The following is a 113948-nucleotide window of genomic DNA, read 5'->3' as shown; positions in this document are numbered from 1 at the left end:
AGGTTTACGTGCTTAATACAGGGACCTCCAGAGCCTTTTCAACAGCGCTGCGGACCTCGGGAGGGGGGGGCAGTGTTGTGGAAATGACACAGTCTTCACTAGTGGGGATAGTTACAAAGCTTTCTTCGTTATGAATTAGCGATACATGTTTTTATTGAACATTTAAAGAACTAGCAACAAAAACAGAAATTCTTGTAGAGGACATAAAGTCAGGGATAGAAACGGCAAGAAGCAGGTGCATCTAGTACAGGTAGAGCTACTGCAAAAACCCACAGAGCTCAGCTGCCAGCGCGACAAATTCTGGATCTTTGGCTTTTAGTTAGCAGTTAGCATTAGCAGCACATCCTGCGTCCGATGTGAAAGGACCTTTATGCTGCGTACTGGGACTCACAGCCATGGTCCTGGGTCAGCCCTGACTTTGTGTTAAACTAATCCTAAAGTAATAATGGTATTTCTAACCACTGATATACCACAACTTTATCCTTTCAACAACTGTACTGTAAGTTAGGTGACCTAGCTTCTATCGGATAGTTATATAGAGATCCTCCAGCTTCAAACTGTATTACCCTTCAAGGACCTGCAGTTCAAAAAAGCCCCCTCCGACAGCCAAACCCATCTGTTCTCTGATTGGATAGTTAAATTTGTGATTTACATGACATTGACCAATCACATGAAAGGAAGAAAAATGGGGTCAAAATTCGTACTTGAGTGCAGAGTTTCACACTTATTTTTTGGCTAAGTCCACACACAAATCTTTTTTACGCACACACAAATTCTTTTTACACATACAAATCCTGATTTACAAGTACAAAATATTTATGACCACAATTTGAGCCCATACCATACCCATACCCATACCTGCCTGTGGTCCCTGAAAATAGTAATGATGCAAATTTTAAGTGTTAATAAAAGTTGCTAGCAGAGTGGAGTGGAGTATAAAGTCTTACAAAGGGATGAAGTAGCTACAAAGACAGAAACCAAAACTAAGGAATTAGCTTACCTTATTAGCGTAACAAGCTTTAGCTTAATAAATATACTAATTTGTTGTTTTACAGGCGTTTCTTGTCTTCTCTACTTCTCAGTGGCCAGATGTAGCCTGTTAATTATCCAATTGAGCCAAGCCAAATGCTCTGAGATATTCATAGTGTTAAACTGTAAACAGAGCTAGATGCTGTCTTTATGCTAAGCTAACCTAAACTCCAGTTTACCAGCTGTCATAGTGAGAAAGGCAGGGTATATCATGGACGCAGTTTCCACAGTCATTAATAAAAATGTAGTTACAGGCACAGTAATAGACAGTATCCAAGTCTTTTCTCAACTGTAGAGGGGAAAAAAGTTTTATTTCTAAAAAAGAAATTTAAATGTCAATACTTTTAATGTCAGTTTTAAATGAGAAATTCTGATCTACGATCCCTAAATACTTAACTATTTCAGTTTTAAACCCTTAAACGATTTTAATCTTAGGAACTTTTTGACAACAACTTTTTGTTATTTAAGAAAATCATTAACTTGGATTTGCCTGTATTTAATATCAACTCAAGTCATGTTAAATAGAACTCTACTACATCAAAAGCAGACTGCAGAAATTTGAGGGTTTGTACTCTGGTGTAAAACTCTGCAGAATCAAATATGTGACAAAGGAGCAGCTGAAAGTCCTTTCTATTACAAAGATTATTTGGAGTGGGGGAAATAGTTATTTGATACCCTGTTGAATTTTTATGTTTGCTCGCATCGAAAGAAATAAGCAATGTCTAATATTTATGGTAATTTTCATTTAATGGAGAGAGACAGAAGATCAACCAAAGTACATCAAATAAAAGTTACTCAAATCAAAATTATATCCAATATTCTGTGGTACCTGGGCCCGATCATTGACCCCCTCAGTGCAGTGGAGTTGTTCTGTACCCTCAGCATAAAACAGGCCCCCTGATATGCTCATTTCCTATCCTGTCCAAATCTTAGCATCTTCGACTCTTTCACCTCAAGTTCCACCCCTTTTTTTTTTGTTAGTGCCCCCATCTCTAAATCATTCCTCACAGCAGGTCTCACTACCCTCTTGTAAACCCTCCCTTACACTCTTTCTTGTATCTTGAGTCACAAATCTCCCCTAACACTCATCTCAACCCTGCCTGCACCCTCTTCCTCACCTGTACTTGTACTGAATAAATCCAAAAAAGGAGATTCTTTTTTTTTTTATTACCAAATGCGATTTTAAAATTGTCCGCACATGTATATACAGTAAAATATGCACATTCGTGTGCTGTCACACTGCTGCTGTCAGAATTCCTCTTTAAACTTCTTCACATTTTGTTGTTGCACTTCATTGTCTTCTGACTCTCAGGTTAATCATTTTCTGATATGCATGCAATCTATGTCATGAGGACAGCTTTCCAATATTGGAGCATGTATTCTTATGGGTATACTGTAGCTGTAATGTTCATCAATATTCAGGTGGTTATATAACTACATCAATAACACCTCTATTAGTCTGTGCATGGGTGGAGTGTAAAGACTGGCAAGTGAGTGTTTGACAGATATAAAACACTGCATTAAAGTGTACAAAGTTGTTCTGAAAATTAGTCTTACAATACATGTTCAAAGCTAGGACCCAGGGCAGGACACGGCATTTTTAACATGCGGTTGTCTTCTTGGCTGGAATAGTCAAAGGCATTATGGTGTAAATTAATGTCTGCGCTTACAACAACAGCAGACCTTCAGCTTGTCCAGCTTGCAAAGTCTTTCTCCAAGATTTCAACTTGGGTCAGACAGAAATAATACACTGTGCTGTAGCCAGATTGTTATGGAGCATCTTGTTGTGCTGTAGCCAGACTGTTACGGTCTCAAGGGGTGTCATTAGTGCTGCATCCGATATGTAGGGTTTTAGCCATGACTGGGTGGCCTGCTGTTCACATGTTTTCCCTCAGACTTGGGCCCCACACCCCGTCTACTGCTGCATCCCATTGGATTTACCCATGGGACCACCCTGTCTCCTAGGAGCACCAAGCCTTCAGCAAAGACATACCTCCTAATCATTTTCTTCCTGCTCCATCCCTCTTTTCCCCTCTTTCTTCAGGCCTTCTCCATTGTGCTGCCATTTCTCACCATTTTCAGACTTTCCAGACAGGCTCAGGCTTCTTCTATGATAAATGTCTTTAATAATCTCTTTTCAATCTCTGGAGGAGGAGAGGGGTGGGAGCCAATTTAGAACTATCGCCCTGATGGGAGAGACTGTCAGCCCATGGCTGCCCAGAGGTAATGGTGCTGAAATGGATTCCTGCTACAAGCGCAGAGGTGGAGATAATTGGTGATGCTTTCTTCCTCACTAGTTGCACTCTGCTTTCCCTTGCCGGCTAGTTGTGTTGCTGCCTGGCTGGGTTGAGCCCCTGCCGGGACCACACTCTGTGTCCTCTACTAAGCCCGGAGAGCAGTCTAAATGCCACAGCTGATCAGCACTGACCATGAAGTACTATGACTGTACGGCGTTCATCTGTTACTATGGCTGATCTAATACTGCTCTCCCTTCTGCCCACGCAACCTCACGCTAAACACTGGTTGGACGAGAAGCGAGTGTGATGCTTCTCAAGATGACAAAAGCCAGTTTAACTCGTAACTCAATTACATGAAAAAGAAATGCAGGGTACATGCATCAAAGATGTCAGTGACGAAGAGCGGGCCATTCACTCGGGCCAGATAAATCTAAAATACTAGAAGAAAAACAAATCTTTTATTTCCACTCTGCACTATTTAATGTTTTTACCCTACAAAATGATATAATGTGCCAATGAATTAATAGCTCCTGAGAAAAGGACCAGCAACATGCTATCACCAAGCTCACTCCCTCTCTTTCCCCCTTGGATTTTCAGAGCAAAAGTGATGAGTGATTGATTTCAAATCATTCAAATCATTTTCAGAGAACCGTTTAAACTCTTCCCATCATTAGATATGTGTATTAGATGCTCAGGCCTAGAGCTTCCTAACTGTGTTTTGTATCTTAGGTGAGCCTGTCGATAATATCTAACAGGTGCACTCATGAAAGGCCAAAAGGAGGAAACAGTGTGCCGATGTGGCTTCAGTTATCCATCTCATGCAGAGACACTTGTCAATGCCTCCGGACCTGTGGGGTCGCTTTTAGAGAACCACACTGTGCAATCAAATGAGAATAGGCTAAATTGAATAAGAGCCAGCTCATTCTGGAGGTGTAGAAATAGGTTTCCTGGGATCCCTGCAGAACACACAGTTAGGTCTGCAATAACACTAGTCAGGCAGCAATTACAGAAACACATAATGCATATCACAAGGGTGATGAGCATCTGTTTCAAACAGGCAGTGTGTTAGCATAGACAACAGCAATCTTTAAAAGGTACCTACCAAAAGTTCTGCACCTGATCAAAGTTTGTTCAGCAAAGCTACATTCCTCATGTGAATACTGTAGATTAACAATAGTCCTCTTTCAACAAATAATGCCACAAAACTTAATGTGTTCCACAAACTCAGTCACACAGCAAATGGTGAGCATGGCATCGTGCAGCAGATTCACTGAGCTGTTATCGCAAGTGCTGACCATCTTCACGGGTGAACAGACGAAGAAGTGAGCGCCACCTGCAGAAATCCAAACTTCATCACCACAAACTCACACTATAATTGTATTTACAGAAAAAGTGGTGAAAGTACATTCACAGTACTCCACTTGAGTACCATTTTTAACTACTTTAGTTTCATGGCACAATACTTTTGTCTAAGTACATTTTAGCAGACAACACTATATGTTTCGGCCTGTTACAATGATATGACAGCTTTGAAAAGTAAATGAAAACAAAAAGGCTCTGCTTTGCCAGTAGTTACCTAACAATGAGCGTGAGTAAAGCCGAAAGGAGTGCGCACAATTGTTGAGTCATTTTTCATGTAAAAATGTCAAACATTCCATAATTGCATTTCTCAAATGTGAAGATAAGCTGCTTTTTCCTTTTAACAATTTTACCATTTTGCAGATTCACAGAATATTAAGGAATTACTGTGATCACATTTCTCACCGTTTTTGCAACTTTTGCTAGCCAAATGGTTGAAAGAATCACTGAAAAAAATCAGTAAAATAATATATCTGCTAATAGCTACTTTTGTTGCAGATTTCTTTTACACTTTCTGAATGCTTATATCACTGAAAAGAACCTACTTAACACCTCCTATGATGCACCTGATGTGCAAGTTTACTGACCCCCTATGTGCACCCTTTGCTCTTTAAAGGCCTCTGACATTTTTATTGATATGGTGTGGGATTTCCTGCCTTTGCCATATTTCTGGTTAGAAGAAGCTCTAAAATTATCCAAACTCTTATGTGTAGCACATCCTACGACCATATCTGCTTTTCTTTTAAATGGCTTATCTATGCACAGCATCTTTAAACACCAAGGGGATTTTTTTTTAGCTTTCTTGTAATGGCTGTTAAAAAAATTGATTCCTGCAGTTTGAAAGTGTCCTCACTCTAGTACCAAAATATACAGGATTTGTTTGGACATAATATATTTGTAGCTCATTACTGCACAAGGAAATTATATCACACAGTGTTTTACAACAAGTCACTTCAGTGCTTGCTATATAAGTCTCTCTTGTTTAGACTATTAATTTGACTTTTTTCTTCAATTAAAATAGTAGGGACAACTCACTGCTGTCATTTCTGTTTATTCATCTGCTTATTCGGTTGAAGATTGTAGAAATAAGTCACAGGAAAGACCAAAAGCCTCAAAAAACAGTAATAGGAAAGGTCAAAAAGGGAATATATAATATATGGCTAAAATCACCAGCTAAGGTTTAGCTAATAGTAAAAAAAAAACAAAACAAAAAAACTATTAGCTAATAGTATAAATAAACAAACAGAATTGATAACTAAACTTGATAAATCATACACTGCATACAATCATTGGGGTAAACACTTTAAGAAGCTACAGAAGCTATAAAATATGGCTAGGAGTTAAACTGCTTTCTAAAACTGCAAGATAACAGCATAGGTAAATCACTGAAATAGTTATATAATAGGGTTATATATAATTAATTATATAATTAATAAATTTGTGAAATTGTGGACTGTTGGCTAATATATTAACTACTGAAACTGCAAGAAAAAAGGGTCAAACGGTTTTACGTATAAGCTAAACATAACAAATAAATTAAGTAAAGTGCTCAAAAATGGAAAATGGAAAAGTAGCTAGGATGGGTAAGCCAGTGGTTTCATGGAGACTTTTACTGAAATGCTGGAGACAACTGAAGACTTTGAAATTTCACTGAAAAATGAAAGTGTTGCATTAGCAAAACCATTGGTTGAACTTATGACAGTCAGTTAACCAAGTGATTTCTCATAGTTTTTGAACGTGCTGTGCAACCTGCACCTGTTTTATTAAAACTAAAGTATGAAATGTGTTGAATCTCAAGAAGCACTAGTCCAGTGGTATATATGATAGGGAAAATCATGGCCACTCCAAGCCGTAACTTTAGACACACTCCTGTGGTCTGTAAATCTTTTATATTAAATAAGCCTATCTAAAAAGAAAAGACATGATTAGGATATTAGGATGACTGTAGTTTCTGAAAAATGCAATTAAAAACGCTGCAGCCAACACAACAGAAAAATTACAGATTAACAAATTCTTTCTTTCTTTCTTTGCACATCCAGTATCCATTGATTCATATTGTTATAAAGCCTTTTGCCTTCATTAAGTCTGTACATTACTCCTTGTAAACATGTTCCATATTTAAGATTCTGCACAGCGACGTGAAAGCCACGGTATCATAAAAACATATCAATTATCTAATTATGTCTAATAAATGTTCCCAAGATCTCCAGGATATGCATCAATGGGCCAATCACGGTAATGCAGGTACAAATAAATTACTTTCCAAAAAACATTCTGAAACTCAAACCAAGGGAACATATTTAGAGCAAATTGCTTGTCAAGAAGATAAATGCGACAGCAGAGAATGAGGGTGCTACTGTTTTTGTTTTTTTCAAGAACTTTTGTTGCAGTGTCCACGCAATTACACGGACAGACACACACACACACGGAAAGAGTGCCAATTATAGAAACTGTGTGATGAGGTTTCTCATACTGAGCCCCATGCTACCTTTGCCTCTAATCCTTTGTTATTAATTATATCTTCAACAAACCTACACAGTTCTTGTGGTGTCAGCACCAAGTATCCATGGCAACAGCCAGTTGGTCCCAGCTCTCAGGGATGCACACACTTCTTCTGCCTGACAAAACCTTGCTTCGTTGCAAAGCTACTCCCCTGACAAGATGAATAACTCAACTATATGATCAAATTAAAAAAATATCTTCTGCCGAGTGAGCATCCCCCCCCAAAAAAAACCTCACATTGGCAGCGATGCTGGCAGTAATTCAAGCTCTACAAAAACAGAAAGAGGGACACAAAAAATCTGTAAAAATCTGCTAAGTGTACTTAGTGAAATTTATTTTACTCATATAAGTCACTTTATATTTAATCTTCACTATCTTTCATAGCCACATTTTTCACTTTTCCTGTTATAGTAACTCTAAAAATCCTTTACTCCACCTTAGCCTTGGCTTAATACAACATGACATGCTACTTACATTTTGTTCCATAAATGTAAATCGTTTTCTGTTTTTCAATGTTATCTTTATTCATTTATTTTAACATCTTTACTGGTTTCAAGGTCTCAGTGAGTAAGAGTGCACAGGTGGAAAAAGCTGTGTAAAGACTCATTTGGGTGATGAAGGCCTCAAATGATGCACGAGTTGAGGTTGAAGTTTAGAGTTACAAAGAATCATGTTCAGACATCTGTAACCATTTTCTTAAATCTACTTCTGACAAACAACCTGAGATTGCATTAAGTGATATTTGCATTACGCACCATAATCTTCGAGCCACCTGTTGCCATTCTGGGTTATATAAGAACCAGGTTTTGATAAAAGCACCAAATTTTGATATAAGAACTAGGTTTTGAGAAGAAGAAAAAGAAGAAAAATCGTGTGGAATCAGCTACAACGTATATATCATATATGTTTGCATGTACCTCCAAATCTAGTTATATCAGTCCATACACGGTATAGATTAAATTTATGTCCGCTCTTCTGTCTTCATTCATCATCATCATCATCATCATCAACTCACATCATCTAGCGGACTTAAACCTTGAAAATCATCTTTCCTTTTCCGTGTCGTCATTTTTCGCTGCAACCAATTTCAGAATTAATTACACCTTCCCACCACAGACGACCTTTTTTTAATGGCCTGACTGGCTTTTCGGCAGCGAGAGGGTTCACTGTCAGTGTGTATAAAATGTGTTCTTATTTCATATACCACATATTATCTCTGCAATCTCAGTCCAAGAATGGTAAACCTCAGATATTCTAATATATCTGAAGCTGCAGGATATAGTTCATTAACTTCTAATTAGATTTAATGTTCAGTGCGAACACGGTGATTTGCATTTCGCTGTTCTTTCTGTGCTTGGCAGTGATATTTTGATACCTGGAAATGTGCTGAAAGGGAACTTGGTATTCTAAAAAGAGGACTTATTGTAGGTTTGTACGGTTCAGCATTCTTATGATGGCATTGGTAGGATGATTTTAAGGCTTTTAATGGGCTTCTCTAAACTATGCGTGTGTTACTATATTTTTTCTCTATACAGCTGAGTCTATATGCAGGAAATGTAACGGCTAACCTAATCTAGTTAAGCTGGAGCGCCCCCTAGTGGTTCCCTCCGTCATGCACATCTAAGACGATTGAACATGGAAGGCAGAAATATTCTGTAGCGGCCCTTAACATATTTATTTTTGCAAGAAAGTGACTCCTTATGAAAAATTTTAAAGCTGTAAGTCAAACAGGTAACTGAAGATGTGCATTCAAGTGCTGTCGTAATAATCATGGATCAAGGATCAAGTCTGGGAAGAAAATGCCATAGCTTGCCTTAAAAATGATTTACCAAGATGGTAAAATAGAAAAATAGGAAAAAAAATGGTAAAAGAATAATAGGGTTATAGTCATCAATAAGAAGTCCTTATCTAAATCAGACTGGTATGATAGCGGTGTATGTTTTGTTGTTGATCTGCTTGATAAAAACGGAAACTTGCTATCTTATGAATAATTTAATGATAAGTGTAAAATAGACGTTTCATTTAATAATTATAATAAGGTTTGTAAAGCAGTACCCACACTATTGTTAAATCTTATCGTAAATACTTTAAAGTATTTACTAATAAGAACATGCTTACTATACAAAAGCCAACAAGCTTACGCTGGTTTTACTACAATGGACCACCAAAACCCAGAGCCAAATTCTGTGGAAACACATTTCCAGCTTCCACTCAAGAGGAAGCGCGGCCCGAATTATGTTGCACAGAATTGCAGAAGTGACGACAGCTGCTCTCCACCAAGGAAAAAAGGCCAGGACAAGCACCAGTGACACAGAACATCCAAAAAAGTTCTTTGTCAAGGTCTATCCAAGACCAAGTTGAGAAAATGGATGTTACGACCTCGAGCGATACCAAAAGCTCTGAAATCACACTGAAATACAACAAGAGGCCAGGACAAGCACCAGTGACACAGAGCAGCCAAAAAAGTTGTTCGCCAAGCACTATCCGACTCCTAGTTAAGAAAATGAACAATATGACCTTGAGTGGAACCTCTGAAAACACACCAAAAGACAACAAGAGGCCAGAAACAGTAGTGACACAGGGCGTCCAAAAAAGTCCCTGAGCCAGGACTATCCAACTCCCAGGTCAGAAAACAAACGACACGGCCTTCGGCTAAGGAAAATAAAGAAAAAAAATAAAATAAAAAAAACATCTCTTACTGCTCTGTTTATTTCTTTAAATGAACACTTGTACTTTTTTGTCATAGAAGAATAAGAATATTAATATGAATATGAACACCAAGGCGTTTCCAGGCCAGCCAAGAGATATAATCTCTCCAGCCTGACTTGGGTCTACCCCGGGGCCAAATGCCTCCATGGGCACCTTAACTCATCACTTTTGACGCAGAGAATGTATTTTATTGACTAATATTAGTAGGCTGAAGCCTTTTACTTCTACTTATTTCTGATTGGCTTTTACTATATATTAATATGCTTTTTTAAGGATCAAGACGTGGGTGTGTTTTTCCAGCTTCATTAACAGTTGTTTTTTCAGAGATCAGATGTCCTCACATCTTCAGCAGTAACGTTAATCCATATTACACAGAGTGCATGTTTTGTGTGATAAATTTTACCCATACCCTGCAGAATGAGAGACAGAGCAGCCGGGCTATGTAAAAAGTGTAAGGGGGCGTGTTCACGGTCACGTCCAGTGGGTGTGTGGGCAGAGACGCTCCACCACGAGTTACTACTGAGCAGACTCTGGCTCCAAAAGTGGAACATGGCAGCTCCCACAAGCTGGATATTTTGGCTTCATTTTTGCACAATGGGAGGAAGTGCTGTCGTGTCGTTCATCTTTTATACAGTAATTGGTTAGGACCAATCAGCAATCTTCTCCTTAAGAAATTTCAAAAATATACAAAACAATATATATAACTTCATAAGTCGACAAAAATAAAATCCAGAAAAATCATGTAGCTTTTCAGATTCATGATTCTTTCGGTTGCATCATAAAGATGATTCAAGTTCAAGTTTATACACTTAACCCTAAGTTGAGGTCTTTCATGTCTCTTTAACAAAAAACAGAAACAAAATCCCTATTCAGAAATCTCTCTTCTATATGATGGTTTGTGTGTGTAAACGTGTATGCGTGTCTGTGTGTCCACACACAGCAAGCATTTGTTTGGCCTGCTGATATGGCGCCTCGAGCAAAAATCCTGGCCACGCCCCATCCCTTAAGATCCCGCTCCAAAGTCCTATTAACCTACAGATTTAGAAAGAAGACGCTGCATTGTTAACTCTGAGGGAGATGGAGAATGAGCCTATTTCCAAAAAAAGTGGAGTGTGTTCCTTTAAATACTATATATTGTTAAAAACTAAAGTGCAAACGCACACACACCTTTTGAAATGTTTCCTTGACTTGTTTTGTATATGAAAATTTCTTTCAATTAAACAAAAAAAGAAAAAAAAAAAGAAAGACTATCCCAGAGGCCCTGAATGTAAAGAGGAGCACTTACAGGTAAATAGCACCACCTAGTGGTGGACAAAAATACCTTTAAATGTAAAAGCTCTGCAACCAAAATCCTATTAAACTATAAATACCGAGGTATTATATACATAATGTGTCATTTTTTAAAGCAAATAACCTGTGTGCCAAAAATATGAAATATTAGTATAAACTGCAGTATTACACTAAGTGCCATTAATCTGTTTGTGTGTGAGTCAGTCAGGCCTTCTCAAAAGGCCTTGAGATAAATCAGAAGCATCCTGACATAAGGAAAGAAAAGAAAAAAGCAGCTCTGTAGCTCTTTTATAAAAAGATGTTGCTCTCACTAGGCAAACTCTGCCTAAACACAACAATCTGAGAGAATCTTTAGTATATTTTTATGTCAAATGAAGAAAAAAGCAGGATAAAGTGCCTCCAAATAATTACAGTACGTGCAGTTAGGTACTACCCAACACTGTCAAAACACAACAACTGGGGTTTCATCGCATTCCTTTATTTATCTAACTACTCGCTGGTAGAAAAGTCAAATGGTGTAGACAAGCTATCATTGTGTTACCACAATGTGAGTACAAAAATGAAAAAGATTAAATATACCAGCATATAAAAACATGCGAGTGTATCTGTGCAACTTCTTCCTGACATTTAGTTATGCAGACCATTAAGGTACATATTTATGCAATATAAATTTCATAAATATCTGCAAACATATACAAAGGCATACGTAGATGTAGTCAGTCCATCCTAGAAAGTCTGGTTACAGCTTGTTGGCTGACACACAGACTCAGCGTAAACAGCCTACAGAACAAGATCAAGTTTTGTGGCACTTCAAAAATAAATGAGTACAGTAACACACAGAAACAGCATCAGCGCTCCTTGTAAGCTGAGGTTATTCTACCTCCTAAAATCCCTTTCAAAATATGAAATGGGTGAGGATTTTGCCAAACACCGAAAATAATGGAATTGGTGATCTGTACCAGTACTTTTATATGTATATATTTATATATGTATTTGCCAAAAACCTCACAGATAAAAGGGATAAACCTTTTTTATGAACATAATAAAAAAAAACAGCAAAAAACTTATTCTGCAGATCTTTCAAGTGGTAAGCACAAACGTTAAAACCAACCAAAAGGTTGCTTTTCCTCGACAGCAGTAAGTGAAAGTAAAGCACCTAGTGTAACTCTGGTGTGAAAATACATTCTCCTGTTCAGCAGTTATTCCCTCTCATGAGGAAAATGCTTATTGCCAATTCATGAGCAAAATCCTTTAAAAATTAGGATTCCTTTAATGGACATTTTTTTATGAATATAAATATTTAATCTGGAGCAAAAGTAGTGCGAGTGTAATATTATTTTTTTAACCTTTCTTAGGTTATTCCTTTTTTTTAGGCTGCTCGATGAGTTTTCCCTTGTGGTACTTTTGTCCGATTCCATAGGGGACGTGTGCGGATATGGTTCCCAGTTCCGTGGCCCCTTCAATATGGAACATCTGGTCGTCAAAGAAGATGTGCGGCCTGATCTTCTGAAGCAGGGGCCCTTTCGGAGCCCCCGCCAGGAAGAGAGCCTCGTCGATCTCCAGGCCCCAGCTGCGGAGGGTCTTCAAGACACGAGCTCCAGAGCTGGCAGCGCTGCGGGCCGTGACCAGGAAGGTTCGGATGGGGCAGTTCAAACGCTCGTTCTTGGCATAGAATTTTCTCTGGAGCTTTCCCAGGGCCTCCAGGAAACACTTTAATGGTCCCTGAAAGAGTCAAAGAATAAAAGTAAATTGAATTTAAAATGAGGACTGTGAAGATAAAAAGCTGTGTGTGATAGGTTAGATTTGAAGAAATCCACTGCAATGTGTTTGCTTTTATTTACATAGAGCCTCTCTTTTAAATCATCTTTCCATTCGATGGATGGTTGCACTGGGTGGAGAACATCACAGTTACTGAAAAACTGCTACTACTTGTAATCTGGACGGATAATACAGATAGTATATACACAACCACAAGCACACACAAGGAAAATAAATGCTTCAGATGATGTGAAACATATTTACAAACTCACAAGGGGGTGCGTAAACCCCACAGATAATTCTCAGAGCGTAATATGCTCATATCAGCAGCTTGCACTGTAATTAATGAGGAATCTAGTGGGGTGCATTAGTATGCGGTGACAGCCAGTACTGTCTACTGATACCGAGTCAGCTTCTGAAACAACAGTTCACCATGACTGCACAGTGAAACTATCTACAAAAACAAAGAGCAAAACACTTGTTAAAAAGTGTGAATGGCTACACTTATAGTATTTGACTAGTGGCTCAGTCATGCAACAGTAAATACAGGACAACATCCTAATAACATAAGGATCATCAGCAGTTGCCCCGGTGATAGCATTGCTTTTTTGGGGGGATATGGCGTTCAATTACAAGTAGCATGGAACACTCTCAGCCTCTGGGTGACCACTTTTGATTGCAAGGTAATTGCACAGGTTGCAACCTGTCTCCAACATGTTGCAATGGATCTGAGTCAGTCTGCACAGATGGACAGAATATATATATCTGCAATAGGGGACGTAGCCATATTCCAACTTGTTGTATTTTGATTATGTTGCCACATCCTGCACCAACTAGGTCAGTATTTCTGGAGGGATTTTTGTTCTGTGAGGTTCTATCTAGACTCTAGATAGAACCTCACAGAACAAAAATCTAGAATCTAGATTCTAAATGTAAGCAGTTAATGTAAATTTCTGTGTATGTTGTTACACCACTATTGTCTTTGCAGTGGCAGTGCAAAGTCTTCAGGTGTCGCCTGGGCTGAAATGATCCCACATGGTGAGGTGTGGGTAAAGGCATGCCTGAGACAGGTTTGGAGGGGCATGGGCAAAGCCCATCTTCTATTTTATGTAAGCTATAACTATGCACTCTATGTGTGTCCTTAAACTTTTTGAAAATGCTCACTTCTTGTTTCCTGAAGAACAAAATAAAAAGGAAGAAAAAAATCATCAGCGATGTAGGAGAAGATGGAAACAACCATATGTTACCTGAGCGAGAGGTTTGTTCTCAAAATGTTTCTCGTGCTCAAAGAAAGAGTCCAGGCCATGCTGCTTCACGATGATCTCTGACTCGTCGGAGAAGAGAACAGCGTCACCATCAAACGCCACTCTCAACTGAGTGTTGCTTAGCTCCTGCTCTGTGTCCGGCGTGAACATTGTGGCAGCAGCAATTCCTGATGAAAGGTAAGCGAAGCAAGGATTAAAACCTCTAAACAGTATATAGTATGTACACAATAAATTGAGCCTATCAAGAGCCCTTAATTCACCTTGTTTTAAATAAATATCATGGTTAACACACAAGCTTATTCTGTGTTCATTTGAATGGTGGGCGGGCTGTAAATCTCATGCTGCCTTCAACCAGCTATTTCTTGCAGTTTAGTATGAAGTCGAGATTTCCCTCTGAAGCGTGAATGAGTCACAAAGTCAACATTGAGGCTTGTAAATATAAGAAGTACTTAAACATCTAGAAGGTGGTGAAGGAAGTCCAAGACTCTGCAAAGTACTGATTAAAATATTAGACCAACATCACTTACCTTCATCTATGGCCTGTATGACTTTGTCTGCACTTTTGGAGAGGTAAAGATTTGTCAGGTAGGCCTTCAGGTAACCAATAGGACTCTTCCCTCCTGTCATGCAGAATCTCTCTATGGTCAAATCTGAAGCAAGGAGAAAAAACAAGTAAGATGTGCAGAAAAAGAAAGACTTCCTCATTTTAGACGCGCAATTGCTAGACTTGATCCAACATCACACTCCACGCTCAGACCTCGACGCAGCATACCATAGTGATTAATGCTGTTAATGAGGCGCACTCCCACTTGGGCATGGTTGTTGGTCATTAAGACGATATCAAACAGCTCCTCGTTGTCTGGATAGAGCTCCCTCAGTTGAGTGTTGACGTTCATCAGCGCCTTAAGAAGGCACAAGAAAACAAACCATGTTATACACCCAAAGCAAGGATATTGCATGAGTGCTCAACAGAAGTAACCACTATTCTTTTGGTTAAATCATACTTTTAAAGCAATGCATCATCCTTCAGCTGCTCCCTTTAGGCATTGGCACAGTGGATCATTCACCTTCGTCTCACCCTATCCCTAGCCACCTCCTCTTTCACGCCAGCTCTTTCACACTGCATCCAGGAACCTTCTCTGAGGTCCTCCTCCTACCATTTTATTAGTGCCATCATCTCCAAATCATAGCAGGTATTACTACCATCTTGTAAACCCTCCCTTTCATTCTTGCTGCGATCCTTCTGTCTCAAATCACCCCTGACACTCGTCTCCACTCACTCCACCCTGCCTGCACTCTCCTGCACCTCTCTTGTGAACTGTCTGTTGATTTGGATGGTTCAGACACATCTACCTTCACTAACTCTCCTCCTTACAGCTTCACTCTTACACTTATTCACACACAGGTATTCTGTCTTGCTTCTACATACTTTCATTCCTCTTCTCTCCAGTGCATAACTCCGCCTCTCCAGACTCTCCTTGACCTGCTCCCTACTCCCACTACATCACAATGTCTGCAAACATCATAGTCCATGGAGACTCCTGGCTGACCTCTTCTGTCAACTTATCCATCACCAGCAGATCTCTAATGTAGTCCCACCCCCACCTTGAACCCATCTGACACCTACATCTAAAATACCTAGGTAGAGTAGACTTTCGGGGCTGCATGCATATGAGAAATTACTATTAAAAAAGTCACATTTATTATTCCATGCTGTGGGCACTACCAGTATATTTTCATCCATGTGTTATTATCCGACAGTCAACTGTTGGAATAGAAAGTATATATGTATTAATGATGATAGGGCCCTTTGTATATTATTGCACAAAAACACACTGTGCTGATAATTTATTATGTAAAATGACTTCAACCTAATACATTAACCTTGCATTTAGTACCAAATTCATTAATGTTGTAATGCTCTGTGTTTGGACAGTTTGGCTGTTATGAATGGCAGGAGTGGCTATGGTACCAGCTGTGCCAGCAAAGTTGAAGCACTCATTATGAACCACAGGGACAGTGACTGTCAAACGAGAAAACCAGAAGTGTTTTAAAATAACTCTCTGTGAGACAATGAACCTGATAAACATGTGCAAACATCAGCTCTCAGCACCTATCAGGCTTTACAGGAATAACTTCTCAGTCTTCTTTGTTGAAAATGATTTGATTTCCTAGCTTGTACCATGTCATTGTAACAAGTAGTAAAACCGGTTTTAAAGCAATGAAGAAGTTAAATATTAAGCAATTGGTGCGGTGTTAGGTATTTCTCTTATTTTAGCCATGTTTGCTCTAGCAGTGACAACAGCCAAACACTTGCATTTACACCACCTCCTCTTAGGTGTAGGGATAGACATGCAGCCCCTTGTTAGCTATTACTGTTTATCAATAAGTATTCCCTGGCTTTAACTATGTGATCACAGACAGTTGTAATAGTGAATGAACACTTCTGAGGGGACACGCCCTGCACAGCAGGTTTGACAGTACAGGGGCCCAGGCCTACCTTGACGAAGGGAAAAGCAGGTCCTGGTTTTAGGGGCTCGTTTTCATGTTCCTGCTGGAAAGCGACATACTTCTCTAAGCCCTCTTCCTCAAAGATCTTCCTCTCGGCCTTCATGTTGAAGAGAGTGCGAGAGGAGACGGCGATGGTGACTGCATTCTTGGGTTTGGGCTGGGGGTGCATGAACAATGAGAAAAAAGAAATGCAAGACATGTTCAGGGGTTTGTTACCCAAACAACTCTTCGTGAAAGTATATAACACAGCAAACATGCTAACGAAAAGGAAAATAGCATTAAAACACTCACAGGTCTGGGTTTGTTAGATTTGAGGTTGTCGAAAGCAGCCTTAGCCGCTGCCCAGTCTTGTTCCTCGGCGCTCTCTTCACTCGACCCTTTATCATTGGGCTTAATTTCACTCATCTTTTATTTTAGCTTATAAATGTCTATAAACAAAACTGTAATAAACCCGATTAAGGGAAGCCTGCCACAACTCCAAAACTTTGCGGAAAAGTAAAGTAAGGGGAAGTCTAATGGGCGTGACTTCCCGTAGTGACGTCAGCAGTGTGGGGTAACGCTTGATTGTTTGTTAACGACGAGGAGAAACTGATCTGGCGTTGTTTTCCTGCTATATTTTATTTTATTGAGCTCACAGGCAATATTAGATCCAGTTGCTGGACTCTTTTATTGCTTTCGTAACTGTCTTAATCATTCATGTCACAGATTCAACACAGTGCTAGAAACATTCTTCAGACATGTTCATACTGGCATGAAAGCCTTATGCGGTTGCTGCAAATTTGTCAGCTGCACATTCATGATGTGAATCTACGGGTCCAAAACACCCCGAAGGTGCACTGTTGGATTGAGATGTGGTGCGTGTGAAGGCCATTTGAGCGCAGTGAGACAGCATGCTGTCCTGCTGGAAGCAGCCATGAGAAGATGGGTACACTGTGGTCGTAAAGGGAAGGACATAGTCAGCAACAATACTTGGACAGGGTGTGGTGTATAGAGTTACATTTATCAACATGGAAAGTTTTAAGCTTAATCGTGAAGGCAGAGAAAGCCGAAGGCTCTGGCTCCCATTCCACTTTTAAATATTCTCGGAACCACTAGTAACCCACGTTACTTAACTTCACTCTCAGACGTATCACAACAGATACTGCTAAAATGTAAAACATATGTGTGCCGGTCCATCAACACACACATCACACATTTGTTGTTTTTATTCTTAAGATGAATTTTTCTTGAATGAAGACATTGATTTGGCACAAGTAAAAATATGGTTGATTATATTTATTGTTAGTTAAGAATAAGTTAAGCGAGGGTGAAAAAAGAAAAGAAAAAGGATGAAGAAGGGAGGGGAGAAAGAAAAAAATGGAGAGTGATGGAGAGGTGGAAGGAGAGGGGGAGGTAGAGGTTTGAGGAGATAAAAAGCGGTGGAGGAAGATGGGCTACGCCTTCTCATGATCAACTGAGGAAGCAGGAGGGTCCCTCCTCCAGAAGAAACAGAAGCATTTATCATTATCTTATCAATATCGGGTCTTAGGTATTTTTTATTCAACAATTACAATTTTTTGGAAAGAGAGTGCAATTGGACTGCAGTTAAACGCACAATATTTGCCCCAGAAATGAGGTGGAATAACTGGAATAATGTAGCATAACAGCAGACTTCTAAAGTGTAGGTTACTACAACTGGACAAATGAATGAAATCCAAATGAATGTTACCACGGAGAACAAAAATAACCAACCTACATCAATAATACAGTTATACTGCACATATTATTATTTGTAGCCTGTTTTATATAATTAAATATATACACATATATATATTGGGGCAGGGATAGCTCAGTAGGTAAAGTGGTCGCCCCATGATCGGAAGGTCGGCGGTTCGAACGGCTACCCTGAGGTACCCCTGAGCAAGGTACCGTCCCTACACACTGCTCCCCGGGCGCCTGCTTAGTGGGCTGCCCACTGCTTCACTGAGTGAATGGGTCAAATGCAGAGAAAAACAAGTAATTTCCCCATGGGGATCAATAAAGTATCCATTATTATTATTATTATATACATATAGAACTGTTACACAACCTCTCTCGCTCTCTCTGTGACACACACACACACACACACACACAAATGAATGACCGGCCGCCTCCATCACACCCCCACACCCCCCTACAGTTGGTAGAGTCCGGGACGGAGCATCATGGCGATTGACGGTAGGTACTCGCTCTCAGGTGTCCTGCGGGACTCGTGGGAAACTTTGCACGGGGCTGAAGGAGGACGTCTTTCCATAATCTCACGCGGTATTCACCGAGTGTGTAATTTCTGGTCCAGTTTCTCTGTAACTCACGCGGCGAGTATACCGCAGTGCTCCGGGGGCGCGGGGCTGATGCTGAAGTGCGGACACCCGCACTGATGCAGGACCGCTGAGGTCTCATTATCTTCTCGGGATGTGCACGTGAAGTGATTCGCGAGTAAACCGAGACAAGCAGGCAGTCCCGGTGCTTTGATTTTAAACTAGGGATGTTTTTAGACGGCAGAAAAAGCGTCAGTTATGGGACACCTGTGAGCACGTAGCGATTAATTTGAATATTTTAACACAAAGTCTTAGCATGCCGCTGCTTAGCGTCACATGACTTTTTGTTTTTCTTCCGTTAAAGAACTATATAACTTGGCGGAAGAATAGGGTTGTAATATTTGAAGAACACTCCGCTGCTGTCAAACTTTATTTGATGGCTGCACGTGCTGTAGATACCTTCATAGCTAACATGTGCAGCGGATCTAACAGCCTTCATGCTGAGGGAAAAGTGTCTCCTACAGGCTTTAGTGAGAGTGACCGGGACACATCACCAGGCAGCGACAAAAAGTAGGCTCGTGCCTTGTCCCGTGCTGTCACGGATACGGGTCTTATTGTTTCACGGGCGCTTGTTCCTGCGCAGTGTCACTTGAGAGAGGTGGTGTGGTTTAATTAAAGATAGACAGCTCCAGAAGAATTTTAGTGTAATTTTTTTAAATTAGATGTTTTATTGCAAATTTTTAATGAAATTTGCAGCAGCTTGGCGTCACTGAGCAGGGGCGTGTACAGAAGGGTAGCAATGGGTGGCACTTGCCCCAAATTCCCATCCTGGGGACCTTTCCAGTAATGCCACTGGTCTAGAATAGCCATTCCTAAAGTCAAGAGTGCTGCGGCCCACTTAAAAACCAGCAAATCTGTGGGGCTCAACGAATCTTAAACCGTTACTCCATTCAAATATAAGAGAGGGTGATATGTTTCCTTGAAAATTTTATTCAAAATGCTGTTGTCTATAAATATTACCAGTTTTAATACTTTTCATATGAATAAATACATTTATATAAATTTGTAACTGTACATACTTGTGAGTAATTTCAAACTGAAGTTCTGTTATTACCACGGCCCACCTGCAGTACCTTCCCGGGGCACATTTTGGGAATCACTGGTCCAGAAGCTGGTCTTAAACCTTGATGTTAGAACATCATTGGATGAGGGTGTGGAGAGGTCCAGTGTTGAAATGTAAGGGCTTCACCACACCTACTATGCAGTGGCTGGCGAACAGAAGTTCAGAGATTCGCAGATTATACACAGGACTTGTTGAAACAGTTTGAAATACTGTGGAAAAAAACAATTTCTTTGCCTACTGTTTTGACTTCTTCTCCTTCTGTATCAGCACTGATGTGGAGGCATTGTTATATTAACTAATAGGTCGGTGTTAAGTGGCTTAACAAAAAAAGCAATTCTCTGGAAATGGTCAGATATGAGAACTGGACTAAAAATGAGTGGAAAAACAGGCAGTTTCCATAGAAAGTCTCTGTAGGACCTTCAGAAAATATGGAGAAATATAACCTAAAGTCTGGCTCAGTGAAAGCAGAATATGAGTCACAACTGTACACAGACAGACAGTGACAACATTTACTTCTATTATTGTAAAAATCCATCTCTTTTTGAGCTTTTAAGGCAAGTACTTGTTGTACACTAAGAATTACTAAAGTTTGGTGAGAATAGACAACAGAGAATTTCTGCTAATGAATTAATAGAATGAATTGAGTCGCTCAAGGTCTGTCTGCTACCTCAGTCACAGTTTTCTCTTTGCTCTGGCACTAAAGTCAAGACCTCATGCCACTTCTACTATCTTGTGCAGTCCTGGATGTGAAGAAACTAATACACCTTTTTTAACGTTATGAAGGGATTCTTAATGCACTAAAATTTTGTTTCTTGGTTTGAGACAACTCAGCAACAAATTTCAGAATGTATAAAACACATTGCCGCTATGTTTAATTTAATAATAAACCTAAATTCAGAGCCAAGACGTGACCTTGCCAAACTCTTAAGTAGAGACACCTTAATTAATGGTGATACTGGAGCCTCAATACTGAACTGTTCAGCCAAAGAGAGATTATGTGTCACTGTAAAAACTTGGGGATGTGAAGGAGAGGAAGCACTGTTAACTTAAGCCTCATAGCGATTATGTAAAACAACCAGTTGACACATTATGAAATTGTATTCCAGTGAAAATACTAAATCCTAAAACTTATTTCTCCATAACCCAAACAGAGCAGCGTATTGCATTGCATTACATTGCGTTACAAAATCATGTTGATAATTTTCCAGCAAAGCAACTCATGCCTGGGCTTTTGCATCTGTCGAGGAAATAGTTCATGTAATTTTATTTTTTAAATTTCTACGCTGTTGCTTATAGTTGTAGGAGCCGACCCAAATATAGCAATTTGACAGAGGAACTTTTAGTGACTTGTTGAAGGGTTGGGTTCACATCTGTCACTGTACATGGACTTTTTCCTCTATTTAACATACCGAAAAGGAAAGCCTTACAACCACAGAACTACAAGGCTAAAATAGATGTAAGAGCATTTATTTGAAAGATGAAATATTATATTTTCTTGTTTAGCATAAGGCTAAAATGCGCCTATCAATGAACCCTACCTTTTTAATTGTTTGGGGTTTTTTTTGGTGACTAGGCGAGTAATAAGGGATTACACAGGAAGGCAGTTCAAAGCAAACAGTGCAGTAAATGTCTCCAGAAAAATCAAACTAGAATACAAAACCCACCCTGTGCTCAAAACTTACAGGAAAGGATACGGAGAAGCAATAATAAAAAATGCTCGACTGGGAACTGAAGGCCAGTGGCAAGAGCTTTACAGGAGATGCATAAACAAGGGACAATGACAGCTAATTAAAAAGAGGCGTTATTAAAAAAAATATCCAGAAAACAAACAGAGACACAGAGTAAAACTGACAAGGCATCATAGCTAAGTGGAATTACAAAATAAAACAGGAAATTACTTTGTAGAATCCATGCCAGTCATCACAGCAATGAGTTATTAGTTGCCTTATAAAAAATGCATGGAGCTATAATTACTGCCTTTAATATGCATGACTTCTTGACATCATTGAGCCTCAGAGTAGCTGTGGCAGAGTGCATTTTTAAAAGTGTTCCTTTGTAGTGGCCCGTGGTTATTACTGGTATAGAGATGATTAATGATAGCCTACACTGCTCTATAGGCTAATATACCCATCAATATATTAAAGACAGAGAAACAGAGACCACGAAAAGCAAACAAGGTCATTCAAGCCTATTGGTTTTATGTTTGCTGACATGTTCATCTGTCTCATTTAACCTGAGGACAGACCATATGTTTCTACATTGCATAAAGTCATATTTAAAACTCTGACTCCCAGCTTTACATCGTCTTTCTCACAGGAGGGGGGAGGAACTGTGGTGTTCATGAGCTCATCTGTGCCAGACGAGGTAAGACCACATTGCAACCACACATTTAAAACCGTGCGTGTGTGCATTTTCAAGAGTATATTTTGTTAAACAACAAGAAAAGAAATTAACCAGGGTATTTACAATAATATTGCATTTATATTTAATTAATTTAATATTCATAATATTAAAAGTCTTATGATTTCCTTTTTTAGACAATAAAACTTAAAGAATACAAATGGGTTTAACATGACATAATTAAATCCCACTTCCACTTCTTCCACTTTGACTAGCTGTGCCATTTAATATTTAATATGTAATAATGTGAAAATGCAACAGCACAAAATGCAGTTAGTTCAGAGAAATAATAAATATCCTATTGCAGTAAATTCCTGTTTAAACATCCTGCTTGGATGATGTACTGATGATTCTGATTTCTTGTGTAGTGTCATCTGCGGTGCGTTGGTCTCTTTCCCACATCTGCATCTCCAGACAGGAAGGGCGGCATCATGTTTTAGATCAACATTAAGATCAACAGCAGGCTTTGGAGTTTAAATATCAAGAAATATTTGAAAATGACTCAGCTAGGTAAAGTGTTCTACAGCATCTTGGACTGATTATGGACTTCTGAATGATGCAGTGAATAACGGTCAGGTCAGGGATGATCTTTCCACACAGGAGTGTAGCTGTTCCTGTCTATCAGCCCTCCCGACAGGGTTCCCTTCAAAAAAAGGAGTTCCTGAATGCTGAATGTCACAGACATCAGCCCTGATGAATAACTGCAAATCCAGAAACTGAAATAAGAAGTTGTAGAATTCACCTCTGTATTAAATTCTGATAATGAGGCAAGCGGTTGGCACGCAGTAGGATTGTCTCTAAGATTTTGTGATGCTCCGTTTTCATGTTGTAACCATAGACAGTATTAAAGATGGCTGTGGCTGCTAGGGCTGTGCGATATGACCAAAATCTCATATCCCGATATAAGACATCTATCGATATAAATCACAAAAAATTTACATTTTTTTTGTAAATTCTGTGAATCTCGGGCAGCTCGACTTGCGTGGACTGTTTCCAGCTGGGCGTCATGTACCTGGAGTCAAGGGTGCCGATGCATGAAACGATACATTTTTAGACATAAGTTTTAACGGCCGCCGTTTTCTTTGCGAGTATTTATTACACAGCGTGCTGCGGGGAAAAGCCTGTTCTAACGTTTGAGTCTAAGGTTTATTTTTTAGCACCTGGCGGCTCTTTTTTTGCTTCTCATCCGTAAATACTCTGCATACTCTTTCACGCGATTCAGTTTATTTTGAAAGGTCTCAACAGGATCTTGAGCTTTATTGTGAAAGGTTTATGTGGAACATAAACAAGCGGACACGTGACGCAATGGTTTTACCGTCGTTGTCGTATAAATACATGCGCTTTTCCGTCCGTGGTGTGGTTATATTAAATATAAGAGAAAGAGAGAACTTTAAGAAATTAATATAGCCACTACAGTGACCATCAAAACGATGAAAAAATATTGCCCTAAACAGTTTATTTTGCGACACCACGAAACAAACGATAGCGTAAAATTAAACGATAGACGTTTTTATATCGTCATCCGGTATATATCGTTATATCAAACAGCCCTAGTGGTTGCTGTGAAAATTTCATTGGTTTTTGAAGTTCCATTTTGAAACCTTTTCACTGTCACCATCTTGGTTGCAGAAAACGGATGTGATTTGAAAAGATGGGTCTGACTGAGAACCACTTGCTAACTTGCTAATGATTTGCGATTGGCAAGTTGTTAGTCATTGAATGAGTAGGCAATACCACGATTCAGCTTTAAGGCACTTATGCATTGGCTTCATTTTTCCAACATGGAAGCTATGACAGTGTTTTGTTTTTGTTAGTTTTATTGTTGTTTGCACAGTAGACGAGGGATTAGTAATTAATATTTACCAAGGGGCCACATGGGAAATTAGGACTGTTGTGGAGGGACGGACCAATAAGCTTATAAAATGAGCAAAAGTGAGTTGAGCTATAGGTAGAGGCCATCTACAGCAACCCCAATTTCTAATATGGACCCTTGGGGAAAAATTAATTACCCAGTCCTGTTTCAAGATGTAAAAGCTTTACCCTCATCAGGTATAAAATAATCATTTGACATGTAGATGTGTGAACTCTTTATCCCTCCTGGCAAAAAGATCAAGAAGAAATGAACGAAAAGGGCAAACATAACAGCAATTAAAACAAATACAGGGAATATAAGTATTCCTTTAGCGGCTGTGAATTTAGTGCATATATTTTTTATCTTACCAATTTACCACTTGGCAGGTGCTACATATGTGCGCATTAACCAGTTACGAGTTAATCTGACACGTGTATTCACCATCTGTTATGCATTACAGCACAAGCTGATTTTCAATCCTCTGCTAAGATTTAAGTTTCCAAATCTTTGTTTCAGCTTTATTTTGTGAGTTTTCTGATGTAAGCAGATTATAAAATTTTGATATAATGCCATTTCTTAAGCAGGCCTTTGTGCGTGCATTTTTAAGCCTTTCTGTTGCATGACTGGAGAAGACTGGCTCATCCCCCCACCCCCAGGCACTCTCTTTTGCTTGTGAATTTTTACTGAAATATGATGTATAGAATGCTTTTCTATAGCTTTCTCAGTAAGCACACGGTTCATGTGTGAATTATGCACAGCGTATCAAGTTTAGGTTCACTTCAGCAAAAGAAGGCAGCTGTGTGTTCATGATTTATTCAGAGTGGAGGTTTTGTTTCGTATCAGAGGTCCATGTGTAAGCAACAATTCCAGATTGCATAACGAGCATGTCCCAGAAACGCCACTGAGTTTTAAAGCTTTAAACAAAGTAAATTAATCAAGCACTCGCAATGTCGAAATTTTAGTCATTCTGTGTCTTAGCAGATTAGGAACATGAAAGAGTAATTTGCTTCCCTTGTTTTATTTGACACAGACACTTCATTCAAACTAGCTCACATTTCTCTCAGGCTGTTATTTATTTTCTCAATGAATGCTTCGGTGGCTGTGCTTTCATGTTTGTTTGTTAGCTTGCTGGAGTCATTACCTGGGGAAAAAAGGTAGATTGAATCCTGAGGCTCATTTCAGAATCTGGAGTTCAGCCTGAGTTCACATGCTGTGAGAAACAGATTTATTCTGTTATTTTTATCTTGTTTATTCAGTTTGCACACACAGATTGCACATGCACACACACTCAGGGAGGATAAAATGAGATGAAAGAGCGGAGTTTTTAAAAAATCCACCTTAATCTGCTCTGCTCTTAAGAGAGATATCACACTTTCCTAGGTATTATGTAAAAACAGGAGGGCGAACTGTTTCAAAGGCCTCTTTGCTGCTCCGCTCCACTTTCCAGTGTATATCGTTTGGGGGGGGGGGGGGGGCTCAGGTTACCTACCCCAGGTGTCTGAATTATTCAGCTGCTGTTGACATTTACAGAATATGGCCATGTATGAAGTGTCATCGCTTGCCGCAGCTCAGGACCATAAGCTGTTCGTTTTCGACAGATGGCTGCTGCTCTCGTAGCCTCAGAGGTCATTCTGCCTCAATCAACACTGCTGTCGGGAGTGAGAGTTGATACGTAAGCCTGGCGAGTGCTGGACCAGACTAAGTGTCAGGGATTTGTTACATGTAGGATTACTTTTGAGCTGGACAACTTTGTTATTTCCCTCCCTCTTCTTAGATCATTTACTATCAGTGCTTTAAGAAGCAGTGCTTTTTGGGAACAGCTGGCTTTAAAGAGGATATTCATTTAGAGGAGGTAAGCCTCTGTTGTCACATTGCTCTCTTATCTCCCTCCTACTTCTTTTGCCGTTCTTGGGAATTTAGCATTCACCATTTTGGCAGTCTGCAGCAGGCAGCAGCTAGTTGTCAGGCTATAGTCATCTCTGCCTGTTGCCATGGTGAGACAAGTCGGTCCATAATAAGTTCAGTAATAAGGTTTGCAAAAGTATACCTCTGTTTTTCCTCTCTCGTTTTCTCATCTGAGACCAGATTTTTACACCAATTTGATCAATGACGGGTGATTGGTCCTCAGGATGTGACCACCTGCTGCAATGCAGACGTGTAACAACTGTCAAGCTCTGTCAAGTTGTCCCAAATATACCTCAGGTTTATGTCTTTGTTTTGTTTTAATGTTGAAACAAACAGTCATCTTCAATTTCACCAAACTCATACCACCAAATATAATGTGTCACAAATGAAAATGGAACAACACGGCAATATTGTGAATGAGGTTTCAGTAAGCAGTGTAAGATTTCACCTTAAAGGGACGTGAAGCAGCATCTTAAAGCTGCCTGTGGCCGTTTTTAGACAGTATTTAAATGAGTAACTGCAGTGTAAAGTTGGTTGTTTGCTGCTGTGAGATACGTACGATCTAATTCTGCTATGTTACATTATAACACAACAACTCAACATAACCCTCGAAACTCTTTTATACTATTGCTCTGGTATTTTGCTTAGTTACAATCGATGAGCCGTGATTGGACAATTTGGATTAGGGGTATAAAACAACCTAATCCTTAAAAATGGAAATGCAGAGGGATTAATTCATGAATATGCCCATAGTTTTTTATTGGGATTAAATTTTGTTAAGGCAGTAATATGTGCCTATAACTCGCTCAGTTTCAGTGTCTCTTATTTAGCAATCTGCCCTTTCAAGTGATCTTTAGAAATGCAGTTCATGCTTCACTGTCCACCTTCTCTTCCCCGTTTCCTGGCTATTACACTGTGCTGTGTCTGTGTTGTAGCCTATTAAACCAAGGCCCGGTCAGTTTTTTCCCTGGGTTTGCTGAGTCTAGGTTTCAGTTAGATACAGTCCCTTTGAGGCTCTTATAAAAATAGCACAGGGCTGCATGGTTACATGAAGTATGGTTGGCCTACATACAGTGCTGTAGATTTTATCTCGTGTGCCTTTGAAGTGGATCTGTTAAAATGAAAAATATCTAACTCTCCTCTGACAAGCCAAAATGGCAGGAGTTTTATTGCAACTTTAAGATATTATCACAAAACAAATTATTTGACTGGGGTTGTTTGCGGCTTTTCAGGAGTCCTGATCAAAAGACTTTTTTTTTTTTTTTTTTAGCTTGTAACCACCTTGTGTATTTTTATTAGAAAAACATGGGGCTCTTTTTTTCTTACTTAATCAAATACCTTGGTTTGGTATTACTTCTGTTTAAGTCTAACATTTGGATTTCTTTTTTTCTGTCAGTTCTTGCTTTGCTTGTTCCTCATGGCTCCTCCTCTTCTTCTTCTTCTCCTCAGTCTCTCCCGAGCTCCTGGGTGTCCTGTCTTCCATTGCAGCTTTCATGGCATTGATGGCTCTGTTTTTTCTTTACCTCAACAACAAATTGTCAATGGAGAGTCCTGACAATCTGTCACATCTCAGTGACTATAAGAACAACCAGCCAGGTACTGAACACACTCAAAGATTTATTACGCTATTAAATCTGTAGAAATTTATGCAGACGTTTGGATTGCTCTCGGCTTTATCGTGTGGGCATCACTGTAATGACAGCGCGTCCACATCTTTATGAGCCATGCTTAAACTGAACATTGTACCTGCTGCATTATGATATTAATGGCAGCTTTGCATCCTCTTAGCTGTGTTCTGTTAAAAAAAATACAACGGCATATGAACTGAGACAACATTTCTCCAAGTCAAAACGATGTCATTCTATTACCTCGGCTTACTGTTTTGTTTCTTAATTTGTACACTTGTACAGAATTTGCTCTCTGATTAAGAATTAAAACCTTCTCAACTTGTCTAAGTCTACTTATGTCCTTCTTAGGTCTTCACCAAGGTTCCTTGGACTTTCCTGTTGTTCTCAGTATTGGTCAGTCCATTGAGTTCTGTCAAATAAATGATTTTTCTGTAGTCAATCATGATCACTAAGGAGAAGTAATTAGGCCTTGGCCTTGTCAAGTTAAGACATTGTAGAACCTTAAGCACCACTTATTAGAAGGCTTAAGTAAGCACATTTTAGCCTGCATGTATATTTTTTGAACCTGGGTTGAATAGGGAAAATCCAAACTAAATTCAAACTTGTGCATCCAACTCTTGTTATCCCTCAGCCATAAAAGGCTGATGGTGAATTGTGGTGATGTGTTGTTCAGTGTAGAATTGGTTGCATGTATTAGCGCTGACGCCAAAAAGCTTGACCCAACAATTACCACAGTTCATCCACCGTGGATTCAGGCTGTTATGATTATTGAATGTTCGGTTTGCAAACGAGTCATCATGTGTGCTGTTTGCAAAAAGCACCAAGACAAAACCAGCACAGTGTCAGAGTAGAGGAAGTAAGAGTTAGCACAGTTGGCTTAAACCATTAAATGTGTAACACTGCAGTTTTTGTATTTTCTTATTTTGAAGGCAGAATAATACACATTTTATTGCTTTTGCTGTGACACACATAGTCTTGTCTAAGTTTTGAACTGAAAGCTATTTTTGTGGTCTTAATTGTATTTTTCTTTTAGTCTATGACTAGGCTTACTCTACATCCGTGAAACTGACCGATAATGTCTAAGCATGAGACCTGTAACGAGTATAATTCTTATTACCACCATATTGGTGCGTATGTACATGTCAGCACTCACTGTAACACTGCCAGCACACCATGCTAACAAACACATGTTGTGTCAGTGCCTCTGATGAGCTAATCTAGTGATCAGCACGGTGACAGGAGGAACCCCGGCTGAGAGATGGCCTTCTTCAAGAGTTTCCAGCAGAACCTCCCATCTGTCAACATTTCCTCCATCTTGGACTCAGTCACCAGTCGTGTGGACGATCTCGCCAATGCCGTCAGCGATGTCACCTATGCTGTCAGTGACCAGCTGACCGAACAGGTCACTACTATCATCGACAAGGTGCAGGAAAAGGAAGATGGAGAAAACGGCAGCCAGGAATCGGGTCAGAATTCCACCCTGCAAGAAGGCAAGTCCGGGAGTAAAAGCATGTGGCAAATGCCCAGAGACTCAGAGGGGGGGAACACAGGCTCAAAGAACAGCCAAACTAGTGATACAACCGAGGCAGAGAACACTCAGAGCCAGCTGGAGTGGGAATGGAGGGACGGATGTTGGCGAGTTAAAAAGACAGAAGCCGAGTTAGCAGAGGAAGAGAGGAGGAAGAAAGAGGAGAAGGACCTACAGGAGAGGAGAGAACAGAGGAGAAGAGAAAGGAGACAGAAGCAGCTGGAGAAAGAAGCCAAGTCTCCGAGAAATGAAGAAGACTCTCAAGAGGAGAAGGCTGATGATTTAGAAAACACAGAAAAGAAGTCAAATGACCAATCAGCTGTTCAGCAAAAAAGTGGTGACAATGATAAAACTCCTCATTCATCTGGTTGTGAGAGTGAAAGCAGGGTGTCAAAGCAGGAAGAGCAAAAAGATCATGAGGAGGAGGGAGAGAAGGTAGAGGATGGCACTGAGCGAGAGGGAGACGATGAGGAAGAATCTGAGCTTTATAGATCGTCTTCCAGAGTGAAAACGTCGGATAAGAAAAAGGGGAAAGTCGCAAAAGAGGGTTCGAAAAAAACTGAACAGGCTTCGGATGTGGAAAAAAAGAGGGACAAAGGCAAGAAGAGCAAAAAGGGGAAAAAGAAAGGAAACCAAGGTTAGAGAGTGTGCTGCTTCTCTCTCCTCACTGCCCTTTGGATCTTCTCTTCTGCTCATGTTTTCAAGTTCTTGCACTAAAATTCACAATTTTGACCTGTTGTGTGCCAGTTTCAGCAGCTGCATGTTTAACTGGTTGAGTTTCTTACTTCGTTAAATATTGCACACGTTATAATCTGTGGTTTACTAGAATTAATGCCCATGTGTGACGTGCAGAGGGAGTTTTATCAGACAGTGAGGAGGACAGAATTCCAGAGGGCGAGGCCCAGCAGAACACAACCTCTGCATGGAGCAGCACACGCAAACAGTCATCTGAGCACGGAGGATACAGCAGCGAGGCCTCCAGTGAACAGGGTGAGAGCACATGCAGTGGAAAAGTACGTACACGGTACATCGCTGAACATAAAACCCCACAAAATCAGATACAATATGATAAGAATCATAAAACACAATGCATACAAGAATCATCTAAGATTGCATAAATACTAAACTCGGAACATCAAATGCATAACATCTTTTTGTGTTTATTTATCTGTAATTGTAGTGTCTATTCTGTTTTTTTTTTTTTTAAATTAATAGAAATAGCTACATATTTTGGGTTTCGTTTCATTGAGCCCCAATGTCTCTTTGGTGGATCATATGGAGAGTTTCTGGCGAGTGTCCTTTTCTCTAAACATCTTGGGTTAGTGCTAAATGTCTGTTACTAGAAGGAAGTAAAATTTATTTGGTTTCTTTCCCAGACTTGGAATAGAAAATTGATAGCAGTCTAACACCCAAATACATGAATCTGGTTATAATTCAATAATGACACTACCCTCAGGACTAATGGGGAAAAACTCACCCAGATTGATCCAGAAGTAACAAATATTCTCATGCTACAATCTCTAAAAGCCACTATTTCTATCTTTATACAGTGATATGTTTTGATTGTGTTGTGTTCACCTGCCAGGTTTCAGATGCCAGGCCAATCTAACCTAACTGGCTGTATCTTCATTTTTTACTGCACAAACATAATGTGGTGTTGATCTTTATTGTTGTAAAATGATCTTTTAAATGTTTTAATTAAAGCTGCTTTTGTCAAATATTGTGATGAGGAAAAAAATCACAGGATGCATATTTAATGAATAGATTTAATATGAATATGAATAAGGAGCCAGTATTGATCATGTGCCTCATCACACGAGCCAAAGTGTGAAAAAGGGTGTGGGTTATTATCAGCAGAGGTTTCATGTGAAACCATTGCAAGGTATTAATGGGAATTAAAGGCACCTGGAAAGGGATCTCAAAACTACATTATAGGTGGCAGACAGTTGGTGTTGTAAGCCACACCCTCTGTTCAAAGATGGCTTATTTCATCCTCTTTCAAACCATCTGTCTTCTCTGTCCAAAATGTGGACATTGACATCCTCGAAAGAGTGACCTTTGTCCTTTAGATCCAGATGTACGGCTCAGTCTTGTCCTGTCGAGGTGGCTCTTCTATGTTGTGTTTATGAAGTGGCTTTTTGGTTTCTCCAATGTAGAGGTCTGAGCACTCCTCACTGCACTGCATACACTACGATGTTCAGTTCGTGTTTGGGAGTTTTGTCCTTGGGATGAACCAGTTTTTGTCTGAGTGTATGGCTGTGTGTGAAGTGCATTGGGATGTCGTGCTTGGAGAAGAGTTTCCTGAGTTTATCCGATAAACCTGCTACATAAGGGATGACAGCGTTGTTCTGTTTGTCATTTTGTTTCTCCCTTATTGTTGTCTGACCTTGTTTACTGTGCGTCTTTGCCAGTTGGGATAACTAACTAATGTTCTAAGAGCTTTCTTTACAATTCAGTCCAATTCAGTTTTATTTATACAGCACCAAACCACAACAACGGTCATCTTGAGGCGTTTTATATTGTAAGGTATACCGTAAAATAGTACATACAGAGAAAAACCCAACAATCATATGACCCCCTGTTAGCAAGCACTTTGGTGACAGTGGGAAGGAAAAACTCCCTTTTAACAGGAAGAAGCTTATAGCGGAACCAGGGTCAAGGAGGGGCGGCCGTCTGCCGCGACTGGTTGGGGTAGGAGGAGGAAAACAGGACAAAAGACATGCTGTGGAAGAGAGCCAAGTATGATTCAGTGCAGAGAGCTGTATAAACACATAATGAGTGAGAATGTGTTTCTTTACTTTCTCTTTTGGCTTACAGGGAATGTTTTCTTTGTATATTTTGGCCATAAGTGGGCCTGAACAGTTAAACTACATGATAAATGTATAAAATGACAAAAGTTCTGGTAGTTCATTTCCCAGACTACCCTGGAATTATAAAATTATAAAACTTAGTTTTCCATTTATTCCCTTAAAAAAAGTGGACTCACTGTTAAAAACAAAAACACATTTCTACATTAAATAGCACAAAAACAGGAGTAGTAGTATAAAGCACAGTGGTTGGGGGTGTGGGTGGCTTTATCAGTAGGAAAAGGTGTAAAATGTATGAAAATACAATAAAAGTCTAAATATATTTGCACGTCTTATAATGTTCCATCTAGTGGGCCAGACTAGAGTCTTTGCTAGGCCGATTATGGCCCCCAGACCTTATGGTTGACACCACTATATTAGTACATGAAATATTGTTTTTCCAACATTTAACAAGAATTTAAAATGACAATATAGGTTTGCAAAGACTGAGGAGACACTGTATGTCGCTAGACTGTATGTTGCATACCTAGTGAGTTTCCATGCAGAGCACAGTACGACTCCAGTAACACTCCTTCTGCATCCCTCTTTGTCATTGTCGTGAGAGCAGCCAGCAGCATCCAGAGGATAAAGAAAGATTCCTCGCTCGGTGAACCTCAGCCTCCACCGTACCAAGACGAGGGCTCAGGGGCCTGCGTGGGTTCTCGATCCCGCTCAGAGCGAGGGGTCAGGAGGGCGCTGTCCACACAGCACTGTGACAGCCCCCACTGCTCCAGCGAGGCCAGCGGGGACCAGGACACAGAGAGTTACCTCAACAAAGCCTGTGATGAGGACATACCCAGTGACAGCACTGCTGTTCTAGGGCCAGAGGTGGGAGATCAGACCTACTGTTTGTTGTCTTTTCTGTGTGTAAGCAGTTTGTTTTGGATGCCCTGTAGTTTGATGGAATGATCAAAGTTGGGAGCAACACTTCATCAACACTTACAGGAAGGGCTGGGTGATACGTTCGCTGACAACAGTTTCATTTTTTTGTTGTGTATTTTCTGTAAAAATGTGGAAATACACTCTGAACTGACTTAATTATTTGAGTGTTCTAATACTATGTCAGAATGGGGAAAAATTAATAACATTCCAGAAATTAAAGTAAAATTCATAAAGGAGGGGGAAATTGTTTTTTCTTTTCTGTACATTCAGGATGGTTCTGGTCCTCCGCTTCCCACTGCCTACGAGCCAGAGCCCCTCGCCAAATACGGCACCCTGGATGTCGCCTTTGAGTACGATTCCAGTGAGCAGTGGCTGGCCGTCACTGTCACAGCTGCAACTGACATTCCTGCTCTCAAACAGACCGGCAACATCTCGTGGCAGGTCCACTTGGTCCTGCTGCCCACCAAGAAGCAACGTGCTAAGACCGGCGTTCAGAAGGGCCCGTGTCCCATCTTCACAGAAACATTCAAGTTTTCCAGGGTGGAGCAGGAGGCCCTGGGAGACTATGCTGTTCGCTTCCGCCTGTACAGCATCAGACGGATGAAAAAAGAGAAGGTCCTGGGAGAGAAGGTGTTCTACCTGACGAAGCTCAACCTGCAGGGCAAAATTGCTCTACCTGTCACCCTGGAGCCTGGCTCTGAACTTACAGTGAGAACACTTTTTAAATATACTTTACATCTCAAATATCAGCTGTACACCATTTCTACTTTATTTATCAGTATCTTCAGCATTCCTTCATCTACACATCCTTGTAGAAGCAGTTATTTTATTTTTTATTTGAGCAGTTATTAAGAAGCAACTGTGGGCATCTAGGACATAAAAACTGCATGTATAGTGTCACCATTTAAATTGGTTTAAAAAACATTTAAAAGTTTTGGTGAATAAGTTTTGATGCTTTTTTCCACTGAAAGTTACATTTCTACCATCATTCTCTACAGATTCAGAAATCTGTCTTTGTCACACTCTCAAACTGCCCCTCCTAACTCCTAGGTTGATTAATGAATTATTGGCTTCTTATTGTTTTAATTGATGATTAAGTGGTAATTGACTCAAATAAAGTGCCTCTGGGTTTTGCCTCGCCAGGGTTGTGGCTCTGTGGTGAGCGTGTCTCGCAGTGCGGGGGCTCTGTCCTATCGCTCCACTGAAGACTCATCCACACCCGAGATCCTCCTGGGTCTCATCTACAACTCTGCCACAGGGCAGCTCTCAGCTGAGGTAATCAAGGGAAATCACTTCAAAACGACAGCATCTGATAAACCCGTCAGTAAGTACATATATTTAACTTTGGGCTTTTGTGCCAGCGTGGGTTGAAGTGTGGAATGACGCTGTAAATTGTTCAGTTAAACTTCTCTTCCCCCAATGGGTGCTGATATGTCAGGCTATTGTTTGGGCCGAGCAGATGGGCAGGACTTCCAACAGCATGCGACAGAAGCAAATAGAGGATCATTACATTTGAACGTTTCCTGGCACGAACACCAGCTTTTTAATAACCTAAGCTATTAAAGCCAAAATGCTGAAGGACCTGCTGCTTGTCATGCTCGCCGTGCTTCCCGTGAAAGCTGACCTTCTGCTGTATATTGAAATCTTTAAACTGCTTCCCCTCTTTCTTCTTTCCAATGGTGTGTGTGCTATGGTGTGTGTCTGCCACAGATGGTCTGTTTTGTTGTGTAAAACAAATCGTAGGGGGACAGCTTTATATCATGAGAGGTAAGACAAAAGTAAACTAAATGTAAGCTTTCTGTACGTTTGTAGATTTGGTGAGGGTTGTACAGATGTGTAGAACTGTGTAAAAGTATTGCCCCATCTCCCATTCCTTTACATTTTTCTCTTTATATTGCCAGGCTGTATTGTAATTTTTAAAAGTGATCTTGAGCAATGTTCTCCAGGCGTTCTGAAGGACCTTCAGAGCTTTTTGTTGGGCATTGGAGGCTTTTTCACTCATTTTCAGTCCAGTCCTTGTACCTGACCATTTTCAGAGGAATGCTATGAGTCCCATCCTTGCAAACTAAGAAAAAATCTAGCACCGCGTTTGCAGGAGATGCATCTGAAACTTGAGTTGATTCATCTACTGTTCACTGAAGCGTCAGCAGAAGTGGTCTCAGTGGAAATGTTGCTGTCAAGAAACCACTCTTAAGGAAGGGAAACGAGGAGAAAAGGATGAGGTATGCCAAATTACGCAAGAACCGAACTGAAAATCAGTGCAAGCAGGTCTAATTTAATGGGGAATGGCCTCCCCAGTGTCCAGACCTCAACATTATTGAAGCAGTGTAGGATCATGTTGACAGAGAACAGAACAAAAGGCAGGCAACATCCAAAGAAGAGCTTTAAACGTCTGTTAAGAAGCCTGGAGAAGACTACTTGGAGAAATTACAAGAAAGCTTGGCTATGAGAGTTCAGACTTCGCTGAAGAACAAAGGTGGTCATACCAAGTTTGTTAGAATTTTACAAACTTTGTTTTATTTCCCTTATTTACTGCATGTTTCCATGTATTTATTTGCACATTTCATTCATTCTTTCTTGCAAAATATAAAGAAATGGGAGGTAGATCAAGACTTTTGTGCACTACATTACGCACCGTAGGTACCAGTTTGTAGCATTCTTAGGTTTGGTCCTCTGAGGCCAGACTTCAGCATTTTGCTTTCTTGTCAGACAGGGTGAATTCAGCTCTCACTTCTTTATGTTATATATATAAATCTAGAGCTGGGAGCTCAGCTAGTTGTGCATTAATGTGGTGAACGAATGTCAGTTACAAAAACATTTGTTGGATTAAAGATTTGATTGGTAGGAAACTTTTGGCTAATAGTGCAGATCCATGTAGTGCATTTCATTTAGGTTTTTTTTTTATTAACGTTTAATGTGTTTTTAGTTTAACAGACACAGTTGTTTTTTTAGTAGTAACCTCAGTAAACCAAGTTTGCTGTTTCCAAATGTAAGCATCGAGGGAACAGCTTGCTAACATGAGAAGTGGCACAGTCAGAGGAGCATTAGACTGACTCTACAGAATTAGTTAAATTAGGTCAGCCCTTGGCTGGTTTGCTGTTTTCTCCTGTTGTTACTCTGAGATAATCCAACTTTCTCCAGGCTCTAACTCCATATTTACTAAGCTGATAGAGATCAGTATCTTGGCAAGAAAGTAGCTTCCCAGAAATGTCAGTCATGTCAGTCAGTAGTCCTTCGCAAGCCACAAAGTTTTTAGTTTTCTACCCTGCACTGACTTGCTTGCATGTTCTAAAGGTCACTTTCCTTTGGCATCATTTATAATTTATGTGCAGAATATTTCAGAAATCTGCTGCCAGCAAATATGAAATAGATTAATGGGACTTCATTTGCAGTTTTCAAAGAGTTCCACAGTTTAAAAAAAATCCACCAGCAGCATGAGTTTTAGGAGTGAGGCAATTATAGCGTTCTTGGTGTTGAGAGCTATTATTAAAAGACACTCCGTACCTCCTGCTGTAGTACACATGTCCGACCACTTGATGGCAATGTCTCACTTCTCTCCTCCAATGCTTCCTTTCAGACACCTATGTGAAGCTGACCATGCTGGACTCAAAGGGAAAGGAGATGTCCAAGTGTAAGACGGCCGTTTGCCGTGGCCAGCCCAATCCGATCTACAAGGAGACATTCGTGTTCCAGGTGGCGCTCTTCCAGCTGTCCGAGGTGTCACTAGTGGTGTCGGTGTTCTGCCGCCGGAGCAGCATGAGGCCCAGGGAGAGGCTGGGCTGGGTCTCCCTGGGCCTCAACAGCACCAGCGAGGAGCAGCAGGCCCACTGGACAGAGATGAAGGAGGCTGAGGGACAGCAGGTCTGCCACTGGCACACCCTCACCGACACATAGGATGACGATTTTCCAAGACCGAACTTCCAGAAAGAGCATTCCCTCTACATTTTCGGAGCGCAAGAAAACTCCCTGTGGGATGTGTGTTGTGTGTGTTGCATAGAGGTGTGAGAGGTGAGCATGGGTTCCTCGTCTTAACTGCCAGACTGCATGAATACCCTTTAATCTGCCACCTTTCTCTGAGACAGATGGGCTGACTCCTGCTTCCGCCTTGTTTACAGGACCATGTTAAGACACTTCCAGACATTTTTCCGCCTCTGAATCTTGGACCAAAGAGCTCGGTCCAGTACTAGCAGGCTCCTTCCTTCTTTCCTTTTCTGGATTTCAGCTGCCACCAGCATACCAGACATTACTCAATCAGTCGTAGCCACCGACAAAAGACAATGAATGAAGAAGACTGTTACAAAGGGCCTATAACATGCTGCAGCTATACTTACAAGCTATGCTTTATACAGTTTGTTTACACGCACATGACATTATGCAAGATCCATTCATTGGTTTTTCCTTTTAGGTTCTTGGGTTATTCTTCCTAGTCTACCAGTTTTATGGTCGTTTCTGTGGGCTGTGCGTTAAACAAAGACAGATTTTCTTTTTTATCTCGTGGTCTTGCATAACTCAGTGCACTATGCATCTGACGCCACTTTAGACGAGAGGAATGCAATTCTTTCTTGTGCTTGCCGAGTCTCTTACAGAATTGGACACAGCTCTGCATGCCACCGGTATCAAAGAGCAGCTTCCTTTCCTGTGTAATGCAGATCGAGCCTGTTTCACTATTCAGCCTTCTAACAACTCAGCCATGTTCATTCATGTAGAAACATGGTGCTTCCCGCTGAGGAGGAATATGCAAAAGCCTGCACAGGCCAAGTAAAGCTGGCCGTTTCTGCCTCGACTGTGTACGCTGTAATTTGAGTTTGAGTGGCGAAACAAATCACAAGAAGGAGATGATCATATTTTCTCATTTTCATTATTAAATAAAGGCTAAAATAAATGTTCAGAACTGAGAAATCTTATTATCCAGGCGAGGGGTTCATCTGGAACAAAGGCCATTTTAAACTCCTCTGAAAGAGCAGCTATGAGTCAGAAAATCCCCCGATAAGAATGCTGAAGACTGCACAGCCACACCCTTGTATTAGTGAATGAAACCCTTTCCCCTGCTTCTGCTGGTTGAAACCGAGAGGTGTGGGGCGCATTCTTCTTTCTCTGTCCCAGTGATGTCAGATTTGAACCCTTCTTCTCACTTATGAATACTGCAACCACTCCTCGTCCCTTTAGAGCTTCTGTTGGGCCAATTTCAATTTCTACGTTTTCAAAAGAGGTTTTTGCAGGTTTTAATAAAAAACAGATGTTATCTAGATTTTCTAATAGATGATCATTTTTTTCACAATCAGGAATAACAGAAAATTTTTAGTTTGGTGTGCACTTAAGTTTTAAAGTGCAGGTTGTGTTTAGCCAGCACTGATAACCATTGACACAATATCGGGGAACAGGCCTGTTCGCATTCTTGGAGAGTTAGCTTTAATGGCAAATGTGCAGTCCGAGCCAGCTTAATGTAGACTAAAGACTGGAAATGGAGGAAAACATCCAGGGTTGCCAGGTCTGTGGTTTTCCTGCTTAAATGAGCTGCTTTCGAAGTGTGGGATGAAATATTCATGGGCTGGCTGGATAGATGGATCATTCTGCATTTCGCATAAAAATTACATTAAAAAAAATATTACTAAAGTACATTGTAAAAATATAGTTAAAATATTTACTTAGATCCAGACTCCAGATCAGCACATGGTGCTGTAATGCTCTCCTCCTTCAAACACCTGCCTCTCATTCCTAACTCAGTGTTAGTTTTGTGACACACACACAGCAGGCAGCCCTGGAAGTGGCTGTGACTAAAGATATAAAGGTCTGCCCGACAAATCAAATTTTTGTGTAGCAGGTTATGAACAACTGGTAACTACATGATATATGTTTCACATCTCTTAAGGTTTCTGCCTTAATTTTCAAAAAAACCACAAAGGGGGGAAAAGTCATTTACAAATTTTTGATCTGCGCACAAAGTGGAACAAACAGTGTTTTATTTCTGAGAAAAATGACTCACTGGACACTTTATTAGGCACAGTTCTTCATAGCGTAGATTCAGCAAAGTGCAGGAAACATTCCTCAGATATTTTTGGTCCATATTGACATGATAGCGTCACGCAGCTGCACATCCATGATGCGGATCTCTCGTTCCACCACATTCCAAAAGTGCTCTATTAGGTTGAGGTTAGGTTGTGACGTTGGAGGCCTTTTTAGGACCGAGCACTCTGACTTGTTAAGAAAACCGTAAAAACAGTGAGACTATTTTGAGCCGATGAGATATTTGCATTAGTAAGAAGTTAAACAGGTAAGTGTTGTTCACTTAACCGAAGACACCAAAGAGCTAAAAAGGTCACCTGAAGGTAGGTGGTTAGTTTTATTACCTGGAAAAAAAGCTGTCATTTCGGGGAATGATGGAAAATATTAACGTCAAAGCTGAGAAGCCCCAGCAAAGTTTACCAAGTAGGAACTCCAACTATTAGTGCATTGTGGTCAGAAATGGGAAATTTCTGGGAAGTAGTAGGTTGCCAATATATGCAGCACCTCCCCCCTTGACAGAACTCCACTAAAGAGCAAATAATTACTTCCCAAAATGTCCTGATCCAAGTCTAAGGAGCAGATTTCCAACAGACACCTGAATAAGGACAAGAGTCATATTTTTTTTAACAACGTTGAGAGCTTTTATTTCCATTCATCTGGCCTTCAATGGTATGTTTGACGCTGTCATCAGTCATCAGTCTGGTACAACGCTGCAGGTCGCCCACAGCTGGGGATCAGACCCAGGAGCACTTTTTTTTTTTCCTTTTTCACAACTCTACACCTAGCAGAGTGACTGCAGCCTTCCAGGCAAATGCATCCTGCTCCGAGCCACAGAAAACCAGCTGTGCCACAGATCCTTGAGGGTGGGAACTACAGGGACCGGAGGAACACCAGCTGACCCCAACAGAGCCCCGAGGACTGTTTTAGAGTCAGCCAGGTAATTATGAGGCCCCTGGAGTGCCAATAAAAGTGTTCAGACGTGATGAGGTTAGGAGCCAGGCGGGTTTTTCTAGTTCAGTGCAGCAACACAAAGTGGAAATTTGGACTCTGCGCAGCCATTTTCGCCCACACTAATTAGAAATCTGGCTCCGTGTTTATCCCTCTTGGGTAAAAAGGCCTGATCCAACATTTTTATGTTTCACTTGGAGGGATTACGGAGCAAGAGTAGCAATATGGAGCAGGCGATTTGGATTTAAAGAAACTCCACTATTGTCCCCTCACTATCTGTTTGCAAGTTAATCTTTTTAAAAACAAGTCATCCGTTAGCTCTCAGTCAGTGGCACCAGCTAGTTTTCTTTGGCAATGACAAGTTTGACAGTCAGGTTGAGATTTCTTTGTTTTCAGGTCTATTAAACTACAATATCTTGACAGCTTATTGCATGTTTCAGTATCGGTTTAAAAAACAAATCTTTTTCAGTAATATATTCAATAAATACACAGGAACCCTGGCCTTATGACATTTTGTTTGATAAAAACATCCTCACAGAACATAATCTGAATGACATTTATAAGAATCTTATGCTTTTTATTTAGATTGCATGAATTAAGTCTTGACAAGGTCAAATAAAGCACTCGTACATGATGGATTGGGTTCCAGTGGACTGACTCCTGGTCAAGTACCATGCAGAGTGGAAGTGGGTGTACCAGGGTGTACCACCTAGTATCTGCACCTGCAAACTACGCTGGAAAGCAGCAGACAACGTACCTATTTGGCAAAGAAAACATTCATCAAGCAACAGTCGAAGATGAAGTGAAACCAATATGGCGACACTGTAAAGTGACTTTTCTGTCCGAGGTGGGAGAGTTCTCTGCAGAGGGATGACGTGATTATGGTGGAACATACTGAATACCTGTACTGAAAAGTCAGAAGTGTTTAAAGACAAGTTGTACAGTTTAGAAAACAGGCTTGCCAGCTGGTGGAAAGCAAGCTCATATTTGTTATGGCTCGGTCACACTGGAGTAAAAATAGGATGGCAACCTGCTTGTGACTATGAAAAAAAACAAAAAAAACATTGAAGTTTTTTTTTTGTTGTTGCATTTTTGCAACTGGTTGCCTACAGGTTGAGTAAGCAGCACCCTCAAACTCTGGGCACTTTTGATTCAGAGGAGACTGCACCAGTTGCCTATTAGAACCCAACCCGTCTCCAAACAGTCGTGGTGTGACTTCAACCGAATGCAATCACTCTGACAGATTGGCAAAGGCTTGCACAGAAGTGCTGCCTAAGTTACAAATGAAGACAGATTGTGGTAACTGACTGCAATCAATCTGAGTCAGTCAGGGCTGATGAGTGCAACTTGTCTGCGATAGTTTCCAACACCTGTTTTCCTTACTGTGACTGAACAAACTACAACCAGCAGCTGTTAGCTTAATGCAAAGACTGGAAACGGTATAAACATCTTAGCAAATCTCCCCATAAAATGAATCAAAAAGGGTTCATTCAATGGTTCTCAAAGCTTTTATAACATGACCCAACACCCAGGGTTTTACACTACTGTATACAAACCCAGCCGCCCATCAGACCAGGAATTTACAACCGTCAAGTTTGCTAATGTCATCTTGTTGGTGTACGGTTCCTATTAACTGTAAGAAGGGGATTAAAGAGCCAGGCAAATGTTATGACTCAATACCGTTTACCCCTTCTGCTGATAAGCTCATTCGCTGCTGTGTTAGCAAGGTTGAATATGATTGGCTGCTCTCCTTGGTGGTATATATACACTACTGTGGACCTGACTACACATTTTCTCCCCATCATCCTCCTCTTTTTATTTCCTCTGTAGAGAACATACACAAGCCCGCCGACATAATCATCAGTATTAAAGCAGGTGGAAAGCAATACACGAATCAAACGCAATTCAATCACTCCCACTTGTCTGTGACAATAACAAGTTTAATGTTAAAGTAAAATAAATGTCAGCGTCATAGCGTCAATTTATTTACAATACAAAACCCATCTCCATTCACTTTAGCTCGGAGTTCTTTCCTTGTCCTCCAAGCCCCGCCTTCAGGGGGTCTATGCCCCAAGAGTGGGGCTGGCCCCACAGTTTGAGAACCATTGGATTATTTAGTGTGCTTTACAGGTGCAATTGAGCAGTATTTGGTACCATTAAGCAGAGCCACGGTAGTTTCCAGTCTTTATTTTATGCTACGTTAGGGTCATCAGCTGTTGGCTTTGATTTAATATTTAAGAGCCTGTTTGGAGAAAGGGATTGATATCCTGCTCCACTTCTCCACCAGAAACAAAGTAAGTGTTTTTAAACAAAACATCATTGTTCTCTTTAAGATTTTCCCATAATTCTGACCGTCACTGAAAACTTTCAGCAATAATAAAGTCAATGTTTTGTTGATTTTGGCAGCTGTTATTCTTGACTTTGTTGCACTTTACCTGCGAACATTGATTAGCCGATACTACTTTTTAACGTCTAATTTTACAAACATCATAGTATAAAAAAAAAAAATCAAGCTGTTTCAAACACTTCCACCGAGTCCAGATCGTGTAAGCAATATGAAATGACAACATGGTGGCTGGTTTTCATGACAAATTTGAGGCATTATGGTGACCGCTGAAGTGAATTTTCCCCCTTGAGCACTCGACGATACTTAAAACATGATTGGGCTGACTTTCAATCGAGGTCCTGCCTGATCTCCCACAGGCAGGGGCTGTGGAAAAGGTTCACTCCACATAAAGATTTACACTTAAACGACATCATTAAAAAAAAAAGATCAATAAAATACTTCTGACCTTCAGTGCTTCGCTCATATACAAGACGTACAGTTTGTAACCGTAAAACAAAATCGTAGTGGCGGCCGTGTGCTGTTTGATCTCTCAGCTGAAACCGTTAAAAGTCTGCTGGGTCAAACGCAGCCTGGCATCTGTCAGTTACTCGCCAACCCCATTATCAGGTGTTGCTAACCTGGGAGAATTTCTGTACACTGTGTACACCCCGCCCTCGCTCCTCAGCAGGCGGTTAAGAGGTGCAAATGACATCTGCAGCTAGTGGTTTGATGACTGAGCATGATTAGAGAACACGGGGAAAAAGAGTGACATCCACTGAAAAGGCTTCTTTTTGTTGGCAGTGGTCCCTTCCAGCTTCCACTCCTCACATTTTCAGTAGTGTTGCTGATTAGACCGCCAGCCAACAGCTTTTAACTTGTCTTTCTGGGCTTACTTTCCATTTGCCCTGCAGCCCACCCATCCATCTTTATTACTGCTTGCAGTGGAAGGTGCTGTTTTTCACTCCTTCAGTTCACCCTGCTTTTGGCTCTTTGCTGACGCTCGCCCAGACGCTAAATGAACTTGAAGCACTTGGTCTTATCGTGGGGCAATCGAGTCTTAAACAGCACCGAGTCCACACGAAACTGCGTGTACAGCAGCGGCATGTAGCCGTAGACTTTGACGAAGAAGTTGATGCACTTGTGTCGCTCGTGGAAATGCGAGTCGTCGTGCGAAAGGGCCTGAGGGCAGCCCGGACAGCGGAAAGTCCAACGAGACGTCACCTAAAATAGACAGCAGGGGGTTAGTGCTTAAAATGTAAGAAACTCGAGTTTGCATTACTGAAATGTAATTATATGTAGTTTCAGCAAGTGGTGCTTCACAACATTGCTGTGAGAGGGAAGAAGTTTATCATTAATAGACAGCCATTAATCATCATTAAATGCACCATGATTTAATACATGCTAAACCCCGTAGCTTGATCGGCAAACGCCAGAGAACACCAGAACGGGAAAGTCTCCCACCTATGTCCTGTTCTCTTTGCAGAGATGAGCAGCTTTATGTTGAGCATATGTGACAGATGTGAAAACGTCTGGAGATGTCGTGGCAAACTTTGTGCTGCCTGCAAAATTATCCAGCGTGACCAGTTTGGCAGTGAATCAGTGATCATGTGAGTCACACAGACCTCGAGATTCTAGCCATCAGTACAGGGATGAAACCCTCAGACCTAATACTGGTGCAGTGGGCCCTGCATTCCTCCTGGTGCAGGACAACGCCCAGGTTAACGTAGTCAGGGTTTGTAAGCACTACCTGGATCATGAGGACACTGATGCCACCGACTGGACCCCACATTCCCCACACCTGAATCCAGCTGTGAACCGCTGAGATGTTAATGTATGGAAGTGAACTGTGGAAGATCCAGTAGCTCACTGATGCCCTGTACCAAATGTGGTAGGACATCTACTCTAAACAAAGGGGTAAACAAAGGCTTGATCACGTAGCCAAAGCAGAAAGAGGATAACGTTTCTGTTTTCCTACAGCAGCAGTTGATAGATTTTCCAAAGCAGCTGAAATGGTTGATGCTGGAAAAACTGAAGCAACTTTTGAAAACTCTGCACGGGAAAAGAAAAAGAGTCGGAGGGAGCACGGAAGGCGAACAGGGAAATTAATATAAAACCAACGTTGGTGGATCGAACCCTGACTCCTCCAGGGATGCATCCATCAAAGCGTGAGTGTGTGTGACTCTTCGTAAGCACTTGATTGAGTCTTGTAGTAGAAAGGTGCTACAAATACCAGTTGATTTACAATTTGCTCTCATTTTTATCAGGTTATTGCAGCAGTGAAGTGGTCTGCTTTTATTTTGAAACTATTAAAACAACACTGTTTGAAACATGACTATGTGCTGCAAAAACAGTGCATCTTTTTAACCACGCCCATGCTGACTTTCCTGACAAACATGTCCATCGTTTGTTTCTAGCATTGTATAATTTCTCACGCCATCAATGTCAAACCTTTTTATCATATTTTAGTTGTTTAAAAAAATGTTAGCTTGAAACATTACAAGCAAACAGTTGATGTCAACTTTAGCGCAATCAGCTAGATTGCAGCAAGCTACTGAATCTGACAACAAACCAAAGCAAACTCTAGCAGCTGTTTTTATTATTGTAGGAAGAGGAGAAGAAACAAGCTTGAAAAATCTGCACAAGATATCAATTCCTCACCAGTGGCACAACAAAATCCATTTATTTTCTTCTTTATTTGTCTTATTTTAAAGAAAAATAGATTCCCTCACCGCTTAGGACTCGTTCAAAGTTGCCCCAAATTCATTATTCACAAGACTTATTCCTAGCAGCGAAAACACTGTCATGCAACACACTCCATCAAAGACGTCCTTAATTCCCCTCTGAAACGCCCCTGAATATTAACACCCCACTAAATCAAAAAGAACTTAAAGTGAGGGCTGCAATGACATTTCTCTTCTAACAGCTTCCCTAGCTTGATTGCTATAATTATTTGCCTAGCCATAAGTGTGCTCGGCGGCAATAAATGTTCTTCCAATAAAAATCCTGGAGAAAAGAGAGAAGAAAAGAAATCTGCCGTAACGCACGGATTCAATCTTGTGTTTTTAAAAAGTATAATTTGTGCGGAATATTGGATATGCCAGTTTGAGTAATGGCAAGGCTAAGCAGGCAGAAATATAAATACCCACGTCCTGAAGGAGGTGCAAAGCCCCCAGAGCCAGACTGCATGCTCTGTCACTGACCTTGATGGGTGGTTTGCGGGTGATGTGAGAGACGAGGAAGTTCATGGCGATGTCCTCGCAGTTAATGTATTCGTCCACCATATCCCTAATAGCTTGGGGCATCACATAGGAGTACAGGTACGCGTAGTACTGCGAGAAGACAAGGACAAGGGGAAATATGTAAATGATATGCTCCAACACAGCCAGATGTGAACCTACCGTGTAGCCGTTTTCATTTTCTGACCTTATGGAAGAAGGCAGCTCCTGTCAGGACCATGGAGAGCTCACAGGAGTAGTTGGAGTTGTAGAGCCAGGACTGGTGGTTGACGTCCCACGCGTGATACCTCCCAGGAAAACCTACGATGCGATCTCTGGCCTCACGCCACACTCTGAGCCACCCAGAGAAGTCCACAAAATATTCCAATTTAAATCAGTTAATTAAGATGCAGGGTGTTTACATGTGCAGTTTAGTTTAGCACGATTGCTGTTAGCTGAAGCAATACAGCAGCTTCAGCTCCTGGGGTCACAAATCTTTCATAGCGCACTATAACATCCTAAACAAACAAACGACATACAAACACTCAGCGGCTTACAACATAAATTGTGGCCCATATTAGCAAAAGCATTGTGAGACATAATAGAACATAATATTTTAATGAATCACCAATTATTACAGCGCACGCACTAATTCAATCAAATAGAGAGATTGTTTTAAACCCACTTTTACTGGGGTTTTTTTGTATTATCTGTTTTGCCAATGAATTCAGTTCCATCAGTTGTATAAACATGTTCTTTTAATTGAACTGTGTCGTGCTATGCCTAATAAAAAATGTCCTCCTGTAGGCCGCCTGATAGAATAATCTCGTCTTCACTGATATGGTAAATTTGTTTTACAAAATAATTAGTCTTTGTAACAATAATATTTATCATGAATACAAATACAAAGGACGACACATGCCTCTCTATTTTCTAACACTTGCACTTCTTTAATCACATTGTGCCACTACAGCATACTGGATAGTAATCACAAAGAGACAATATCAAAGCCATGATAAATCGTCTGACTGATTTAGGTTTACACATCTTTTAACACCAGAAATACAGTTTCCCTGTTAGAAACTATGATACTGATATGTTTTGTCGAGGAGCTTGGTCTCACAGACTCTCTCAACAACATAATGGAAACATTTAAAGCTGGATTCTTTCTAATTAAGTGTTTAGAACCAAATATAATGCTATGTGTCAGAACACATCAAAATCTGTTTACTGTTCTGTATCCTTTCACCTACTCGCTGCTACTCTGAATCAAAAACTACATACATTAATAGCTTTTGATAGCCTCCTAATAAACCACTTTAAACCAATTTAAAACTTAACTATTGAGCAGTGGAAATACAATCCTAAAGAAAAAAAAATAAATTAGAGAAACAGTTGATCATCAGAGTATAACACAGGTCTAATAAACAGGTCTGTTAAACTTTAGGGTTAAAAATCTGTCCAGTTAGAAAGCATCTATCACTGTGAATCCATTTCAGCCCCTATGGTGTAAATTAAAGTGAGAACAATCAACCCCAAACAGTCATGGCAAATGTCTGCCAGGTTTCTTCCTGTTAAAAGGGAGTTCTTCCTTCCCATTTTAGCCAGGTACTGTCTCATACCTGTTTTTTTGATTTTAGACATTTTCTCTCCACTATTGTGGTGTCCTTACCTTTCAATATAAAGCACCTTGAGGTGACTGTTGTTGTGATTTGCTGCTATATAAATAAAACTGCACGGTGGCACGGTGGTTAGCACTGTTGCCGCACAGCAAGAAGGTCCTGAGTTCAATTCCAACATCAGGCCGGGGTCTTTCTGTGTGGAGTTTGCATGTTCTCCCCGTGTTTGCGTGGGTTCCCTCCGGGTACTCCGGCTTCCTCCCACCGTCCAAAGACATGCGGCTTGTGGGGATAGGTTAATTGGATAATCCAAATTGTCACTAGGTGTGAATGTGTGAATGAATGTGAGTGTGAGTGGTTGTCTGTCCCTGTGTGTTGGCCCTGTGACAGACTGCCGACCTGTCCAGGGTGTACCCCGCCTCTCGCCCTATGACAGCTGGGATAGGCTCCAGCGCCCCCCGCGACCCTGAAAAGGATAAGCGGAAGCGAATGGATGGATGGATGGATGTGCACTGTGGCAAAAACAAGACAACCCAACCAAAAGCGGAGTGGTTTTGCAGATGGTGGCCCACAGGCCATTGCTCTCTCCTTTTCCTACTAAGTGATATTTCTCTAGTTTTAATTTTTGTTATTGTTATCGTCACTACTGGTCCATTCAGACTGCACAGATAGTCCAGCTCCTCCAGGCTGGAACATCCATATGTGCTTGTGCATGAGTAGGTTTTGCCAGAAGATGGATGACCACACAAGGAGAGCTGGACACAGCTACAGCAGCAGGACCATAACTTAAAACATCCCTTGCATGAGGAAAAGCTGAAATGACCTCCATTAGGCTACTCAGTTTTCTGACTGACCGATCAGACTCTGTGAGGGCGGCATGACAGCCTGACATCCTTTTGTGGGACCTGTGCTCACAGACCAGCATCACGTAGTTCCACTGCCAGAGAAAACCACAAGCGCCAGGTCAGCCACTTGTGCCCAATCTCTTCAAACATCATGTTCCAGGCATAATATTTGTCAGTGTCTCCAGACTCCATCGCGCCTGTCACATGTGCTCGGTGTGATCCAGCTACGTTTGTCAAGACAGCGGGTGCCAGTGGCTGACCTGCCAGTTCTGGTTTATGCTTCGTAACGGGACAGATTGTTATCCCTGAAGTTTAACTGGTTTTGTGTTCCACTGTGATGATCGAGTGTTCGCTTAATTTCTTTGAGCAGTGTACAAATCAAAAGCGACACACTTTTTCAGAAGTAAACACCGGGCCTGCGGATAGAAGATTTTTGCATTAGGGAGGTTTATAGGTATAAGCTACAACAGGTAAGACAGCTAATGTATCTTTATTGACATAATTTTTACCTCTTTACCTGTTACCTTTTCATCTCTTATGCAATTTTGTAACATTTTGCAAAATTCAGCTATCAAACACCAATAAATGCCGTTTGATTTGCTTAAAATCAGATAACGGGGAAAACGCCAGCCAATAATAATATTTGGTCATTGCACTCCCAGTCAGTAAACTCTAAAGCTTGGCCTCAACTATGCAGTTGCACTGAGTGACCTAGATGCACAAAATATGCAAGAACAGCAGCACTGCGCGCTTGAAATTTGTGACCAAAGAGAAACTGAATTTTATTAAATAATTTAATGGCTTTTATTCATAAATAAGCATTTGACATATTTGAAGACTTCTTAAGCAACATGTAGACACTGTGTGATGGTTCCCTTTTATTTTAGAGTTAAAAACAAATTTCTGTGTTTGGATTTCAAGAGTCTGTGCATATGCTGTCCTTTCAAATCCATCTGTTTCAACTTGTTAGCCAAGTAAGCAATGTGTCCATTTTCCTGTCAAGCATTAATTATTTTCTTTTCCATTAGTATATAGCCTTTTTTTTTCTTATGATTCACTGCAGGAACGTGCACAAAAAGTGTTTCGATACCTCAAATTGGATGCTTGAAATTCCTACTTCGGACTCACAGAGCTAAGAAATCTCAAAGCGCAAATTAAAGTCTCGAATGAGTTCATGTGAGACCACTTAAAATGTCTAACGCACTCGGCTGCCGAATGGCTTCTCCTCTTTGGCGAGAGCGGAGATTGGGAAACATTCCTGTGTAATTCTGGGGGAGTTTGAGATAATTCGTGACAAATGACCCCGCCGTACTCGTGCTCGGCAAGTGAGTTTTTGCCTGCCTCGACAAGCTGCTGCAGCACCGAGTCGTAGACAAGTCTGACAGAGGGGAGAGGTTGTAAACCAAAATAACTTAACGGCGCGCTTGATCATTTAATTGGTTTAAGCACGGCCTTCATATTCAGCTCATCTGAGTGTTGTATGGGCAAGACGCTGACAGCACATTTCCCTTTTATTTTCTATACTTTGGTCTCTAGCAGGAGGTTCAGTCTCTCTGTCGGATCCAGTGTTTTTTAGGAACGTGATGTTTCGACATTATTTTGAGCATTTTCCCTTCCTTCCTTTTTATTTAGCTCAATGTTTACGTTCAGTTTTCTTCAGAAGCACTTTTCTTGAGAAAAGCACCGCTCACAACGTATCATCTTTAATTTATCTATGAATTGTTGTTCCAGTTAATGACTTGCAAGACAAAACAACACCAATAAAAATGAAAATAATTAAACAAGTACTGTGCTTAGCAGTTGTAATTAGCTCCCTTTTTAGAGCTCTGCTATCACATTAGAATTAGGAGGGACTTTTTTTCTGTTGATCTTTGTCGCAAAATTCTAATTAAATCAACTTTTCATCTTCAATGTTGCAGCAAAATTTCCACGGTGGGTTAATACGCTTTTAATAAGCACGCCGAAACACCAAATGAAATGACAAGTGTGCACCAGGCGATAGCAAAAACATTTTTCTTCACCTGAAACCAAACATGATCTCATCGTGGCGAAGGTGAGCGTCGTCGTCGATAGACAGGATTGCCTCGGTTTCCACGGCATCCCAGGGTAGGAAGCGATTGTTGAGGCTGTTCTTTTCTGTGCGGACCACCTGCAGGCAGGAGAGGAGAGGCAGCAAGAGCTTTAATAAAAGGCACGTTTTAGAGAAGTAGTAGTAGTCTAGATGAGATCTAGTAGTACCTGCTTATGTAGTGACTGCTTCTAAAAACGCTGTTTCCTGTATCTTACTGCAAATCGCTGTTAGATGCAAGCTGTTAAGCTGAAGTGCTTTAAGTGCACTTTATTCTAAAACGGTGCCAAAAATTTGCATTTTAGAGACCAGTTAGAGCCCAAGTCCATATCAGTCAGCCTGTAATGATGCTGATGACAGATGCATATTGGTATCTGTGTTTGGTGCATCATGTGAAAACCTTTTCAGGAATGTAATGCAGAAATAATGTGTTGATCAAATAGATTGATCAACACAGGGCTGTGTCTCCATTACAATCTCAGAACTGTATGTAGCACATACAACACGGTAACGTCTTAGCTGAGGTGTGGAGTCTTCACGTTAAACGTCATTCTTCCTTTTTAATGCAGCTCTAACACAGCAGCTCTGCAGTGTAGTCATTAACACATTCTTCCAACCAACAGATCCCTGGTGCAATCCCAGGAAGAGAGAAATCCATTCGGGGTTACATCAGGAAGGGCACTGGGTACAAAAACACTGTCGAATCAAACATGTGGAGCTACCTGTTGTGGTGATCCCCGGTGAATAAGGGGGCAGCTAACAGTAACACTCTGCATTTATAAAAGCTCTGCCCTGCTGAGAGGAAAGAGACATTCCCATCTGCATTTAACCAAGTAAATAGGTAAGAACGAATAATTGGATAATTAGTGCTGCGATTAATGTGTTTCGACTTGCAATAGGGATAGTGGTGAACTGAAACCTTAACTGCAAATGGCTTAAAATGTAGTGAAATCAAATCTTAAATTGAAAGTAGACGTCACAACTGTGTTAAACAGTTAAAGTAAAAGGATTCTCACGTGCACAAAGCAAAGACAACTCAAGGGATTAAGTGGCTAAGGGAAAAAAAGTTCAATTTGCCAAGGAGCATAAAGACTGGACTCTGTAATAGAGGACTCATTAGACCACAGGACCTTTTTCCATTACTTCAGAGTGATGGGAGCATGAGGGCATGATGCTTAATCGTCATCTACGATTTGTAAGGAAAAAATGCTTGTTACAAGGATGTAACTTGTTTTTTGCTATCAAGACTCACATTAATCGGTTAATTTAGTTGATGAATTTAACCAAATGAATAATATAAATAATTCACTGACAAAGATTGTGTTCAGTTTCAGTCTGGCACCACCAAATTCTTTAGTACCTCCCCATCAGCTCACCACATGTGAAGAAAGTCAGTGTGACAACCTAATGGTGTGGATGTGAACCACATGAATATTTGATTTTTCATCCTTAGTTCAAAGGCACAGATTTTATTATTCATGGGTGTCAAGCTTCTTCAATCCTTTTAGTAAAGCTGCTGGTAATTTGTATGGACTCCAACAGATTTTCAAAGAGACTGATCCTGATGTACTCAAAGAAACTTTTCATCTGACACATCAAACATCGCAGGTTACCTTTTTGCATTTCAGAGAGAAAGGATGAGCACGAGATGATTTCCTTACTTAAAAAAAACTTACTATAACAACGGTATTTAGATAAATTGTTGCACGTAAAAAAGATCAATCTTTCTACACTCACCACAATGGGCAGGCCGATGTCTGGCCACAGCAGGTCATCTGAAGGAGGCTTGGGAGAATTCCACACTACCACTACCTTGTTAAGGTATGGCAGTCCATTCAGCCTCTCGAGAGAGTTCATCAGGACCTCCTCCCTCTCATAAGTCAGCATGACTACAGTGAACTGCTCTCGGGGAACATTCCCACCCAGAGCAGCCTGGAACTCCTTTCCAGAGCCTCCTGTACCTCCTCCAATAGGCCTGAAACCAGTACCTGAGCCAAGGAATTTGGCTTCAGAGGGGAGTACCGGGTCAAGAGGAGTGTGAGGAAACAGGTGGAAGGGCCCCGGGGCCCGGTTCCATGATCTGTAAGTGTCTGCAGCTGTATATGTGAAGTTGCGGAGAAAGCGTGGAGAGGCATAAGGAGGCTCCGTCTCGACGGGACCCAAATCCAGATCACCATTGTCAGCCAGGTTGGCATCTGTCCCAGCCAACTTCCCGGCTTTGTGAGGAATCTCATGAACTGGCTCTTCTTTGATGGGTGCAGCAGGAACTTGGATGCTGGTTCTGATACTGGCCAGAATGGTGTTGAGAACATTTTCTGAGGTTGAGAAGTACGTTTCCCACAGAAAGCGGCCCTGTCGCCTCATAGCCAACATGTCATTGTCTGACAGGCTCCTCAAGAGGAAATGTAGCTCTGTTACACGGGGCTTGGGGACCAAAATGGCAGCTTCACTCCAGCGAATAAACTGGTGGTAAGGCAGTCGGGAGTGGTCCCCCAGGACAACAGGGATAGCCCCCACTTCTAAAGCCTCAAACAGCCTCATCCCAAAGCCTGCTGATGCTACAAGTTGTCCATCTCCTGCAGCAATCACCAGGGCAAAGGTAGAAACCTTGAGGACCTCCAGTCTGTCTTCTCTCTCTCCACAAAGAGCCCACTCTGTTGGCAAACTTGGCCTCGGGTTCTTGCAGGTGAATTCCACCAGGACCTGATCCAAGTGGCTGTCCTGCACTGCCTTTAAGGTGCCGATTATGCGATCGTCATAATCGGCTGGTGGATCTCCTTCCATTTCCTCCTCGAAAGACTGGGGCGGTGCCTCCTGTAAGCTGCTCCTCAGGGACTCCACCCTCTCCCCCTGGAATGTGAAAAGGTATTTCCTCTTCACGGGAACTTGAGGTGGGACTTCTAAAAAGTTGGGTTCAGAGAGGGCATGAACTAGCGGGGACACAACTAGGTCAAAACCCTCACGGTACTGCTGCTCTAGGAAAGTGGACTGAGCAACTGCTGCTCGCCCTGTGCTCACATTATACAGGAAGTTCTGTGTCATAGACTTTCTAGAGAGATGCACCAGTACATGGTTGTGTCCATCAGACCTCCAGTAAGGAAGAGCTTTCAGTTGCTTCTCCAGCTCTGAAGGAGATGGCAGTGGGAAGGAAGGGGACTCCTGCAGCTCTCCTACCAGAACCAAATACAGACAGGCAATGTTGGGGTTATTAGTTACATAAATGTTGCTCTTAACTGATGCAACAAAAGCCTGCTTTACCAGAGGGTCAATATAGCTCCCCCATAGGTAGGAGTCTGTGTCATAGACATATACAGGGAACCCAGATGTAAGGGGACAGCGCGCATAGTCGAAGCAGGAGCGCAGGCGGCAGGAGCGTGGAGACTTGGGTGGTGGCAGCCCCGGATCCTCCTTGTCGGGAAGTAACCTGACGGGCAACGACAGCTTGGGCTGGTTCTGGGCCATCAGTTCTTTATAAGAATGCTCCGTTTGGCTGATAACATTTTTCAGCTGTAGTAGATCTTGCTTGGCACTGTCGATGCTGCGCTTGCAAGCCTCGATGCGCAGGTTAAGTCGGGCGATCTCCCCATTGAGCTCCTGCCTCTTTGCCTCCAGCTGCAACAGCTCCTCACTGACCGACTCGCGGATACGGCACAAGTCCTGCACATGTTTGGCCTCGCACAGCTCGCCACCAGGCCGGGGCCCAAAGATGTGCTTGTCGCGATCCCCAGCTTCATCAATGGTAGTGAGGTAGTAGTGGGCAATAAGCGGGAAGAAGACCAGGATGAAGAAGAGCATGAAACTGAGCCACGTGAGACGCACGCGGCGAAACATCCACGGCTGGCCTCCGACGCCCACGCCGCCACCGTTACGCTGCATTGTTGACTCTCTCAGTCTGTTCTTCGTCCCTTCAGGGAACCATTGCTCTGGCGATCAGCAGCAGCCATGGCCGACCTTGTCAACAAGGCAGTGGAATAGACACTAATTCATCAAACCTGGGGTATAACTCTATCCTTCTGTGAAGGTCATCCAAGGCTGATTACTTCTCCTTAAGAGTCCTGCAGGTATCGGCTAGAGACTCAGTCTCACCTGTACTCTGATATGAACTCTGATGAGTCATAGTCTGCACAAGCTAATGCCATTCTGTTTTTGTGAGCTCTGGCTATTAATCCAACTCTGGGTGAGAAGACAGCCCCACATCTGGGGAGGGGTTCCTCCTCGTTGGGTGCAGGGAATACATAGCTACTCAGAGGTCAGAGTGTGACAGCTGAGAGGGGCCGCTTCCATCCATCTTTCATCCACCCCTCATGAGAAATATCTCCAGAGACTGTGCCTCAGAAATCCACTCTTCCTCCTCCTCCTTGATTCAGAAACCTGAGAGGGAGAATAGCAGGAAAAAGAACTAATGAATGACACTAATTATCTGCAGCAAGAAAAAAAAAAAAAGAATTTCTGTTTAACTGCAAGAAAAGCTGTTTGGCATTAAGCTTTAATATGGCAAAATATTTACTTTTTTTATGCACCTCAAAACTTAAAGCTGAGCTAGATGTATAATTCTGTTTGATGAAGGCTGGGTGCAGTTAGTAAAGCAAACTCATTAGCCACAACAGGATTGGTCACTTGTCACTTTCCCATTAATAAGGGCGGCCTAGTTTGTTTACTTAGATATGCAAGAGGTAAAAAGCCCAGAAATATAAATACAGTTAATAACTGTGTATATGGAATATTTACAGCTAAGCTTTCCACATCCACAATAAATATTTCTGTATAGAGCAAGACTCTGCAGCTTATCCAGTTGTTTTTTTTTTTGTTTTTTTTGCTGCATTCTGTGCATGACTGCCTGGAGAAAAAAAAACATCCGTATGCTGCAAAATACCAGGGGGTAGGTATCTTTTTCTTTCTTTTTAAAGTCACACAGAAAGAGCAGAAAACCAGGGAGAGCCATCACTGCGAAACTACAAACGTACAGCGAGCCAACACCAAGAGTACCTCGAGCAAATCTCATTAAAGGCCTCCGCCTGCATCCCAGCCTCATCACTGCCTCAAATTACTCAGCATCCTTGATAACAGTTTATCCCAGAGAGTGATGCTGAATTATCTCCACTAGCTCAGGAAAGAAAAAGGCTCAGGCACACACAAAGGACACCAGCTGTAGGGTTGCTGGTTTTATTTCAGTTCCTGAGGCCAGTGGAGGTATGTGCAAGAATAACCTTGCGTACCTTACAGCTCAGAACTGGTTAAAAAATAAAAAGAAAGTAGAGGGGGGGGAAAAAGACCCCAGGAGCTGCATTTTCAGTGTGCAGATGTTGGGAAAAGATAGCTCTAGGGCAAAACCAGCAATACTGAAAGTCACAGCACCTCTTCTTCCACAGCCCTGAATGTCTCTTAAAGACTCTTACATCATAAGCATAATCGAAATTTCACTACAGACTGTTTCCTTCTAGAAGCAGCATGCCACAAATCCATCACACCACAAGCCCTGAGGATGTCGAGCGAGAGGCCAAGCGCCAAACAGACCTTATCAAATACGTTACCAAACCCACAACACTGAGAGCGAGCCTCGATAAAGCGGGTCCGACTGACACAGTCGCAGAGACCAGATGAATGCAGGTGATGTTTACCTTTTTCCAACATAACAGCTCCTCTTGATAAGGATGTTATTCCCCGGGCTACTGGTAGATTCAAACATCTGTGGATGTAACGCTTTCATTGCAGCCTGGTTTGATCACAGCGCACGCAGATAAGATCTTAAAACAAACTGAGGGAAAAGCCATTTTTCATTCTGTCTGCTTCAAGTGATCACGTCGCCTTGCTGCATCCATGTGGCTGGCATTTCTGATGTTTAGAGATTACTGCGCCCTGAAAAACTGCATCCTGCAATACAGCTGCTGTGCATCTGTCTGTGAGCGTGCCTGTCAAGGAGAGGAATGAGGAAAAGGGCCGGCCAATCACACAACAGGCATGTGATCCCGTCTTGCCTAGAATGACCGCCACAGATCTGCAAATTTGAAAGCCGCAAGTCTGAAAACGTTGCATAATATCAATAAGGGAAATCTGTAAAAGATTTGTTTTTGTGATGACAAGACATCTTTTCTTCATAACTTGTGTGCAGCTTTGTGCAAATGTTTTGGGGGTTTTTTCCTTTTGATCCCTCAAAAATAGGTTTACAACACAGGAAAGTAACGAGGTTTTTTTGCCAACAATTTTGAATAAACTAACCATTTTGTCTGCAACGTTTTAGTTAACTGGTTCTTTTGGAGCGCTTTTCTACTCTACTTGAGCACTCAAACCACCTCTATACAACATGCCTCATTCACCCATTCATACAAGCAATTTTCTAAGTGCTTTCTATCTTTCCCTGATGAAGACTTTTTAGTCGATACGCGTAGGTCGTGCATTTCCTTGCTTCTAGTTTTTTATTAGATATTTTTAAATCTCAGCAAGTTTTTTAGTCATTTCACCCTACTGATGAGCACCTGTTTAGAATATTTGTAAAAACATGGCAGCGCTTCATCTCTTTTCTTTACTCACACTCCAAAGGATGTATCAGAGAGAAACTTGAAGAAAGTATTTTGCCCAAGGATACTTTGGCATGCAGACTGCAGCAGCCAGCGATCAAACCACCAACCTTCCAATTAGTGGATGACCTGTTTTACCTTCTGAGCTACAGCCACCCCAAATGGGAAAATCTTCACATCACCAGGAGTGAAATCTCAAAAAGTTCTGCTTGAAAAACCACTGAAACGACCAGATAAACACTAAATACATAAAAGCAAGCAGTGATGTTTTGTTTGTTTTTATGAACCATTAATCGCTTCGTTTGTCAAAGATATTTATAGTTATTTAAAAACAATAATTTAATAACCAAACGTAGATTGCCAAAAGCATTCATTAACTAGTGCAAATCAGAGCTGTAATACAGCAACACACATACTTACACGATTAAAATGACTTTACCATCTGTAACTGATTTTAATTTTCTACACGTTTTAGTCTCGGGGTATCAGTGTACAATAGATACATTGCAGGCTACAAATGTGGAACTGCACACAGGAATGCAGAGCATGACAGGTTAATATGAGATAGTCCTGCACAGTAACTAAAGGCCTGCATTCTGCTTTAGTTAGGAAGGTACACACAGAAAGCTCCCAGGACATATGACCCTGTGAACGCTGACCCCCATCCTGCTGCTAAGTGATGTGCCTGAGGTGCAGAGTGACCGAACGGGAACTATCACAACAGTCCGATTAATCACTGCATGACTGCCAGTGTCACCCGGGTAATGGCCGGCAGATGTTGGCAAACACTACTGCCGGGTCTAATCCAAAGCCAAAAACATGCTGGCCTAAAACTCTTCCTATAGCTGCTTCTGGGAGACAGAGCAACACACACATAGATAAAACCAAATCTCAGTCCCTTCAGTTGTAACTTTCTAATCTGCAGACTGTCTGGCCTCCTGCTACAGGCGGCTTAATCTCACTGCTGTCTGCATGGAAAACACATGGGAGAGCATTGATCACTGTGGACTTACTTTGTGGGGGATCAATGATAATGCCATCATTACCTACAGCTGAGCTGCAAGCTGGTTTGGTGTGAAGCACCTAAAGAGCTGTTATTGTAGCCATTTCCATTTGTGGGTTTTTGCAGAAGAGATGTAACAGTGCGCCACATAAAACACTGAGACACAGCGATAGCGGCATGCCTGTCCTTGCCTTCACCTTATACATCACGGTGTGCACTTACAATGTTACACAAAGCCACTTTGCAACTCTAACTGAATGGCCGCAGGCAGCAAATGTCATAATTATTCACATTGATTTTCCGTTATGATGGCTAATCACTGTATATTATAGTACAAATATAACATTACTCAAGTAGAAAATCAATATGCATTTGATATGCAATCCATTCATTTTTCAGAGGATGAAATCCTCTGATGCAGTTAAACCAGGAGTTCTGTAGTCTTCTCAAGGGAAAGGAGAAGCTCAAGCACAGCTGATGACCCAGATAAAAAAAAAAACACTCTTGCTCAACATGGTGTGCAATGAGCAACCAACGACTCAGTCAGCAAATTGCTGGTCAGTCCTATGAATAACACAGAATGTGGGAGTCCAGGAGAGTTAATTTGATTTAGAGGAATAAAAACTGGTTTGATGCAGGACTGGTTTTTATATTAATCCAGATCAATTTCACAGCTTGAGACAAATCAGGAAACAAAACCTTAAAAAAAAAAAAAAGTGGGACAGAATCTATGTTGTGATGCTTGCAAACATTCTGCAATTCATCGTGTGGAATTAACAAACGTATTCATGTGAGGTGAAAAGAATGACAGCAGCAGGTGCTCGGCTCAGAGCCTGAATGAAGAAGTGGGGGTGCTGCTGGCATTTGAGGGCAAGAGCTTGTATAAATGTTTGAACAGTCTCTGCAACCTGGCAGTGCTTTTTGAGACGGTCCGGAAATTCCTTTAAGAAACACAGAACACAGACAGCAGTGACATTCAGCTATAACAGGTTTTTGCTTGGCTACAATCGGTCCGACTCAAGGACCACATCTCATGAGTGGGGGGGGGGGTGACACGGAGGAAGGCTGCTGCTGGAGCAGCTGGTGAATGAGTAAAAGCTGAAGTTTCTGAGGAATGACATATCCTGCAACAAAGTCGAGAGCGAGGGTTTTTTTTCTGCCAGCAGATGACGAGTCTGACAGACAGCGAGAAGAAGTCATAGATTCAAGGGCAGAAGGAAATATTTAACTGCCTGTATTCTCTTGCAAAAGGAGTTTGGATTATTTTTTCAAATCTAAAGAAAACAAGTTGTTTAGCAGTTATGTTGCACAAGTTTTGCACAAGTAAATGTTCCAATGTGGGATTTTTATTCAGTTAAATGTTAAAAATCAAATCTAGTTCATGAAAAAAGTATAAATCCAATGAATTACTTATTATTCCATTATGAATCCTTATATTAAAGGAATAAGTAATAAACCTGGCCACTCCTGTAGAAAAACGCCCGGTTACACCGCTGTCAATGACGTGAAATAGCTGAGCCTGTTGTTTCCACAGCTTGCAGTATACTTAAAAGACAATGTTCAAAAATAACACCGCTCAAGGACAAAGTTGCAATGCATCACACAATACAGTAGGCTACAGTATCTCTCTAGTTTCAGCCACTTAGCACATACTGCAGCAGTGTGAAGCTTATATGCACTGTAGGACCGGGACCACTTATTGTAAAAATGATCTAAACACCTTACCTTACAGTAGAGCTCTGAGGGGGGAATCGAGTTTATCATATTTGCATTTCATTTTACTACTTGTTATTTTCCTAGCTGGGGAGAATATGTAAAAGGTCAAACAGTGTTTCTTGTCACTTTAATGCATCGCTAACATACCACTGTAGTTAAATACTAGGCAAAACCGAAACCTTAATTTAAATGTACGCAGTTCTAGCTTACTGGGCCAGTAAGAACAGGTCTTCGAAGAACACGCTTCTGCACTTGAGAAAAGCTTAATGCCTGCTGGGACTCCAGGTTACCCTGATGCATTACTCTCTCCTTAAGGGGCTTTGGGCTCATTGTGCTTGCATACTACCTTTCCCATAATTAATTGTAATTTCATCGAGGAGTTCGAAGCATGGCATTCCCTGTGGAGGTGATGGGGTGGTGGGGAGGTGGAGGCAGCTGCAGGAAAGGCACAGTGGTAGGGCTGTGTGAGGGGAGCAGCTGTTGTAGCCATGGATCACAGCTCATCTGCAGACAGCTGACAGAGGCATCTCAAGGACTTTTATCACTAGCATGTTACAGAAATAACTGTAAGGCACTCATAGGAGTTATGACAAGACAAGAGTACTTGATTAAAGCTAGCAATTGATGGTCCTATTTAAATTGCTGAAGCTACTTGATGAGTAGCATTAAACCTTGCTTGAAATATTTCATTTTATTTCATTTGTGATGTTTGCTGTTTCATTTTGTGGTTGTAAATATGCTTCCAGAATAAGCACATAACAGTGAATGATGTTGCAACTTTATGTGGTTTAACAATTATAAAAATCACACCGATCCCAAACTAGTTCATACTCCACCTACCTCTGACTATTATCTTCGTCTTCTTCTTTCAGCTTTTCCCTTTAGGGGACACCACAATGGATCATCTGCCTCCATCTCACCCTATCACCTCTGTCCCACCAACCCTCTGCATGTCTCCTTTACTACATCCATGACTTGTCTCTGTGGTTGTCCTTTTCTCCTCTTGCCTGGCAGTTTCACATTCAGCATCCTTTCCTAATAATGCCACCATCCCTCCTCTGCACATGTCCAAACCATCTCAGCCTCTCTTCTTTGGCTTTGTTTCCAAACTGCTTAACCTGAGCAATCTTACATACCAGACTATATAATATATATATGAAAGCCTATTAATGACTTCTTCATGTTCCAAATGCATATCATAAGGCATTACTCATATACTGTGCATGCAAATGAAAAATGATCAGACTTTTCTCTTTTATATTAGTAGTGTCTTTCCACAAATGGTTTGGGTGAAATTCTGGGGTATATTTGCCAAATGTCTAACATATTTTATTATTATCATCATCATCATCATCATCATCATCATCATCATCATCATCATCATTCTTATTATCCTGTCATCTACAATCTAGTAAACAATCCTCACATTCTTTTTTCACCCCAAAGTGAGCCCTGATGCTTCCCCTAATTCATTGTGTTTGATTTCATACGGTAGTCAGATGTACTTTATCTCAGTTTTAGACAGGTCTGTTGCTAGCAGAGGATCACACTAAGCACAATGAAAGCCCAGATGCTGCAGATCAAGGACAAGAATGCTAGCCATCAACTTCATCCAAGACAATGGAGCTGAAGTTCATCTGGAACTGATTATATTGTTGTTTGTTTGTCATAGAGTACTTGACAAATAAAATATCTGAAGATGAGAAACAAAAATATTTCTGCTTAATATTTCATTTAAGAGAGCCACACTCATGGACACATTTCTTACCAACCGCAACTGTCACAAATCAATCTAAATCTGTTGAAAAGCACTGTAGGGGTAGGCTAAACACTGCTAAATTATGCAACGCAGTTCAACACCACCACAAGCGACACCCTCCAAGATGATCTTACAGTTGAAAAAAAAATTGCCTCTCACTGGCAGGATTCCTGCAATAAATCCTTACTTTATGAGTTTTACAATCTTCAGTTTGTGTTGCAGAGAGACTGCAGTGATTTTACCAAGGTATTCTCATCAAAAACACAAAACAAAACAAAAACCCCCACCAGTTACTGAGTGTGTTTAACATACATATCATAAACAGAGAAGCTATTTTTTGGAATATGCACCTCTTCCACACCAAAAACCATGCAGAAACATTTCTGACTGTACACCAACTTAAGGATGAAATACTTTTCCACACTGCTCTATGAACTGAAAACGGTTCAGTGGATGCTCATTTCTTCCCTCTTTCATTATCAAATAATGCTGAGGAAATGACAATGAGGCCGTTATCACTATGAGGGGTATCGGTGCGATGATCGCCCAGAGAAGGAGCAATTAATTTCGCCCTCCGTGTGGATCACCTCCTACTCCGTACATAATGTATGGGTGCGATGACCTTTATATATCCGTGTGTGCATTAAAAGAGACGGAGACAAACAGAGGCAGACAGAAAATCCACACTAAACTGCCCTCTTGTTTGCAAGCGAATATCACTAGGTCTAATCATGAGTATTTATAACTCTGCTGAATACCATTTTGCGCAGACAGACACAGACAGAGATGTAGATAAACAGAAAGAGACAGAGAGTGATGACCGGGGAAGGGGCGGGAGAGGAGGAATGAGTTCATGACAGATGGGCCTGGGTAACTTCCAACCTCCAAAGCTCCTGCAGTATGACAACGATTACACACGAGCCTTAAAAATAAATAAATAAATAAATAAGTCCTGTGTCCTTTCTGGAGTGCACATATTTATCATTTAAGAGACAACCTAGAGTAAATCTCACATGAAATGCATGCACAGATGCAAATATCACCCACATGATCGAAAGACCCTACACCGGTAATGTAGACCAACATCTGCGAACATCTTCGGTGACCTAGCGCTCGGAGAGCGATAAACAAAATGAATCGTTCTGCCTTTGCAGGAGGTGCTAATCTGTCAGTGAAGCCTCTGCTGTTTAACTGCTGTGGCACGAGTTGCCCCGCAGGGGTGAGGCACGGAGAGTCTCTCGCCGTGGTGGTGAGAATTGCGAATGTGAGAGCCAATTAAAGTCAAAGCAGACATAGAGACACAGAGGACTCCTCCATTTTTCACCACACAATAGCTCACACATTTTTTGTCTAATGAGTTTCAGCTTCCAAAAAGCCTCCAAAGAGATCCTCTGACATCTTTAATTTTTATTTGGCCTTTTTTTTCCTGCCAGAAATTCGCACAGTAGGCAAAAATATAATCATGTATTCTTCGGTTTCCCAAAACTGGTTAGTTAGCTTTGTTACTTTGCTCCTTCCTGAAAACAAAGGGCAGAGTTGGCAGAAAAACATGAAGCTGGTTTTTGTCGCTTTCCTTTAATTAAGGTTCCAGTTTTATTGCTTTTTGAAAACACGTATTCATGATGCTGGACAGACTCTCTTTGTACACAAACTCAGACAAAATAACGTCCAATTTAATGTAGAGAAAAAGATTTTAAAAATACAACAAAGAATTAGAGTTTGCTACAGAGGACAGGAAGGAGAAGTGAATGCGCTCAAGTTACACTGAATCCACATTCAAACAGATGCATGAGATGAGGTGCCTGCTGAGCAAAATTCAGGCGAGATGCGCAACTAATTCTTCTTGAAGTGGTATGAAAAGCAGTATTTGACAATTTTCCTTTGGCATTTCCTCTTCCCCAACAGCACGGTCATGCTTTTTATGTTAAAATTGTATTTACTTAGGAGCTGAGTGTTATCTAGAGCATCTATTGGTTCACATACTCCAGCGTCCTTCTGCGGTCTCTTTGCACAAAGAGTTTCCCAGATATTGTTTTGTATCGAGAATTGTTGTGAAACTAAAAGCTTAGACTGACTGTGACATACAGAATTGACTGGGTTTTTCACAGTTATTGCTTTATCCACAGTGCAGACAATATCTGACTGTGACAGAGAGGAGACAAGCTAAGGGAGAAAATTACATCTACAGAGATAAAAGATAAACTATAATTTGCTGTCAGTTGCCTCCGGATTGCCAAAGGTCTCTCACCCGGTCGGCTTTCAGCAGCGTGATGGAGGTGTCAGTTTGTTGCCTGTGCCAGACAGGCTCCATTGTCCAAAAATCACAAGCCGGTCTGGGCTCAAATCCCAAAACGACAAACTTTTGTCCGCAACCACCTGCGAGTCTTTAATTGCACTTCTTTGTTTTTCCATTTGAAATGCATTTGAAGCTCATGCCAAGCCCATGTATTAATAAAACTTTTAAAAAGACTTTGAAGAGTAATCATGTCAGATCTGGCAACCTGTGATCTCTATGGAAAAATATATATTTTGAAACGGTCTGGAGAGTGGTTGCTGGAGGTTGTTGGCTGCTGCTGGATGAAATTGGTTGCACGGTCACCTGTAGTTTGCATGGAAGTCACATATTTGTTTTCAAACACTTGTAATTTACTCTCTGAGCGGCATTTGAATTATGAAAATTGTGACATACACCGACAACAGAGAATTTTTGCCTTTAAAGTAAAAACTGTGCCATACTGCTACAACCAACATGCTTCAGATAAGATAAGATAAAACTTTATTAATCCCTCGGGTGGGTTCCTCTGGGAAATTCGGTTTCCAAAAAAGCACAGCACCGACAGAAGTTACAGAGTTACAGAATATTATATATACACACACATATATAAATAAAGAGACATATATAAATAAAATATACAAAGGGGATAAATAGAATAAATAGGAATAAAAAATAAAAATAAAAATACAAGTGAAATTGCACATTTGGCACAAGTTTTACTTTGAAGGCAAACATGCTTTGGGTGCCTAGAAAAGCGCTATATAAATCCAATCAATTATTATTATTATGCTCTTGTTTCTGGTTTGTGTTGCACTTTTCATAGGTTCACTATGACTTGGTGAATGGTTTGCAAGTGTTTGCAGACAAGCTGGGGTCTTCCAAGCAAATTAATGGTAACCAGTGTAATCTGCTTACAACCAAAGGAATTGTATACGTCTTTGTGACCAAATGCTACAACTGTTCGTCAACCAATCGAGGAATCCACTTTTTTTTTTTCTTAAGACCAGTGGTTCTCAGGTGGTCTACAACCAGTCTCTAGCTGTGTGTGACTTAAATAAGCAGGAATTGTGATTATGACTTTTGCCACTGTACAGCCTTACTGGGGCTTACTGGTTGCATGGATTAATCAATGTTTTTTGAGCTTCTAGTGCTGCCAGAGGTCTGAACAACAAAGCAGGATTTGAGCTTATCTAAGTAACTTCAGGCTTAACGCTTGGTTTTCTTTACTGTGAAGGTGATTCCTTTCTTACCAGGGTACATCACCATGATAACATATCATGCAAATACAATTTGCTCTGGAGCAGGCTAGACTCCAGATTTAAGATCAACAAGAATGAAATCACCACCTACTGACCAATCAATGCTCTGGAAAACAGCCTTAGCATTCTGGGAATACCTTAAACAATCTGTACGCAGATGGTATGAGGATTTAATGTTTTTGAATATTTTCCAATGTCTTTGCATGTCCCTGCACCTATATTGCACATAGACTAAGCCTACATTTGAACTGAATTTAGTTTTTCTTTTATCTTTACACTCACAGAGGCTGCAGCAGAAAGAATAAAAACTAAAACTATCCTTTAAACATGAATTTAATAAAACCTTAATCATAACCAATACCTCAATAGTAGCTCTTTTTCAGTCTTACTGACCAAAGCACTTAAAACGCACACTTTAAATACTATATTATCCACACTGCTCTTCCACTCATACACGCACTCCTGCTTGTGCTTTGACTGCAGCAGCAGCTGCTGTATAATTTTAACTTCCTTTGGAAAACCAGCCGCATTACTGCCTTACATATATCCATGTTTGTGATTGGTCAGAGGATGACAATGCCATCCCTTGCATGTGAATGCACAGAAGAAACTCTAGGTTAACTTAATGAGTTGATAACCAGCTTCGCGTGACTGCGTATGCTGATGACATTAGTAAGGGACGTAAATCTAGATAACGAGAAGATACCCTAGGTGTAGGGCTGCCACGATTAGTCGACTAGTCACGATTACGTCGACTATCAAAATCGTCGACGACTGATTTAATAGTCGACGTGTCGTTTGAAGCTTTGTAAGATCACAAAAGACGCAGGAATAAGTAGTAGGATTTAAGAGTGTAATAACGGACTGAAACAGAAGATGGCAGCACTGCATGTATAAGGATGCCAGCTGCCATTAAACCCCGAAGAAGAAGAAGCTGTGTCCCAGAATTCATAGCGCAGCCCAGCGCAGTTGTCAACAATGGCGGCAGCTAGTTCGTTTTAATATTACTCTTATTATTCTTTCTGGGTCACAAAATAAACGTTTAACATATTTTCAGGCGAGAATGTAACTGTATAAATCTCAAATATCTGCTCAGTTTATCAAGACACCACATATTTTCAAAAGCGCTCCGACGTTTTCGTTTTCTGTTACCCACTAGCTCGATAGCTAGCCGGGGGCAAGGCTCACTAGAGCCGCTGAGAACACCGGACTCCCTGCAAATCGTTTTCAAAACCACCAGGTTAAATATATATAAGTCACTTAGATAACTTCAAAATGTTATTGTCTTTTTTTAGTGTTTTATTTGTTCCTGAGTAAATTGGTTTGGCTGAGATTAAAGTTATAGTTTTTACACAGCTGAATAAACATCAAGAAGACAGCTGATTATCAGAAGTGTGAGATGCTCGAGAATACACTCCGGTGTCCCGTCATATTTTAGATAGCAAGGAGTTTATTAAACTTCACCGAAACAATCTGCAAATTTCATTAAAATTTAATAAACTATGATCTTGTCTTTATTTTTAGTTAGCACAGACCTTAAACACTTAAAGCTGTAAGCTAATGATAGTTATATAAGAGCAGATGCTGCTGGTGCAATAAGCTGTACGTTTTACGTCCAATGGATGCATGATCTGATTAGTCGACTAATCGCAAACATAATCGGTGACTAGTCGACTATCAAAATAATCGTTTGTGGCAGCCCTACCTAGGTGTGTTGAATTTTCTTCTTTGCGCACAAAAAATGTGGAGGACTCTCACTGGTATTTTCTTTTAAAATTCACTTCTGTAATATTACAAATGAGTAGCGCTGATTCATCAATAATTTTTTTGTTAGACCCAGAATAATGAGAACTTCTGTCAGTCTCTCGAGTGATGAGCAAAGTCGGTTCTAAGAAAAGAAACTTTCGGGAAACCAAAGTTCAAACCGTCTTTTCATCCTCTAAGTAACGACGCGTCTAAATGACACATCCCTGTCCCTTGTCAAGCTACACTGTCAAACCTCGTCTTTACAGGGAAGTTCTGTGCTTGAATGCCTGCAACTGGTATTTCACCCATTCATTACCAAAAATCTAATTACAGGCTGCCACATGGTACTCATTTAAACATTTGAGTCTGCATAATTACTTTAGTCAGAGATGAAATAGGACAGAAGAGTCTGAGGCCACAAACAAGCCTCTCATGCACTCTTCCTCCTGGCAGAATCTAGTAAAATCTCACCCTAAATGGAAACTACTAAAAATAACTTTAACTCATTATATGTGGCCTCTGTATATTTCTCACCTTTGTATTTATACTGTTCACTTCACATTTATACTCTTATCTTCAGCCAAAATAGTACAGAATCTCTCAGTTTGTGGGTTTTTTGGGGGGTCCAGGTGCTTCATTATCCATTTCCTGTTAAAGCCACGCAGATTTATAATAAAATAAGTATTCATCTCATTAATCACCATCTTAGAACATTTCACAAGCCCAGATGTCACAATTTTGAAAAAGGCATGGTCGACCCCAATTAGTCGCTTTGGCTCTTATCACACTTTATCTGGAGCAAAGTGAATCCAGCCGTCACAACTACACAAAGTTCAGTCTCTCTGTGTTACAACAGTTCGTCCGAGGCAGGAAGAAGAATGAGGGCAGAGAAAATGAAAGAGTTTTTCTGTATTCCAGAGTGGAAACTGCTTCTCTGATTGAACACATGTCAAGTTCACTGCCGCAGAGGCTCTGGTGTGTCAAAAAACTCTCTTTTTCCTCAAAGAAGCAACATCTAAAGTAAAGCTGTGTAACATACACCAAAGCACAGGGAGTTCCAAATCCCGATTTTCTCTATGTATGCTGAATATATTATAGGACAAAAAAAAAAAGAAGCATTTTGTGGATTATGCTTTCTTTCTTACTGAAGTTAAACTGACTTATAAGACCGACACCATTAATGTCAGCGGATTAAACATGAAGCAACAAATGCGGCTGAATGAGTTAATTAATGCTGGGAGCTAGCTTATTTTATTTTATTTTTACATTTAGACAAGTCTGGCACCGACTGGTGAAAAGTTCGGCTGCTGACGTGAATGACTGATTGTGTCTAGGAGGTGGGGTCTTTATGCTAACCTTAAGGAGAGATGTCTGACAACCTTAAAAATTACTTTCCTTATTAAATTATAGCATTCCATTTGGTATTCCTTTTCCATAGCCTTGCATCTTTTAAGACTTTGTGGTTATGTATATATAACCGAATGCAATTATTCACAGTTGGCTTCAACTTTGTTACTTTTTAATTAGTTTGTCTCAACACAGATACAGCAGACCTACTTTTATCCTGTTAACAAGTAGAGAAAGTAGGTGAAGAAGGGGAGATGATATTGCTTGAACTTCCTTTCAGTTAATTTGTCCAATAAACGTAAACCCAAACTGATGCCAATTGTAGCAGGTTTGTAGTTGTTACATTGATATTTAAAATCATGGAGTATGGTCTGGTAGTAATCGACCCCACTGCCAATAAACACCTGACAGGCAATAATTTCATTGTACTGGAAAACATGACAATAAAACTTGAAACTATAAAAATAAACTATCTTATGTAATTAAGTGAGCTTATACATCATTTGTTTATTTTTATTAACCTTTTTTGTTCCAGAGAAGCAAAGACCTGTATTATTTACAATAAAACTCATTCACTGCCAATGGCTGGCAGTGAATGAGTTAATATTAGGCTTTTGCAATGTTAACGTCAAACAACAGATAGATATCTTTATAAACCCAAGCAGAATACCATCCAATTCTCTGTTAAGCTTACAGAAGTCAACAACACCGTTGTGAGCTGACACCACACAAACACATTATGTTTACATTATTATCAGCGCAGCTCCTGCATCATTCATAGTAACAAATGCAAGCAGTAATTATAATTGCTGCACCAATCCAAGTTTTTCCATTTCCAACCAACACAGACGCTTTGATTACTACTGATATCGAGCACAAATCTGATAACAGTATTCAACTAATACACTTGAAATCCATCCTTTAAGTTTAAGTAATATAAAATATTACACATTTTTGACAAATTTACTTAATATGCCTAATTTTTTGGACTAATTCTCTCAAATTCTTAAATCAAGGAGAGTCCATAGGTTTATGCTTACTATTGTTTTTTGCAGATGCAGGTTTCTCCTTTTTCTGCACCTTCTCTCTCACACAAACACGGTAAGAGATTGCACTGACTAATAAACCTTTATGTTACTCTTAGCGCAAGAGAGAGAGAGAGAAGCTAAAGCATCATCTCGTTGAAGTCCTTCAATCACTGAATAACTCCCCAGTTGCTGCGTCTTTGCCATTAGCTTCCTTCATGCTACATTAGCTGTCCTGCTAGCTGCTGCTGTCATGCGGCAAAGTAAACACAGAACAATAAACCACCCGCTTCAATTTCCCAAACTGCCCATCCTCAATTCCTCTTCTCGCCTTAGCGCCTCCCACCAGAGATGCAAGTGGAGGAGGCGTGGTAGAGACACAAGGAGAGAGGGGTCGAGGCAACATGCACTTAACTAAATAACATATCCTCTCCTTGGAGCAGTCACTTTAGAACAACCCAAGTGCATCATAAATAACTTTGTTATAGCTGCAACTACAGCTGTATTTTATGATCTCAGATTTAACTGTACTAATATCATGTTTTATACTTAGGAAGACTTTTCATTATACAACACAATATGGCATAATCAGATAAAACATTATCATTTAAAAAAAAATTATAATGATCACAGAAACAGTTAAGGGCAAAAAAATGTATCATCCTAAATAATTGGAATAGTTATTTGATGAGTCCTTCTCCTGCCGTGGTTTGCCATGTGTGCCGCGCCTCGTTATGCCCTTTAGGGAACATAGCATTCTGAGATTGATTTCTGAGCTACAGGCTGGAGAACTGAGAAAACAATCAGGCACAAATAAATTAAATGGAAAAAAAAAAATAGAACTGAATTGAACAGATCAGCACGTTGTCAGCATCAGGCCAATATCCTGTACAAATATCCAATGGGTGCATTCCCAGTAAAAATTATCAATACTGATCAAAATGAGCAAAAATGTTGTGACAATATTTTTTAAGCTGCATAGTGACTAAGTCACAGAGAGAGATCAATATCATCGACTTAATCTGAGGGATCTCCATGTGGCGATGGACAGCTGTCAGCAGAGGATCTGCAGATCATCTGTTATTCCTTTGACCAAAAGTTGCTCTTACATTATCACGTGCTACATGCGTTTAAAGTTCTGCCATAATCAGATATTTTTTTTAAATCTTTTTCACTGCAAAATTAGAATTTATCATGCACTAACAAAAATCTATGCAGGCGTCCTGGTTTGTGGCAAACATAGATAAAACAAAATCATTACTGCAGTAGTAATCACACCTCTGCTTCTTTAACATCTACCTTAAAGAAGGCCATTCTTTAACCCTCATTTAGTTTTCATTGATGCCTGCAAGCCCCTGCTGCATCATTTGATTGTGACCTTTGGCTATTTTATAAATGTAGTGTTACATCCACCAACACGATTTGAAAGATTTCTCCCTCTCAGTCTGCCCTCGCAAAGTTGCGGACAGCCATCCACTCTGAACAGACTACAAATGGAAGTATGCCTCCAAATATTTGCTTGACGACTGAGTCTTATTGTGAGGTCTCTGCCAGTTCTCTCTCCCAGCATCAACACCACTCTTTGCCAGGGCTGCAATATCAACAATTGGGCTAAAGCCATAAATAGGACTAGTTTGTAAGCCTCAATAATCACATAGAAAAATAGCCTATGTCTGGCTGGAACTCAAAAGTGATTTAAATCCACTGAGCACTGTCTTTGCTCCATGAATATAACCAATTTCAGCACATTTCTCTTTGACAGTGTTGGCGTAAATATATTACGCCACTGACAATTCATTTTAAGACATAGAAGCTGTTTATGTCAAAACAGCTGCAGCTTTGAGTTAAACCCTGGAAATTATTGGCACTGTCAGACTGTAAATTAGGGATGTTCTTTGTTCTTAAACAGAGACTGGTGCTGTCTTTTTGTGATGCACTATGCTAAAGTTACAAGAAGTATATTATTTTTCAACTGATAAATTTCACACCAGCAGAATAGCTTAACATTGCAACGAACCAGGGACAGATGCACTTACATAACACAGGCACCAGCTACCAACCGTTTTTACTATTATATCATTAATTATCAATTAAGTGTTTAATCAAAGACATGTCTGAACTGAAGGTCAACAGTTAAAACACAACCCCAGCAATAAAGGGCTATACATACAAACAGCTAAACCTAATGTTAAGGCAGGTCCTCACGAAGTCATACATGCTCAAACCTGACTCCCCCCCTATGAATACTTTCCAGACAGAACAGTCAGCAGATAACACAGCAAAATTTAGCACACAAATAGTAAAATCCTGCCCTCTCAACATATAACTCCTCCTGTTATCTTGCCATAGCAGTGGCTTGCCGTGTCCTCCCGAGAGCTCTTTCTCTCCCCCTTCCCGTGCAGGCTGGCGTAGACCATAACAGATTGACTCAGCCTGACAACAGCTGCCAGAAGCCCGCAAGCCTCATCCTCCAGACACTGATGGATTGTGGGAGGGGAGCCAGGGTGATTAGCCCCTTGACAAGGCTAAATTATTGCAGTGTACCACCCCAAAAGAGACTGCACCTGAGCGTCAATGTAGAGCTTTCACACTACTTTAAGTCATGCTGTTAATGACTACTCAGCCTCACAATGGGCTGAACTCTAAAGCTACACTGATCAAAAAAAGGAAAAATCTTACCACGTGTATTAAAAAGTGAAGGAAATGTCTTCCAGACTGACAATCAACTTTTGCAATAAAGCAGTTATTTTCAACTGCTTCAGTCACGAGTGGCTCTTACAGTACCTTAAGGGTAACAATGAAATGACTAAGGTCCACTAGGTGTGCACAAAACTGTTTTTCCCATTTAAAACACGTTGCTTATTGCTCCGTCAAGCTAAAGTACAATATAGCAAGGCAACCTCCAAGCAACTTGGACAACGGATTCGCACAATGAAATTTTTCACATTTGCCAACCAACTGACAATAGTTGCAGCAACCAAACGCTCACTGAAACTAGGAATTTTGGGGACTTGTGATCCACAGTTTGCCCTGGCAGCTTCATTTAATCCCTGAAAGTGGTGACATCTCTCCCAGAGCTCCAGTTTGGTGACATCTCTGCATATCTTGTAGAGAATAACTTGGAGCAACAACAATCACTCTCAAACACTCTCGGTGAAGGTTTGCAAATAACTACCATTTAATTTCTAAACAGACAGACTGATTGCAACGTGTTGGCAATCAACTCATCAACACCACAACACTTTACAATAGAGGACTCAGATCGCTAGTTGCCAACTGGCAAGGTGAATTTGCAGGTAATTCGCAATCTTGCAGCAACTTTGTAAACATGTGTGGCAGAATTTCATCATTTCTGTTTCAAATCTATGAGGATCTGCCTGAACTCTAAAGGCAAGTAGTTCGTGTGAATTTCTGTGTATGCAGATAGGAACCATTTTCAAATTATCATCGTATTACCACAAAGAGATTGCATGTAATTGCAAACCTGACCCATTCAATTATGCACGCTTATAAATCACTTCATAATCCTTACCCAATGCGCCACAGTCTAGCAACTTACAATCGTCACCTCGACTTCGCCTCAAAATTTATATTCAGTAGATAGATAGACAGAGACATAGACAGAAACAGATGGGAAACTATTCTCTCCACAAATGAAAAAGAGGTTTTCACTATTGTTTGTGCATTAGGTGTCTTGAAGTTTAGCTTAGCCTTCGGGTTATAGTCTCCCTCTCTGTCAAAATAAATAAATAAATAAAATAAATAAATAAATAAAAATCCTCTGTACATTTCCTAGTTGCAGATTATATCTGACTTTATACAAAACTTGTGCAGTTTTACATTTTTTGAAATCCATGACCTTCACAATTTTTTACCTGAAAACAAAATATCGTGTGGTCTCTAAATCCTACATCATTAATGATCCTAATTGGGGATTTTATAAGTTTATATAAATGTTTGAAATAACGATTTTTATGGAGCAGGGCGATAAAATACTTAAATCAATTATCATACAAAACTCTCCTAATTCGTGTCTTGAAACATGGTCAATATAACGTCAACAGAACTCATTCCATCCATGTTTGGACAGACAACATGAAAAGAAAATGACAATCAGTATAACACAGATCTAAACAAATTTAAATAATATTTTAAACATTTATATTTGTTCAAATTCAATTATAACTCGTTTCTATAAAACTATTTCCAATTTCCAAAAGCTGCTACGAATCCTCTCCAACACACCGACTCAGTTTAATCTCCATCCTGAAGCCTCATAGTCGCTCTAAGGACGGGAACTGACTGCAAGTAGTCACAGCCTTACCCTACCCGTCTTCAAAACAACCATTTAAAAGGCAAAAGGATCACAAGTTTATTGTGCTTTATTTGTTGCAGTAATTTTAATCATGTCAAAGTCCCAAACTACTGTTTTCCCTAGTGTGACTGTAGTATTATTGGAGATGAGTGAGCCGAGAAATCCTACTGCTTGCAGGCAGTGCATGAAGAGCTGCTGTTTGCTAAGTAAAAGCAGGACTGTCATTCTGCTCTTTTCTCATTTTCTGAGCCGCTGCATCTGTTTTTGTCAGAAGCTTCACTCAAAACATTTACTTCTGTCTTCTAGTGCAAAGAAACCATTCTTCTGTGTTTCAATAAACAAATGGAACAAGCTGTCCATGGTTTATGTTGCCTAACTTTTCCTGCCGTTTAAAGAAGATTTAGAGGATGATGCAGAGTAGCAGAGCTCACTCCTCCATAGTGTGACCAGTCAGCTATTCAAGTAGCTCTAAACCTCTGCATTTTCTCTGACAAGAGCAGAATAGTTTGATAGAATCCAAGTCAAGAGGCACAAGCTCTATTTGATGATTCATCCAGGCCCTCATCACAAAATACAAGGCAATTAATGTCTTCAGTGTTTGAAAACCACAGCCGAACCCTCTCACTCTAGTGTGGTAAAAAACAAATCAGGACTGCCATAAAGAAGCACCTCCATCTCCTTCCACGGTATAATTATCATCGCGAGCAATCAAGCCAAATTCTGACCACTTTTCTCTTCATCACAGTCAGTGAGAAAATAACAACTGGGCCATTTCACAGCAGATATTTAGATATTTTGGCCTGCGATAGCAATCAGAAAAGCACAGGTGTCAGAATCTCAGTGAGCTGGCAAGGACATACCTAGCAGTCTGAAGCTGAGAAACAGAGACACCTAAACAGAATTCAAGAATTATTCATGTGATTTAATTAGCTGTCTAACATGGGGGTGGTCTCAAGTGGCTGAGCTGAAGGCAAATGGATTCCTTTTTTTTTTTTTATTCCTGAAGATGTTTCACCTCTCATCCAATAAGCTTCTTCAGTTCTAACAGCTGATGGGGAGTATTGAACTTATAAAATAAGTCCAGCTGCCTACACAGGCGGCATCATAATAATAAACATCTGAACATTCATGAGCAAACCAAAACGAGTTACTCCTCACTGTCAGTGCAGCTCCCACCAGGAAGAGGATACTGTACCAAAATGAACTTCAGGCTTTTACAACAAACTTGGAGACAGGCCAGTGGAGAATGGGTTGGATGCTCATTCATACAGTGCTTTCTAGTCTTACTGACCACATATCAGTCTACAGTCATACAGCACTTTAGTCTTTGTACTTAAGCCCTTCATCTACCTCACATCCTTGGCCAGTACAAAATTAATTTAACATCAATATCTTTGGATATGGATGGAAGCATGAGTATCTGGACAAAACCCATGCAGCCACAGGGAGAACCTGCAAACTCTATCAAGATCAGATGATTTGAGCCATGGGCCTCCTTGCTGTGAAATGACTGCAAACCAATGCAGCACCTTGCTGCCCAATTTGGGTGTCTGACCTCTTCCAGTGACAAAGCCGAGGCTGCTGCGCATCTAAGTACTAATAATTACAAACACTATGTCCCAAGTGAGTAACTACAGACTTATTTTAAAAAAATAACAAGTGTCACATTGTTAGTTTGGAAAATCCCATCAGCATCAGGGCCAGGAAACCTCACTCTGGTAGTGCAACCACTTTGCTGCTTTTAGAGCAACCAAACACACTGCACTGCTTTAAGGAAGGCCACATGTGCGTTTCCTGAGGTTGCTGGAGTTACCCTGCCTACATACGACTACCTATTTGCACACAGTGTATTGCACTCAGGTGTACTTTCATTAAAATGTGAAGTAATATAACATTAATGAATATTTTGCCCTGCCAGCCCTGAATAGAGTGCACAGAATGTAAACAGCTTCATTATGACTAGCTGACCAGCATTAGCATAAACACCGATAACGACTGTGGTTGTTCAGGTGCTTATCAATATTTCACTACTGACCAGTCTGGAACCTGGTTATACTGGTTCTCATACAGTAGGATTCTGCCAGATGCATTTGGTTTAAATCAAGCATATTCACTTCTAACCCAAACAGGATCCCATGCCAAAAAAAAAAAACTGACTTCAAATCCAGAGCCTCATATTTTCATCTACAAGGTGACTCCCACCGTTCATAAGCAGCAAGTACTTCCCTGAAGCTCCTATATAACTATTAATCCTATAGCATATAATATACTGATGTAACACAGCTAATTTTTCACTTGAATGGCCACTAGACATGATCAAATTTAATAATGTGCACCTCAGGTATGTGTTTAACAAGCAAAGGATATTAGCAAGCATATTGTACCTTTTGGGAAATGCTAGTTTTAACACTGGTGTGTCTTGTGAAAGATGTTGATTGCTACTGTGTGTGACCACAAGAATAAGAAATCACCCAACCCCTCAAAAAATAAATAAAAACAACACGTGGCAGTGACACCTCCAAAAACTAGATAAATATCCTTATCCACAGAAGAACACACGCTGCCCTGTAATGCCCATATTCATCCACACTGTAGTCCAATCTAACCGTGTAAGTGTGGAAATTTCTAACCACACAAACAGCTGTTTGGTGAGATTTCAGCTTTTGGAGAGATCTTTATTGGCATTCTCTATGATAGATTTTGTGCTGCATCATCACAAAAACACATGTCTCTTTTGTTTATTATCATGATGCAAACACTTTAACAACCTGCTCTTGTTCATATCTCAGCACAGCAAGAAAAACATCAAGAGATGGAAGAATTCCTTCAAATAAAAACACTTCCTGTGATAACATCAGACACCGGCACTAACCGGATAGGAAGAAACTGCTGCCCAGTCTCAGACAGAACTCTAATAACACATGACAAATACAGACACGATTATCAATATTGGTTTTAAGATAGGGGAAAGTACATAAGCTCCAGGTGCAGTGTTCACAGAAGCCAATTTCCCTGCACTCTTCTTTCAGAATCAGAGTGTATTCAGCAGCTTTCACCAAGTGTCAAGGACAAATATGACATGTACTCAAACTCATTTGTCTTTTAAATATGATCTACTGACTTAAACGTAAAAGTAAACAAAAGGTATAATCTGATAATGCAATTCATTAAAGGCACAAATGAATTAACCTCACAGCTACAGCTCTACAACTCTGATACAGCAGCTATTAAGTGGAGACCTTGGGCAAAGACATGTGAGTGAAAACTGGTTCGCTGGTTATAGAAACATGCTTTAAAAGCACTGCCCCAGGCAGAAACCTAAGGCTTCCCAAAAACATGCCAAGCCTTGCCTTAATATCAGCTACAGGGCTTTATATTCCACATCTGCAAAGAGCTCACTCAGAGTGGGCTTACACTCACTGGCCACTTCGTTAGGTACAACCACTCATAAATGCAAATATCTAATTAGTTAATTACATGACAGCACCTCGTTGCATTCAGACATTTAGGCACGCTGAAGGTCAAACCAAGCATGTAAATAACTTCACTTTTTTTGCAATTCTCTGACTGGGAAAACATTACCTGGTCCTGGTCTCCATTTCTGCTGTGATTTTCAGGTGATAGAGACAAAATTTGGAGTAAACAACATGAAAGCTTGGATCTTTTCTGCCTTTTATCAATGGTTGATGCTGCTGGTTGTATAATGGAACACTGTCACACTCTGGTTGCCTTAGTACCAACAGATCATCGTTTACATGCCACAGTGTACCAGAGTATTGTTGCTCACAGTGTCCATCCCTGCCCTCCGGCAGGATAACAGTCTTCCTACATAGATCAAATCATCTCAAAGTGCTTAAACACAACAATGAATTTACTGTACTCAAATAACCCCCACATGTGCAGTCGACAAATCTGCAGTAACTGTGTGATGCTATTACTTCAATAAGGACCGAAATTACTCCCGAATGTTTTCCTCATCTTGTTAAATCCATGCCACAAAGAATTAATCGTTCAGAAAGCAAAGGCGGGTCCAACCTGGTACTAGAAAGGTGTAACAAAAGAAGATGCCACTGAGTGTAAGACAATACTCTGGAAAACTCCCTCACTGCTTTTAAAAAGTTTCATGCACTCAGTCTTAAACAATCACGTCCAGTTTTTTGTTTGAGCTCAGTTTAATTTTGTGGTTATCTGGCGAGTTTACGTAATTTTCGGTCTACCCTCGTTTATATAAACGAGATGATAGATGGCAACTGAGTAACGAATGCTGAGTTTAGTCAAAAAACACAAGGCAGCACATTAATTTTTCATATTTATTTCCTATCTTATTCATAGCCTTTTCCTTTTTTGTTTTCTTTAGGTCACGAGCAGTTGTCCAAGCATTTCACTACATATCGTACTGTGTATGACTGTGTACGTGACAAATAAAATTTGAATTTGAATTTGAATTTACTCATATTATGGGAATCAATACTAGTTAATGGGGTGGAACAGCCAGGAGATAAAGTCACTGAAAATAATATCTAAAAAGGAGAAAAAAGCCAACTGATTAAGTGGTTAAGATGCAGTCCATGACTTAAAGCCATTTTTAAACTTTTCCAATCGTTGTGTTAAAACTAAAAAATGTCATTATAATTGACTGCCTATTATAAAAGCAAATTATTATTTATTATTGGTGTGTAAACGATGACCGGTGAGATGCTGAAACTGTCGTCAGTATATTAACATGAAACATGAATATAAATTATCACGACTGACAAGCAGCTCGATGTTGAACTGACAGCGACATTTGTGACAATCTACACGCCATAAAAGTGGCGCAGGTTTTGCAGGTGACAATAAAAAAAAAAACGGGGATTCAAATATTAAAGATCGAAATTTTTTCGGGGCAGCCCAGGTGGGTCATATTCAGACAACATTACAGCAAAGCCTCGAATACACCGGCTGTGTGCCGAGATCAAAGCAAAACATACTCACGACTAGCAGGGGCTACAGAAATCCACTCAACTACCTTTCGGGACTTTGAAAATTCACATCTAGGAACCAACGAGGACGGGAGGACATATTAAAGATGGCCAGGGGATTGCAGGGAACCACACAAGGGGCTACAAATCTCATCTCTCCAACTAGCTAGCGTGCTAGCCAGCAGTGGTCACAACAAAACGCATTTGCTCTGTACTACACTGGCAGACTGATGTTAGCTTCAGCGGCTACAACTCACCGGGATAGAGGAGTCCAAGATGTCCTAAAAAACTGAGTGAAAGGCGCCAGGAATATCTGACACACCGCAGAAATCTCCGTGTGCTGAATCTGCAGGTCTACAGTCTCAAGACAAGCCTGCGGTGTTGCAGCATTTTCATCTCGCACCGCTTCCAGCACCATTAAAAGCTGCACTGTTGGAACGACGGCTGGACAAACAGCGCCGACCGCACGCAGCAAAGCATTATGGGAAACTGTGTCGATGCTACGGTGCCGTCAAACGCTGGAAATGCAGTGAAACTGCGCCACCTGGTGCCGGCATTATGGACCATAAAAAACAGATGTCTTCTAACAGGTGAACGGTGAAGTGGCTTATAGTTGGCTATAGTTGGCCTATAGTTAATTAATTGTTCAACTGACGAGTTCATTAATTAGCAATTATTTGCCTTCATTCTTTTTCTTGTTTAATTTTTTTATTAAGCTATTTTATCACTGTTGTATGTGACTTTGTCCATTACCTATTGAGCCTTCAATGTGGGTCTATTTAGGTATCATAAAGTCAAATAAGGACTGTCAGCTGTGTACCAATCTGACTTCTGCACAACAGAACTGATGGTCCCAACCCCATTAAAAAGGAAAGAAATTCCACAAATGAACCCTGAGAACACTTCTGAACAAACTAGCAGGTGTAGAAGGCCCCTACTGGCCCATATCTATGGGACTGATTTTTCCTAATAACGCCCACTGAATAGAATGATAACATCCAAAGTGGGTGAAAAGGCCCACCTATGAAGTGAAAACCATTTTAGGTGACTACATCATGAAGCTCAATGAGAGAAGACCAAGGCAACAAAGCAAAGGATGGCTACTTTGAGGAGTCAAAAATATAAGACATATTTGAGTTACTAATCTATTTTGTATTTGCTGCATAATTCCATATATTTTGCTTCATATATTTGATGTCTTCAGTATCTATCAACAATGTAGAACGTTATAAAAAATAAAAAATAAAGAAAAAACATTAGCCTTTCTCTGTTGCTTCATTATCTTTTGGGAAAAACCTTTTTGTTTTTGGTAATTTTTTTGATTATTTTCCTGCCATCATATTGCTGTACAACAAATTTTTTTTTACAATAAACAGTTTTAATTATTTTTAAATTCACACTGGTTTACTTGAGAAGACGAAGAACAAGGAGAAGAGGAGAAATTGAAATAAATTGAATCAGGTCAAATCAAGCACACGTCTGTAGGTGGCGGTAAAGAGTCCGTTAGAGAACAAATCGACACAACATTCGTAGAAGAAGGAGTGGCGCACAGGAGCATGTGTAGAAGTCGTGGGTTGGTGGTACATCGGGTGTGAAATGGAGAGCAAACACATGTCAGCTTTTGCCTTGTATCAAAATGTAAAACCGGACCAGCCTCCTCCGGCTAAGAAGCCTCCAATGCAGGTACACACACGTAAAACCAAAGACTGAGTGTCTGACTGCTGCACGAGGAGCAGCACTGACTCCAGCCCTCTCCTCTTTATCTGCACACGTCTGTCTTCTGGGCATTGTTTTAACCTCTCTGTTTTTATAGGCGGAAGTTAAGAAGAAAAAGAAAAAGGACAATGCAGCCTTTAAGCTCAAAGTCAAAGTTCAAGCAAAAGCTGAGAGGAAGAAGATGCGAAAGAAGCTTCACAAGCCGTCACAAAAAGAGGAGAATCAGAAGGAAGTTCCGCACGTGAGTGTGTTTACCTGCTAGTGTAAATATAGAGGTTTAATGTCTTCTGAATTTCAAAAACGTGTAAGGCCTAATAGAGTGTGTGTTTGTCAGAATCAGGTGACGGTGGAGTGTGTGAGCGCTGAGCCTCTCGAGACTCTGCTGGCAGACCTGGCAAAAGTCAACAACAGCAGGGAGAGAGCGAGCAAGCTGTTCCAGTGGCTCATCACCCCCATTCCTGACAAGATGTTTTTCAGGTACAAACAGCTGGCACTCCTTATTTCGAAGCTCTATCTATCTATCTATCTATCTATCTATCTATCTATCTATCTATCTATCTATCTATCTATCTATCTATCTATCTCTCGCTCTCTCGCTCTCTCGCTCTCTCTCTCAACCTTTATTGACACCCAGTAACTTTTAGTACACACTTTAATATTCTGCTCCTTCAGTTACTTTACCTCACTTTTCATTTACGTCATTTACATGTGATAAGGTCCACAAGCACAAACAGGGGCCTTGTTTTAGGACCATGTATTAATGCTCACAAAACAATAAAACAGTTTGAAGCTAATAGGGGAGGAAAGGAGGAAAGCTGTGCCTGAGAATCTATTTCTTTCTGATGCTCATCAGGGAAAGTCCAAAGACTTTAGACACTGTTAAAACGTTATTATTCATGCTCAGTAGTCTGGGGGATCTTCTGGGAGTGGTGATATCATTTTCCAGAGACCTGATTGGCCATTAGCCAGTGATTTTTATACATGTTGATCTTTAATCTTGAACATAAACTGCTCTGGAGCAGGTTAGGTCTGCAGCATAAGTGACCTGTCTGAGAAATGAACTGCTGCAGCAATACTCAAACCCCAGGGTTAACCAACTAACTTAAATCATGCTCCTTAGTACAGGTCTTGGGTATTGATACATTTCCCTCTTTCCTCAGGGAAATATGGGAAAAAAAGCCCATCTTTGTCCAACGTAAGAATCCTGATTACTACAAGGGACTGTTCTCCACAGCAGAGCTCGATCGCATTTTCAGAGAGGTAAGAAACCTGAAACTAAGTCTTAAACTTAGTTAAAAATGGATACTGCGCTTTTTCTTTTTCAAAACATTGAATTAGCACCAGGTGAGTCAAGGGAAGGTGCAAGTGGAACCAAGTACTTGAAATGTTTGGAGAATGGGTGGATAAACAGAAGACATAATCTCCCCATCTGTGTTTATCAGGGGACATGATGGATGGCAGGCTTTATTGGCACTTTTAAGGATTGTAATCTGTTACTGGAAGTCTCACAAATGTTTTAACCAAACTGGCACCTTTTTTAAACCTCTAATTCGGGGATGTCAATTTGGCCCGTCAAAGGCAAATCTGGCCCACTGGACAGTTTTGGAACACGTGAAGTCGGACATAAATTTTGGGCTTTTAACTGTATTTTTCTGAAGTTTTACAGCTTTTCCTATTGATGAAGACCTCCGCCACAGCCATTCACATTACCAAAGTAATTAAGATATCTCAGGGATTAAGTGTCTAGTTAAACTTCTTTACACTGATAGAAAGGGGCGTTTCACTGGTCGACTGTATGTAGCCGCCATGTAAAATTAGAGACAACCCTGCTCTAATTGTGCAGACTAATAATCGTCCAGAGCAGTTTGGTCATATTTGTTAGTATAAATAAGGAATAAAGGTCCTGAATATTTGTTGACTTTTTTAATATTTAAGGAAGATGTTCAGTATGGAGTGAACCTGGATGTCACAAGTTACACTAATGGCAAGAGAGAGACTCACAATCCTCCAGGGAGAGTGCTCCCATACACTGCGTGGGACTTCTATAAGGTGGGGACACAGTGCTGCAGGCTGCTGATTTATGATTATGTCTAAAGCAAGATTTCAGTGATTTCTGCATTTTTAATGTCCTGATTACTTTCCTAATAATTGGGCCCTTTGATGCAAATTAGCTGCATTCACTTTCTCTGTGGGGATCATTAAAGCTTATCCTCATTTTCATATTTTCTGGGACCACCTTCATTAAGAGAAAAATCAGATGTATATTTATGTACTAAGTAATATTTTAATTTGAATATTTTTCATTGCCGCATGATAGAAGTCATTCCATTAGCTGCATCAGTGCGCCATCTGCTCTGTGCTGCAGATTAGTAGTCATCTTGGTGTCTCAATTCCCAGAGTGGCTGCTCCCTCCGCATGCTGAATCCTCAGGCTTTCTCCTCCACGGTGTGGAACGTGCTGTCCATCCTCCAAGAGCAGTTTGGCAGCATGGCGGGAGCCAATATGTAAGTATTTGGGGCAAAAATCGGTCACATTGGGGAATACTCCATTTGTTTTGGTCTTGATCTGTGTATGCCTTTTCTTCAACCAGATACCTGACACCACCTGGCACACAAGGATTTGCTCCACATTATGATGACATTGAAGCCTTTGTGGTTCAGCTGGAGGGGAAGAAACACTGGCGAGTGTACAGCCCAAGGTGAAAAAGGGCAGGGAAACTTTCAAAAAAGAGCACCACAATTTTAAAGTGCACATTATGTGATGTCATTACATTAGTAAACCTCTGCAAATGTTTTAAATCAGCAAACTTGCATAACAGACTTATTTATAGTATGTGGGTCATGATGGACTAAAGTTTTATACAAAACTACTTAAGCATCCAAATCAGTGTTGATTGAACCCAGCAAAGCCTGAACCATAAAATAATTGGCAGAAAATTCTCATTTTTGTGAAACTGGGGTGTTTATTGAACCTTCAGACCAATTAAAACAATAATAAATTAAGTCAGTTTGCATATGTGGTTTTTAATTTGTTTATTTTATATATATATATATATATATATATATATATATATATAAAATTTTAACTCTTTCATTTTTGTCTTTTTTTTTTTTTTAGATCAGACGATGAGGTCTTGCCCGTGCTTTCGAGTCGTGAGTAAAAACAAAACTAATCGTCTTAGTAGTTTTTAACGGTTGCGTTTTATTAGCATAATTATTTGATGCCTTTGGGTCTGAACCTCATGGGATCCTGGGGCAGCAGGGGAATGGGTACTTTGTAAAAAGCACTTGTAATTAAAAGTAAGAGAATGATGGTGGAGTGGGTTTGATAAAGGAGGGCAGAAAAAGAAATATTTCATGTCTTGTGGTGTCACTTACAAATAAATTTAAAAAAATTACAAACAGTTTCTAATCATAATATGTAAACATTATTATACATGGAGAAAATGCATGAATATGTAAAGATTTGCTAGCCCTGAAACAGACTTTGGCTCTCAGCGAAGGCGGTCGCACTTTTCCTCCTCTCCTCCTTCCCCTTATCTTCCCTGCTTAGCCTCTATGTCCTTGTCTTGTCTTGTGTGCATTACTTTCCCTGGAACAGTCTCTCACTGTCGTTCTCTAAAACCTAAAAGAGAATTATGGATTTGATCAAATGGTCTCTGAATGCTATTGACACCCTTTTCTCAACGAAAAGTCTGGGCTCGGGAGAGCCCGAGTGCCCTGGCGGGACTTTCCCTGCCGGATACACGATGGACGGGTGGCAGAACTGGAGGGTCATGTGCCTGGCGGGACTGTCGATCGAGGACGCTGAAGATACAGTGGGGCAAAAAAGTATTTAGTCAGCCACCGATTGTGCAAGTTCCCCCACCTAAAATGATGACAGAGGTCAGTAATTTGCACCAGAGGTACACTTCAACTGTGAGAGACAGAATGTGAAAAAGAAATCCATGAATCCACATGGTAGGATTTGTAAAGAATTTATTCGTAAATCAGGGTGGAAAATAAGTATTTGGTCAATAACAAAAATACAACTCAATACTTTGTAACATAACCTTTGTTGGCAATAACAGAGGTCAAACGTTTACTATAGGTCTTTACCAGGTTTGCACACACAGTAGCTGGTATTTTGGCCCATTCCTCCATGCAGATCTTCTCGAGAGCAGTGATGTTTTGGGGCTGTCGCCGAGCAACACGGACTTTCAACTCCCGCCACAGATTTTCTATGGGGTTGAGGTCTGGAGACTGGCTAGGCCACTCCAGGACTTTCAAATGCTTCTTACGGAGCCACTCCTTTGTTGCCCGGGCGGTGTGTTTTGGATCATTGTCATGTTGGAAGACCCAGCCTCGTTTCATCTTCAAAGTTCTCACTGATGGAAGGAGGTTTTGGCTCAAAATCTCACGATACATGGCCCCATTCATTCTGTCCTTAACACGGATCAGTCGTCCTGTCCCCTTGGCAGAAAAACAGCCCCATAGCATGATGTTTCCACCCCCATGCTTCACAGTAGGTATGGTGTTCTTGGGATGCAACTCAGTATTCTTCTTCCTCCAAACACGACGAGTTGAGTTTATACCAAAAAGTTCTACTTTGGTTTCATCTGACCACATGACATTCTCCCAATCCTTTGCTGTATCATCCATGTGCTCTCTGGCAAACTTCAGACGGGCCTGGACATGCACTGGCTTCAGCAGCGGAACACGTCTGGCACTGCGGGATTTGATTCCCTGCCGTTGTAGTGTGTTACTGATGGTGACCTTTGTTACTTTGGTCCCAGCTCTCTGCAGGTCATTCATCAGGTCCCCCCGTGTGGTTCTGGGATCTTTGCTCACCGTTCTCATGATCATTTTGACCCCACGGGATGAGATCTTGCGTGGAGCCCCAGATCGAGGGAGATTATCAGTGGTCTTGTATGTCTTCCATTTTCTGATGATTGCTCCCACAGTTGATTTTTTCACACCAAGCTGCTTGCCTATTGTAGATTCACTCTTCCCAGTCTAGTGCAGGTCTACAATACTTTTCCTGGTGTCCTTCGAAAGCTCTTTGGTCTTGGCCATGGCGGAGTTTGGAGTCTGACTGTTTGAGGCTGTGGACAGGTGTCTTTTATATAGATGATGAGTTCAAACAGGTGCCATTCATACAGGTAACGAGTGGGGGACAGAAAAGCTTCTTACAGAAGACGTTACAGGTCTGTGAGAGCCAGAGATTTTCCTTGTTTGAGGTGACCAAATACTTATTTTCCACCCTAATTTACGAATAAATTCTTTACAAATCCTACCATGTGAATTCATGGATTTTTTTTTCACATTCTGTCTCTCACAGTTGAAGTGTACCTCTGGTGCAAATTACTGACCTCTGTCATCATTTTAAGTGGGGGAACTTGCACAATCGGTGGCTGACTAAATACTTTTTTGCCCCACTGTATCTACCTATTCGGAACCATGATAACAGGGTTCTTGCTGATCGGAGCTGGCTTGGCCCTGGTTTATCGGAGAAATAAGAGAGCGGAACCGGCTGTTCAAACCCCCCCAAGGCTGCCCGCTGGAATTGAAGCGATGGGACGAGGCGCGACCTCTCACAACGAACGCAGCATGGTTAACACCTTGGAGACGCTTACAGCTGCTGTGAAGGCTCAAAACAACACCATTGAGCGTATGGGGGGGATACATCAGAGAGAGGCCTGCTCAAAATGAGACCCTTGAGCGACAGTTGGAACACATCGCGGAACGGATCACTGCAGTTGTGGGGTCTCAGAATCAAAAGAATGACAACACCACCTAACAGAAGTTTGATACCATCATGGGGAGGCTCGCGGCTCTCCAACAGGAGATTGAGAGACCAGTGTCGGAGTGTTAAAGAACAGCTTGAAATTATCCTGGGCTGCTCGCATGGAAAATCAACAAAATCAACATAGTAATGCAGACACCACCATGGTGCCAGCTGCAGGCCCAAGGCTGGACCCGAATAATCACTCCCTGATAACGACTGTGTGATGACTATTCTTCCCATCCCATGCAAGGCCACCTGGATTGGCTGGAGGACTGTTTACTTAGCCTGATAGGGCAAAGGACACTGTCTCAGCTGAACTATGGACACGCACACACATACACTTACACTGATAAGCACTCACTCATCCCTCAACTCATCACTCAACTTGTAACCCCATGTGATGTCTGTGTTATGTGTGTAAGGTCGGGGGGGGGGTCCCATTTTCACTGCAGGGCAACTTGCTTGTGACAAATAAAGCTTGATTGATTGATTGATAAATTACTGATTTGTGGAAATAAAATGGTCTCTCTTGCTTGGAAAACAGAATTATAAATAAATATAATTAATGCTCAGGGGTGTCTGCTTTGTGATTTCTCTTCAGCAAACTTCGACCAGGCAGACATTGGTAAGCCGATCCTAGATGTGGTGGTAGAAGCCGGAGATCTCATCTACTTCCCTCGAGGTTTTATCCATCAAGGCAACTGCCTACCAGATGCACACTCTCTGCACATCACCATCTCCTCTTACCAGAAGAACAGCTGGGGAGATCTGCTGCAAAAGGTAAAAAAAAACCTCCCTGTTTCCCCCTGTGATGCATGCAGATGAAGACAACGGCCGGACTCTGAAACCAGTACCAGTGCCAGTAGTGAGCAAAAGGGTATAAATCTTGCATCCAGCATGAAGTGGTTTTGCATTGCAGGTGAAGAGTAATAATCAAAGCAGTCTTTCCTGCTGACAGATGATACTAATGATTTCTGGTGGAGAGTATTTCGCTGACGGTTCATACATCACCTGTCTTTCTTAACCTAAGGATTGCCTAAGACAGTTATACTTACAAAGGGGTATTCATAATTTACTGCTCTTTTTTTTTCAGCTGGTCCCAGCAGCATTGGAAGTAGCAATGGAGGAGGACGTGGAGTTTAGACGGGGTTTACCTCTGGACTACCTGACGTACATGGGAGTACAGAACTCCGACAAGGTATTTAAATGAAGTGATTTTTACCAACTTTTCAGGTGTTGTCCTCATTTACTCCCAATTACTAGCTAAAGACAAAACTTATCCTTGTGTAGGAAGACCCGCGCAGGGCAAAGTTCTTCTCTCGTATCGATAATCTGATGAAGAGGCTAACAAATTACGCACCACTGGATGCTGCTGTTGATCAGAAGGCTAAAGATTTCATTCATGACTGCCTTCCTCCCACTCTCACTCCAGGTATGTGATGGAGAGAGCTGTAATTGTTGCAATAGTTTTTTTTTTTAAAGAGATGCATGTCACGATATTGCTTTTAATTCTAATTCATACCATCACCCACAGATGAACTGGTCACCAGTGTGAAAGGAGCACCTACAAGGTGGGAAGGTGGACAATTAAAGGATGTGGGTGTACACATCACTACCCAGACTCAAATCAGAATTCTACGTGCTCAGTGTGCCCGGTAACACAGATTTTTTTGACTATATGTTAAGGCTACCAATTAAAGCAGAAAAGTGTCATTGTCATTTGTCTTGTAAATCTTTATCGCCAGGTTATGCAATGACGGAGATGCGGTTCATCTTTACTACACCACTGACAACTCCAGAGTTTACCACAAAGAGCAGCTCAAGAGTTTTGAAATAAAACCAGAGGTAAAGATTGGTAGATGTGTTTGTCATCAAATGTCAGGTCTCGTAAACTGTGCTAATGATGGGGTTGACTTGTTTTTCCTCTTAGTACACAGATGCTGTCGAGTTTTTGATCCATTCATATCCCGGCTTTGTGACAGTAGGAAGCCTCCCATGTGAATCTGCGCAGGACAGGGTAATTATTACCTTCACACACTCTGTTATGTTTAGTTTTGTTTTTGGCAGAAGGTGTCTCGTATGTGGCAGCTTATCTTCAGTGTTTTAGATGGGTACCTGTATAAACGGGGTTTCTGCACAGTGAAATCACTTATTTAGTCCTGTGTTTCTCATTAGTGGTTGATCCTCATGTTTTTCCCTTTACTTTTTCCCAGATTGCTTTGGCTGAACTACTTTTTGAGAAGGGGATTATCCACACTGCAGAACCACTGTAGCACTAGATTCTTCCATCATGGTGACTGCATGAAGAGATCAAATCACTTTATACAAAATAAGATCTTCAGTGGAGACCATGTCTGCTCCAAGTAGCCTTCATTAGCTCGACTGGAAATGGATAATGCATTTGTGATTTTGCTGTTCAACTAAAAATAAAAAATTTTATATCGTTTTTGTCTTGTACAACCAGAATCATTAACAAGTACCAAATGATTTCAATTAATGGCGTCTTTATTATTGGTTGATACAACTCAAAAACAGAGGTACAGGAGTCTTCTTAAATATTGTGATTTGAGGACACCCATTCGTTCACACCACACAGGCTTTCAAGTAGAGAGCAGTCTACCTCCAGGTCACCTCCTCTCCAGGCTTCAGTTCCCTATAAAAAGAAGAAAAATTTGAAGTTTTGTAAGATGTTTGGCTTTCACAGAACAGAATGATGGATGAGTACAGTTTTACACCAGAAGATCACTACTGGAGTTATCGGCTGAAAGTGGAAAAGTGTAGAAACAAAAAGTGTTATATGGTAATCTATTAAAGTGGATTTGCATAGATATAGAAGGCAGTTGGTTATTAATTGAGCCTTTTTTAGGAAAAAAAAAGGAGATAGGAGTCAAAGTAACCTTAAGGATTTATAGCACTAGCTTTTTAGGAAAATTTACAGGTGGATTTTTTATGAAATTGCAGATTTCATGTATTTATAACTTTGCCCAATTGAAAATATCCATGCACTAAACTAATAACTCCAGGCCATGGGCTATTGTGTACACAGTGACAAACATCACCATGAAGTCAACATAGTAGCTTGTCTTTAAATTCAAGAATAACCTGAGGGGTTTGTTTTGTTTTTATTTGGTGAACAGTCACTCGTTCTTACCTTCCGTACAAAGCACTCTTGTTTCTGAAAGCTGTCAACTTCTGGTCCTGTTGCTTGTCAAGGTACCATCCAATGACAAAGCCTGTGGGGACAAATATGTGCGCCCAGTACTGGCGGGCAAAGGCTGCCAAGTTCACCATGGTTCCTACCTAAAAAGAAAAAGAGCATGGGTTTTATACTCCCAAATTAAACTTATGATTGCAGTTGTGCATTCATATTTGTATAATAAGAAGAATGGATACAGGAAAGCACAAGCATAAATGATACAAGAACATTTACCACTATTGCTGAACAGCCTAATCTCTGTTTAAGCTATTTGAAAGGCTAAATACTAATATAGCAATATCTTATTGCTTTCTTTTAAGATACACCATTGATACACTGGCACCACATAGATACCCCTGTTAAATAAACAAATCAGTTATTAAATCATGATTTTAAATGAGGCTCTCAAATGAATAAGGGTAAAAGTTAACTAAAATAAAATTAAGGGAAATACTGTTAAAAGTGTAGGAAATCAGATCACTTACAACTGAAGTGACTTATTAAAAGTAATAATGAACGCAATGACAGCTTTCTGCTTTTAATTCCATTTCTTTCCATTTAGTTACACAGATTTAGATTTTGCATGTACTCGGGTTATCTTTGTCTAATGTTAAAATTTGTTTGATCTCAAACATTTCAGTGAAACAATTTTTTTTTTTTTAAACTAAGATCAGGAAAGGGAGAATGCTTTTTATATTGTGCCACCATCATTATTTTGATCATGCTGCGAGTCCCAACCATTAAAAGAGACGTTGTAATGTTTAGCAACATGTAGTATTCTGGGGGTAGCCCATGTTCATAGATTTAGAGGACCTGCAAAAAACTTCTAGAAAACAAAATTAGCTAATGTTGTCAACTAAAAATGACAGACATTTTCTTGCACAATAAGCACAACAACCGAGTGTCTTTAAACGCCTACTTTAGATTCTAAGAATGTGTACACCTTGACAATGATTTACAACACTTCTTTATGCACTTCAATGAGGTTTGACAGGCAAACCTCATTAAATGCACATCAGACCACGGTCACTTCAGTTATCATATGGTAGCCATGCATTACATTACAGCATATATATATATATATATATATATATATATATATATATATATATATATATATATATATATATATGAAGCTGAATACTAAATATCCGGTAAGTCTGCAGATCGTTCATCACAAACTTTTGGTATCCTAGAGAGAGGCACTTGGCTAGCTAGCCTGTCAGCTAGTTAGCCTTAGCAATATGTTTTAAGATGTAGTTAAGGATTATTTCTAAGATGCACTGGTTACTGTATTGTCAGTACAACAAACACATTAAAACGCACTGGCTCGACCAAAAAAGAATAATGAATGTAATATTAATATCTAAAATAATACCTTCTGTTTACACCAGCCGCGGCCTTCAGTTCCTCATTCAGCAAGCGAAGGACATCGGATTCTACCAACTGTAAACTTACGACGAGGTGGTTTCATATTTTTAAATAATACATTTTAATGTCAAAGCACAAGTAGTGGAATATTAGATACGATCCAACACTGAAACTATGATGTTAAAGGTGATGTGTTCAGATACCTTTCGAAAAAAATCTAAATGTAGTGTTTTAGAAGAGATTTAGAATTATTTAGTAACGACACCACCATTTGTGGTATGCTCCTTTGCCCTCTCACACATGATGCAGCGGCAAGTATGTCTGCCGCTATCAAAAACGCGAGCCAAAATGGTTTAATTTGGGAATAACAGAAAAAAAGGTTGTTTTTTATTCCAGAAGACTAATCCATTATTTTACAATTAATGGTATGGTGCACGCTCCTTTGTTAGTTCATTTACACTCATTAGCTAGCACTGTAAATACACTTTGCTGGGCAATCTGCTAACAACTCTAAGCTAGCTGTGGCTAGCGACAAAACTATGTTTACATTATATTTACTTACAGCCTGTAAGCTGCATACATCACTGGTTAAAATTGTGCAACATTACGCTATTAGCCTCACACAGATTTTAATGGCAAACTCCAACCATGGTTGTGTTTGTTTTCTTTGTTGATTAAATTGAATGACTTTTCGCAGAGTCGCACTCACACATAAAGAGCCACGGGCCTTAGAGTTAGTAGGAAAGGTTTCGTGGTGAGGATAACATGCAAGCACAAATCTTATATTTCAGCTCGACAACTGAAGAACCATGACGTCCATTATCAAGCTGACAGCCGTGTCAGGGGTTCTGGAGGAGTCTGCCCTTTGTTACCTGCTGCAGGTGGATGAATTCCGCTTCCTCTTGGACTGCGGGTGGGATGAGAACTTCTCCACGGAAATCATAGATGCTATGAAGAGGTCGGTATACCGCCAGTCTTTCAAAAACAGTTGATGTTTCTATTTTTTTTAAACTCTTAGCAAAAAGTAAATGTGCCTTTATGAACTCACTAAACAGTACACCCACAGCAGTCTGGTTTATTGATGACTGACCTCCCCACCGTGAAGTAGGGGAAAGAAAGCTTGTGCCGACTTTTTTACTGACATAAAAAAAAGTTTATAATACTACTACTGCCCGTCACCCCTCCCAGGGTATGGGCTGCCAAAGGTAGATCTCCAGAGATTTCTGTCCTGGCCATTCTTTCTAGATGGGTCCAGGTGTAGCCCATCATTTATAATACTATAGTAAAAAGCTTCTAGTCCACAGATTATATGGTTCTGTTTGTTGGTTTCTGTCATACCACATATTAGACGATGGATGTAGGTTTTGTTTGAGTCTGAAAGTCATCTGCGAAGAAATCTTAACATCAAAAACCCAATGTACCTCACTTACATGTATGTTGAATTTGTACTTCTTCTGTCTCATCTTGTAGTAGAAGAATATCAGGCACAAGGAGATGGTTTAACATATATGGAGAGATTTCCAAATTTAGTCCTTTGCTTGTTTATGCTTTCATTAGCATGGATAAATGTATGTCTTCTAATTCTTGCTCTATTGCTGTTTCCTATACATATATACAACATGAATTATCTAATTAATACTCTAATGGCAATTTTGTAGACGTTAAGATTTTCACTGGGCGAAAGAATTAGATTAGAAGGACAGTTCCAGTTGAACAGTTTGGAGACAAAATGCGTGTGTATGTATGTATGTGTGTGTATGTGTGTGTGTGTGTGTGTGTGTGTGTGTGTATATATATATATATATATATATATATATATACACACACACACACACACAGTCATACTGCCCTATCAGCACTCCAGTTGTAAAACCCTGTGTATTATAGTGCTTTATCACCAATGAGGAATTTCATACTCATTTCTAACTGTATCGGTTGGATGAACATCTATAGAGTCAAAAATAAAAGGCACAGCTCTACTCTTGAGGCTTCCAAACTACCTAAACTCTCCTCTCTTCTCACATCTAATAACAACAGCTACAGAGACAGTGGTTGAATTGTAACTTGCAGAGAAAAAATGTTTTTTAAAGTCTTATTTTAGTGCAAACTCAGGAAACCTCTAAATTGATTTTTACACAATAGCTATCTTAACACCAGGAGTATCAGAAGTAACCCTTGAAGCTCTTGCTTATAGAGCAAAATGACTGGGTTTGTATCAGAAATTGGTGAGGGTGGTCTCTGCCTATTCAGTTACCCTTGGAAAAAACCCCAAAACTATTTCAGTGGTTGTCACGTCTTTATTGATATGTATTGAGGTATCAAAACTCATCATTAAGGGTACAGGGCAGTTCATGAAATGTCATCTTTGTTGAGGGGGAAAGCATTAAACACAACTTTAAATATTTCCCATGTGCACATGTTAGTTGGCTTTGTTTCTGGAACTGTGCACCTTCTAATCTTGAATGAATCGCAAACTGTCCTCAAAGTAGAGGCCACTAGAAGCCTATATTTCCCTTGTAAAATGTAAAGCTTTATTATCTGTTTGAACTCCTTGTGAATGCGTATTGTTCTCCTTTAAAGAAGAAATTTTGATCTTGTGAGACGAGACTGTGCGATTGAATAAAGATTTGAATTAAACCACTCCACTTTTCTGGGACTTGAACCTGCTGCAATGCTCTTTTTCCCCCTCTCCAGACATGTTCATCAGGTCGACGCTGTGCTGCTCTCCCATCCCGACCCCATACACTTGGGAGCCCTGCCATACGCTGTGGGCAAACTGGGGCTGAACTGTACTATCTATGCCACAATTCCTGTCTACAAGATGGGGCAAATGTTTATGTACGATCTGTATCAGGTAAGAAGGGGATATGGGTAATGCATGATTTAATTAACAGAGGTTCTTTTTGGCTTGATTACCATTACTTTATTAAATTCTCTCTTTCTTTCCATGTAGTCCCGAAACAACAGTGAAGATTTTACACTGTTCACACTTGATGATGTGGATGCTGCTTTTGATAAGATCCAGCAGCTGAAATACTCTCAGATTGTCAATTTGAAAGGTGTGTTTTATTTGCAGAATAGGTGTTATTCCCTGTTTATGCACCACATATAACAATGTAATTGTTTATGTATTTTTTTTTTACCTGACAGGAAAAGGGCACGGTCTTTCCATTACTCCTCTTCCAGCCGGTCACATGATTGGAGGCACTATTTGGAAAATTGTGAAGGATGGGGAGGAGGAGATTGTTTACGCCGTGGACTTTAACCACAAGAGAGAAATGTAAGCAAAGAAAACGTTAATGTGAAATGAAATTTTATTGCTTTTAGTTTGGCTCATTGTTAATGCATTCTTTTTCTCTGTGTACTCCAGCCACCTCAATGGCTGCTCACTGGAGAGCCTCAGCCGTCCATCCTTACTTATTACAGACTCCTTCAATGCGGCGTATGTACAACCACGTCGTAAGCAAAGAGATGAGCAGCTACTTAGTACGTATTAATAGCCACTGGGCGCTTTAACACTAACACTATTACATCAATAATATGCGAGTTCATACTGCCATATTCTAACGGTTACAGATTTTATTATGTACATTTGTAATTCTCTTTTTCCGTTCTTCCACAGCCAATGTGATGGAGACCTTGCGTGGTGATGGCAATGTCCTTATTGCCGTAGATACAGCTGGGCGTGTGCTGGAACTGGCTCAGCTCCTGGACCAGATTTGGAGGACAAAGGATGCTGGGCTCGGAGCTTACCCACTCGCTCTGCTTAACAATGTTAGCTACAATGTAGTGGAGTTCTCAAAGTCCCAGGTACTGTTAACTGTTTGTTTTTTTTCACATCGGAGAAACTATTGAAATATTCAGATTTTTCCAGTCAAAACTTTCATTTTGTTACAGAGTGAGCACAGCAAATAATACATATTTGTTATAATTCTTGAATTCATTAATCACTGATCCTTTCTAGGTGGAGTGGATGAGTGACAAGCTCATGAGGTGTTTTGAGGACAAGAGGAACAACCCGTTCCAATTCCGACATTTGACCCTGTGCCACAGTCTGGCAGACCTGGCCCGAGTACCCAGCCCCAAGGTGGTGCTCTGCAGCCAACCAGACCTTGAGTCAGGGTTTTCTCGAGAACTTTTTATCCAGTGGTGTCAAAATGCAAAAAATTCCATCATCCTGACGTACCGCACCACACCTGGAACCTTAGCTCGCTACCTCATCGACAACCCTGGAGAAATGATGCTGGATCTGGAGGTGAGGCCTGCAGTCATAATGTTGATTTGCTGTACCAGAGGGTTGATATCTGCCCCATGGGAAGCTCCTGATGCTAATATGCAGACCCGGCTTAGGAAGAAACAAAACGTGTCAGTTTGTCATTTACACCGTATCCATTTGCCACTTTTTCTTGTTACAACAGGTCAAGAAGAGAGTAAAACTCGAAGGCAAGGAGCTGGAAGAATACCTGGAAAAGGAGAAACTTAAGAAAGAAACTGCTAAAAAACTTGAACAAGCAAAAGAGTAAGTTTCTACAGAAAAAGACATGAGATGACTCGTAGCTTAAGGGTTGCATGTATTTTCTCTGTGACGCTTTTGGTGTTACAAAACGTTTCATCAGTCAGTTCACGAGTACGACAGCAAATTAGGTTTGGAAAAAATGCCATCACAAATGCAAACTGTGGTCTAGACTGCAAATCTCAAACATGCTGTTTAAAAGGAAATCTGTAACTGCGAGATGAGTCATAACACGTTTATGACAAACATTTATATTCTACTACCGAGCAAAAATACGTTGTCTGCTCTTAGATAAATTAAACTTTTAAGTATAGAATTAATATTTATTTTATGGGTTTGCAGGGTGGATGTGGACTCCAGCGATGAGAGCGATATGGATGATGATCTGGATCAGTCGGCTGTAGTAAAAACCAAACACCACGATTTGATGATGAAGGGCGAGGGCAGCCGTAAAGGCAGTTTCTTCAAACAGGCCAAAAAGTCATATCCAATGTTCCCCACACACGAGGAGAGAATCAAATGGGACGAGTATGGAGAAATCATCAGGTACTCGATACTAATGCACAAAAACATCAGATGACTGATGAATGCAGGAGGCCACTAATGTGAAACTCTGACTTTTATCAATGATAATATAATAATAAAAACCAATGTTACCTTTTAAAGGCTAGAGGAGTTTCTGGTTCCTGAATTGCAAGCCACAGAGGAGGAGAAGAGCAAATTAGAATCTGGTTTGACCAATGGAGATGAACCTATGGACCAGGATCTGTCTGTAGTCCCCACAAAATGCATCTCAAGCATAGAAAGTCTTGAAATAAGGTCAGTGATCATTGTGATAATTTGGCTGTGTTTTCTCAGCCATTTTAACTGGCCATTGGCAAACAGTACAGTAGAATCCACCTCCACGTGATTGAATATCAACCTGTATGATGCTGAAAATTGTTATGTGTAGTCAACAAGTCTCTGGCGCAGTTCTTGTCCTAGCAAGGGTAGTGTTGAAAGGCTTGACCTCATCTCTGTTTCTTCACAGAGCAAGGGTCATGTACATAGACTACGAGGGTCGCTCTGACGGGGACTCCATAAAGAAGATTATCAATCAGATGAAGCCCAGACAGCTGGTGATTGTTCGTGGGCCACCAGAAGCCAGTCTGGACCTGGCAGAGTCCTGCAAGGCTTTTAGCAAGGACATCAAAGTCTACACGCCTAAACTGCAGGAAACTGTGGATGCCACTAGTGAAACCCACATCTACCAGGTTAGCTTCATTTAAGGCCTGTGTAATTATATTTTTAATAAAGTGTGTTTATTTGTCTTTTTCCCCCAAAATTTAGTAATGGGTGCATTTGATCTTATAGCTTAAATGTGTTTTATGACCTTAAATATGAAGTATTGTGTTGCAATCCTTCCAAGACTCGTCAGGGTCTTCATACTATCTTGTTTTCTGTCCTGGTAAAGGTGCGGTTAAAAGACTCCTTGGTGAGCTCTCTGCAGTTCTGCAAGGCCAAAGACACGGAGCTAGCGTGGATTGACGGTGTGCTGGACATGCGTGTAGTGAAGGTGGATACCGGCGTGATACTGGAGGAGGGTGTGAAAGACGAGGCGGAAGAAAGCGAGCTGGCTATGGACATCGCCCCCGATCTTGACATTGACCCCATCAACATAGCAGTCACGGCACAGCGAGCCATGAAGAACTTGTTCGGAGAGGACGAGAAGGAGTTTTCCGAAGAGAGTGATGTCATTCCCACGCTGGAACCACTGCCACCAAACGAGGTGGGGAGCAGAAATCTTGCTGTCTTGAATGATTTTGCAGTTCTTTTTGATGGTTTATGTTGCATAATGCATCCACACACTGTATTTAAAAGCTGGACAATCTTCCATGTATTTCTAACTTTTCTTTTTAAAACTTTAAGTTTGACTTTCTTTCCATCTCCAACCATGCCCATATTTGGACAAGATATCACAAGCTAGCTTGGTTAGCAATGTGCTATTGTGTTTTCTAGTGATGTGAAATGAGATGTTAATTTTGGCTTGTGCAAAACAGCAAATTTCTGTACAGCTGTTTTGCTGTACAGAAATTATACTTAGATTAAGACTGATTGTTACATGTGACTCATAGAGTAGCCCTACTCTAATCTATTCATCGTTTTTTTGGAAGGGGGTTTCCCCCAAGGGGCCACATAAAAATCAGGACTATGCACGGCCGCACCAATATGCTGAACTTTTTGGCCTGCAAAATAACTGTCGCAATACTGTCGCATTCTATTGAAGAACACTTGAAATTTACAACATATAAACAAGTAGAAAAACATTTATGATCTCATAAATCAAAGAAAAGAGTGGACAAATTTTCACACAGAGTTCTCAACCCCCTGTCGATCAATAGCCATTTAAGGCATGTTTTCATTGACTTTACTTTTCAAGCCTAGGGGCTACAGCCAACTCTCATGAACCATCTTTAGCTGCTCTGAGATAGTCTCCTAATTGTGAGCTCACAAAATTCTGCTTATATCTTCCAGCTCTAAACTTTTTCTCTTCGTCTCCCAGTGTCAGGCTCTGCACATGTTCTAAACACGTGTTTGAGTGGAGGACTTTCAAATATTCACTTTCAAGTTTATTTTGCTGCTGTAGAGTTGTTAGATATTTTTGAATGAGAGATCAAACACAGTCTGTTTTTCCCAGTGTGCCCCAAACATTTAGATGGGTCAGTGATGTTGTACGAGTGAGTGGTCCCACCTCTGAGTGCGAAGAAAGCTAAAGAGGGTGGAACGAATGCTAAATAGGGCGCTTTGTTTCGATTCAGCTCAGAGAGAATATGTGATCGTAAGGCTTGTTTTTGCTGCTGCTCATTTTGACAGGTAGCCTCATTTCCTTGCAGTAATGCAAATTGTTTTGGCAAATGAAACAACATGAGCAGCATGTGACTTTTAGGCCCAAATAGCTGCTACAATTAGTGCATAAAACTTATTTTGGCATTTTAATGTCATTTGACCAACGTACGATGCAGAAATGATCCCTGAAAGAAAACTTTTCCCAAGGCTCGTGATGTGATTGTGATAGTCTGCGTCCAAAAGAGTGAATAAGGAGTCTTTGTAGGAAAAGTTTGACCCTGTTTCACTCTCTCTTCAGATTTCAGGGCATCAGTCTGTGTTTATCAACGAGCCTCGTCTGTCTGACTTCAAGCAAGTCTTGCTGAGAGAGGGCATCCAGGCCGAGTTTGTGGGAGGAGTGCTGGTATGCAACAACATGGTGGCCGTCCGCAGAGTAAGTGTCCTTCCTTCCCATGAAAGAATACTAGATAGATAGAAAACCAGTCAATTAGTCATATTAAACCTGCCAGTGTTTCAAATAATTGTGTTTTAAATGCTGTTTGAAAGACCGTTTCTCTTTACACTCTTGGCTATAGTGACATGAGACTCTGAGCCATCGGATGCAGCGATGCACAGTTGAAAATTAATCGCATGAGACACACTAACAAAAAATTACAACAAACTGTGCTTGTCCATTTGTTTGATTATAGATTGTGGATCCCGAGCAGTTCCTTACGGTGCACTGAGCACGTCATTTCATATGTCATGGGAAAGTCTGGGGTGTAGAGAAAAACAGGTGGAAGCAATAGGCTGTAAATCTGCTTCCTGATTTCTCTTAAAGTGTATTTGCATGAACAGGAGGAAGAAAACTGGTTTTAATGTTGATACTCTGTAGGTACCTGACTGTTTTTCTAAGACAGACTTGAAAAATTGAGTACTTTAACGTTTCTTTACTTAAGCACAAATACCCCAAATGGTAGTTTACACACAAAGAGAAACAAATACAGCGTGCGTAAGTAGGCTACCAAAGCCCCAGCAGCAAATTAAAACATCTCACCTCAGCCAAAAGATGCAAATAAGAAACACAGGCAAAGCTTCAGAGCTACAGAGAAAGTAGGAGTGAGCCAGGATACTAACAACAACCTGCATAATTGACAAGAACTTAAAATAGATGCAACCCAGAAAAGGAAATCAAAGAGAGCCGAGACTCGTAAAGGAGTGCGGTGTTTAACTGTAAAATCTTGATGCAGATTCATTAGACGCTTTCATCCAAGTTTGTAGGAAGGAATGGGGAACACACTTGTTTTTAAGGTCTGGTGTGATGTACAAGGCTGGTGAAGGCTTGCTGTGTGAGGACCTGGTGGATGACCTGTGCATGTTTGCGCTCTCTTTGTCCAGACGGAGGCCGGACGCATTGGCCTGGAAGGCTGCCTGTGTGACGACTACTATAAGATCCGGGAGCTCCTGTATCAGCAGTACGCTGTTGTATAGCTGCAGCAGAGCACACCATGGAAATACAGAGACAAGCCTTTACAAGGACTTTACCCAGAGAAGATGCGTGTACCTCTTCCCGATGAGCAGTTCCGACTGTTTCACTGCAAACCGAGTTGAACATTTTCCTTTTCCTGTACCTTTTATAATTTCTTTTCCAGGTAATTTTTTTTTATTGGTAGTTTACCTCAATAATGGCAAAGGCAGATGCTTCCATGGACTGACATCTTTGTGTGAACAGATTCTGAAGTCCTCCCTCTTTACAATCACATCCAAGTAAATGTTTTGGGCCTCCAGATCTGTCATTAAAAATCTTTTTTTTCCAAGATGTATTTCTGTTTGTCTTAAATGTCCATAACTTCAAATGCTGGCTATTCAGTCCTACAGTTATGTTGCGTTACTTGCCTATCCACGCATTCATTACTGCTTATATAAGGTAAAATCGAAAACTTCTCAGAATCCTTACTGGGCTGGCATGTATATTGTGCTTTTTCAGTGTTATTGACCACTCAGAGCACTTTATACTACAAGCCCACATTCGTATTTCACATATACTCATACAGGACTTTATGCTGTGCACTTAAGCTCTTTATCTACCTTCCATTCACACCTACGGCCACTTTAGATTCACCACTGCACTTCTTTGGGCTGTGGGAGGAAGCCAGAGGAAGCCCACACAGGCACAGGGAGAGCACGCAAACTCCACACAGAAAGGCCCCGGCCTACCTGGAGATTCGAATCCAAAATGTGGCCGATTTAATTCGATAATCTTCTCTTCCACCTCTGTATGTTTTCACTGCGCACGGCAGAGGCACACTGGCAAGGAAAGAGAACAGGGTTCCAGCAGTTTGGGCTTGACAAAGCTCCAGAGCTTCATATTAGTTCTCTCAGAATCTACACTTTGAGATGAATTCAGATCAACTGATATTGAGGAATAAACACACAACCAAACAGAAATCCAGACAATGATAAACCTAACCAGTGCAAAAATGAAAATTAAGCCAATAAGCAAAACTAACTGCAGACTGATAACACAAAAAAATAAGCATATGATGTGTCACATATGCTGATCGGTCTATCACTACAAATACTTTGCTACCTATTAGTTTAGCTAGTTGTGTAGTGACACCAGATGGAGACATTTTTCAGCTGTATGTAAGCAGCCTCTGAATACCCATATCAAATCTGCCCATGCAGCAGGACCATTTGTAATACAGCGCCGAGATGACATTGTCCCCGCAAGTGATAATTGGGATTGAATATAATTCAGCCTGCTTGTAGTAAGCCAGGATTACTGCTCTTTTTATATGTTAAGTAACTGTCTCACAGTTATAGAAGTAAATATAAATGTTGCCTTCCTGGCTTTAAAATAATAATAAGAGAAACACTTGATCAGTTTGCTTTCTTATCTTTTTCTGGCACACGTGGATATACAGCCTCACCTCTGCCGTGCCCCAGTGAGGTGTGACTGCTTGTATTAAAGCTGGGCGATAAAAGCGAGTGCTGAGGATGGAAGGGGAGGCACGGTGTCACTGCCGGCGTGATGTGTCCGCTGCAGCCGTGGTGGCACACTGACTCGGCTGATTACATTCGCAGTGTTGTGTGAATCCCCGGGGTAGATCCTTAACACGGGCAGCTGTGGAATGTCACTTTTCTGGATATACCAAAACAAACCTTCTCCCCATCCTGCCTCCCCACAAATCACCCCCAACACTCCAGCATCACACGTGTTGGCAGCGTGACATCACAGTGGTGGAGACTCCTCCTATTATCATAGCGTGCTAAACAATCACAGGGGGCTACACAGTCACACACATGCCCACACATACACAGTAGCGAAGCACGCAGTGTGAGGGAGTGTATGTGGGGATGGATGATCATGCACATGGTTGGAGGAGCATGGATGGCTGGCTGACATGCAGGCCTGTTTTTACACAGTTGCATAACATACAGTTTTGCACTTTAGAAACATTAAATTTTAAATGCTCTTTTTTAATCCGTGGCTCACACAGATAACCATGTCATGTTCAGAAAGGCATCAATGACGCCTTTATTTATTTCTCCGCCTCCCTGCCTAAACCTCAGTAACCTGTGACAGACAGAAGCTGAGTGGGAGATGGAGAGCTAGAGTGGAGATGAGAAGGAGAGAGAGAGGAGCTCTTCTGTGCCATAGAGCATGCCAGGCCTTGCCCAGTCACTGCTTTTCATTTTGATAATTGACCGGCAACGCCAGAAATGTCCATCAGCTAATCCTCTTAGCTTTCATAATGCTGACTCTGTCACAGAAGCCCCTGTTTTAATGTAACGAGCAGCTAAGCCCAGAGCACAGGGCAGAATCGCCCAGGGGCAGAGAGGCCGCTCTGCCCTCTGGAGGCCACTAAGAGAGCTGCTTTCCACTCAACATGCACCTCCAATCTGCCGGTCATATCATGAACCCATACCCAGGTTGACCACCCCTGTGCCTTTCACGCTGTAGTCACTGGCACCAAACTGCACTCAAAAAACAAGCATCTTGGTCGTGCATACCCATTCATCTGTGTGGATCGGAGGATGAATGAATTTAATCCCTTTTGAATTCCTGGTCTCTTCACTAAGCAGACCACTTAATGCCAATGACATCAATGTAATAATGTGAAACGGGGACAAATTTCTATGAAACCACACAATATTCAAACATAACATAAGGCACAAAAATCCCATGATATCCTGCTCTAAAAATGGAACTGTCACTCAGCCCAAATGGACATTGTGATGACATTCTACTGGTTTTGAGATTAAGCATGGGTTCTAAATAACCAGCAATCATGGCTAAAACTAGACATCTGAAAGATTTGGAAAAATTTTATGCACCTTTGTACCTATACTCTAAGACTCTAAGATAAAGACATTACCAGATTCAGGACATTTAAAATTTTGTATTTTTTTTTGGTAAGAACTTGTGACATAAATACACCCATAGGAAACATTATCATGTACATCTGTTCAGCTGTTAAAAACTCTAATCAGCCAATCACATGGTGGCAACTCAGGGCATTTAGGCACATAGACACGGTCCAGACAGCTTAAAGTGAGCATCAGAATTGGGAAGAAAGGTGATTTAAGTGATTTTGGGTGTGGCATGGTTGGTGGTGCCAAGCCAACTGGTCTGGGTATTTCAGAAACTGCTGATCTACTTTCTGATCTGATTTCTTCCATTCAACTCTCCACCACAATGGGAAAGACCAAAGAGCTGTCAAGTCTTGGCATACATCAGGGACAAGCCTGTAGACCTGCACGGGGTTGGAATGGTCTACAAGACCATCAGCAAGAAGCTTTGTGAGAAGGTGAAAACTGTTGGTGTGATTATTCAGTAATGGAAAAAATATGAAAGGTGTTGGATCAGCCCAGAACTACATGTGAGGAGCTTGTTAATGATCTGAAGGCTGTTGGAGCCACAGTCACCAAGAACACCATAGGTAAGACACCACACAGTAATGAATTGAAATTTTGTGGCACCTGCAGCCCCCCCCCCCCCCCCCTCCCCCGAAGGAAGCACATGTAAGTTTGCCAGTATATGATTCAGAGAAGGTTTGTCAGAAAGTGCTATGGTCAGATGAAGCCAAAATTGAGCTCTACGGCATCAGCTCAACCCACTGTATTTGGAAGAACAGAAACACTGAATTTGACCCAAAGAACACCATCCCCACAGTCAAGCACAGAGGTGGAAACACTATGGTTTGGGGCAGTTTTTCTGTTAAGGGTACAGAATGACAGAATGGATGAGGCTATAAAATCTTGAGAGCTTTTTCCCTCAGCCAGAACACTGAAGATGGGTCATGGATGGTTATTACAACACGACAATATCCCAAAACATACCACCAAGGCAACCAAGGAGAGGCTAAAGAAGAAGCACATTGAGGTCATGGAGTGGCCTAGCCAGTATCCAGCTCAGGCCTAGAAAGTCTGTGTAGGGAGCTGAAACTTCGAGCTGCTAAGCAGCAGCCAAGAAACCTAAAGGATTTAGAAAGTTTCTGTAATGATGAATGGGCCAAAATCCCTTCTGAGTTTGTAGAAATGTCTAGTTGCCAACAAGAGTTTCTCCACCAAATACTAAGGCTTGTTTTGCTTCGAAATCAAATACTTATTTCACTCATTTTTTTTCTGGATTGTTGGTTCATATTCTGTCTCTCTTCATTAAAATTAAACTACTATAAAAATGTAATTTTCTATATATATCTGTCAAGAGACTATTGATGTATGTGATTCAAATGCAATATTTAAGAAAGTGAAACGTTAAAATATTGTTCTGGGGGATTCCAGAGGAATTATGCAATTGCAGAAAACACATTTATTGAGAGAAATTAATTATTTTTTAAGGAAATCTGAAATTATGCAGTCAGTTTCAATACTGCTGCTGGCTCATAATGTTTTTTTTTTGTTGTTATAATGGGCTGTAAAAAATACAGGTGAAGGATTTGCTATCCTCTAATGAAACAGAGCATGTCCTATCAACAGCTACAGAGTGTTACAAAAAAGAAATAAATAAATAAATAAATCAGTTTTTAAAGATTATGGGAATTTTAGCACCGCTGTTTGAACATTGTGGAGAGGTTAAAATTATCATCTATTTGGCAATATAAGCAGCTGCCACTCGTCTTTGCTGCCAGTTTTTCACAGTGGTCAATAACAACCACAAAATTTCCCTGATGGCCAAAAAACTATTTTTCCACACACCAGGATGATAAAAAACAGCAAGAGATTTCTAAACAAGGTTGTTTTTTCCCCTCTATTATGAAGCTTTAATCACATTTGTATAACCTCCACAGAGCTTACAATAATCAGCTGTATTTCTGTAAAATATAAAACTCTTTGAGCTGAGCATGAACCCACAGCTGGGCCAGGAGGGGAAGGAAATGTGCATATGTAGTGGTGTGAAGGAAAACTTTTTTTTGGCTCACTTCCCAGGAGAGCAATTTCACTGTATTGAGTGGGTGTCATCTTCGGGTTTGGTAGTTACTACTTATCACATCCCCAGTTTAGAGTTGGACAGAAACAAGGCAGATTTTGCAGGTGGTGTGACTCAATGTGGATTTTCTTTTGAAACCTTTCGCTAATCCTGTGGCATTATTCATATATTTAATAAAGTGAATCACAGAACTGATAGGAAAGGAGTACAACTAGAGAAACATGAGGGAAAAAACTCAACTGGGGTTGAGTTGTCACACATAATCAGGCACGCTCCTACATGTGAAGTGGCTGTGTTCATTGCTAGGTAGCTTAAAGCTACGAGTGCTCCAATTTGCATGAATGCTACAAGGTTAAAATTAGCTTCTGCTTCTGAACACACCTTAAGAATTTCCTGACTTACAAGAAGTTGCTGCGCCTGCCTGCGGTTCCTCTATACCAGTTACCAGTGAAACAAGGTCTTCTACAGACTGCTGCATTATGAGCTTTTTGTAATCTAGGTTTTATGTTTTATGGGTGGCGTACTGATGAATTAATCATCAGTAAAAGTGTAGAGAAATGTTTAAAATGCTAAGAAATTAGTGCTCTCACAGATGAGCTGTTCTCATCTTTCATCTAATAGAAATTGCTCCAGTAGATGAGCACTCTCTTCTCCTTGGCTTGATGTCTTGGGGAAATGCTCCCGAAAGGTCAAATGCTAGAATGTTTTCTATCCTCCAAAAGTCTTTTTCTCAAAAACAGATGTTGCAAAAGGGTAGGTGGGGTTGATCATGGGGTCACACTTTATCCAGATTAATGAAATATAGCGTATAATTTCCTGTTGAACTACAACTTCCTAAGATCGTAACGTTTCGGATTATGTATAGATTAAACAAACGAGGTATTATGTGTTATGTTAATTATTGAGCTTTAGAGGTGTCAACAGGTGTATTTTTTTAAAACTTTTTTCAAATTTTGAATAATTCCTTTAAATAAAAATGCACAGAATACGTTTTAAACAATATTTGCAATCTTAAACTAGCTTGTAAAAGGTTTGTGTTTGCCTTAGAAGTTCTTTTATTTCATTTCCTCCCCCCTTACTCTGTCTTTTAAACTCTCTTCTTAATTCCTCTTCAAGCTCTTGCCTTTTCCCTCCATCTCTTTCCTAATTCCTCCCTTCATGGGTAATCCCTGTGCATCTTCCTGTGTTAATGGTCACTCCAGTAAAGGAACCACTCATGCCCACCCACTCTTTAAAATAAACATACATCCCGTTAAACAGAAATCCTGAATTACACCATTACAGCGGTGATCCTCTAATGCACCCTGCTCTTCACACTCATCCACACAGCAGGAAAGCTCACAAGCACAAATCCACGATGGCTCTTGCTGCCAGATTATCCACAGTCCACAATGCTGCAGCTGCTATGTTGCCTTTCTGATAAAACAATGTGTTTTGTGGGGTGCATTCATAGCCGGGACTGATCCTGGCTGAGTCCCTGGCATAGACATGTGGATGACTTAATGATCATGTGTGTGTGAGTCAATATTTAGGTCAGATCACATGAGATTGTTTTGCTTGGTTTGGGTATAAACAGTTCATTCTTCTCTTCTTGGAGGAAAAACAAACCTGACCAGTTGCTTGTCTGTAACTTAAGGCATTACAGGCAATAGGATCAGGCAATGTGCTCTTGGGTGAAGGCGGTATCAGCCTCTTAGCAAAACTGCATTCAGCCTGACATGTGGTTCCAGCCAGTCAGCAGAATGCAACCTGGCTGGCCTGCTCTTTCCACTCAGCACATCAGAGGGAAGCGGCCTTATCTGATGTGACATGGCTGACACCACCTTTAGATCTGCGAGGAGACCCTGCTGATGATTAATTCGAGTTCTGTAAACATGATGAAGATTAGCTGCCTGTGTTTACCACCGCAGACGCCTCTCCTAACTCTCCAGCATGCCACAGGGCCGTGTAATAAGGTTGAATCATCTGCAGTGAATGATGGTGATGTGAAAACTAGTAGAGGCCAGACCAAGGAGTACGAATCCAGAGAAGTGACTCAGCACTGCCAACAGTTTATCTTTAAGCAGCTCAGTTTAGATGCCAGCGCTGTGAGTGGTGACCTGCAGATCTCGGTAAAATGTAAAGTCCCAATCATTCTGCTAGCTTTGCCTTGTATCGCAGCATAAGTGAGCATTTTGTGACTCAAAGAAAATGTTGAGTGGTCTGAAAAATAAAACTAGACCTGAGGCCTGACTGCCCACGGATCTACGGGGACTCGAGTGAAAAATGTAGATTATCTGATGATCAAAGCGATTCATTAGTCGCTCTCAGACAACAAGGAGAGGGAAACCAGAAAGCTTCCAGTACCAAACACCATGATGTCTGTTGCCTGCAGATTTAGGATATTCGCATGCAGATTGCTGTTTATAGAGATTAGGTCCATAATCACTTAACCAGTCTATAAAACTGGCCTCTGGATTATGTAATAATTCATGTGTCACCTAATTGTGACTGTACTGTCGTGCTGCATACAGTAATAATGAACAGATATGCAATCAATCACACTCCCACAAGCACCACATGGTGAGCCTTCTGCTCTCTTCAGGACAGTTTCCTGATGCCTTTTTGGCTTGATTTGCAATTCAGCCTTTGTTTCTGACATGTTGATCACCTAATGAAGCATATCAAGAGTATAAAATGTGATTCTAATCTCAAGAAAGCTTCTATCTGAGATGCACATGCTATTAAGACATCTCTGAAAAGGTTCAATGCTTGCAGGTTAAATAGGAAATTCCCTTTAAGGCTCAAGACTTGCTACCAAAGAGCTGATGGATTTAATTTTCCTGTCTTTTAACTGGCACGTAGTGGTTTGTGCAAGGAAACTGTAGTACTCAAGAAAAGTTACAGCACTCAAACTGCTGCAGCAGGCCAACAAATCCTGGCTCTGATCCTCTTTTTTTGAGCTCAAGCTTAAAAAACCAAATCTTACAATTCCCACAATTAAACCGTATCTTTTGTTAAAGCCCACCAATATCCAGAGTCTCTCCATACCCAAGTCTGTGAAACAAGCTTATAAGTATAATAGACTAAATTGGAAATGTTTGCAAACATACCATGAAGTCCAAAAGCCATGGAGGGCTCCTTTAAATGTGCTTTTTTCATCAAAAAGCACATTCTGTGCCACGTGCCTGCTTATGAATAATAAAAAGTTGACATTAACAACTCCTACACATTGTCCTCCTACACAGTGCCTATAACTTTTTTTGTCCAATATGGAGGTGTGCAGGGTGATGAAATTACACAGCAGGGAAATCTACTGGCTCACTGACTTTATTGCACGCACCCTCCACCTCCAGCTCCAAGTGAATGAAGTAAATGAACTCACCCTCACTTGTCCTCTGTTTCAGGAATGCTTCCTGCATTAATATAGTTGTTATACCCTGTGTCTGCAACTCTGATGCTATCTTCGCAGAATGAATGAGCTGCTTGCTTCGTCTGACATAACCTCTGTGGTCAGCCTGAATGGTAATCTCCACTCTTCCTGGCAAGGCGAAAAGGTTGCTCTTTGCGTGCCTACCCACAGACAGAAAAGAATAATAACGTTATTTATGTGCAGCTCATTATAAAAGGTTAAGTCTCTCTCAGATTTAGCCAACCTTTTTCCTTTAGCCACTGTCTGCAGAACTGCAGAACTGCAATACCTTGATCCAATTTCATGCAGCCCTGATCCTTAAAAGAATAAAACTTTTTCAACAAGTTGAGAAGGGACTGAAAAGATGAAGCTGTTTTGATGTAAACTGCAGAATGGATAACATTAAGAACATAAAGGCCATAAGTGACACATTTAATTAATTTAAGGTATTACAGTAATAGTATAGTAGTAGTCAAACAATGAACATCTTGAATTAAAAGTATTCTAGTGCAACACCTTAAATTTCAGCATCAAATTAAATGTTTACAGTTGATCCCTGACCTGAGTTTTAACTCAGAAGCACCTTACAACCTGTTCTGCTCATAACCAATCACATATAAGTCTCAGGATATACATCTATTCATCTGTATCTGTGCATCAAAATAGCAAACATTTTAAAATAAGAGGGATTTTGTATACCACTCTTTGTTAATGGAGCAGGGCGGCTTGGTGGTTAGCCTTCCTGTTGTTGCCTCACAACAGGAAGGTCCTGGGTTCTAACCTGGGTACGGGCTTGCTGAAGCTGAGCTCAGCTAAAAGCTCTAAAGCCCATGGTAGTCAGACGAGCAGACGGTATAATGAGATTAATAGAGGAGGAGGATCTCAGAGTATGGGAATGAGCGGGTGCAAGGTTAAGGAGAGACTTTAAAGCAAGAATCAGATTCTTAAAATTAATGTGGTATTTTACAGGAAGCTGGTGTTGAGGGATAGGAGTATTATGTCCTGTGGAAGGGATTCTGGTAACGAGCCGCATTTTGAAACATTTGAAGTATATGGGTATGTTTGTTTGGTAAGCTAGAGAGGGTAGAATTAAAATGTACCCTGAACATTGTTAGCTGTAAAAAATGGATGTAGACAACTAATATTACGTAAATGGAAGTGCGAAAACTTCCATTTACGTACATTACATTTGTCTAAACAGTTTTAGTTCTTACCACAAAAAAACCCAACACTTTTTTGTCACTATTTAATTTGAGGAAATTAGCAAATAACCACATTTCAAGTTCAAGTAAACAAACCGTGGAGAGAACAAGGTGGAAGAGTAGAGCTTAGTGGACAGATGACGTTGTGGGTCATCAGTGTAAGAATGAAAATGTGACTTTCCTAAAAATATGACTATATGAGAGGTAGAAGATAATAATTATAAATATAAGGAGACCTAAGACAGAGCCCTGGGGAACACCACTGACAACTGGACAGACACACAAGTCTGAGTCTGCTGCAGCTCATCTGCATGAAATCCTGTTGCATTAATTATAACCACGTCATTTAGTAATGTGAAGAAAAACAACAACAGTGGTTTGGATTATGTACAGTTCTGTATGTACAGATGTAGGTTGTGGTTTCCGGTGTCTGTGTGGCAAATAGAAAGGTTCAGCTAGCAACATGATCACGGAGATTTATGACCTACAGCCAGTGTTCATCTTCAGGGTAGCTGAATGTTAAATAAAATAACATTGTCTTTACAATGAAGCATGAATAGGGACATGGTGCAGCATGAGGAATAGCGTTTTTCTAAACATACCATTTACTATACATTACTTTGATACATTTTACAATTTGCTGTTTATAGAGATTACAATAGGACCATTAAAACAACAGTATAATGGAACACAAACAGGTAATAGTATCACACTTTAATGCTCATATTCTATAATATTTTTTACAGCAAGAAACTATTGTTGTTATTGGAGAAACTATAAATCTGGCTTCTAGCACTTTACTGCTATTTAACAGGACAAATAGTTTCTGTGCAGGTTTTACTCTCAAGTCAGAAGCCACCTACGGTACACCACTTTGACCTATTATGTGTTATGTAATAGTTTTCAAAAGAAAATGAAATTAATCTATCTTGCCAGGGAAGAAATACACACAACTGATCGTTTTGCTTTTTGTTAGGTCCTATTGTCCCCCATTGCACCCATTTTAAGGCAGTGTATCGTAATGTTTGTCACTGATGTTGTCTGTCTGGGGTTGACAGTGCTGCCTTTTCTTGTCGAAAGCGCTAAGGGTGGGTTTTCATGTCCTCGAAGATGAAGAGAGCAGTACACAAGATGACTGCTGCCTCCAGAATACACAGATTAGACTCTCTGTTGCTCGTCTCCGGCTTGTTTACTCTTCACACCTGAACAGGCATACAAATAAACCTGCGGTGCAGCCACCGAATGTTCAACACTCATGATGAATATTTTATTTTTCCTGCAGCTGGATGAGAAGCTTTCGCAAAAAGTAGAATCAGCAGGTCTCCAGAGATAATTTGGCTCTGTATGTGTGCACGCACACCAAGCTTGTACACAACCAGCCGGTGGCTAAAGTGAGCTCGGCAATAATTCAGGTTCAGAGGGAAAAAAAACGTTCAAAGCTTGGGATATTTCTCCATCCATCTGTCTACTAGCTTCAGTTGATTGGTAAAATATTAGTTACAATGCCAGCAGTGCATTAATGGAAGGAGTCCAGCTTCTTCCTTTGGCTCAGTGTCACCTGGTTATCACGATCCATCACACAGGCACGAATTCGCTTATCAGCTTACAAATGGTGTCCACCATTTACACTATGTGCTTTATTTTATAGTACAACTGGCATTGTCTTTTTTTATATACATATATAAAAATGGGGAGGGTACATGTGATTTTATTTAGCCTATAGCTGGAAAACTTATGAAGTATGTGAAAACAAAACTTTCTGCTCCTGATAAATAAAATAAAAACGATGAAATGAAAAACAAAACAAACTGTGGGCTGCTGTTTCCATGTTGGCCCTCATGTGGGCAGACTCTTGCTCGGCATGTTCTTCCCACACTTGTTCTGAGCTATCTCACTAACCTTCTGATATATAATAGCTGGATGGTGCTGAACACCATGCTAGTGGCTAGTGGTGCAGCTGCTAGTCTCTGTCGATTCCTGTGCTTACCATTTACTCACCTGCCTGCCCACTCGTCACTGTTTCTCATCTAGCTGCTTTGGAATTCTGCCTGCCCGTCGGTTACTCCTCCAGGGCTCAAGTAAGGTCACTGAAACAGTTCACAAAAATTACAAGATCTCACTAAACTCACCTTCACCACATCTCTCCACTCTGACAGTGTTCCTGGTTGCGTTCAAGCTATAAGACTGTAAATCACTGTAAAACTGCTGCCAGTGTGCTGTGTCTGAATTTTCAGTCCAAATATGACAACCACCTCAGTTAGCTTGTTCATGACAATACAATTGGAAGAAGACTGAAAAAGTATGACTTGGTCAGAAGGGTTGCCAGGAGAAAACATCTGCTCTCTTCAAAGAACAGCACAGCCTGGGTTTGCAAAACTACCTTTGACCAAAATAAACAGGAAGATTGATTTGGAGATATCCATCCAGACCCATAATTCTGCACAGACCACAACCTGACTGAAATGCTGTAGTGCTGTGCATAAACGAATGCCTCCAAACCTCAATGAACTGAAATGTTGGTGCAACGTGACCATGATTAATTCAAGCTATTATTGCTAGATGTGGTTCTACAAGCTATTTAATGGTATACTTAGTTTTTCAAAGCTCTGCACAGATCACTTCTCAACAAAAGTTCCTCAGTGTCTGAAATGTATGAGACAGCAGATAAATGTTCGCTGCTGGTGTCACCATTATAACACAGAAAATGAAAGGGAATTTTGCCTTCTAATATGTAAAAAGGAACAGGAATGCAAACTTAAAAGTCCTGGTTTAGTTATGCTAAAACTTCTGAAATGCTGTGACACCAGTAGAGAGGAGTCATAAAGACAGCTAAACTGATTCCATCATGCAAGTCTTGTTTGATGGCAATACCTAACATTACCAAGTAAAAGATACTGTTCTTACCTGCTGAGACTCCGACAATACAGCATTTAAATATGTTGTAATGGCCAAAAAATGTAGTTCTTTGTAAAGTTGCTTTTGCCTTTAAAGTGCTAAGAAAAAGTAACAAAATAAAAGAAGGCTTAATAACAGGATAAGTGGGAACATTTCTAACTCACGTGTGGTGAGGTTAACTTTGAACCTGAAAACTACTTCCTGTGTATCTCTGTGCCTAATTGACATAATGGGACTAGGGTAACTTCAATTCAGTTAATTTGTTATATTTTCTTCAGTTTAATTTGATTTATATAGTGCCAGATTACAACAGTCATCCCAAAGCCCTTTACTCTGTGAAGTAAAAATCCTACAATGTCAGAGAGAAAAAACCCAAAGAATCCAATGTGACACTTTGGGACTATGGGGAGAAAAACTTTTTTTATAGGAATAAACCTAATTTCCCCCGTTAAATCTGATCCTAAACATTACAATCCCCATTTCCCACAGAAAGAGTATGATCTGAAATCAATTCTGACAGTTTTAAGAAAAGACATGCAACATGCACTGGTTAACTGGCACGTGCTGATGGTGCTTGATTTGAAGGCCTAATTAAATATGTTCACATGATGTAAAGTGATTCAGCTGTAATGCCCTTAAAGAGTGGATTTAATCACTGAATCAAACCAGTGAATAAACCACACGAGTCATCGCAGCAGTAACGGAGTTGGAAGCCTAAATGAGCAACGCTGAGTCAGACTGCAATTGTTGTGCAACACTGTAAACACACTTGACATCAAGTCATTAGTGATCTGCAGAGCAAGGACATGACACACGCCTGGCATTAATATCAAAGCCAATTTTTCACTATCTCTCCGTGGCTAAAACCACAGTTCACACACGTTATTATCTCTGCTGCAGATCAGGGGGCAATCGCTGGGTCCTGTAGAAGGCAAAGGAAGCCATATGTATGTTTCACCGAGGCAGGGAGTGTACAGCAGTGGCTAAATCTCTGTAAGCAGGCCCTGGCGCTGCTCCCCGATTGCCTGCCTGCTGTGCGGGCAGGGGCCTGAAGGGGACTAATCCCTTGGCATGGGCATGAGTCGCACATGTTGATGTGTACGGGTGCATGCAGAAGACCCAAGCTGCAGGATAAAGACAAGACCTGGCAACAGATTCAGAAAGCCCCAACTAATAACCTTCGATCGCCTTCCATGCTTAACTAGCACCCTTCACGCATCTTGGATGCTTCTTGGAGATGACGTGAATTGTTTTTGGAATATGGCCTCGTACTGTATGGACAGGACAGTCCTGGTCTTACATAACTCTTGTCTGCTGGAGACTGTGCCTGACTGCGAGGTCTTTGACTATTACATGTGGCTCAGTTTTTGCTTAAGTGGGCAGCCGTGGTGATGGTAAAAAGTTGACATGCTGTTTCAGCCCTGTCAACCTGTGCATTTTGATGGCTTTGAGAGTGCAGCAGCTTTCCTGTCTGTTATCTTGGCAGCTAAGGTGACCTGCAGCAGGCCTGGAGGCAGCAGCTGGAGCAGACTGTGCTCTGTAGTCTCACAAGTCCTCCAACAAGAGTGTGCTGTTTATAATTGGAGGGCAAGGTTGCACTTGAGTGTTAATGAAACAGTGGTTATTATCTTTCTAGCAATAAACACCATTGCCCTGCTTATGCTTGTATGGCAAAAAGAAAGCTTGTGCCACCAGGGTTAGCCAAGCTTATAGTGTACATAACCTTTTACAGTGACAACATTTAATTAAAGATACAGATTAAGCTTTTATTCACTGTGTACTAGACCTAGGTTGCTGTGTCTCACTGCTATCAGGCTTTATGTTAAGCTAAGCTCGTCATCTCAACTGACTTTATTATTTCACTATTTCTCAAAGTGTGGGGCTGTCTATTTCAATTTTTTCTACATGTTCATGGAATCATCATCAGCTTCAAATTCAAAGTAAATTAAACATTTAGCTGTGGGAAGCGACTCAATTATTCTAGAAGCAGTCTATAAATACAACTGGAAGGCTCTTCATTAGTGCAAACAGCAGGGTGGCTCACCAACACAACCTCAAAGTTGAATATATTAATGAGAGTTTAAACTTTTGAGCCAATAACTTTGAATTTCGCTTTTCTTTGAGCTGCGTGTGACAACATAAGTTATAATATCTGGATAATAATTTGGTGCACTATCCTAACCACAGCATTAAATACCTTTAGATTTAAATCTTGAGTCAACACAGATGCCCTATATGCAAGACTGCTAACTATCAAAGAGCAATGATCTTCAGTGAGTGCTTTATGCCTTGCCTTCACTGTAAGCTGAATTCCAGTTCACTTCCAAATTTGTCATTTAGTTTGATTTTTGGTTTATTTTGTATTTTTTGTATGCTAGGGATAAAACCACAAACGTCACAGTTATTAATTTTGCTGGTTTGCAGGTCAGACCTGCTATGCCTCCTGAGCTACTGGCTCTGTCTAGATGTACTAGCTACATCTAGACAGAACAAGAGGTAAAGAAGAGCTTTGAAATGTCCCTCAAGAAGCCTGGAGAACTATTCCCAAAGAATACCTAAAGAAAGCCTACCTACAAGAGTTCAGGCTGTGTTTTCTTATATATACTGTATTT

The 113948-nt window shown here is 40.7% G+C and overlaps 5 protein-coding genes across 11 annotated transcripts; 3 read left to right on the top strand and 2 right to left on the bottom strand.

Annotated features, from left to right (window-relative positions):
• Positions 1-11588: 11588 nt before the first annotated feature.
• On the bottom strand, positions 11589-17195 carry nt5c1bb (5'-nucleotidase, cytosolic IB b). The gene is made up of 6 exons (XM_082506316.1): positions 16952-17195; positions 16650-16817; positions 14922-15051; positions 14677-14799; positions 14132-14316; positions 11589-12848 (listed from the first exon to the last, which is right to left on the bottom strand). The coding sequence occupies exons 1-6, from the start codon at positions 17063-17065 to the stop codon at positions 12483-12485; spliced, it is 1086 nt and encodes a 361-aa protein (XP_082362442.1). The 5' UTR covers positions 17066-17195; the 3' UTR covers positions 11589-12482.
• Positions 17196-18128: 933 nt separating this feature from the next.
• syt14b (synaptotagmin XIVb) lies at positions 18129-38816 on the top strand. 7 transcript variants are annotated; one of them, XM_082506309.1, is made up of 9 exons: positions 18129-18856; positions 22376-22423; positions 27666-27812; positions 30225-30362; positions 32787-33046; positions 33371-33808; positions 34244-34424; positions 34811-34867; positions 36678-38816. In XM_082506309.1, exons 1-9 carry the CDS (start codon positions 18844-18846, stop codon positions 36992-36994), a joined length of 1599 nt encoding a protein of 532 aa, XP_082362435.1. In that variant the 5' UTR covers positions 18129-18843; the 3' UTR covers positions 36995-38816. The 7 variants fall into 7 exon arrangements, 6 of the variants coding, with proteins under 6 accessions (XP_082362435.1, XP_082362434.1, XP_082362430.1 ...); XM_082506308.1 differs by lacking the exon at positions 18129-18856 and adding an exon at positions 19326-19506; XR_014271502.1 differs by lacking the exons at positions 18129-18856; positions 22376-22423 and adding an exon at positions 29044-30009 and having other exon boundaries at positions 27726-27812; positions 36678-37108; positions 37216-38816.
• Positions 38817-39720: 904 nt separating this feature from the next.
• extl3 (exostosin-like glycosyltransferase 3) lies at positions 39721-78601 on the bottom strand. Its single transcript, XM_082506282.1, has 6 exons — positions 78303-78601; positions 51862-54495; positions 50078-50205; positions 45801-45945; positions 45578-45706; positions 39721-43598 (listed from the first exon to the last, which is right to left on the bottom strand). The coding sequence occupies exons 2-6, from the start codon at positions 53998-54000 to the stop codon at positions 43389-43391; spliced, it is 2751 nt and encodes a 916-aa protein (XP_082362408.1). The 5' UTR covers positions 54001-54495; positions 78303-78601; the 3' UTR covers positions 39721-43388.
• Positions 78602-79557: 956 nt separating this feature from the next.
• riox1 (ribosomal oxygenase 1) lies at positions 79558-87973 on the top strand. The gene is made up of 15 exons (XM_082506315.1): positions 79558-79728; positions 79859-80002; positions 80096-80238; positions 80922-81021; positions 81697-81810; positions 82159-82265; positions 82352-82459; positions 82879-82913; positions 86129-86307; positions 86621-86725; positions 86818-86959; positions 87062-87182; positions 87273-87372; positions 87458-87544; positions 87741-87973. The coding sequence occupies exons 1-15, from the start codon at positions 79642-79644 to the stop codon at positions 87798-87800; spliced, it is 1632 nt and encodes a 543-aa protein (XP_082362441.1). The 5' UTR covers positions 79558-79641; the 3' UTR covers positions 87801-87973.
• Positions 87974-90364: 2391 nt separating this feature from the next.
• Positions 90365-99028, top strand: cpsf2 (cleavage and polyadenylation specific factor 2). Its single transcript, XM_082506303.1, has 15 exons — positions 90365-90519; positions 90886-91052; positions 92789-92948; positions 93048-93153; positions 93245-93374; positions 93465-93580; positions 93717-93904; positions 94059-94349; positions 94513-94613; positions 94950-95153; positions 95274-95426; positions 95638-95860; positions 96061-96375; positions 97732-97866; positions 98811-99028. Exons 2-15 carry the CDS (start codon positions 90904-90906, stop codon positions 98901-98903), a joined length of 2364 nt encoding a protein of 787 aa, XP_082362429.1. The 5' UTR covers positions 90365-90519; positions 90886-90903; the 3' UTR covers positions 98904-99028.
• The last annotated feature ends 14920 nt before the right edge of the window (positions 99029-113948 follow it).

This window comes from Aulonocara stuartgranti, assembly GCF_965226115.1.
Source record: "Aulonocara stuartgranti genome assembly, chromosome: 15".
NCBI classification, from domain to species: domain Eukaryota; kingdom Metazoa; phylum Chordata; class Actinopteri; order Cichliformes; family Cichlidae; genus Aulonocara; species Aulonocara stuartgranti.
The sequence above is the reverse complement of the archived record's forward strand: the minus strand, read 5'-3'. Positions and strand labels throughout refer to the sequence as shown.

Excerpts from the sequence above, each read along its gene's own strand:
- nt5c1bb (XM_082506316.1), bottom strand. The coding sequence starts at position 17,065 with ATGAGTGAAATTAAGCCCAATGATAAAGGGTCGAGTGAAGAGAGCGCC. Across the intron at positions 16,818-16,951 it reads AATCTAACAAACCCAGACCT|CCCAAACCCAAGAATGCAGT; the intron begins GTGAGTGTTTTA and ends ATGCACCCCCAG. Across the intron at positions 14,317-14,676 it reads CATACAGGCCATAGATGAAG|GAATTGCTGCTGCCACAATG; the intron begins GTAAGTGATGTT and ends ACCTTTCATCAG.
- syt14b (XM_082506304.1), top strand. The coding sequence starts at position 29,103 with ATGGCCTTCTTCAAGAGTTTCCAGCAGAACCTCCCATCTGTCAACATT. Across the intron at positions 33,047-33,370 it reads CTGCTGTTCTAGGGCCAGAG|GATGGTTCTGGTCCTCCGCT; the intron begins GTGGGAGATCAG and ends CTGTACATTCAG. Across the intron at positions 34,868-36,677 it reads ACAGCTTTATATCATGAGAG|ACACCTATGTGAAGCTGACC; the intron begins GTAAGACAAAAG and ends GCTTCCTTTCAG.
- extl3 (XM_082506282.1), bottom strand. The coding sequence starts at position 54,000 with ATGCAGCGTAACGGTGGCGGCGTGGGCGTCGGAGGCCAGCCGTGGATG. Across the intron at positions 45,946-50,077 it reads GAGATCATGTTTGGTTTCAG|AGTGTGGCGTGAGGCCAGAG; the intron begins GTGAAGAAAAAT and ends TGGGTGGCTCAG. Across the intron at positions 45,707-45,800 it reads GAGCTGCCTTCTTCCATAAG|TACTACGCGTACCTGTACTC; the intron begins GTCAGAAAATGA and ends GTCTTCTCGCAG.
- riox1 (XM_082506315.1), top strand. The coding sequence starts at position 79,642 with ATGGAGAGCAAACACATGTCAGCTTTTGCCTTGTATCAAAATGTAAAA. Across the intron at positions 82,914-86,128 it reads CTTGCCCGTGCTTTCGAGTC|CAAACTTCGACCAGGCAGAC; the intron begins GTGAGTAAAAAC and ends ATTTCTCTTCAG. Across the intron at positions 87,373-87,457 it reads GTTTTGAAATAAAACCAGAG|TACACAGATGCTGTCGAGTT; the intron begins GTAAAGATTGGT and ends TTTTCCTCTTAG.
- cpsf2 (XM_082506303.1), top strand. The coding sequence starts at position 90,904 with ATGACGTCCATTATCAAGCTGACAGCCGTGTCAGGGGTTCTGGAGGAG. Across the intron at positions 93,375-93,464 it reads TTTAACCACAAGAGAGAAAT|CCACCTCAATGGCTGCTCAC; the intron begins GTAAGCAAAGAA and ends TGTGTACTCCAG. Across the intron at positions 95,427-95,637 it reads ATAGAAAGTCTTGAAATAAG|AGCAAGGGTCATGTACATAG; the intron begins GTCAGTGATCAT and ends GTTTCTTCACAG.